The 119,252-nt window shown below is 42.0% G+C and overlaps 2 protein-coding genes across 6 annotated transcripts; one reads left to right on the forward strand and one right to left on the reverse strand.

Moving 5' to 3' along the window:
• Positions 1–3,930: 3,930 nt before the first annotated feature.
• Positions 3,931–41,273, reverse strand: SPATA48 (spermatogenesis associated 48). The gene is made up of 9 exons (XM_007061350.3): positions 40,487–41,273; positions 34,857–34,954; positions 33,633–33,709; positions 29,816–29,954; positions 27,194–27,261; positions 26,050–26,091; positions 25,410–25,517; positions 9,296–9,403; positions 3,931–5,455 (listed from the first exon to the last, which is right to left on the reverse strand). Exons 1-9 carry the CDS (start codon positions 40,998–41,000, stop codon positions 5,332–5,334), a joined length of 1,278 nt encoding a protein of 425 aa, XP_007061412.2. The 5' UTR covers positions 41,001–41,273; the 3' UTR covers positions 3,931–5,331.
• A 3,830-nt stretch (positions 41,274–45,103) lies between these two features.
• Positions 45,104–114,697, forward strand: LOC102937805 (zona pellucida binding protein). Of its 5 annotated transcripts, none has more exons than XM_037889959.2 (8): positions 45,104–45,435; positions 57,190–57,270; positions 58,772–58,897; positions 83,624–83,773; positions 85,902–86,120; positions 92,721–92,797; positions 99,294–99,471; positions 114,430–114,697. In XM_037889959.2, exons 1-8 carry the CDS (start codon positions 45,363–45,365, stop codon positions 114,519–114,521), a joined length of 996 nt encoding a protein of 331 aa, XP_037745887.1. In that variant the 5' UTR covers positions 45,104–45,362; the 3' UTR covers positions 114,522–114,697. The 5 variants fall into 5 exon arrangements, with proteins under 5 accessions (XP_037745887.1, XP_037745888.1, XP_043396401.1 ...); XM_007061361.3 differs by lacking the exon at positions 45,104–45,435 and adding an exon at positions 45,466–45,837 and having other exon boundaries at positions 114,430–114,678; XM_037889960.2 differs by lacking the exons at positions 45,104–45,435; positions 99,294–99,471 and adding an exon at positions 45,458–45,837 and having other exon boundaries at positions 114,430–114,673.
• The last annotated feature ends 4,555 nt before the right edge of the window (positions 114,698–119,252 follow it).

Below are 119,252 nucleotides of genomic sequence, written 5' to 3' on the forward strand. Positions count from 1 at the left end.
ATTGTCCACAAGCAAGGCTGTCAGCAAAAAATATGAAAATGAGCCTAGGAAATGCAGTAAAATTCCACTACCAGCTCTTCAAGTTAGGGTTGAACATAGAAATAGGAAATGCAATGTGGAGAATACAGGACAAGAAACTAGCTTTGTGTTGCTCTGAAATTAATTTTAATAAAATAATGTCACTTAGGTTTTATTTAGCCCTTTTTATCCCACAGGTCAAGGCAGTTTGCAAAGGCAGGTATCATTAGCCCCATTACATAGATGGGAAAACTGAGTCAGAGAGAGACAGAGATAAAGGAACTTGCTCAAAATGGATGACAACCAGGGGCCACATCATTGATTTAAAAAAAGGAACTTGATTTTAAAAAAGATGGCCGAGATCTGGGACTAACAGCAGGTGTGCAATACAATCCACTGTCAAAGGACTGTTTAGGACTCTTTACTGATACACAACCATTGAACAATTAGCAGCTGTCCAACATTACAAATAAATTCTACAGAACGAAAACAGAGTTAGCTTGGGTAGGTCTACATTGCAATTAAATACCTTTGGCTAGCCCGTGTCAGCTAACTCAGGCCTCCAGGGCTCAGGCTGCAGGGCTATAAAATTTCAGTGTGCATGTTCAAGCTTAGGCTGAAGCCCAAGATCTGGAACCCCATGAGGGGGAAAGGTCCCAAAGCCTAGGCTCCAGCCCGAGCTCTGTGAGCCCTAGTCAGCTGACATGGGCCAGCTGTAGGTATTCAGTTGCATTGTAGACAAACCCATAGTGTACAAACCTTGTCAGAAAGATGCTTCTTATGCACATTACCAATGCTTGCAAAGGACATGCCACCTCACACAGTGATCTTGTCAGATCTCATGAACTAAGCGGTCAGGCCCACTCACTACTTAGATGGGAGACCTTCAATAAAAATCCAGGGTGATACAGGAAGGGATGATTCAGTTGGTGGTGATCTGTAAGTCAATACAGAGCCAATGCCCCGTTCTGCTCTTGAAGCAAGGTGCTATTTTTCAGATGAGACATAAAGCTGAGGTCTTGACCTCTGCTTCTCTTTAAATGTCATATGACAATTTGTGTAAGAGAAGGTGGTTTTGTTAGCCACAGTGCCCTGGCCTTAATTCCAGTGCAGACAATTATATTTTCCCAACCTCAAATTACTCTGCAGTTTGTTGGATACACTATTCTGCTTCATGCATTTCCTCTCCTAACATATTATTCCCATCTCAGTATACTTTGCACAGAGCCCTGTGGAGCAGGTGGTGAGGAGCCATGCTGTCTCAGCACTGGGAGAGTCAGTGCCTCCTGAAAGGCAATCTCTCTGGGGTTCCCACATGCACACGCTGTACCAATTGGTCCAGATTTCCTCCATGCATAGAGAAAATATTTTTCTTCCTCTATTGACCTCCATCAATTCCAGTCCCACCAGAGTGGATCTCTCTGCCTATTACTAGGTAATGCTGAAGGGAAAAAAGGTAACAGTAGTTGATTGAAACTCAGCATAAACCAGGGGCTTTTAGCCACCAACTAGGCAACACTTTGCTTTACCATCTAGTTTTACCATCTAGTCTGCCAGTCTTTCTCCAATTAAATGATGCTTTTACTTTCAAATTGTTTCTCAAGGTTGGACAGATTTCTGCCACATTAGATTTCTGCTTTTTTATTTTTGATCACATTTTAGGAAATAAAAAAATGCTTCAGTCAAAAAAGAAATGAAATGAAGCTTTTGATTAGTTTATCATCCTCCTCCCTCCCCACCTCTTTAAGTATATTATATTCTCCAAAATCATTTTTGGATTTCAGGATCAGGAATGCCACGTTTTCTGATATCTGATCATTTTCTACCATAGTTGTTGATGTGTATTGTTTACCCAACAGATATTTCTCTTTCACTTGGATATTCATTACTAAATAATTCTGTGAGAAGACACAGGCCACTGATTTTTTGCAATTTGCATCACCACACTCTAAGTTATGTTGAAAGCTAAGCTTTTTGGTCCTCTTGTTTTGGAAGTACATTAATATTTCTGTGACCTTTACTAGATGGCAGACGAGAAGCATTAGGAATAAAACAACAAACAAACCAAAGGAAACCAATATTTTAAAATGCATATTTCTGATCCTGGCCTTGAAAGGAGCAAGAGAGAGAAGAATCTACTCTGACAAGATTGTAAACTTTATTTAAAGTTAAAATAATTTCTCTGCTGTAGCCTACATTTTTTTCCATGTCAAAATGTTTCATTATGATGCATACTATGCAAAAGAAGAACAAATATATTTGAGATTTTTTTAATACGCATGCATTTTAAAATCATACAAGGACTTGTTTAAAGATGTTTAAGAAGGTATAGAATGGAGTAGTTGAAGACATACTTATTCACTGTATACATTTAGGTTGCTCTATTAAAAACGTGCTCACAGTGTCATGATAATTATTTTATACCGAGTGACTTTAGGTTAATTCATTTTCAAAGCCTGCATTTTAAATAGTAATGATGTCGCCACACTTTATGAGTCGAATGGTATTTCTTTGTGTGCCCTAAATGATCAGCTTTAAATTCTTATTTTTAAAAGAAAAACAACCGATTTCTACCCAGGAAACTGGCTCTGTCTCAGCAGCATTGTTTTGCAGTGGTTTAACTGCACACCGGAAGCCAACTCTGTTCCTGTTCATCTAGGTACCAATGGCATAGCATAACAGGGCAGGTCTAGGAGTGACTTTTTAGTGACTTAAATTTCCACTGCTTTATGAGCAGCAGACACATGTTAAGGTCCTGATTCAGCAAGGTGCTTAAGCAAGTGCATAGCTTTTATTGCCAGTGAAATGAGAATGGGGGAGAGAGTCATTTGGATGTAAACATTGCTCTGCCCTGTTTGCAACCCAAAAGCTGGAGGGTTCTGCCTGTTAGGCATGTCTTACAGAAAGTGAAAGTGACTTTAAACTGATATTAACAACATTTCATTGACCCTCTTTTTCCACTGTTTACTTTTTTATTTTTCTCTCAGTTTGGTCAAACAGCATTAACAGTTAAATGTAAATCAGACTTTTAGAAGTCTTTTTATTTTTGGTCATCATTCTAACACAGAGGTAAGGACATTCGTTTTGTTATTTTAAAAATATACAGATCCTGATCCTCAGCTGCCGTAAATTGCCAGAGTTCCTTAAAGTCATTGAACATTGTTTCTGTTCATAGACATCAAAGGGAGTTAGACTAATTTACACCATCTAGAACATGGACCATATTTTTTAACTTGACAACTATCTCTTTAAATCACTGGACTTGCTGTGTGTGTCTGACTGTCATGTATAATACAATACAAAAGAGATGAGCTAAATACCTAATCTGAACCCACTTGAACTTTGGTGAAGTTTAGATTTCTATTTGATATTTGTGGGTTTGACCCATCTCCAGTTTAAAACATTAGCAGAGTTTGTTTTAGTGGAACTCAAACTTTTCAAAACTTGGGCCCTGATCCTGCAATACCCCTTCACCCAATGGGGCATTGCACAGGCACAGGGGAGGATCGGGACCCTAGAAGATTTAATCTGAATACCAGTCTCTCTCCTTCTCAAGCATAACTTTTGGAGCTGACTACAAACTTTCAAGCACCTTTGTAAGGTACATATTAATTCAATGGAACACAAAGGACGAAATTTGCAAAAGAGTCTCTGTAATTATGCCGGAAAAAGTCATATGCACACCCAATTTTGCAAACCCCACATGTACAAGCAAACCAAGTAACTGTACATCAAATGTGCACCTGAGCATTCACTTCCCTGATGTGCAAATTCACGTGTGAATTAAAATGTCTGTTTTGTAGATGTAAACACAGACATGTGTAAACTGACCAGAACAAACAGGTGAATGACTGACAGACATGTTGGATGGGTTTAAGAAGCAGGCCACAACTTTATTAATTATACCTTCGGGAGGGCATTATATTGCCTGCCCCAGTTCTCATATACCAGGCATTTAATTGGTTCCACAGTGGGTTACAAGGCTTTTACCACAAATCAAACAATAACTTGGGGTAGACCCTCCCTGGGCTTAAGGTAGATGGAGTGACAGAGGTCACAAGGCTGGGTGGGGGGAACCTCAGTCTGCAAAGACTTCAAACTCCTCCTCCTTTATAAGCATAAGATACAACTGCACAATCTTGAGTCTCATTTACCTCTGGGATCTGGCCCTTTTATGCTTTACCCACACTCGACACCGGTGGCAAGTTGTGACAAGTCAGTAATCATAACAACATTATATGAACCTCAAATCCTATTGTTTCTAAGCCAACTGTGCTAACGAGAGGCTGTAAAGAAGGCGAGAATGCCCCCCAGACTACATGCCATTGTGGCCCCAATAAAGGAAGCTAGCATGATCCAGGAGTGAGGATGCAGGAAAGGGAGTCAGGAGATCTGGGTTCTTTTCTTAGCTTTGCCACTGCCTTGCTCTGTGACCTTGGGTATAACTTCTATATCTTTCAGTTTCTCTGGGTGGATTTCTCTCCGACCCATGACCAGGACTGGACTGTGTACATCACTCTGCAGTATATAGGAGTCATAGAAATCCTCTTAGCTGGCTGTGGGAGAATTCCCTCAGTGGAGATATGCTGAATACACAGGCCCATCACAGACCATGGTGCCAGGGGGATGGCCAGGGCCTGGAATGAGTGATCGCATAGCACGATGCACATTCTTGGCAATGCTGCCACCCACAGGGAGTCCAGGATAGGCTGTTATAACCTAGCACAGAACCGCAGGCTGTCTAAATTATAAAGGCAGCCATTTTGGCTCCTGGATCATTCTGGAATTCCAAGGGTGTAAAGAAGTAAAAAAGGCACCTTTTCTTCTCCCTTTCCCCAAAGCTGTTTTGTGCTGCATCTCCAAGAGGCGTAGCCTAGACTCACACCCTATGACACCCATCTTTGTAAAGCACTCTGAGAGCTACAGATGAGAGGCACAAAGGATGACTATTTTTTAATAAACTGAAAAAATGTTATATACACAGACTACACTGCATATGCAATACAGTATATATGGGTAGCCCTTCTATACATCACTTTCTATGTTAATACTGAAATTCAATACAGTAACTATAGTTCAAACCGTGAAGAGTCCTCCTACTTCTCAAATGATTTTAACCATAAAAAATAGCAAGTCATAAATACTGAGTATAGTAAGAACATGTAATAAAGACTAGCACGTCCACACAGACACCCACTTCTGTATTCTTTTACTATGGTTCCATTTTTAAGGTGTACGTACTATACACATTTCCTTCCTTCCCACCATTAGCCATTGGGACTCACAGTCACACTGGCAGCAGGGCTGGTATTGTTAAACCTTAATAGTTTCTCTTTCCACCTTGTTGAAAGAATTTTGAGGATAAACTGGAGTAAGTATTTGAGACAAAGGGCCCTGGTGATTAAATCGAGATGAGCGGCCACACTTTGCTATGTATCTGCAATTACAAAAAGAAGAAAATCTCTTTTAAAAATAATCTTTTTTCATATTTCTCAGAAACACATTCTTTGCTAACCGTTGTGACCACTGACTCTGGAGAAACTGTATACAATTCACAACAGTTCCACACTATTAGATTCAGCCAGCTCAACAATGGTGGCAGGAAATTCATCAAAGTTGTCTTTGGTGGCACTCTCCCCCATCCAGCCCAGGCAAAGTGTTCCATTGTATTCTGAGGTGTTATGGTGAAGACATAGAGCCAGATTCTGACAGCATGTAGCTAGCAGTGAATCCCCCTGGCATAAGAGAACTCCCAGCTAGCATAAAGCTGGCATAGGCAGTTCCTACACCAGATGTCCCCAATCCCTGGCATACAGGCCATTTAAGGACCCTATACCTGTGATGTAGAAAGATTTAGAAAGTTTAGAAAGTTAGAAAAATTTCTCAGTTATTGTAATTCTCATCAGGGCCTGGGTTGGTGCAGAAAAGACCAGATTCAAGAAGCTGTAACTTCCTGGCTCCCCCCGCTTCTCCTGCACTAAGCCCAGATTGGCTGTAGGACAGAACCTGGCTCATTATGTCTTGTGGTGGGAGCAATGGCTGCGGACTCAGGTTTTACGGATTGTATGAGTGCCAACTCATTTGCTTTCACTGAGAATACCAAGATTTGTTACTGCTTTCCCATATTTTCCTTAGCAGAATTAATTTATGTTACACTGTATGTACCTATGGGATACCTACCACACATACACATGAGTGAGTCAAATTCTGCCTTTATTTACACTCGTATAACCCCACAGATTTCAATGGGTGGATTGCATTGGGTGTAAATCAGAGCAGAATGTGGTCCTATGTCTTTTAAATCCTACTTTACCTTTTGTGCACTTCCCCAAACAAATCCATTCTCCTCTTCTTTAAAGCTCCCTTTCGTGCTCTTACAAAGTGCCACTTGCTCAAAATCCAACAAACAGCATGCTGAAAGGAACCAATCCTTCTCTCCAAAAGCAATCAAATGCTATGCACACTCAATTATGAGTTTACTACTTATTTAAACAAAATCAGTGGCAACCCTGTGTTGAAAAGATAAGAAGGCTTATACAGTAGAACCTCAGAGTTATGAACACTAGAGTTACGAAAGACCATAATGTTTTGTTCAGAATTACGAACATTTCAGAGTTACGAACAACCTCCATTATTGAGTTGTTCATAACTCTGAGGGTCTACTGTAATGATAAGATCATCATATTTATACCATACTATGTATTCCATGTGGATTTTTATTTGATGAATGGCTATGGACAGATATTTCAAACAGAGACCAAAACGTTAAAAGTTGCAAAACAAAAACATTCTACATTCTCTGTAACATTCCCTAGTAGATCATGTCTCAACAAAATATTTCTAATGCAGTATTCAGCTCCCATATTTCAATTGCACTAAAAGACATTGAAATGATCTATTACCCAACACCCCAGTATCTGAGCACCACACAAATAATAATAATAATAATAATAAAAATACTTTATTTATAAAAGAATGATATTCACGTTCAAAGATGAAAGGACAATTTTGTGCTGTTGGATAGCCCATGTGACCCAATTGATTTCAGCAGATTTACGAGCAGCCTAAAGAATTTCACCCCAGATATTGTGCATCTCTATTCAAATTAAATAAAGTGCAGAAGTTGTCTAGAATATTGCCTGGTCTGTCCACAGCTGATAGTTTAATGAACGTCCATGTAAAAAGTATATTAGCAGAAGACTACAGTAATCTCCTGTGTTGCCCTTAATTGTCTTTAAGTGGGAGTTACAGAACAATGAATCTATAGTGCTATGTCAAATGAGGTAGCCACAAAGATATCCATCACTGAGAGTCCTACATATCAATAGTATACAATAAGGGGAGTCCATAAAGACCAAAATGTAGAAACAAAATGGATCATCATCCATGAAAGCAATAAGAGGATGAGATAACCTCCCCACAAAAGGAGACTACGGGTCCATTAAAAAATACACTCCATTTCCTGGTTAGAGTGATCGGACCCAGAAATACCAGAATTCACCTCTCCATCACAGGTCATTAATGGCCCCATCCTGCACCACTGAAATCAGTGGGACTTTTGCCATTAACTTAAAAAAGTGCAGGATGAAACCGTATGTGCTATTCTCCAATATGTACTGTGCTGACCAATTCCTGGGTACTCACAGGATCTGCATTTTTGTTTTTAACACAGCAGTTTCAAATATAAGGCTATATTCTGCCATCTTAACTCATGGTGAATAGTATCTCACTCCATGAGTAATCCTACTAAAAGTAAAATATATCTGTTATTTACTTATAGAGAAAGGCATTTCTCAGTATGAGTAATGGTGCCAGAATCTAGTCCACAGTGCCTGTTTATACTCTCTCTCTATGTCTTTCTCACACACACCCCTTACAAAAGCCCTGTGACTCTGCCTTGTTTCCAGAAAGACCCCATTAGCACAGGACAAGAATCCTTTCACACATTACAGAAAAAAAATCCATGTGCTGCCATATGGATTAATTTTTGCAAAATGTCATGACAAATTTTGTCCGTATTTTTAATGAGTGAAGTCCAATTGTAGAACCAGAGAAATGCTTAGTTGCACTGCTTACTGCATTTGCATGATAACCCTGCAGAAAGTCAAAGGAAATAACAGACATATTTTATTTTCTCGGATCACATTTGCACCTGATTCTTTGCTTTTGAAATCTGATATTTGTCTGAATGCTGCCAGTGATCTCTGCAGAGGCACATCAGCATCTATGTGTGTGACATTTAAAAGTAACTTGGTCTTACAGCAAGCTGATTGAGTTCAGCTCGATTAGCCTATAAAATCTCAAAGACCCGGTTGTGTATTTTCAATCTTTATAACCTGAAAACTGCTATTATAGAAGAATGCCTATTTTCCAAGTATAGCCACAGAAGAAAAAGGCAGAGGTATCAGGAGAGAGTGCCAGTATGTCACACTCAGTCATGAACCGCTTTGACAGAGGAATTCTTTAGTAGCCATTCAGCTCCCCCTGTACTGGTGAAAGTGTATATTGTCTTAAAACTAATCAAAATAAAAGAGTGTTTAAAAGATGAATGTCTTAGAAATTAGTGGAGACTTCAATGTCATCGTAAAGTCCTCGATCGCTATGGGAGAAAAAATAGTCCATGATCTAAAGGGGAGATACAAAAGCATATAGGGGAGAGGACAACAAATAATTATTAAATAATTCTCCAGCTGCTTCTGGGGAGGAAAGCAGGATAGAGAATCACAGGAGGGACTTTTACAATGAAAATGTTTGGCAAGGCGCTCAGCTACTGCAGTGATGAACCTGGTATAGAAGGGGAACACAGAGTGATGAAAACTGTAACAATTTTCTGTGAGGAAAGAATCCATGTCTTCAGGGCTTCAGACCCGCCAACAAAATGCAACCTCATATTTGGCATTATTAAATGTAATATAGTCCAAAAAATTTCAGCACAGACAGATCTCAATCAAAACTTAAACACAGGGGTCATAATCTAGCCAACATATCCAATCACATAACGTGGAAACAATCACTATTTTAGGACTCCTGGTTAACCTCAGCATTAATGTACATTTTAATGAATTCCTGTGGTAAGCTTAAAAGGAATCGTGAAAACCAGGAACGATCTTAGATTGTCTTGGCAGCCACATGATTTGATTTGACTCGCAATATTTTTCTTTAAACCAAGGAAATGTCATGCTTCAAATTTAATTGTTCTTTAATTAAATAACTATAATTAGGACTTTTCCTCTAATGTATCTGAACAAATTGAGTAATACGCCTTACACTTACTTACCCATGCATTTGTGCAATTATCGATGGGGATGTTGATGGAAGATTAGAATTTGCCGGGTGGGTTGCTGTCCAATGAACCTTGCCAGTGTATCCAGGGATATTCGGAGTGCTACAGGAAAAAGTTAAAAGGGGGAAGGGCAGGAAAGGACTAAATTAAATGAGTACAGGCTTGAAATAATCAATCACAGACAGTTGTAAAACCACTAGCTTGTATTTCTATATCCAAGGTAGATAGGTGATACAGGGTGTAAATGTGTGATATTATATTGCATGAAAGCACTGGGCCTGATCCCCAACTGATATAAATTGTCATAGCTTCTTTGACATCAATGGAGCCACAATAATTTACACCACCTGAAGATCTGGCCCACAAGCTCAATTTTGATTACAGAGGGCAAAAATCCATTCTCCAGTGTTTCTCATCTTGTTTTGAAATGATGGGTTTTATTTGATTGTCTGTACACTACTCATGACCAAGAACAACATTTCACCAAGAGGAAAGAACTAGAAAAAGTGGTTCACAAAAGCACTAAAGCCAATATTTCAAACATGGATTACATTTTAGGTGGGATTTAGGTCCCAATTTCAAACATGGCACTTAGGTGACCTCCTTTTGGCAGCTCAGTCTGAAATTTTTGGCCTATGCCCAAAGTTCTTGCAACAGAGGTTCCCAAACTTTTTTTGCTGAATGCTCCCTGTGCTTTGGAGGTTCATGTCACATGTGCAGCCGCCTCTTTCTAAGAAACAGTATTTCCATGGATGCCTGGGGTCTGGGAGTCCAGTCCGCGAGCATCCCTTGTCAGGTACATGCTCCAGGTGGGTGATCCCAGCAGGACACCGAAAGCTGGACTTCACCCCTCTCCTTGTGACCTTAGGACTCCCCTGTGTCACTGACAGGCCGCAGGCTTCTGTGGCCTTGGCATAATCCCCAGCACGCATAAGCAGGGGCCTGTGCTGGCAGGGAGAAACTACCTCCCGAGGGGACCCATGCACATCTGCTTCTGAAGAGATGAATGAGCTTGACTGAGTCACCCCCACTCCCTGCCCAGGAAGAGACCACTCCCCCTCTCTCCTTGTACCCTTCCTCCTCCTTGTTCTACCAGCCTGGCAGGAGAACGCGACTCAGCTAGTGAAACATATTCTTATTTTATCAACAATATTTTGAAGAAAAAGAAAAAATCCGTAACTAGTCAGGTCATTCAGTGCCCTGCTAAACTCCTTGTGCCCCCTCCCCCACAAGAAGGGGTCCCCCCAGTTTGAAAACCAACATCCTACAACAATTCTACAGTTTTGCAAATTTCAGGTATGATTTCTGGTATATTATTCTGGGTGATTTTCCTAAAAAAAAAATTTACATTGCTCCTGTTCTATTGGATACAAAGCATTGAACCATCAATACATTTTTATCTTATACAAGCAGTTTAAGATGTTAGACGTACATTATTAAAAAATCCAATGTAACATCTGAATTTTTACTAGTGTCTTTAATTTAATCTTATTTAGCTATCCATATAAAGAATAGAAACAAAGATGTGCAATGATACAATATGATCCAGGGAATCCATCCTGGATTATGGCCTAATCCAGTGGTTCCCAAACTTGTTCCGCCGCTTGTGCAGGGAAAGCCCCTGGCGGGCCGGGCCGGTTTGTTTCCCTGCCGCATCCGCAGGTTCGGCCGATCGTGGCTCCCAGTGGACGCGGTTCGCTGCTTCAGGCCAATGGGAGCTGCTGGATGAAGCAGCCAGTACGTCCCTCGGCCCGCGCCGCTTCCATCAAAAAAATTAAGCACATGTTTAACTTGAAGTACATAGGTAGTCCGGTTAGGACTATTCACTTTCTTAAAGATAAGTACTCGCTTAAATACTTTGTTGAATGGGCAAGAGTGCTCAATACCTGGCAGGATTGAGCCTTTGTATATTACTTGATAATTCATACAAAATGAAATACACTGACAATCAATGATAAAGAGAAAAGGAAAGTTTTCATGTGAGATGCAAACAGATTGAGGAAAGATTTTTAGCTATAGAGGGCAGCACAACTGAAAGATCAACTCCTAAATGGCAAGGGTTGTTGGGAGGGGAAGGAGAGAAGACAGAAGCAGGTTGAAAGAGAGCTGGAGGAGTAAAAGCACGTGAGGTCAGAGAGGGAGCCCATGCATAGTTTAAAAAATGTCCATTTTTATATGATATAGAATTAGGGGCAACCAGTTATTGGCATCAGTAGTTAACTATTTCCTGTTCTGCCAGCTCAAAATAGGTAACCATTGAACTATATATTTACCCAGACTGTCCATACACAAGCAGACAAGTCTTTCATGACAAGCTGTTTCAGCCTGTGACTCAGCTAAGTACAAGGGACTGTAAAGTACAAGGGACTATAAACCCTTTTGTGGGCTAGTACATTCTGCAAATAACAACAATGCCCATTTAGGAACTGCTTCCGAGGTGCTTTCTGACACCCGTGTGCTCCTTAGAAAAATAAATCTTAGTGTGTGAGATAGTACATAGCTATTAATTTTCAGTACAATGACCAGAAATCCCTTTAAGCTAAATTCAGTGCAGGATTCAAGAATCGACTTATGGGAGAGGTGGTTTATTAAATAATTCTTTGGCTGTGTACCTAGGCAATTTGTTACTCTAATTTCTTATTGGGGTAGAGATAATGTTAAAATGCTGCATCTATAAAGTATGTGATACAGAGATAAAACATGACGTATTTGTTGGAAAATTCATTTGTCCCACAAGAGATTCAATCCTCTGGACCAGCTAAGCTGTGCTCAGCATAGGAACATCAGAGGGGAAAGGTGGATTTTATGTCATGCCCACTCAGATCCAGTGGCTGATGGAAGGCTGATCTGGTCAACAGTATTACACAGGAGTAGTTTTGGGGGAGCTCTATGTTATATCTAGCTACCCATGGCTCCAAGGGGCCTTTCATGAGTTTTTTTTCTTATCCCCTTTGTCATGCTCCTACATCAGCAGAGGTGGCTTGCAGCCAGGACAGCAACTCTATGCCACCTGAGGATTCCCTTTACTTATGAGGAATCGCCACATAGCTGGTCAAACCAGCATTTCTGCTGCTTTGTGGCACCATCGCAGCACAAAGCAGCCTTAGCAGGCCTGAGGATCTGGGTTAATATTGGGGCACATTTTCTGAAATAGTTACAATGGTGTGTGTGCAAAACTCTGCCTTTTCGTGGACAAATGGAAATGATCTGGTTGTGTGCAGACCAGGCAATTGCACATACATATACCTATTTGCATGTGAAAATATCTAATGTGAGTATTCAAATACAGGGGTTTATAAGAACAATGGGTACATTTGTGCAAACACATGCATTTACCTATCTCGGATCATTTGGTCCATAAGGACTATTTTTAATCTTACTGTGATTGGAATTTTACTACCCCGACGATGTGATACATTACATTAGAACCTCAGAGTTATGAAAACCTCGGGAATGGAGGTTGTTCTGAACTCTGAAATGTTCGTAACTCTGATCAAAATGTTATGATTGGGGCTGAGTGGGGGTTGAGCACCCCCTGGGGAAAATTAGAAGCCAGCTTCTGGGTCCATGAAAAATTTTAAATCAAAATGGGGGTCCTCGGGTTGCTAAAGTTTGAGAACCACTTCAATATAATACTGTGTTAAATGTAAACTACTAAAATTAAAGGAAAAGTTTAAAAATAATTGATAAGATAAGGAAACTGTTTCTGTGCTTGTTTAATTTAAATGAAGATGGGTAAAAGCAGTATTTTTCTTCTGCATAGTAAAGTTTCAAAGCTGCATTAAGTCAATGTTCAGTTGTAAACTTTTGAAAGAACAATCATAACATTTTGTTTCTGTCTCTTTGTGTGTCTCTGCTGCCTGATTGTGTACTTCTGCCTGATTGTGTACTTCTCCAAATGAGGTGTGTGGTTAACCAGTCAGTTCGTAACTCAGTTGTTCATAACTCTGAGGTTTCTACTGTAATAAGATATCATATAAGAATTGCTCATTAGACTCTCAGTTATAGAATGAAATGCTAATGACTTCCATGGAATTGCACCAGTGTGACAGAGAATTTGGGCCATTGCATGAAATCTCATAATATCTTGCAATATATCATAAGGCTAGTTGAAATTAACTCACATAACAACTGTATAATAGTGTAGACATCTGAGTCTTATTATGCATTGTGAAGCATCTGATTTGTAAAATCTTCCGACCTTTAAAGCTTGCAAAACCACCTAACCTAGCACGGCTAGTGACACAATTTAATTTCTTTCACTAACATATTTTCCTTGGAAAGAAGATAAGAGAAAAGCAACATGAATATCCAAATGTGCTATACAAACAGCAAAATGAGCGCGAGAGACAGTCCCAGATTCAGATTTGTTCTAGATTGTTGTCTGCCTTTTAGAAGTGATTCACAGAGTTAACATACTTCATAGCATGCTGAAGGATGTTACACTGAAAGAGGAGGAGGCTGTGTAAAGAAAAGCTAAAAGTACCAGGATACTAAGAAAGCCTACACTACGTTAACCAGCTGCCCTCATGGGAACCTGAAGAAGGGATGCAGAAATGTGCTGCGGTTATGCGTGTGATAAGGTAGAAGAGACTGAGGTTAAAAAAATACCCCTTTGGTTTTTGTTTTTGGATCACGCTGTCTAGTTCTCTTGTGTTTTCTTTGCTGAGATGTTGAACCAGATCATCTCTGCTGAAAAAAACAACTGAGTGCCAGGCTACAACTGGCAACATGCAACACTCTTTGTGGTTAGGCTTCTCGTCATCAAGTTTTCTTTCTGTCAGCATGACGTTTCTCTCATCTTGCTCAGATGCTTCCTTGTTATTACACTAGCAGCCCTCACTCCCCACAAAAAACAAAACAAGCCTCCACCATATTCAACGCATAAGCAATTGAAGCTGTACAAGGCCTAAGATTTCAAACAGAAATTGGGTGCATCCATTTGTGGGTACCCATTTTGAGACACTTTAAAGGGGCCTGATTATCAGAAAGTGCTGGGTAACCGTTCTCTGAAAATCAGAAAGTGGTTTAAGTTGGGCACCTGAAAACTGAGGCACTCAGAAAGAGTAATCACTTTTGAAAATGTAGGTTTTAAAGTTCCCTGTGCTTTAGCTTGAGTGGTAAACAGGTTCATGGTCGTCGTTAACTCTCCCTGCAAAACAGAAACTTCTGCAAAAGAGTAATCTTTCACAGAGACTGCTAAATGATCATTATACACTGCTCTTAGAGCAGGGAAGAGCTCCCACAGCTTCTTACTCCTTCTTAGACCCTAGTGCTTCAGTTCCACAAACAGAAAGCACTGAATAAAGCCATAATGTGCTCACATGAAGCGTTAAAGAACACCTACAGTAGGTTAGAGTACCTAAGTCTGCTTCTGATCTCGTTTATACCTGTTTTACTTAGTGTGTGGTCTTACTTCTGATTTACATACATGTAAGATCAAAACTGGGTATTTTGTTAGTTACAACTGTGAAAAGCAGATGAAAAACACTACCATAAACTAATGGCATATTTTGATTTGGTAGTGTTTCACACTCACTTTGCACTAGTGTAAATGATCGAGCTGGGTGGGAAACAGTTTTCCTGTGAGAGTTTTCAAGAGTTCAAAATTTTTCCCATCCCAAAATGGAGGAAAAAGTTCTAAATCTCAAAAATATTCACAAACTAATAATCCGAATAAACCCTGGACTGGGTCAAATATAGTACACACGAACTAAAATCTTGAAATAAAAAATAGTTTTGAACAGAAAAATGTAACTTTTCATTTTGAAAATGTCAAAACAGGACGTTTTGATAATTTTGAACCCAATAATTTTTTTATTGGGAGATTCATCAAAATGAACCCTTTCCCGCAACAGTTTCAGTTTTGCCAAACTGTCATTTTCTGATGAAAAAGATGTTACTCAGAAAATTTCTTACCAGTTCTAGTAAATGAATACACAAGGTGAAAGACATTGGAAGGACCCTGTGTCTATCTAATTATGGTCTATGAAGTTTCTGTTATGACTTGAAGATGGTTCAGGGACACATAAAAACAGTGAGCTAGAGGCTGATCTCAACCCACGTGTATATTTGGAGTAACACAACTAAAGTCACGTGTGAGATCATAATCTGGCTCAGTGTGTTTGGGGCACTGACAGTAAGGGTGCTGATAAACTTGGAGGAACATCTACAAAGAAAGGGAATATAAGTTATCGGAGGAGAATGGTTTGAGTGCAGGACTTGGAACTCCAGGGGCTTTATCCTTTAGAGACTGCATGTACAGAGCTCCCACTGCAAACAAGAGCTTGCAGGAGTGGGTCTTCGAAGAGCTAATTCTGCCTCTGACACCAACATCAACTGTGGCCTTGCACGAGTCACTTACACTTATTTTCCAGATATGAAAATTGAGGAAATAAAGTTAACTCTTACTGGACAGAAGTGTTAAGGAGATTAATTAGTTAACACTTGAAAAGTGCTGCTAAGCAGAAAGTCTTAAATGTTAGTTAAACAGTGTGTGGGTGTGAGTGAGGGAGTGCATGTAGCACTGCCCTCTACTGAAGGGAATGAAAACTGCTGATCTATTTGTCACAGGCCTTATATCGGGGTGGGCAAACTTTTTGGCCTGAGGGCCACAACTGGGTATGGAAATTGTATGGCGGTCCACGACTGATCACGAAATTGGGGGTGGATTGCATGGATTGGGGGAAGGGATAGCTCAGTGGTTTGAGCATTGGCTTGCTAAACCCAGGGCTGTGAGTTCAATCCTTGAGGGGACCATTTAGGGATCTGGGGCAAAAATTGGGGATTGGTCCTGCTTTGAGCAGGGGTTTGGACTAGATGACCTCCTGAGGTCCCTTCCAACCCTGATATTCTACGACTGTATGAGGCGAGGGCTCTGGCTGGGGATGAGAGGTTGGGGTTGCAGGAATGTGCTCCGAGCTGGGACCAAGGGATTCAGAGGGACGGAAGGGATCAGGGCTGGGGCAGGGAGGTGGGGTGCAAGCTCTGGGCGGCGCTTACCTCAAGCAGCTCCAAGAAGCAGTGTCATGTCCCCGCTCCGGCTTCTACGTGCAAGGTGCGGCCAGGTGGCTCTGCGTGCCACCCTGACCACAGGTGCCGCCCCTGCAGCTCTCATGGGCTACGGTTCCCAGCCAATTGGCGCTGTGGGAGCAGCCTGAGGAACCTCTTGGCTACCCCTATGCGTAGGAGCCCGAGGGGGGACATGCCACTGCTTCTGGGAGCTGTGTGGAGCAGGACAAGCCCTCCACCCGACTCCCTGGTTGGAGCGCCGGAGCAGGGCAAGCCCTGGACTCCACTCCCTGGCGGGAGCTCGAGGGCCAGATTAAAACATCTGGAGGGCCGGATGCGGCCCCTGGGTCGCAGTTTGCCAGTCCCTGCCTTATATTGTTAATGAGTGCCAGATAACCTTATTTAGCTCAGGAGGCAAGGGCCAGTGCTTTGAAGCGAGAGAATTTGAGTTCTGTCCTGACTGCTGTGTAGTTCCAGGAGGCTGTGATACGGAGCAGTGTGAATAACAGAAAGTGATGTTTGTTACAATACGTAAGGTACAAAAATAGTGAGAGACAGATGCAGCATTAAAGCTGCCACTTCAGGCGATCTGTTAGCTCTCACTTTAAGAAACTTTGCTATGTAAGTTGGAATTTACTAAGTGTTACTACATCATGCATTAGTTAGTTACAGCCGTGCCAGGAATAAAAAAAAATTGTTCATGCAGTGTCTGTCACACCAAGCGTTTACTGGTGCCCCCCACATGAATGCTACAGAGGAAATCCCCTTCAACAGTGTGGGAGTTTTTTCCATTGACCCTTAGAACACCTGCAGAACTAAAATATCACTTAGACCATACTCTCATTGCAACAGCTGATGGGGGAAGGGGTCAGATAAAGGAAAAAGCTGGTGGCTGGCAGATGGAGGAGAAAAAGACCTATAAAGACATTTAAATAAACAGAGTAAGGTGGCGTCATGAATCCATGTGCTAAAGTTAGAACAGAGTTTTCTCTGTTTTCTCAAAAATATGCATTTTTGAATGAAATATTTTTGTTTGTTAATTAACATGAACATTAATTGTGTCATTACTTATAATATTCATAAATGATCTGGAAAAGGGGGTGAACAAAGAGGTGGTAAAATTTGCAGATGATACAAAATTGCTCAGGATAGTTATGTCCAAAGCTGAATGCAAAGAGTTACAAAGCGATCTCACAAACTTGGGTGACCGGGCAACAAAATGGCAGATGAAATTCAATGTTGATAAGTGCAAAGTAATGCACATTGAAAAACATAATCCCAAATATACATACAAAATGATTGGGTCTAATTTAGCTGTTCCCACTCAAAAAAGAGATCTCGGACTCATCGTGGATAGTTATCTGAAAACATCTGCTCAATGTGCAGTGCCAGTCAAAAAAAGCTCACAGAATGTTAGGAACCATTAGGAAAGGGACAGATAAAAATACAGAAAATAGACAAACGCCACTATATAAATCCATGGTAGTCCATATCTTGAATACTACGTGCCTTTCTGGTTGCCTCATCTAACAAAAGATATACTAGAACTGGAAAAAGTGCAGAGAAGGACAACAAAAATGATTAGGGTATGGAAAAGCTTCCATGTGAGGAGAGATTAAAAGGACTGGGACTATTCCTTTTAGGAAAAAAAGATGACTGAGGGGGATGGGACAGAACGACCGGGGATGGATCACTTGATAATTGCCCTGTTCTGTTCATTCCCTCTGAAACACCTGGCACTGGCCACTGTCAGAAGACACGATACTGGGCTGGATGGACCACTAGTTTGACCCAGTAAGGCCGTTCTTATGTTCTTATCATTTTCTTTTTATTTATTGGGAGAATGGATTTCAAAAGCAGGTAAGGAATTTAGGAGCACAAATCCCACTGAATCTCAGTGGGGCTTGGGTTCCTAAATCACTTTGATGTTTTTGAAGTCTCCTCCTTTGTGTAACTAGCTCACATGACTTGCCTTACTCTTTGAAAATGCACAGGAATTGGAGTTTCTCCAGGAATCAGGCTCTCTTTTCTCCCACAGTACGCATGTTTACAACAGGAGTTCACCCGGACATAGCCAAATTTTGAAAATACTCAACAGCCAACAGATCTCATTATGACACTGGGCCAGTTCTTCATAATAGCTCAGCACCCGACAAGCATCCAGCATACTGAATTCTTTTGGAAATCTGGCCCTAACTGTAGCTGTTGATCTATTTTGAAAATCTGGACCACAGTCCACTTTTCTCATTATCTCATTACCCATAACTTCTCCCTGCCTGACACTTGGCCAGCTACGTAATGTACAAAAACAGCTTCATTATTCATTTTTTACAAACAAATAAAAAAACAAGCAAACTAGTTAGTTCAAACTAGCTTGTTTCAAACCCCAAAGTAGCTCCAGAATAAACGACAAAGGCCCCAGTCCGTCAAAGCACATAAACATGTGCTCAATTCCATCCCTATAAGCAAAGCACTTACACACCTGTGTGAGTCCCATCAGCTATAATGGGACCTATGCAGGAGTGTAAGTGCTTTGATGAATTGCGGGCAGGGAGAAGAGATAAAGAGAAGGAAAAGAAAACAAATATGAAAACAGGAAGTAAAGAGATAAGTGCGAAGAGCAGGAGGAAGCCAGGCAAAAGTGACGGGAGGGACAAGACACACAAAGAGCAGACCTAACAGCCATGGTGTTAGTGTTGCCCAGCATACTTTTTTGGGGCAAAATTATATAGAAAACCGGCAATAAATAACCAGAACATTTACTTTGGAAGCTCACTTGACTATCACACACACAGAAAAGTTTTATGTCTGTCCGTTTGCTTTTCTAATGACATGTATTTCACCCTTTCTTAAAATCCTAGGTGCTTCCAGTCCTCAGACATGTGTTCCAATGTAATAAAGGTGAAAGAGGAAGGATGGATCAACCCCAGTGTGTTTATAGCTAGCTCAGGAGTGAATCTGCAAACAAAATGTCCTTAACAATGGCCTACTCAGGGCTGGCCTGGTGATATGCAGCACATTGCCATTTGGGATCTCTTACTGGGTGACGAGGAGCAAGAGATTACATTGAGAAATCAATTTCCAGGTCTCTCTCATGGCAACGCAGACTGATCATGCTAGGACACTGAGCCAGACCACAAATATGATTTTGATAATGTAAATATAGGTTCAGAAGTTTAGCATCTGTGGCTAAGTCACAGGTTTCTTATATGGGAGTGGGGTTCCACTAGTTATTTTGCGTCTGATTCACACAGGGAAAAAATGGTTTATGAGAACAAATACATCTCTGTATCTTTATTTGTATTTCACGCTAAATGAATTTTTTAACAGACCACGCTTTAAACAGTATTATAGAGGAATTCCAGTCTCGTGATTAAGGCACTGGACTGGGATTCAGGAAATGTGGGTCTGATTACTGGGTCTGCCACAAATTCTCTGTCCAACTCAGCCAAATCACTTAATATCTCTGCATCTTGGTTCCCCATCTGTAAAGTGGAATAGTACTATTTCCTGGTTACACAGCAATCTCTTCAGGGCAAGGACTATATTATGTCTATGTACAGCATCTTGCACAATAAGCCCCCAATCGTGGTTGGGGTCCTTAGTACCACAGTACAAATAATAATGACCAGAGTTTGTTTTTTTCTAATTCCTTTAAAAGTAAAAAGATGGCTTTCTATTCCCCAACAGGGGAGAACGGATGGGCCCAAGAGGAATACAGCAACCTGCTCACCACCTCTCTTCCCCTTTGTCTCTGCAATCTGGCCCACTGTCTGCCCCTGAAGGACTGGTTTCAGATTTGTTACTGCTCTTATTGATAAATACTTTCTTGCAGGGCCTGGGGAAGAACATGAACTTGCCCCAGAGCACTACATGAAAGTGATGTCATCACCTTAGTGCTTGACACAGGAATTGCACCTGATCTTTAACAAAACATTGAAAGGTTTCAGAGTAACAGCCGTGTTAATCTGTATTCGTAAAAAGAAAAGGAGTACTTGTGGCACCTTAGAGACTAACCAGTTTATTTGAGCATGAGCTTTCGTGAGCTACAGCTCACTTCATCGGATGCATAGCAATATCGTGGAAACTGCAGAAGACATTATATACACACAGTTTCCACTGTTTCTGCAGTTTCCACGATATGCTATGCATCCGATGAAGTGAGCTGTAGCTCACGAAAGCTCATGCTCAAATAAACTGGTTAGTCTCTAAGGTGCCACAAGTACTCCTTTTCTTTTTACGAATACAGACTAACACGGCTGTTACTCTGAAACCTATACACACAGAGTATATGTGTGTATATAATGTCTTCTGCAGTTTCCACGATATGCTATGCATCCGATGAAGTGAGCTGTAGCTCACGAAAGCTCATGCTCAAATAAACTGGTTAGTCTCTAAGGTGCCACAAGTACTCCTTTTCTTTTTACAAAAACATTGAAAGTGACTTACTATATAAACTGCTGTCAAATGCAGTGGGAAAAAAACAGAAAATTACTTTTCTGTTATCTGTTTAAATTACAGTAAGCTTACCATTTAATACTAGTATGTACCAAATAGTAGGTAAGGCCTAACAATAGTGGGTACAGAATTCTCAGATGGAAGTCTGATTTGCAAGACTCTTGCTTTCTACAGCAGCCTATGAGATTTCCAGCTATGTATTTGTCAGTCCTTCTGGCTACAGAAAGTCCACTTCACCTACAGTAACAGTTTATATTTCTGAGAAGCAGGAAAAGAGGGACATGGCAAAGAGAGAATGCTGGGAATGTGGGCAGGGAACATGGTGCTTATTTGGACAGTGCCACCACTTCAGTTTCAAAGGATATGTCTACACTGCAATAAAACACCCACGGCTGGCCCATGTCAGCTGACTGGGGCTTCTGGAGCTCAGGCTGTGAGACCATAAAACTGAAGTGTAGATGTCCAGGCTTGGTCTGGAGTCTGAGCTCTGTGACCCTGTGACAGGGGAGGGTCCCTGAGTCTGGGCTTCAGCCCAAACCTGGATGTCCATCTGCAATTCTATAGCCCAGCAGACCAAGCCCTGTGAACCTGAGTCAGTTGACATGGGCCAGCCATGGGTGATTTATTGCAGTGTGGACATACCCATAGGGTTAACATAGTGATCATATATTTTAAAAAATGTATTTCAGGATAACCATTTTCTATTCTTTTGTGCTTCAACTCAACCAGAAGTTATGGATGATGAAGACTGGATGAAATTCTATTGGATGAAATTCAGTGTTATGCAGGAGGACGGACTAAATGATCATAATGGTCATGTCTGCCCTTAAGATCTATAAATTTATAATCTTTTATTTAGGCTTAGTGGATATGGTGTCTATACTAGGAGTCAGATTCTGATCCCCTTAATCACAGGGAATAGCATCTTAATCTGCAAATAGTCCCACTGAAATTAGTAAGGCTACCTGAAGAGTAAGGTGCTACTCAGAGTGAGTAAGGGTAGCAGCACCTGGCGCTATTTAAAGTAATGTGCATTCTGCATTAAATTAATAGAGATGACTGGACCTAATGATTACTAGAGAACACAACAAAACCAGCCATCCCCACACCTGCTACAGACATTTGTTTAGCATATGTTCTGAAATTTGTGATGCAGGCCCATCTCTCTGACAAGGGGAGTTTGCCTTTTCTGCAGAAGAGAGGGGGGACATTTTTAGAGCTTATTTTTACCACAAAAAAATATACCTCCTGTGGTTTCCTTACAAATGTGGACTACCCCTGTTCACTGAAACCTATAGAAAGAAAAGATCTAGCCAATGAGAAACTGTAAACAAAAACAAGTTTGTTCGTCTTTTGTTTTACCACCTTTATGTGTTACCCCAGCTTTCCAGGTAAGTGTTTCTGACCAGCTCAGCTTGCTTAAGAAAAATTTAGGAAGGACATAACAAGAAAAAAAAATATTTTCAAATTCATAAAGTAAGTAAAAGGAAATCATATATTTAATAGAATATAAACACCTTTTGTAAACTCAGAGGACATCTAGTGGCCAAAGCTAGTACTCACTTGTTTAGCATTATAATACTCAATCTTATCATGAGACACCCCAGTTTTCCGTTACCAAAAGCCAAAATCCTCTGGTAAAAAAAACATTAAAATCTGCATTTTTCCATGATTAAAATGAAACGCTGAACTTTAGTTTCCTTAGCCACAACCAGGATAACAGTATTTCTTGTTTTGGACCAGGACAGTCTCCTTTTTAAGCCCTGTCCCAGACGTCCTGACTTTTTTGGCAAAACTGGGCAAAAGCAAATGGGACAAATGCCCAGTTTTGCCGTTGGGGGGCACAGAGCAACATTTGGTGGGGGCTTGGGCTGTCAGTCCCAGCCCCAGGCAGCTCAGGCCAACCCTGTGCAGTATCTTATTTTCACTTTGGGAAATATGGTCACCCTAACTTTCATTAAAATTTAGTTAATATGTTTTCATTTTTTCACAAAACATAAAAACTAAAGATTCTCTGTAAAAATGCAAATTCTGTGTTTTTCCCCACGGCAAACAGATTTCTAGGACTCCTACTTATCATTCAGAAACAATGCCTTTTTTTTTTTCTATCTATGGACTTGTTCATTAATATTGCAGTGTAACACAGTAATAGTCAGTTGTATACTAATTTAGGATTGGACTTTTCCTTACTCTCCCCTCTTTGCCCCCCGCTCTCCCCTGCGGGGAAAAACAGAATGCTGAATTCCAGAAATTGCTGTCCTTCTAGTATGCCTCAGAAAATTCAACATCTCCTTGTAGTGGTTTTGTTAAGGACGTTGTATTAAATGCATCTGATGTGACTTGACTTTTTATTTGTTTAATATTGTGATTCTGTGCATGTCACAAAAGAATACGGCTATATAGCCATGTATCCTATGTATGCAGAGTGATAGCGTACATAAATTGCTACATTCTTCTCCAAAACTATTGAGTTCTTATACTTGTTTCTCCCAGGACTTTACCCTGTTATGTTTATTGAAAGTATGGTAAAAACTAAATCTTTGCCTTGAAAGGTTTACAGCTTCAAGAAGATTATAGTTAGCAGTAGTATTAGGTGTCCAACCTTATACACATATGACAAAATTTTTAACTCAGGTGCTTAGTATCAAGCACAACTATTCATATTTAGACACCTAACAAGTGACTTTTCAGAAGTGATGAGCACTTCTAGTGCCAAATTCTAGCTCTTATTTTAATCAGTGGGAATTGCTCAGCGTCAGCCTTATCTGAAGCCCATTAAAATTAATGGAAAGACTTCAAGAGTTCAGGGGACTTTGGATTGGGGCCCCTAACTTTGGAAAGTAAAATTTGAAAATGTTGGCCCCAGAAATTGGTTTTAAGGGTACGGTGTGTCTGTATCTCCCACTGACTTCAACTGGAGTTCTGGATGCTTAGCCCCTCTGAAAATCAGGCCTGTGATATCTAAAGTTGAAAACCTGAAAACAGAAGCATCCAAACTTAGAAACTACTTGTGAAACACTGGGTCTGAGGCCATGATCCAAAGCCTCATTGAAGTTAATGGGAGCAGTCTTTCAATTGACTCAGTAGTAGATGTGGGTGAGGCCCTAATGGCCAGATTTACACAGGTGCTCAGGCACCTAAACACACAGATAAATGCATAGTGGGGCTTTCAAAAGCATCTAAGCAGGTTAGGTCCTAACTTTCATTGAAGTCACCTTTGTAAATCTGGTCCTAAGTGTTTTTCCCCAGTGGATCAACAGCAAAGGAAGGAATATATAATCCCTTATATATAATGTTTTCTGGCTCCAAACACTGTTCCATAGCCGCTGGACCATAAATAACACATTATAGAGACACAATGGTGTATAGGCACTATCGCAAGTAGTCTACACCTCCCAGTGTCTGCACTATCAGAGCAGATTTAGTTTGACAGACAACTGTGGGTAGGCTATTACAAACATGTTCTAGTATCATGGATAACACCACACTACTGAGGGATGGATATGAATTTACATATTTAACTTACATTAGTACAAATGTTTTCCAATCACAAAGATATTTTTCTTTACATATTTAAGCCAAGGTCATTTAGCAAAATATCAGTTAAACGTTCCATGAAAAGGAGTTAAATAGTTACAAGAAAATGCCCAGATTCCATGTCACTCATTTCTCCTCCATAGGGAATCAACCTGCATTGCCCTATATCTGCCAGCAGAGGAGTGACAGTATTAAGCAGACGTACAGTATGATATTTGCCATAATAATTCTTATCCAACAGAATATACACTTGGTGAAACACAGGAATTAATGAGGTTGAGAGGTGCTTCTAATTTATTTATCTTTTTCCAAAGTAACCCATCTATAGAATTGTAAATTAATGAAAACAGAAGCTTCTGCTTAACTTCATTTTCTCTGAAGTGCTTATTAAAGCAGTTTCAGGAACAACTATACCACAGGAAGTCTAATTTGGATAATGAATAAAAAGAGGCGAGAGAGAAAAAAAGCAAGACAGCTGAAAAAGCATCAGGTTTCTGAAAGATGGAAAAAGGTTTACTCTGAATTTCTGAAGGGCCAATGTTATTCCAGTTTTACACTACTTCAGCTCTACAAAAATGAGTAGCACTGTTCAGCACCAGATTGGAGTAGAGCAATGGAGAATCAAGCCCTAGGGTTCTGTGATGAATTCATTCATAGGTTAGGCTGCAGGTGGGAGATATAATCTAACACAAACATGAAGGGTAAAGTTTGCCATACTGTACAAGATAATCCTATTAGCAAAATCTCCCCCCATCTTGTAGCTGCTGCTGTGACTACATTTTTTGTATCCAGACAGAATTGTCTTTTAAATTGGCTCAAATTGATCCATGTTTAATTACATTGAAGTCAATGGCTATCTTTCCTTTGACTGTAATGGCCTTTGGTGTGCTCAGTGAGCCACACAGTGAAAACCCTCTGGTACCTAAAACCCAACAATATCACTTGTGCAACAGACCCTCATATAGATCCCTCCATCCAGAATAGGGAAAATCCTATGTCCTTTCTTGTGCAAGACCAGGGCCTTGGGCCCTTTTCTTCTTTTCAAGATGACTAAAACTCCAGCAGTAGTTAGAGTAAAAGCAAGGTAATAGAGGCAACATACTGAGCAGTTCTTGTGTAGCGAGGTTTTGAAGTTCGAACACTGCCAAGAGTAATCACATCTACACCGGCATTGTCTAGGTCTTCAAAATTCTCTGCACCAGCACAGCCACTGTTTGAATAAAAAGGAAAAGCAAAGACATATACATTATTCATAAGACAGCTGGCAGAGGCAGCTGAATCATACTTCAAGCTCCACATCTATAGTTATTTATTAAAATGGTCCACAAGAAAATACATGGAGATGAACTAGCCTTTGTGCAGTAATGTCCCAAGACAAAAACAAACACACAGAACCAGCAGCATATAATTAATGACAACTCTACCACATATGTGCAGTGATCAGTTTCGGGAAAGCTGGAAGTAACGTGAGAAACATCTGTCATCCCTATTTTTTTTTTTGACGTTTATACTGTGCCATAGTAAAGTATGATACCATTGAGATGAGGACACAATAGATCCTCATTCTTAACTCACAATATTGTAAATGAGGAGTAATTCCACTGAAGTCAGTGGAGTTACCCAAGAATAAGCAGAGGAGAATAGTCAAGCTGCAAACCTTGCATTACGAAGATGAGACAAATGGGCTGATTGCATTAAATCAAAACTGAAAAAATACATAATGTTGCTAAATCTTTACTTACGTGTAGAGAGGAATATGTTGAGTTCGAGAGCTTGGGCTTACACTGTTAAGAAAAATGCAAGATATATTAGTTATTAGAAAAAAGATGGAACTGATTTAACTGATTATTATGTTAAGCAAACTTTTTATGCAGCAAACATGAAAAGATAAAGAGGAAGTGACTTAGAGACCTATTTTTGAGGATGCACAGGAGTGGCAGAGACAAGTCCAAGTTTTGCTTTTGGAATGACGGGGGTGAAGGGAGCTCAAAATCAAGTAGTGGTGAATGATCTTTGTGCTGGGGGGCTGGCATATATGTGAATGTCCCTATTCAGGAGGCAGAGTTTTGGGGTTTCAAACCATATCACAGGTAATTGCTGTTTCAGTCACTGTGTGACAAAGCATTTTAATAACTGAGCTGCTCTTCAGAGGGAAGCTCAAATCCCATGGACTTCAATGGGAGATATATCAATTTAACATCAGGCTTGAATTTGCTCTCTGTCTCTTACTCTGTCCCTCTTGTTCTGATCCATCACATTAGGGCTTTGCTGTCCTTCCCATCTCACTCTGCTTACCTGTCTTTTCTCCTCCCGCCCTCACCCTACCGTCTTGTATTTAATCTGTCCCTGGCTCACTTCCCATCCTCTCTTTACTTGTCCCTGACTCGCCCTCTGAGCCCCTACTGATCTTTCCCTGTTTTCCCGTACTGTTCAGCTGAAATGCATTGATAATTTCTAACACTACGAAAAAGGACAAAGTCTTGGATTTTGTAAATATATGCTACTTGTAAAATCTTTACAATAAAAACGCACCTGTCAATGAAACAGTCAGAGGTGCAGCAATTATACAGGAACTAGCTACTGGGAACCTCTCTAGTTATGTTCTCATGTCTAATCCTCCCACAGGATATATCTCAGGTATATTTTTCAATAAAATTATTAATGGAATATCTTTAACCTCTCTGATTACAGTAGGTTGGTGAAATGTACAATCACTGCAAGCTCAGATGACATCACAATACACAACATGGAATCTGAGTAACTATCTTTGAAAAAAGAACTATACCATACACAGAGAGATAAACATGGTGGAGATAACATGGTGGAGATAAACTTAAAGGAAACATGGTGATTAAAAGACAATTAAAATATAAAAAAGAAACTTACAAATCAATTGGTTTTTGCGGTGAAGTAAAAGATCTTGTTTGAAATCTGTCCCAGAGGCCCCCAACAATCTAGAATCACAATCAGAATGCTTCTTGAAACATGAGCTCTGTGTAACACAATATCACTTAATTAGGTAAGCCGGATATATTTTTATGTGCTGATCCTGCAATCAGATCTGCTGGCCTGTGCAGACCCAATTGCAAAACTGGGCTTTAGTTTCCAAAATATCATTAATTAGACAACCAAAATGTAGTGTACAGTCTAGACCAAAAGATATGAAGTTTTGAATCCTCTTTTTTTTGAGAGCTGACTAAATTGAATCAAGTTGTTAACATATTGGAAGTGTCAGTCAACTGGGATGAGGGCAGTCTAGCCTACTGGCCAGGGTCAGAGCCATAGTCTATCATCAGGAGCCAAAGCCAAGGATCAAAACCGGAAGGCAGAAACTGATCTAGCAGAGCTGGGGGTCAAGCTGGAGTCCATGGTCAGGAGCCAGAGCCAAGGGTCAAACTGGAAGTCGGGAACTGGAGCAAGCAGGATATCACGCCAGGAGGGGTTCAAGGCAGGGGCAGGACAGAGACAAGGGTAGGTGCAAGGCAAGAGCAGCAGGAACAAGGTAACACAGGAGCAAACACAGAGAAGACAGCAAACTGTGCCTGCTGCTGGCCTAAGACCCAGCCTGCTGGCCTCTGCAGCCAGTCAGGTTGCATGGCTAATCAGGCAGCTTGCTGCAGGCCAGTTGCACTGATAGGCCTCAAGGAGACTAGCTCTGTTGCAGGCCCTGATTCCTGACAGGAAAATTTCAAAATGAACTGTGTTTCTCATGCACTTTTCCCTCAAAAGATTCAGTGATTTAGGTTATAACAAATAAACTCCTCTGTCCTCAGGCAATTTGTAGATATTATAGCAGTGACCTTACGACACATTATTTTAACAATTAAAATAAATAATTACATGAAATAAATACATTATATGCTTTTTCATGCTACAGGATAATTTCTGCTCTCATTTTTCACTGATGTTTTTCTTTCTCTTCTTTGACACTTTGCATGTATTACCTATTTTTCTGCATGCAGTCTTTAGAAAAGAGAAAAAAGACGCCAGTCCCTGTGAAGCCAGCTGAAATGCTGCTTTCTGAGTCAAGTGGTAGAGTCTCCTCTATGAATACAGTGACCCTGCTTTTTACTTTTGAAAACTAAAGGAAACATCCTTGCATTTGTGAGCATGAATCCCATAGTTTTGGTACTGATTTTCTAAGCAGCCTGATGCATGCCTCATGGCACTTTGTTTTCTGTTTTGTGATGTATTTGCATGCAATCAATTTGACTGGGGAGGTAAGTAAGCTACAGGTTTTGTGTATAAAGCAGAGGGAGGAGACTTCCCACACTGTACACCCAAAAGTGCCTCGATCTTGTCCTGAAGGGATGAGAGAATAGCTTATTCTCATGCCAATTCAAAACTTGGTCTCTGTTAGCTGCTAAAGGTGCCAATTAGTATAAATTGTGATGGTATTTTTTGTCACGTGAACATTTGCCCACTGGGAACTAGATGGAGACCCAGGTCAAACAGGCCTTTTAGCAATTATCGGATGGGAACATTTCTTCACCACATTTAGAGCGGTACCACAGTGGTGAAAGTCTCTATATTTCATTATCAATCCCCTAAGCAATCCAATCCTGACTCTAATAAAGGGGATTATATGTTTTAATATTATGTTACAGTTAATATTTTTAAAAAATATAGGTGAGATAAAACTATGGGCCTGATCCAATGAACACTGAAATCAATAAAAAGGAAGTCTGGTCAAAAATTATCCATCAAAATTGTTTCTCAATAGAAAATTGGGTTTTTGACTAAATGAAATTTTCCATGAAAAGTGTGCTTTCCATAAAATCAAAACATTTAGATTCAGATAACATTCCACAGTACCTCATGGGAGCTGAAGTTTGATTTCCTCATTTCCCCATTCCCCTTTATGGGATGGGCTCCTTGTTCAGACTACATCTCCTATCATGGCAAGTGATACCCGAGATATAACAACATGGAGGAGAGACTGGTGCATCATGAAAGATGTAGTCCAGTGAGAGGGCCCAAGTTATAGAGGAGAATCATGTAATTTTAACTAACCACCAACATGGCAACACCACAACAGCATCCAAACAAACAAAAAAAAAGATATTCATTGAAATAACTGAAAGTCAAAACTTTTTGAAGAAAATTTCAATTAAAACTATTTTTTCCCATTTTCACTGACATTTTTAATGGAAAAGAGCCCATTTCTGCCCAGCTCTAAAGAAAAGGTTCTGATTGACTTCAGTGGGCATTGGATTTTCAGTAAATGGCTTTTGTGGCTTGTAAATGCTCCAGTTTCACATCCTTGAATTCTCATGAACTGACTCATTTACTACCCCTTTCTTTGTCAGATACTAAGTAACAAAACAAAAGATAGGCTTTAGCCATCAAGTCAGGATCCAGTTTTCAACTTTCCCAAACTACAGGGATGTTTGGATTTAGGGTATTGGTTTGGGCCTATTTCTAAAAGGTTATGCCCACAGGCCATAATTTGTGCGTATTTCATTAGCAAAAACCATAAACTGTCATTTTAAAAAAAGGTTCACTGACTTGGCTTATTTCTGGCGCAGGGTTGTATCTCTTTAGTGTAAAACACTGGGAGATGGGATCAGCCATCACTTCTACTGTTGATTCTAGCTGTGGGATTTTGGATGGTAATATCTTATCCCAAGGAACTTCTTCATAAGCTCTAGACCATTAATAAAAAAAAGAAGAAGAAAAGGAACATATTTAAAACAATCATTAGAAGTGATGCATGGTGTGACATGTATAACTAGGGGATTAAAATGTACTTTGCATGTGAGGATTAGATTTTGTAATGCAATCTCCTAATAGTCTGCTAACATTATATTGGATCTGCACATGAGAACATATTTCAGAAACTGCAGAGAAAGAGTGATTTTTTTCTTGCTGCTCAGTGAAAGAGAATGAATGACAAAGACTTGCCTCCTGGGAGAGGAATTTTTAGCATACTGTAAGCCGCTAAAGCTAGTTAAAGTGGCCACACGTGTTTTACCAAAATACCCCTTAGTTTATGGGAAGGAGCACTGAGTTAGGATCCAGGAGATCTTCTCTTCCACTGAATGCCCTTAGCAGGCTCCGCATTTCCCACCCCTCCTTTATAAGAGGCAAATATCATATCTTCTTATCTTGCAAACAGAGTAAATAAGGACCAGAGCGGTGACCCAAGATTACAGATGAAGTCAGTGGCAGAGTTTGGGAGTAAATACAAGTCTCAGATGACAGTGCAGAATCTCATCTATTAAGCCACAGTGACTCTCTGAAAAAAAAAAGTACCTGTCTATCTTAAGGTTTTATACTAAAAAGAAAAGGAGTACTTGTGGCACCTTAGAGACTAACAAATTTATTTGAGCATAAGCTTTCATGAGCTACAGCTCACTTCATCAGATGCATTCAGTGGAAAATATAGTGGGGAGATTTATATACACAGAGAACATGAAACAATGGGGGTTACCATACACACTGTAAAGAGAGTGATCACTTAAGGTGAGCTATTACCAGAAGGAGAGTTGGGTGGGTGGGGGGAACCTTTTGATAATCAAGGTGGGCCATTTCCAGCAGTTGATAAGAACGTCTGAGAAACAGTGGGGGGTGGGGGGGAAATAAACATGGGGAAATAGTTTTACTTTGTGTAATGACCCATCCACTCCCAGTCTTTATTCAAGCCTAAGTTAATTGTATCCAGTTTGCAAATTAATTCCAATTCAGCAGTCTCTCGTTGGAGTCTGTTTTTGAAGTTTTTTTGCTGAAGGTTTTATACTGTCGTCCACCACCATAGTATATGAGTACCTTCCATGTAAAAAAAAGCAATAGCAAAATCTCTAATGGATTTCATGGAATCTCTGGCACATTTCTCTTTTTGGTGTCAAAACTCTGCTTGGGTTAGGTTTTTGTTTGTTTTTTTTTTTTTTTTTTTTTTTTTGGGGGGGGGGGGGGGGGCTGGAGAATTAGTAGAGGTTTGGCCATAAAAGGGGTGTTTGAATTGTATCACTTATGATGGAAAGGATTTCTAAAAGAGGAAGGCCTTGGAACATTTCCTAAAGAATCAGATCTAGGTGTTTGGGTAAGTTTTTAGGAACTCTATGACCACCTTTGTCATACATCTTTACATCCACAGATTAAAATGTGCATGTAAGTGTAAATCATCATTAGCTACATTTTTCAGAGAATACTATGGATAAGAAGCATGTCCTAGTTGGGATACCATGTTGCTTCTTTTCAAGCAACATTATACTAACCCATCTGTTTATCCCATCAGCATTGTCCATGGAATTCTGTTCTGGCTGCCAGGATTTGTGGAACATTTGTGTTAGATTTTCAGCATAGAATAAAGACATATGCAACCTGTTATTAGCCCATTATGTTCAGCAAAAATGATAATACCTCACTCTAGGGAGAACAGTTATTTACAAGGTTAGAAGACATTAAAGAGTTTATAATATGATTAAGTAACTGCTAGCGAAAGGGACAGCAAAGCCTCTAGTACCAGCACATCTAAGATGAGCTATAAATTTATGACCAAAATGGATGCTTCTTTTATGTAAGGCCCTATGAAATCCAATTTATTATTGTAGATTTTCAGATTTATTATTTTCTGATTGTGTTTTGTTTCCATTTAAAAATATAGTTCTTTCTTTATATTTTTTTAATCAAAATTGCTTGATACATTGACAACAATTAAGTAGCCTTCCTATAAATGCACAAAAATGTTCAGAATTGGATTGCAATAGGAAAAACTGATTTTACAAAAGAAACCCCTACAAGTTCAACAAAATATTCTGCAGATATACAGTATACAGTGAAAGTAACACATTCTAAATCACTTTTAAAAGTAGCACTCGGTTATATGACCAAACTAACATTATTGAACAGTAACACAAGAAGTCCACAGAAGAGCCTATTACAGTATCATTTAATTGAATTCATATTTGAATAATTAAAATTTAAAAAAATAATGCACTAAACATAAAATAGTTCACCCTTAGCAGTCATTGTTGCCTTTTAAATTAAACTCGGTACTTTCAAGCTTCCTACATTCTGAAGGAATGCGTCAATTAATTTCAAATTCCATTAAATAATTTCAAACTATCAAATCAATAGTTTATTGCTGAGTAGCAATATAAAGTGACAAACTTCAATGTCATTATTTTTGCCATATCTGGCAGACATCTCCATTGTGATACATTATGGTTAGCCTGTTAGTGTTTTCCTCGGAAACCGATTCCCTCTTGTCGACAAGTAGGTTTTAATATTTACTAAAGTTCCTCTCTGTGGCTACAGAGCTGACAGGGAAGAAGATGTAAGGTAGGGCAACCTCTGCTACTTTAGGCACTCGTCGCTTCATAACACATATATATGCATTCTCCTTTTGTGTGTCTTTGAGAAGGGGGACACCGATACCACATAAAGGAGCACGAAGAGGTTCTTTCAAATGAACTTGTGCTTGCTTGGGCACTGAATACTTTTATTGACACAGCACCCCAATGGAATTTCAGCTTCTCCCTTAATGTGATGCCAGTGTCCCAGAGGAGCACATCAGCTCCTGACATGAAAATGACACAGCAAGGAACGGAAATCCCAGAAGCTGCCCTTAAATCCCGGATGTGAGCCCTTCTCCCCTAGCCCCTGCACTCCCTCGTGGCCCTAGCCCCCTGCACTCCTTCCCCATGCCCTCTGCACCTCCTCCCCATGCCCCCTGCATTCCTAGCCCCCTGCACACACCCCACCCCACCCCACCGGTCTCTTATCTCCAGTGGCTGCACATGGCTCAGCCCTGCTGCCTGTCTGCTGCTGCGGTCCTAGTGCTCGGGAGAGTCTGGATTCCATGTTATTGTTTTGATTCCGCGATTCCCTCCATATTCTTATTAACCTAGATTTCATAGGGCCCTATTTAAAACTCTCCAAATTTTAATCAGAACATTTGGGTGTAAACCGACAATTCTGTGACAAACAAAGACAATGGGAGAAATAAATATGAGCATTTATTTTCATGGGAAAGGAAAATTCTAAAGTAATACACAATTTGTAATGAAATCGTCCCATAAAAGGTGTTGGAGTTTGAGGAATAGGGACACTTGACATAGATTCACTGGCAGCAGTTATTCAAAGCCTTTCCTAATTGAAATATAAAAGGAATAGAGAGCATTGTCCGCATATAGCATGCCTGCTGCCAGTTTTGAATTTCTGCACGTATTGTAACTACTCCTTAAAACATCTGCAGTTTAGGGTTGTAGGAAACAACTGAATGAATTTCTTAAATGTACAGCTACTGAAAGATGAATAGAGGAAGAAGGTGAATAAACATGAAGTAACAAAAAATCTCTTCTTGATAGAAACAGTTGCTCACTTTTGGGTACTTGAGATGTAGAAATAGTCCCTCGCTTTTTCTTCTCGCCAACTTTCAGAAGGAGGATCACTTGATTTCTAGAGAGAACATAATATGAGAGATAGCATATGACAGGATGCCCAAATTAGTTTTGGGAACTCCATGAACACTCATAAAATTCTGAACTTTTTTTTTAAAAAGATGAGCTGAATGGGATTTGTGGTCTCTTCCTGTAAAATGTTTAATCTCCTCTAATATCAGAATGTGAAACAGGCAGTTTCACATTCTTCACAAACTATCCCACTTCCACTACACAAGGCTATGCAAGATGCCTCTTTATTTGGCTCTACTTCCTCTGTGTTTTATTGATATTTCTAGTTCTCAGTCAGCTCACCTCTTTAATCATCTGAAATGTACCAGCTGACTCCACTTCTAATGTTCTTTGGGAATGGCAGTGCAAACTTACCTTTCTTAGCTCCTGACACATGCCTATTATAGTGTATGCTGGTTGTTACCAGAAAAAAATATGTTCTTGGGCAACAATCCAGCAAACTACTTAAGCATTGTGTAACTATAAGCATGACAGTAGTCTCATTGATTTTAAATAAGATCAGGGCCTTGATGTGGAAGGATGAAGGACCTAGACTAGACTTTTCACTATAGAATTGTACTGTTGGAAGTTAACTGTTTGAAGCAAAAGACTAAAGGGGAAGTAACTGATATAAACAGGGTATGCTTATTTTAATTTAAATTGTATCACATTATGTAAATTCTGGAAATCTGCATCAGCTCTGTGTGTGGTGTGGGCATGTAGGTATATATATGCCTTCTGTATATTATTATTATTTAGCTTATAGCAGCACTTAGAAACCTCAGTCAAGGATCAGGGCTGCATGTAGTTGATGAAATCATCTCACCCGTATTAATCTTACTTTTAAGCATTCATTCATGGTTTGTGATAAAAGAAGATTTTTTAAAAATCAGGGGCAGTGGTCAATATTACAAAGTGAGTATGTCAACAGGTACTATACAGTTATCTGAAATATTATGCTTATTTATCTGTAATTAGACTAGGAAAAGAATGTGGAATCCTAGATTACACCACTGCATGGTAAATGTTGGCAAAAGTTGATCATTGACTGTGGTACCTCTGAAGACTGGAAGTTTTCAGATACATGATTTAAAAGTCTGTTCTGTCATCCAGGCTTGTATAATCATTGAAACAAACAATACTAGACACACTACCTTAAGTTTTGGGTCCACATGAAATGCAAAGCTATGAATTTGAAAAGAATCTCTTTGTTTAGATGAAGCAGGAGTAACTTTCATTGGACTTGTCCAACCTGAAAGAAAAGACTTGGTATTGTGCTATTCATTCTACAACTGTACTTAATTTCTTTAACAGAAATTAAACAAATGAAATGAAATAGTTTGTACATTACCATAAAGATTATAATACAGTACATCCATATATATTTACCCATTCCTGACTCTATAGAGAGAGTTACTTACAGACCTTCAGCAAAAGTCATTCAAGTAAAAGGCAGCTGAAAGAAACAATAATTAGCATTTCATCTGCTGTGATTTGGCCCTACTTAACAAAATGCAATGTATCATCAATGAAAATGAAGCTATCTTATTTAACGTACACAGGAAAAATATCCAAATCAGTAATTATGGTAAAACTTCACTAGGAAGTTATCTATATAGTGAGCTATTGCGCAGCAAGCTAGGGTATGACTCTGCAACACTCCAGCTTGCTGCACAGCAACATCCCATTTAGACATTACTACAGCACAGTGAAAGTCATCCCCATTTGCCTCAGTGTGTTGTGAATTTCAAGGCTAGTTGGGACCAGGTAAACTCAACACACTCATGTGGGAACCTTGCTATGAATAGTTTTATTCCTGTAATGCTGTAATTAATTGGTATGTATGTGTACTACTGCCCTCTACTGCAGAGAAGCAGACCTGCTTATATACACATATAGGCACTGTCTACTGGTTATGCCAAAACATTGTTCCTTCAGCTCTTTGGTTAAAGAATGTAGATTTGGATTCAAAGGCTGTGAACATTATTCCTCATGCTGTACATATAAAGTAAATATGACAGCTGTGCTGCCACACGTTTTATACAGAAGACACAGGTAGTTCTAAATTTGCTTTACTAATTGAACACACATTTTCAGAGATCTCTGCACTATCTTATACTTTGCTATTTTCACATCTGGTTTTTGCTATTGGGATAATTAATCTTCTCACTGTTTTTTTTTTTCTCTCTCTCTCTCTAGTTTCTGTGGAGAAATTCAGCATACTTGTAGTAATTCTGGTCCAGCGCTCAAGTGTCTGGAGTTCCCAATGTCCCTCCTGGTCTTGCTTATCCCACAGGATTGAAGATGGTATGGTCTGGCCTCTCTGGACCACATTGGGAACTCAGTGGCTTGGTTGCAACAACACTTTTATTTACCAAGAACTTAATGATCCTATTTGCTATTTGAAGTTGGCCTTCACCCATCACATTGCAGGGATCAATGATATGTATAATACATTTTGGGTCCATTTTACTTGTCTTATGTTTTCTGAGCCTGAACCTCTTTAAGGTGCATTTGAGTCACAATTTCAAGATTTTCTGCACAACTACGAGAAATAAATAATTGGGCTTGTTGTTTGTTATTTTTTTAAGTGAAAGTTGTGGTTCTTATGTAATCACATAAAACCAGGAGCTGAGGCTTTATGAAAAACAACTAATATTGCGAGAGTCACAAAATTACAAGAGTTGGCAACAATGCGATCCTCTCGTGAAAGTGATGCACCGTACTGGACATCCACTGAAGTCAATGGGATTGTTGGTATTGATTTTAAAGGGAGCAAGATCAGACCCTAACAGCAGGTAATGCTGTTCACATCCCGCCTTGTTGAAGTGATTGAAGCCCTAGAGCTAAATCATTTAATCAAGCAGCAATGTGTTTTATTTTTTTATCTCTGTGTAAACTGTACTGTACTGCTTGATATAACTGAAAATAAATATACCCCATGGCTGTTCTCCTCCTATTTCTACTTCTATCCAACAAATTGAAGCTACAGATCAGCCACTGAAAAATGATTTCAGAGAAACGTAAAAATAAAAAAAGGTAGTTTAATTTGTAAAGACTTTCATGATAGGAGTAGCAACAGGGAAGGACTGGGGCTGCTGAAGATGCAAAGAATTTCTCTGTTACTTGGTACCAGTGAAAAAGTATCACACAATGAAATATGTAACTGTAAATCATAATAAATCAAATCCCTCGAGGAAATACAATTGGTTTTACTAATAGCACAGGATCCTCAAGGGATTACTGTGGATTTTTATGTGGTACTTTCTTGATGAGCTACTTACAGGATTAGCAGGAACACTATTACACATTTCAATGCATGCTTCATAATTATTTAAGAACATATGTTGCTAAGAACATTTATTTTGGTTAGTACCAGCTGGCATTTTTCAATTATTGGTTAACTCTGTTTATACTGCAGTACAAGTATACTGTGAACTATGTAATCTATGGTAATTTGGTGAGTGATTGGCCAGGCTTGATCTTTTAAAAAAAAATGTTTTCATTTTATGTTTTGGGGCTTTTTTGGTTTTGTTTACATTTTTGCCTCTGATTGTCCCCGATTCCTTTTCTTCTTAACTGCAGGTATACACCTCATCCGGGTAGATATCTACATCATTGCACAGGGCAGAGCCAGTGGGGTTAGTGCTTCCTTTCCATCTGCTCTTTGGGAGGCGGGGAAGGGACGGTGGGTCCTTTGAGTCTACCTCACACCCAAGTGTGGGGTATCTACCCAGATAAGCCTGGAGAGAAGTTTCCGGGGGTGGGAAGAACTCCTCTCTCCCTCCCTCCCAGTGGCAGATCAAAGGCCTACTGGGTGGGGACTGTAGCGGGCCACAGTCAGCTCTACAGCAGCAGGAATAGGGTGCTCAGTGCTCACAGATGGGGTCAGTAACAAGATCTAACGCTTGCATCTAGTGTTCCCTTACTCTCTCCCATCTTCTTGTGGGGGTTGTTCCCTCCCCCGCCCCAATTCCTAGGGGTGCCTCAGATTCAAGGGGGGAAAGGGGTCACAAATGCTCCTTACCAGACCATCTCCAGCTGTCTTTCCGATTTCTGTGAACAGAAGGTATTTTACCCCAACCTCCCAAAACACTGATCCAGATTCCTGGTGGTTGAATGGAGACGGGTGTTCCTGCCAGCCGCACAGCTGTCTCAGGCATATGCAACTGAATAACACTTTACAACTGGATCCAACAAGGTTTCCTGAACCTGAGCTTCTCCAGGTTCTTCTTCTCCAGCTTCTTCTTCTTCTTATACACTTAGGGCTAGATCCTTGGGACACATTAAGCAGTGTGAAGGGACCTTAAGTGAGCCCTACAGGGGACTGAGACTGAAATTCCAGTTTCATATGACTGAGAGAAAGGGAACAAAGGGAACACTACAGGCAAGCCCAATGGGCTTATTACTAACCTAAGAGCAATGAGCGAACTACTGCTGGAGGCATGCTAGGGCCAGAAACAGCATGCACTTAAGAGCAGCCTTTAGGTTAAGTTACTCCTCCAGTTGCCTTGAAATCTGGAAACTGGGAAGGTGGCTTACACTCACCTCCCCTGCCAACTCCACAGCTGTGCTTACAGATCACAGAGGGCTGTGATAGAGTCCTCCTCTCTGGGTAAGTGTACTTTGCAGTGGGGAGCGAGCCGCCGTGTCCAGGTAGCCAGACTCTCACTGTCCACCGGGACAATAATGATCAGCATATCATGAGTTTTCAGATGATACCTTACAAAACATAGTTTGTACAAAATGTATCATAGTCTTGAAAAATGGGTGGACATAGGGATACAGACTGTCATACAAAACCAGGCCAGATCACACAAGGAATTAAAAATGGTGTTCTTTGTGAGGATCCGTTGGTGGTAGAACGTCTTACTGCTAGAGAACTGCAAAAACCCATGTCTGGCAACCTCCAGGTCATAATGCAAGAGTCATCTTTTTCAGCAGGCATTCTCCAAATAGCCAAGCTGTGGAATGTCTCTGGACCTAAATTCGTAAAATTTACCAATCTTAACTCATCACATGCTGAGCTGACCAGGGCTTGCTTGACGTGTCTTTGGACTGTGAGGCTAAAATGAGGAATTTGCTTTTGCTATCCTGTTAAAACATAGCAGGACCAGTTTATAATCTCACCACTTCTTACATGCCAACTACATTTGTATATTCCCAGCTGCCACCCCAACACCACAGGTAAACTTCTAAATATAAAAACTAGGTTTGCAAAACCTTTGTCCAGCCTCCCTTAAAAACTGGTGCTGGAGTTCTCTGTGTTCTTGGATCTCTGCGGTGTATACAGATTTTTTTCCTAAACTAGACTCTAAGGGTGAATTCCTGGCCCCATTGATATTAATGGGATTTGCTGGACTTCAAGCAAGAAAAAAGCTTGGGCCCTACTGGGTGTCTGAAGAAAAGCCCCTGATGATTTGTGCCTGCATCACAGATCTATCCTCTATTTCAGGTCACTACTCTGACTGAGAATTGAATGACTGACTTGGCCACAGAGAGTTCTAGATTTATTCTCTATCCCTTCGAAATCATCTCCAGCTGCAAAGTCTGCTGTCTGCCTGCTAGAGAGGCTATAATCATAACTCCTCCATGGAGTTCTGTGTCTCCAACCTTCCTTCACTTCTCCATAACTAGCAGCAGTCCAGCATTTTACCAGTCTTTGACCCCTGCAAAGTTCTAGTTTACAACTATATATAAAAAAGAAATATTAAAAGAGTAAAAACTTTAAAAAATTGAGTCTGAGTGGTAAATCAGAACAACAACAAAGGGCTGAGAGCCCTTTAAAGGCTATGTTTCTCTTTCAAATTTCTTTCTATCTTAAAAAAAATAATATTTCTTTTAGGGTCATAGTATGCCTAAAGTTTCAGGTTTAAAGTGAAAAGTTCTAAGAGACACAAACCAGACATTAAGAACACTGCAACAATTTGTGGCACTCAGAGATTTTATGCAAAAAGAAAAGGAGTATTTGTGGCACCTTAGAGACTAACAAATTTATTTGAGCATAAGCTTTCGTGAGCTACAGCTCACTTCATTGGATGTATTCAATGGAAAATACAGTGGGGAGATTTATATACACAGAAAACATGAAACAATGGGTGTTACCATGCATACTGTAAAGAGAGTGATCAGGTAAGGTGAGCTATTACCATCACGAGAGTGTGGGGGGGGGGGGGGGGGGGCTGAAAAAACCTTTTGTAGTGATAATCAAGGTGGGCCATTTCCAGCAGTTGACAAGAAGGTCTGAGGAAGGGGGCGGGGAGAGGAATAAGCATGGGGAAATAGTTTTACTTTGGGTAATGACCCATCCAAGGAGATAGATGTTGAACAGGTCCTAAATATGAATCACTTAACACTATCAGCCAGAAAACATTAAAATGCCACAGAAGTGTACAGGATGATTTCCTTACTCTCCAAAATAATCTGCTCTATCAGCTCGCATTACAGTAGAAACTCATTTTAGTTATTCTATTTTACTTCTTTGTTTACAGAATATGAATTCTTTTAAACATCAATTATTTCCAAAGACCTTTGCTCTGTCAATGTATGCTATAATTTGCTATTTTGGCACCTGGTTGATGCTTTCAGCTAAATCAATTAATCATCCAACTATTCTACTTCTTTCCAGTTGCTGGTTTCAGTGGAAGCATCCAGTGCAAACATATTTTGTTAAATTCATAGTTTGTAAGCTCTTTGGGGAGAAGACTGTCTTTACTTGTGTCTTGTACAGTACCCATCCTTTTTTGGTGATTAACAAATAATACATAACAATAATTTGCTTTACCTCCAAGTCTTGCCCTGATAGAAGCATCTGACACTGCCCTGGAGTTCCACCGTCTGTCCTGGCTCACCTCCTCCAACAAGATGACGTGCCTTGTGTGTGAAGTCTGTGCACTCTTTTCTGGGATGGGGACCCGCTGGTGAGGTTTCACATCACTGTAATCCACCAGGGACTCAATGGTTCTACCACAGCAGGGCTGCAAATCAGCATCAGCTCCTGGGCTCATGAATCCTGAGCAGGGATCAGCTAAAGGCACATTGTCCCGGTGTGGGAATAAAGGGTAATCTGGCCCCACAGGAGGGCTGTAAGGATTGAATTTAAGAAAAGAATTACTGTCTTTCTCTTGGAAACTGGCAAAATCATGTTTGTCATCAGGTCCTCTCACAAAAGGCATGTACATTTTCTTTAACAGGCTTCGATACTGATGGTGATCCATCTTGTGAAGTGGCTCAGCTGACCGACTGGAGCTTTTAAAGGCATTTACCTGCCTTTCAGTTCCCTGAGAAACCAGGGTCATTTTCTTTTATTGTTTTATCTGATAGTAAATTAAAAAGATTCCGCTCTCTTCTATTTCTTGGACTTTCTGAAATCCTGTCCAACAAACCACAGTAAAACTAGAGATCCTCCTCCAAAAAATTACTGAACAGAAACCATAAAAGCCAAGACAGGAGTTCAAAAGGTGAATTCTTCCCTGAAAAGCAGTGAGTGATCCAGTCAGAGAAAGAATGAAGCTGTTAAATGAGCAAAGAGTCTCTTGGTTGCTTGGCAATGGTGGAACACTAGCACACAATGAAACTTGTAATTGTGTATATCATAATAATCTGATCCCTTGAGGAAACACAGTTGATATCTCTAAATAAGAGTACAACTATTTATTCCACGGACACACAAATAAAATGTTTTTAATTTTCCCAAGAATTATTTAGTATTTTTGTATCAGTACTTTTTAAAGTAAACTACAAAATTGACATTTAGATAAGCAATAGGAACAGAATAAAAACAGATTTAACTGATATGAGTTATTAAACATACAAAAGAAAAATATTATTACTAGGAGTAAATAAATTCTATTGATCACTGGCACTAACATTATCTGCTCTATAAAATATTGCTTTTCTCTAGAGCAGTGTTTCCCAAACTTGGAACGCCGCTTGTGCAGGGAAAGCCCCTGGCGGGCCGGGTCGGTTTGTTTACCTGCCGCGTCCGCAGGTTCGGCCGATCGCGGCTCCCTCTGGCCGCGGTTCGCTGTGCCCGGCCAATGGGGGCTGTGGGAAGCAGCGCGGGCCGAGGGAGGTACTGGCCGCCGCTTCCCACAGCCCCCATTGGCCGGGCAGAGCGAACCGCGGCCAGAGGGAGCCGCGATCGGCCGAACCTGCGGACGCGGCAGGTAAACAAACCGACCCGGCCCACCAGGGCCTTTCCCTGAACAAGCGGCGTCCCAAGTTTGGGAAACACTGCTCTACAGTTTCACCAGTTGTTTTTACTGCAACTTATTTTAGGAGTAATGGCAATGATCCATTAAAGGCTGAAGCCAAAGTTTTCAAAGTTGATTTCCTAATGTTAGGTTGGAAAGTTATATTTAGGGAATCTAAAAAAAGCAGCCTAACTTTCAGAGGTGTTTAGTACCCCCAACTCCCAACTGATTTAAATGTAAGTGTTCAGCACCTTCAAAAATCAAGACATTTTTAATTGGGTGTCTTAAACACAGATTTAGGGGCCCAACTTTAGGCACCCAACTTTGAAAATACTCACTTAAAACTTTAGTTTATTATTCTGTTAGGAGACACTTGGAGATGTGATTGAACAAACAGGCCCTGAATGTTCTCTCATGTACACTGGCTTTACATAGCTGCAAATAGTTGGAATTTAATAGAGAATCTGTTGATGATGCATAAGATGGAACAGAATTCACAACTCACTCAATCCTTGTTGTGTTGGCTCTACTAAGAATAAAAAGCAATTAAAACTTATCATTGGTCTTCAGTGACAAAAGTATTGCTCTGACTATCCCCAGTTTAGAGAGTAAACCTGTAGAGCCACACACAGATACAAAATTTGTATCCACATCTGATCCGCAATCTGCAAAAATGATCCGCGGATATAAAGCAGATATCCGCAGACTTCCAGGGCTCTATAAATCTGCTAAGTCTGATTATGCCATTTTCACAGAGTCACTTTTCCTAAGCACACCCTATGGATTTAGATACAAGCGCCACTCATATCTGTTCAGGCTGACCCCATACCAGCTCAATTGAATAATTGCTCATTTTTGTTAAGATGCCCAAAGAATGGCTCTTTCTTGTTTTGATTCCTTGTTGATTTACAAAGGGAGGTGCCAACTTTTTCCCAGGGCCCAGCAGTACCGGATTTACCATGGCACCACTGGCACCATGCCCATGATCCAAAGGGCCCCCAGCCTGGCCCGCTCTTCTCCGCCCACCCCTGTGGGGGCAGAAGCTTTGTGCTGCCGGACCCTGCTGGTAGCCCAACTCCTCCCCCGCCTCTTCCCCCAATGTGCTATGTTCCCTCCCCTCCCTGCCGCCGATCAGCTGTTTGCCAGCAGGAGGGAGGGGGAAGAGCAGAGCCTCAGCATGCTCGCTGCTCCGCTTCGCGGAGGAGAAGAGGGGGCAGGACCTTGGCGAAGGAGCTGGAATTGGGGCATACCCCCTCTACGTCCCTGCCATGAGCACCTCCACAACCCTAGCTCTCTGCCCACCCTGACTCCTGCACCCCCCCACACCTTCCCACCCCCCTGCCCTGACTCCTGCACCCCCCACACCCCTTAGCCCCCTGCACCACCTCACAGTCCCCCAGCCCCCTGCCCTGACTCCTGCCCCCCCCACACCTCCAGCCCCCTGCCTTGACTCCTGCACCCCCAGCACATACCCAGCCTCCACCATGCCCTGACTCCTGAACCCCCCCATTCTCACCCCAATCCTGAGCATCAAAAGGGAGCTCCTGCACCCCTCGAACCAAACAGGAGCTGCTCCAGGTAAGCGCTCCACACCCCAACCTCCTGCCCCAACCCTGAGTCCCCTCCCTCACCCTAGCTCCTGGCCAGACCTGCACCCCAATGTTTTTTTACAATATTTGGAAAGATCATTCAGTGGTCTGTTGAGACCCTCTTCAATTTTCAAGTGGTCTGTGGAAAAATAAGTTAGACTACAAGAACAATCAACATACTTCACTTTATTTTCATTTACTTGCTATTACTTATAGGAGGAGGATGAAGAAAAAAGGAACGAAAAACGTGGGCAGGGGGAGATAAGAGAGAATGTTCTTTTTCTTGGCTGGGTTCCAAGGAGGGGCCCCAAAAATGAAGCTGAGCACAGGGCCAGGGGGCCCCACTAACTCTAAATCCACCACTGGCTGTCACATCACCTGGGTTAGGGATACTGTGTCAGCTGATCCCCACAGTCTCCAACCTACCTGAGCAGTACAGCAGACATGGCCCTGCCCATTTGCTCCTCTCCACTCCCTAGCCCACCCACCCCTTACTTCCCACAGCTTAAGGCTCAAGGCTTAGCACTCTCACTTTTAAAAAGAATGTTTGCCCCTCCTACCCCCGTCAGGCTTTTCTAGAATCCCTGTTGCCAGGTATCCAGTTTTAGACTGGAAACTCCAGTAGAAAATGGGACCTGGGTGTCCGGTTAGCAGTGCTGACTGGAAACTAAAAGTCCGGTTATAGGAGTAACCACATTAGCTTCCGCTCCTCCCACTCCCAACACCCACCCCAGAGGGCTGGAAGAGAACCTGTCCTGCTGCTGCTGGATGTCACGGAGTGTGTGGGAGTCAGGGTCCTGCACCCCCCACTTCCTGTGATTCACCGTGACTCTCAGCCAGCCAATAAAACAGTAAGTTCATTAGATGAAAGGAACACAGTCAAAGCAGAGCTTGTAGGTATGGAAAACAGGACCCCGCAGTCACGTCCATCTTGTGGGGTAGGGAGCCCAGACACAAGCGCTGGACCTTCCTCTGTTTCCCCAGCCAGCTCCAAACTACAACCCCCTCCAGCTCCTCCTCTGTCCTTTGTCTCTTTCTGGGGCCAGGAGGCCACCTGATCTCTGTTCTCCAACACCTTCAGTTCGCACCTTGCAGGGGAGGGGCCCAGGCCACCAGCTACCAGGACACAGGGTGTCAGCCATTCTCTGTTCAGACAGCATCACACCTCCATAGGGCTCTGCAACAATCACACCCCCTTATCCCACCAGCTAGATACTTAAGAAATGCTTAGGGGAAACTGAGGCACCCACACAGTAGTCAGAGAAAACATTAAGAACATTCCCACTATGTCACACTGGAGGAGGAGCAGCTCAGTGCAGAGGAAGAGGAAGAGAATGGGCTTGAACCAGGGAGAAGGTAGGCAGTGGGCAGTGGAGGGGGGGAGAGGGAATCCTGTTTACCCCCTCTGTGCTTGTAGTTTACCCCTGGCCCCTCCCTTGCTCCAGGGACCAACCCTAGCTCCCTCCCCGCTGTGCTTTTGCTCCCCGCCCCTTTTACAATCACTCCCCAGGGGCCCACACAAATATGTCTGGAGCCAGGCCCACAAAAAGTTAATCCGGCCCTGGGGCCCACTAGCCAGCCATGCTCGCGAATCTGTTCCCCCCCCCCCCCCCACCGCCAAGATCAGCTTGCTTCCCACACAGAGCCCTGCCGGGCCCGGGAGGGGAGAGCGGTCAAAGCCTGGCTGCAGAGACAGGGGGCCTTGGGCTGCTCAGTCCCCATCGCGCGGGACGCTCCCCACTGCGCCGGCGCCACCTGCCAAGGAGGGGCTGGGCCGCCGGACCCGGGGGCTGGGAACGCAGGCCCGGCTGCGGAGCGCAAATGGGGAGCGCGGCCAGTCAGCGCGGGCCGTGAACACCGGCCACCCCACTTTGTCATGGAAGGTCACAGAGTACGGCGGCCTCCCCAGTCGGCACGCGAGGACCAGTCGTCGGCTGCAGGCCCTCAAAGTAAATCGCCGTCTCGAGCTTCGAGCCCGGCGGCCCCCGCGCGCCAGCAGGGGACGGAGGGGAACTGACGAGCGGAAGCGGGCGCCGCACGCGGTCGGCACGCGCCGCCGCCGGGCCTCGCCAGCTTCGCTGCCCTCTTCCCCTCCGGCTCGAGCGCCAGCGTGACGCCACCGGGGTTCGACGCCGGCTAACGAACTTTTAGGCCGCCGCGCGCGCGCGAGGCACAGGACCGAGCGGTGCGAGGCGCTGGGGCTTTAGGGATGGCGGACTCGCCCCCCGGGGCTGCGCGCCGGCGGGGCCGGGGTAGGAGGCGGCGGGTGGGGGCTTGTGCCTCCTCGGCCTTCCGCCTTCCAGCGCTCGGCGTCACCTTCCTCTTCCTCCTGCTTCAGAGACCCCCCGCAGGTACCTTCCCCCACCCCCGGCTTTGGCGCCGCCTGGGAGAGGCGTGATCTTAATTTTTGTATCGCTGATGTCTTGGTCCTTATGTCCTAAGTGTTGCAATAACGCGGGTGCAAATAAATAACATAATAATACGTGGCTAGTCATAATTAATACAATAGAATAACACAGTAAATTCACAAAAAGAACAGGAGGACTTGTGGCACGTTAGAGACTAACCAATTTATTTGAGCATAAGCTTCCGTGAGCTACAGCTCGCTTCATCGGATGAAGTGCTCAAATAAATTGGTTAGTCTGTAAGGTGCCACGAGTCCTCCTTTTCTTTTTGAGGATACAGACTGACATGGCTGCTACTCTAAAACCTGACAATAAGTTCAGTAACTTTAAATATTACATGATAGATAATAAAACTGTTGCAAATAATGAGCCTCATTTATTACAGGGGGAGCCGCTGATGGCAACTGAGTTTAGATTGCTTTAAGAGGACAAAGAACCTTGAAGAATTTTTTTGTCTCCAGTTTACTGAAAGGCATAACCCTCTGTGCCTTTTATATTTTTAAAGAAAAACTTTAGTCAGGCCAAGCCGTCTAGAAAGTCCAAAGATGTGACACACCTGCCATAGTGAAGTGTGAAATGTTTCTTTAAAATGTCTTAAGTACAGTTGGCATATTTGAGCTATCTGGCTGGGGTGTCCATCTCACTGAAATGTGATATCATTTTTGACACTAGGTTTCTTACAGTGCTATGGAAGGGACTCCAAACTAATATACAAACTGTTTTAGTAGTTGAGTAGCAGTCAAAAGAGAGATTTATAAATTTTTTTTTTAAATAAACATTTTAAGTATAAGAATTCTTATCATTAAACTGTTAGAGCAGAAAGGAAACTGGATTTCAGTCTCTCCCACTGAGCTTTCATACTTCTGTTGCTAAAATGATAGCATTTTAGCATAATCATTTCCATCATCAGACAGCTGAGAAATACCATATGTAATTAAAATCACAAGGAAAATGCTTGAATATTAGAGTAAGTAAACTAGCTAGCTATATATTTTTGCTGCAGAAATCTCTACAGAATCATTTCAAAACATAATTAAAATTTTGTAGTAATTACCATAGTCTTGTGCCAACATTTTCCATCACTTTAAAGAACTTTCATTTCTAAATAAACTGAAGCTATGCCAATTTAGCATTCTAGTAATAATATTTTATTAGTTAATAAATTGTTTAATTATTCAAAACACATCTTTAAACTCTATTTTTTGCCACTACCATTTTCAGACCAAATTTAATGTTCTGATGAATTGTTTTAAAGTTGATTAATTTTACTATTTGATTTTAGTTTTTGTTCTGAGACTGCAGAATTAATAATATTTTATAGGGTTGATAGAATTACATTGTATAGCCTGTTTTTTTTATTAGTGTTCCTTCCATGTCAAAGTAAGATTCTTGGGGCAGCAACTGTCAGGAGAAGCCCTGGTTGTATGACAACATCATTGCTCTACTGTCTGGAAGCAAGAGAAGAATAGAGGAGCCAGTTTGGAGATGCAGGGCCTCCACACAGATGGATTCCCCCAATATCTTATAGACCAGGTCTATCTGTCACTTTGGTCAAGAGTTGGAATTTGCCCCCTACAGAAAAATATCAGGGAAACTGAGCCAGATTCCCTACTGCCTTTCATGTTGTGTAGTATTTACAGCTGTGTAAAGTGAGTACAGAGTGGGTTTAAAATGCTTCCAAAGCAGACTGCTAGTATTTTATCCATATTGCACTTACTGTGACAGATCCTTGGTCTTGCTTTGGAGGCACACAGCAGTCACAATGCTGTTGGATTTGCTGTCCTGAGAATTTCCCCAGTGAATTTTTCATCAGTGAATTCAGGTGGTGTGGATTCCTCTTTACATGGCCAGTGAGCCCCCAGCACCTCAGTGATCACTACCTGCTGCAATGGTCCCACGCAGGCTGCAAAAACTTAGTGATGGGGGTTATGTTGTATCAGGCTGGTCCCATGATTGAGGAAGTCAGAGATGGTAAATTATAAGGCAATGGAAAATCAGGCCCTCTGAGGTTTCTAGTGTAGTAGTGGCATTCCACAGATATTACAAGGCAATTTGCTTTGAAAGCTGTCTTAGGAGCTGTTTCAGAACTCTCAGTTCACTTTTTTAGGATGGATAAAACTTAAAAGCTTCTGCATTTCCTGTAAAGTTCAGAAGCTGGATTGGGTTGGGGATGCTCAAAGATTGTTTTTAAAAAAAGGCAAATTTAAAATTGCTTCCATGACTTTTCCACAGTGAACTTTGTTGTCCTTTCTGCAGTGCTTTGTGGCTTTAATTAAACTTTAGTTTTTCACTTTCTGTGACTAAAGTTAGCTTGAATTGTTCAACCTATCCAATTTTAATGAATCCAATTGGAAGTGAGAGTGGGAAGAGGACTCTGTGCTCCAGACTATTGCAGTAGGAGCATTTGGGTTCATGAAGATCAGGAGGAGGGAAAAGGAATTCAAATAAAGTAGGAAATCTGAAAAAAGCTGGAGAAGAATAACTTAGACAAATGTGGTTCAAAGGTTGTCAAAAAAATATGCAGTGCATGAAGTTAGGGCTTAGACATCAAAATGACTAAGCTGCACCTGCAAACAACCGAAGGAACAAAAGCTAAGGTGTGTTTTCAAAATCTGGCACGCAGTGTCAGCATGGCTCTTGGGGGTCTAAATCAGGAGTGGGCAAACTACGGGCCGCCATCCATTTTAAGCTGTCTCTTGAGCTCCTGCTGTGGAGTGGGGTCTGGGGCTTGCTCCACTCCAGTGCTCTACACGGCTCCCAGAAGCAGCGTCATGGCCCCACTCTGGCTCCTATGTGTAGGGGCAGCCAGGGGGTTCCGCTCTGCACACTGTCCCCACCCCAAGTGCTGCCCCCTCAGCTCCCATTGGCTGGGAACCGTGGCCATTGGGAGCTGCAGGGGTGGTGCCTACGGACGGGGCAGCGTGCAGAGCCGCCTGGCCACACCTCCATGTAGGAGCTGGAGAAGGGACATGCCGCTGCTTCTGGGAGCCCCTTGAGGTAAGTGCCGCCTGGAGCCTGCACCCCTGAACCTCTCCCCAGCCCCCTGCTGTGATCTCCCTCCTGTCCTCTGAACCCCTCAATCCGAAGCACCCTCCTTCACCCCAAACCCCTCATCTCCAGCCCCACCCCAGAGCCTGCACCCCCAGCCGGAGCCTACACCCCTTCCCAGACCCCTGCCCTGATTACCCTCCTGCCCTCCAAACCCCTCAGCCCAGAGCACCCTCCTACACCCCAAACTCCTCATCCCCAGCCCCACCCCCAGAGTCCACCCCCCCCGCCAGACCCCTGCCCACCCCCCACTCCCCAACCCAGAGTCCCTCCCTCACTCTGAACTCATTTCTGTCCCCACCCCGGAGCCTGCAACCCCAACGAGAGCCCTCACCCCCTCCCACACCCCAACCCCAATTTTGTGAGCATTCATGGACTGCCGTACAGTTTCTATTCCCAGATGTGGCCCTCGGGCCAAAATGTTTGCCCACCGCTGGTCTAAATTATCTCCTGTTCTGAGGGAGAATCGGATAATTCTAGAATCTTTGTCTTATACACCCTGGTATACACAACTGCATAACCTTTACTTTTTTCAATTTTTTTTATATTAGTGGTTCAAGAGCTCCATCTTTGGGTGTAATATATTAATGTAAAATATTCTCCCCAGGATTGTATTCATTAAGTACATCCCCCTATCAATACTATACATCTGTTTTCAGCTTGTCAGTTTCCATCTTTCTAGCTGCATATATGCAATGAAACGTCTAAATGAGTTTTAGTGGCTTTTCACAGATATGTGGAACATTTCTTTCACACTGGGATTCTTGTATTATTTTGCTCTGCCCTAACATATGAAGGACTCTAGTTTGATTCCAATCTCTTGTTTGCCCAGACAGGCAAAGGTGGTGCTTGGAGATATAAATCTAAGATGATTTTGTGTGTGTGTGTGTTCGTTCTCTGGGTTCCGACAGGGACATAGAGGAATCCTTGAAAAAAATATATATTGTAATTTTAAGCATTGTTAAGCAGCTCTTTCAGAGGAGTTCGGTGAACAGGTGTCAATTTATCAATAAGTTTGAATATCAAGTCAATAAATTAGTCAGCATTGAAAAGTTAAAAGTGAAAACTTTTTGGGTAATGTTCTCATGCAACCATAGGAAGCAAACAAAAGAGAAAGTGATTACCACCAAGGTACTGCTCTGCTGGCAGCTTTCCCTATTGCTAGTTTGGCATTATTGTGGTATTAGAACTGCAACTGCTATTATAACTAATCTCTAACATGCCCATAGAGCTTGCTTAAAGAAAAATGTGTGTATGTGTAATTAAATCAGGAGTATTCACTATAGTTAAGACCCTACCAAATTCACAGTCCATTTTTGTCAATTTCATGGTCATAGGATTTTAAAAATTGTAAATTTCATGATTTTAGATATTTAAATCTGAAATTTCACAGTGTTGTAACTGTAGGGGATCCTGACCCAAAAGCGGGTTGTGGGAATGGGTTGCAAGATTATGTGTGTGTGTGGGGGGGGGGGGTCGTGGTATTGCCACCTTCACTTTTGCGCTGCTGCTGCCTTCAGATCTGGTACCTGGCCAGCAGCTGACACTCTCTGGCCATCCAGCTCTGTAGGCAGCGCAGAAGTAACGGTGGCAATACCACAAAACACCCCCCCCCCACACACACAATAACCTTGCGAACCCCCTTTTGGGACGGGACCCCCAGTTTGAGAAATGCTGGCCTCCCCTGTGAAATCTGTATAGTATAGGGTAAAAGTACACAAAATAACAGATTTCACAGTTCATGATGCATTTTTCATAGCTGTGAATTTGGTAGGGCCCTAGGTATAGTGAAGTTTGCCTGAGTGTTTCAGTTATAATCCTGTTTTCAGCTGCTTATAATTTTTTATGTTCATCCTATTGTGCAAGTTAGCCAGTGATGTCAAGATATTGTGTTATTTAGGTCCAGACCTGCTATTCAACAGGAAAGAAAAAAACAAATAAAAATCCTGGATTCATCCATTCCTACTTTATATTCTACTGCTCTAGTTAAATCAACATTAAAACGTTTAGTCATGGCATATAAATTAATCGGTGTCAGTTCATAAAATGTTCTTAATCTGTCCCAGCCAAATTATACATTATATAGTATAGGCAAAAGGAGTCCATAAAAATCACTGTAGTCCTTGGGTCATATTATGAATTGATGTAAACTAGCATAGCTTCATTGAAGTCAAGGCACTTGTTCTTATTTACATTGTCTGAGAATCTGGTCCTCTGTTCTTTGGAGGTCCATGTTTTAATGAGAAGATTGAATTCAGCTCTTGTATATGTGCAACAGTATTCTAAGAGACCTAAATTTAACAGTGGTGTAAGAAGGCTGAAATCCTTCAGGATGTCTTTTTGGGAGAAAGGAAATTTATTTGACATGGTGGTCCTTTCAAGCAAAGTGTGAAAGTGACAAAGTATAAAGAACTATTGCAAAATTAATGGAACTATTAATCACAGAAGTTGATCAGGAATGTGTCTACTCTGTGATGGCTATGACTGCATTTTTGAATGACAGATTCCAAGGGAAGACAGACTGTTGCTTTCTACTGCCTGAGCACATCTCTGTGGAGAGTTGTGCTTACCTTCTGAGATGACACATAGACAAATTTGTTGAAAGATGGTATCTCACATACTTATCTGGCTCCCATCGTGGCAAGATCTGAGTACCTCCCAAGTATTTATCTTCACAGCTACCTTATGTGGTGAAGTATTATTAGCCATATTCTGCAGATAGAGATCTGAGGGACAGAGATGAAGTTACTTGCCCATTGTCAGGAAACCTATGGTAGAGCTGGGAATTGAACCCAAATCTCCTATGTCCCTGACAAGTACCTTCCACATATGACTGTTTTCCTACAGAGTAATCAATTTATTCATCATTGCTTTTACTTTGAGAATACAGGGGAATGAAATGGTGCATGTTGTTAATCTGTACTGTCAAATGTTGCATTGTACAATGTCTTCTAAAATATGATATGAGACACACAAGGTGGGTGATGTAATGTTTTCTATTGGAACAACTTCTCTGTTGGTGGAAGTTTGTCCAGTAAAAGATGTTATCTCACTCACTTTGTCTCATGTCGTGGGATCAACACTGCAAAAAAAATTGGATGACCAGTTTAACTGATTGTTCTTCACAGCAAATTATTTGTGCTAAAACTATAATTACTTTGGATAAATTTTGTAAAATTGTATTGATATTTATATTAATGATGTATTCAAATTTTCAATATTTTTGCTAAACCTCTAAGTTGTGTTAAGTATTCTTATTTCTTAATTTATCTGGCTTCTCTTACAAGTTTCCAAGTAATCTGCCTAATTTAAAATTATATACTGGTACATATCCTTACATCATTGTACGGTTATGTTGATTCCAAATAATGGGTGGAGACAAAGAACATAGAATAATGGGAAACCGAAGCCTAACAAGAATGTTAACCGTGTACCCTTGCTTATTTCTGATTTCAGCAGGTGTACAACAGAAAGGCTTGTCTGACTTGTACTAGAATGACTGACTATATTTTTTTTTATCTTTCCTTCAGAAGTTTTATATTTCTGTCAGACCTGATTGTTTCTCATAAAACTTGCTTTTAGGGCTGTCAAGCAATTTAAAAAATTAATTGCGATTAATTGCACAATTATAAAAATTAATCAAGCGATTAATCGCACTGTTAATAATATACTATCATTTATTTAAATATTTTTGGATGTCTTCTACATTTTCAAATATATTGATTTCAATTACAACACTGAATACAAAGCGTACAGTGCTCACTTTATATTTATTTTTGATTACAAATATTTGCACTGTAAAAAACAAAACAAATTGTATATTTCAATTCTCCTAATATAAGTACTGTAGTGCAATCTCTTTATCATGAAAGTTGGACTTACAAATGTAGAATTATGTACAAAAAAAACTGCATTAAGAAGTAAAACAATGTCAAACTTTAGAGCCTACAAGTCCACTCGGTCCTACTTCAGCCAATCGCTCAGACAGACAAGTTTGGTTACATTTGCAGGAGATAATGCTACCTGCTTCTTGTTTACAGCGTCACCTGGAAGTGAGAACAGGTGTTCACATGGCAGTGTTGTAACTGGTGTCGCAAGATATTTACGTGCCAGATGCGCTGAAGATTCATATGTCCCTTCATGCTTCAACCACCATTCCAGAATATATGCGTCCATGCTGATGATGGGTTCTGCTCCATAACGATCTAAAGCACAGCGGACCGATGCATGTTCATTTTCATCATCTGAGTCAGATGCCACCAGCAGAAGGTTTATTTTCTTTTTTGGTGGTTTGGGTTCTGTAGTTTTTGCATCAAAATGTTGCTCTTTTAAGACTTCTGAAAGCATGCTCCACACCTCATCCCTCTCAGATTTTGGAAGGCACTTCAGATTCTTAAACCTTGGGTCAACAGCTGTAGCTATTTTTAGAAATCTCACATTGGTACCTTCTTTGCGTTTTGTCAAATCTGCAGTGACAGTGTTCGTAAATCAAACAACATGTGCCGGGTCATCTGAGACTGCTATACCATGAAATATATGGCAGAATATGGGTAAAACAGAACAGGAGACATAAAATTCTCCCAAAAGGAGTTCAGTCACAAATTTAATTAACACATTATTTTTTTAACGAACATCACCAGCATGGAAGCATGACCTCCAGAATGGTGGCTGAAGCATGAAGGGGCATATGAATGTTTAGCATATCAGGCACGTAAATACCTTGCAATGCCGGCTACAGAAGTGCCATGTGAATGCCTGTTCTCACTTTCAGGTGATTTAAATAAGAAGCAGTCAGCAGTATTTCCCGTAAATGTAAACAAACTTGTTTGTTTTAGTGATTGGCTGAATAAGAAGTAGGACTAAATGGATTTGTAGGCTCTAAAGTTTTACATTGTTTTGTTTTTGAGTGTAGTTACGTAACCAAAAAAAATCTACATTTGTAAGTTACACTTTCACAATAGGGATTGCACTACAGTACTTGTGTGAGGTGAATTGAAAAATGCTATATCTTTTATTTATCAATTTTACAGTGCAAATATTTGTAATAAAAACTACAATAAAGAAGTACAAAGTACACTACGCTTTGTATTCTGTGTTGTAATAGAAATCAATATATTTGAAAATGTAGAAAAACATACAAAATATTAAATTTCAATTGGTATTCTATTGTTTCACAGTGCAATTAATTGCGATTAATTTTTTTAATCACAGTTAATTTTTTTGAGTTAATCATGTGAGTTAACTGTGATTAATCAATAGCCCTACTTGCTTTATATCTGCTTGAATATATAGTACACACAGGTTAAAATAACTTTAAAAGTCTGATTCTAATTCTAAGGGGGAAATTCAGAGTTAAGAATGGATTGGTCTACTATAAGGACTCAATTAAATTTAATGCAATGGTTGCAACCTTAAGTTTGAGTATTTAAACATACAAAATAAAGTAGATTCTAAATTGTAGCTCACTCAGTAGTTGTAAGAGCTGCTTGTTTTGTAACACATCTATATCTAGATATTATGTTGTCACCAGTAGTGACTTTGTAGTTAAGATTGAGTTCTATTTTGCACTTAAATCCATGTATTCAAGTATAAATACAATACAGCATATCGTCCGCTGACTTACATCATTTACTATTTGAGTACAGCATGAATTTCTGAGCCTTTACAAGTAAATCTGTTAATTAGTGTGAGCTAATAATACTAATTAAAAACTGAGTCCTTTAAGAAATTTAGCGTGAGTCTTTTTCTCAGTTCTATATGATAACAGACTAACAAGACTCTGAATTTCCCACATAGTTAAAAATGGTATCTTGTTCATAGGCTATATTTGAAGAAATTAGATTTAATAATTTAACTTAATTACAGTGTTGTATCTAATTGTTTATGAGCATATGGAGTCAGGTAAACAGCTCAGGTAACTCTTAAATGGGCCATTGTTACCTCAGAAGTATCTCACTCGATCACCATCCTTCTACAGTTAATTTGCATGCAATGGTTATTTTGATTGTAAGGAGTCAGTGGTATGGGATAGACTGCGGTCATGTGCCATGAATTCTTATTGGCAGATTACTTTGACCCAACTGTCACTGCTCTTTAAAAGTTCCAAGACCACATGCTAGCTTTGGCATCAGTATTTGAAAACTCCTAAAGGCACTGCTGCCACAGCTCCACTGCACATCCAGACAACTCTGCTGGGGGATCTGACATAGGAATACAGTGGGAACCTTCTAAGTGGAGACACAGGGGTTCAGGTATGGGGCACCCTTCACTCCTCTCACATAGCACCAGTCTCACTAATACTGCCCAATAACCAACAAGTCAGTTGCACGATAATAGCCAGCTGTTCTGTGCTGTTCCAGTGATGCAAAGTTGCTGTGAACCCAGTTTAAATGGGTTGGCTGCTTTGTGCTGCTCTGATGTATGAGTGGATAAGGTTTAAAGTTAACAGTACATCTCTTCAAATAACTAGAAATAGCACATGGTAGCATTTTCATTGGATTTCTTATTTAGCGTTCATGTTCATTAGCTTTTAGCTTTAAAATAAACCAAGGAAATTCCAAGATAAAATACTGGTAAAATGGAGGTAAGACTGAGAGTATGTAACAGTAATTAGTGATTTTAAAAAAAATACAGAGCTGTTGTAATTTATCCCCAAACCAAGCATTACAAATTGGAAAACTGAGAGTTAAACTTGTACTTAAGAGAGATCCAAAAACATGTTGTTGTATGGAAATACAATATTAAGGCATTCAGACATCCTTAATTCTGCCCTGTAGTGTCACCATGAAAGTGAAAATATGAAAAAATCCTGTCTTTAAAAATCAGTTTAATCTAATCTGTGGCCACAAACACTAAAAATGCCTTCATTATAATGCTGTGGTTACTGCCCCCCCCCCCCCAAAGTCATGCATGTTTGTATATGAAAGGCAGTGTAGGTAGTGATACCTATTGTTAAAATTGCCCAACACTTTCCACTATAAGATGCTGTTTTCAGTTTCTTATACGTTTGTCAAACTTTAACCTTTGGCCTGTAATTTTCCATGCCAGATGCCTACCTTAGCTTGAATTGTTTTTGAAAATTTTATCAAAAATGGTTCAACCATTTCTTAGAACAAGAATTGTGGAAAAAATACATTGTTCTGTCTATGTTAAAAAATTCTTAAAACTGTTAAATTGAGATGCTCTAGTGCCCCATTCTTTGGAGCAGGGACTCAAGATTTGTCATGGGGTATTGCCCTTGTGTCAGGGATACTCTTGATCATTTCCATGAAAAATTGCCAAAATTTGACCAAATTATGAGCCCCAGAAAATCTCAGTTAACACGTTTGGCAATGCTTCGAAGATTGTACTGAGCATGCTCTAGCCCAGGGATGAAGGAGCAGAGCAAGGCTTTCCCTGCAGTTACTCCTCACTATTAAGGGCCTGGGGGTGTCAGGAACTGGAACTGATAGCAGTGAGACTGGGTCTTCGTGCTCTCAGTGGTCCCCATGCCGGCTCCCAGGGAGCTAGGGGGAGGAAGCAACTTGACTGGAATGTAGACGGGTTCCCTGAGGTGGTAGGAAAAGGGTTTGGGGGTGGTGGGAAGATTGGGACATAGAGCTGAGGAAATGGGGGCCTGGGATGAGGAACCAAAGTTGCAGGGTATAATATACATGCTGTTAAATTATGCCTTAATATTGGTCAGTAATGTATTCAAGTTACTGTTTGGGGAAGTCAGAATTCAAGGGGAGTTTGGCGTAAGGTGAGCAGGCATTGATTCTTATGTATTGCTGTTTGGTGTACAGCATTCTTATATGCAGAAAATGGTTAAATTTGTAGTGTATACATTTATTTCAGATTGGTTCTAATTATGAGATTACCGTAATAAAATAAATATGGTTAAACTTGTTTTATTAATGGTCAGTACACAGATTAAGGGACCTATTCCGAAAGGTACATGTTTAAATCTATCCCTATTCTGGACAGGACTTATGCACTTGTGTAATATTTAAGAATGTGCTTAAAGTTAAGTATGTGCTTTGGTGCAGTGTATAATAGGGATGCTTTTATGAATCCATGCCTTAGTCATTTGACTTAATGGGAGGTACTTTTGTATAAAATTGTTCTATTCAGACCTAGTATTAATGGTGCTACCCCACTACAAATAATAGGAGAACACATCTATTAAAGCTTAGAAATCAGCCTATAAATTACCCTGTTCACTTTTCCAGATAAGTTTAAATTCTTATTTTAATTTTTATATTTTGACAGTTCAGTCTTCAAGGAGATTCTCTGGAAGTGCAAATCCAAAACATAATGATTTGAAAATAGTAGGATCAACCACCTTTCCAGGTATTCATAAATGGAATAATAAACCTTAGTTTTTACTGATGGTTAAAATAATAATTATGGGGACTATGGTCACTATTTTGCCATTAGTATGCTAATAGCAAGCAACTCCTATATCCCCTTTTTAACAGACCCAGATTGTGGAGTGTGGTTGCTTTCTTTCTGGTTGGCCGAGATAGGGATTTGCATAAGAGTGAGTTGGCTAATACTTTATCCAAATAAGAAAGAAAGATGTCTTGTGGGGAAGGATCTGGAGCATGCTGGGGATGGATTCTTTTCCCATTGAGAAGCAGGTGTGCCCATCCTTCATTTATGAGATTTGTAGTTTAGAGGTACTTCTTGACCTTCAGTTGATCCCAGAGTCTAGCCTTCAGTGGCCAATGTGCTTTTTTTCCCACCGGTGTTTTTGCACAACAGTTGTGACTTTCTCTCTCAGATGCAGACCTTGCCAAATACCTGTGCCTTTGGATTGGAAATGGGATTTTATATTCTCCCTATAATTTGTGTTTTGACCTATGACTGTATTTTTTTTGCAAATTTTAAAGGATTAAGATTGGGTGAGTAATGTAAACCAAGTGGGAGGTAGTGAGTAATATGGCACTGGAGAACTAGCTGGATCCTTTAATTGTTAATTTCCCAGCCTAACATTTGGTTTATTTAAAAGGTATAGAATTTTGGTAAACAAAATGTAATACTATGTTTTGGAGTTACCTGGATTTCACTGTAACATACTTACAACCTTAATACCTTAACTAAATCTTTCTTTTTTGTGGAATAGAAGTACTCATTCATCACACACAACAAAGTTTATGTTCCATGCCACATAAGGTCAGGAAAGCAGCTTCTCAAGGTTCTTGTGGGTACTTGCTATACACCTATCTTCTCCTGAGTTATACACCAGTCTTCTCCTGAGTTAGACTCTTACTATTAAAATTATGGATGGTTCCACATAAATTTTTGAAAGGGCACAAAAGGCCCCCAATCCACATTTTCACAGGCCAGCTAGAACTGCAGGAGCCTGTTATAATGGCAAAATTACCCAGGCTCCAAGCTAACTCTCTGTCCCCGCACATTGACTTTATGTACAAATTGAACTCTGGGGGAGACAAAATAAAACTCTGCAGAACCCCACAAGTGAGAACCTATTGGATGAATGTGCAAACGTATTCTGTTCTGTCAAAAGGGTCATTGGTGGGCACTAGGAGGTACTGTTCTTTTTAGAGAACTAGATTAAATCAAGTCAGGTAGAAGAGACCTAGATGTTATAGAAGAATATGAAATAGAACTGGAACAAATCTCCAGTGCTTTTTATTTGATTTCATGTAGGACAGAAAAAGAATGTCTTTAACATTTCACGTCTGGTGATGGAAATAAGAGGACCAATCCCAATATCTTGGGTCATTCTTCAAACATATATTTTAAGATTGTGGTTATTATCTTACTTGACTGTACAGACAATTTATTACCTAAGAAACTTGCTAATTACCATATGTTGTATTTTCAGTCAAAATTTATGTCAAGTTGAATCACAACAGTCCACGTATTCTATGTGTAACAAATCGGCTACGAAATTCAGAGCTGATTGATCCAGTATTCCAATGGCATGGACCAGGAGGGGACCTTGTTGCAGGTAGAGATTTGTTTTCTTGCTTCATTCTTAATTTTTCCTATGGTGGTATATGTGTTGATATCTAACTTGGGATGGAATATTACTTACAGGATTTATGATGTTCCTGCTTCTCAAAAAGTTTTTTAAAAAAGTATGGGTAACAAAACTGCACCTAAACCACGTAGGTGGAAGGGAAAGGTAAAAAAGAAATTTTAAGATGAAATTGAGGTAACGGTTGTGACAAGATGGCCGATGTTAGTCTGGTGGGTCCTGCGCTTTTCTTGGCGGGGAGCTAAGGTGCCACCCCTTGCCCCTGTTCTTGGGGCGTCGATGGCTCCACTAGTGGCCCAGGAAGGTGGTAAAGGAGGGAAGCGGGGGAGAGGTCTGGGTTTGCTCCTCACTCTGAGCCCAATCCCCTCTCAACCCCTATGGGTTCTAACCCTCTTTCCCCTTGGGTGGGGTACCTGCTGTCCTTAGATGCTGGGGAAGGGAATCTCCCTCCCCTACTGGGCAGGGTCCCCCTTACTTCAGTTCTCTGATTTTTCCAGGTCTCACAGCACACCTCCAAGTTCCAGTCCTCTCTCCTTTCTCCTCTTTCTCTGTCTGCGTGAAGCAGGGGGTTTTATTAGGTTCCTAACAGGGCCTTAATTGATGGCAGGTGCTCCAATTAACCTGCAGCCACCTTCCCTAGTCTACAGGGAACCATGCCTTAATTAGCCTTGAGTTTATATATTTCCACTCTAGCACTCTCCCACTGCTCCCTGGCTGTCCTGTATCACACTACATATAATTATAAAAAAAAATAATTGGGGAAGGTGACGAAAAAAGTATTTCTTCTTTGAGTGCTTGCTCATGTCCATTCCATGCTAGGTGTCCATTCCATGCTAGGCCTACTTTAGTCCTGTCCAGCGGGTTCTTTTGGAAAGTAGAAAGCCCACCATGAGAGTGACTTACCTGGCAAAGTGGAAGTGCTTCTTCTGCTGGAGTGGAATATCAACCTGACCCAGTCGTCTCTGCAGTCCATTCTGGATTACCTGCTTTACTTAAAGGACGAGGGCCTGGCCTTCTCTTTGATCAAGGTGCACCTGGTGGCCATATCAGTCTTCTATCTCCACAGCCAAGGCAGATCAGCATTCTTCCATGAGATGACAATCAGGTTCCTGAATGACCTTGAAAGACTTTTTCCACCGGTCCAGGACCTGGTTCCCCAACGGGACCTCAACCTAGTCCTCTGTAGGCTGACTGGCCCTCCCTTTGAGCCTCTAGCCTCCTGCTCTCTTTCGCACCTGTTGTGGAAGGTCGCTTTCCTTGTAGCTATCACTTCAGCGAGGTGAGTCTCCGAGATTAAATCCCTTACATTGGAGCCCCCATACATGGTGTTCTACAAGGATATAGTTCAGTTGCATCCCATCCTGCTTTCCTGCCAAAGGTGGTGTTGCACTTCCATGTTAACCAGGACGTCTTCCTCCTGATGTTCTGTCCAAGGCGTCACCTGTCCAACTAAGAGGGGCGTCTGCATACCCTATAAGGCATGCCCTAGCTTTCTGTCTGAAGGGTACTAAGCCCTTCCACAGATCGACTCAACTCTTCGCAATGGCTGACTGGATGAAAGGCCTTCCGGCATCTTCTCAAAGGATCTTGCCTTGGATCACCACCTGCATCCATACTGGCTATGAGATGGCACAGCTTATGCCTCCACTGATGGCCCATTCTATTAGAGCTCAGTCATCATTGGCAGCCTTCTTGGTGCAGGTCCCTATCCAGGACATCTGCAGGACTGCAATGTGGTCGTCAGTACATACCTTCACAACGGACTATGCCATCACCCAGCAGGCCAGAAATGATGCTGGCTTTGGCAGAGCTGTGTTGCAATCGACACGTCCATAAACTCCCACCTGCATCCAGAGATACTGCTTGGCAGTCACCTAACGTGGAATGGATATGAGCAAGCACTCGAAGAAGACAAAACAGTTACTAACCTTTCGTAACTGTTCTTAGAGATGTGTTGCTCATGTCCATTCAATGATCTACCCTCCTTCCCCTCCGTCGGTGTTCTAGCAAGAAGGAACCTGGGACGGGGGAGGGAGCTGTGTGCGCCCCTTATACCAGCACATATGTGCACCACTCCGGAGGGTGCCAGAGCTGGTCCCCTATGGATACCACTGAGGGAAAAACTTCTGGCACCTGTGCATGTGGCGAGCACACACAGTCCAACTAAACCTTGAAGTCCGCTTTGACACCGGTACAGCAGATAGATTTCGTAGGGGTTTTTGGATGTGGTGGTGGGCAGGGCTTATCAACCGACTGACAGATTTCTCACCCTAGAGAATCTCATCTCAAAGATCCAACTCAGCCCTCAAACCTCACTAAGGAATTGTCTTCAACTACTGTGGCATGTGATATCTGGAGCGTTGGTTTACGAAGGTTCAAGCTTACATCTCTGATGCCTTCAAGGATGGCCCAAGACAGTGTATGTATGTATACCGAACAAGCACAGCCTGGGCAAACAGGTGCTTGTACCCACCTGCATTCTGCAAACACTCAATTAGTGGAAGGACCAAAGGGTCTGTGCCAGATTCTCTTTTGTTCAAGCTCCTCTTACCGTCATTTTAAGATCAGACACATCCCTCTTGGGATGGGAAACATATCCAGGGTCACACACAATCCAAGGCAAATTGTCCCAAGAGCATCTTCAGATTAATCGTTTAGAACTTAGAGCAATGAGAAACGCTTGCATTCACTTCCTTCCTCTGATCAGAGTCATATCCATCAAGATCATGACCTACTATTTGGCCTGCATATTCTATATCAATCAACAGGGCAGGACTTTGCTGCAGCAATAAAACTCTCTGCATAGCCAACCAGATAGTCACCTGATAGTTAGCTTCTTGCCTCCTGGGTGTATAGAAGACCACAGCTGATGACTTCAGCAGGCTCTTCTCCCAAAATTACAAATGGGAGTTTGATTCATGAGTACTCAACATCATAGTTTTAATGTATGGATTTCCAGAAGTTGAACGTCTTTTCAACTGCCGCCAACACAAATTTCAAGGAACTTTGCTCTAGAGGGGGATGAGACCTTTAATCACTAGGGGGTACCTTCCTTATTTCACCTTTACGTTTGAAGGTGTGGAATAAGATCGAACAGGACAGGGCCAAAGTCATTTTTAATTACACTGACTTGGCTGAGACAGGTTTGGTATCCTTATCTTATTTGACTTGCTTCTTGTCCACCACTGAGACTTTGTCAGTTGGCATCTGTTGTCTTAGAATGCCGATCAGATTCTTCACCCCAACCTCAAAGTACTCTGATTCCTGGTATGATTCCTCAACTGTTCTTGGGGGTAGATACCTCCTGCTCAACAGAGGTACCGTTAAATAGAAAAGAGACATCTACATGAAATACTTCAGAAGTGGAAGAGATTACACCAGTGGTGTATCTGTTGATTAGTCTTTCCTGTTCATGTTTTTCTTTCCATTATTCTGGAGTTACCTGTTGGAATTAAAATATCAGGTCTTGTTATGAGTTCTGTCAAGGTTCAGTTGGTGGCTGTAACAGCTTTTCACTCAGCTGTGGAAAGTTTGTATATTTGCTTATCCAGCAATGTCAAGATTCCTTAGAGGACTGATGAAACTTTGACAGACTAGGGAACCTACCCTGGTATGGAACTTGAATTTTGTTTTTACTTGCCTTTTGAAATGCCCCTTTTAACCATTGCTCCATGTTCACTGCTCCACCTATTCATGAAAACAGCTTTGTTGATGGCCATCACATCTGCCCAGAGGCACAGAGCACTTGGGCCTTCAATGACAGACTCTGCTTTTACAGTGTCTTTTAAGGAAAAGATATTGTTGTGACAACATCCCAGGTTTCTGCCTAAAGTGTCTTTTGAATTAGATACATCATTCACCTTTCAGTTTTTTTTCCTGAAACCACAACAGATGAGGCAGGAAATCTGCCTTTTATACTTTGGATGTCAGGAAGGTGTTCGGTGTAGTTCTGTCCAGATAGAAGGCTTTCTGAACAACTCTCCCAGACTTTCAATTGCAAACAGATCCAAGGGCTCTACAGTCTCCACCCAGAGACTCAAGATTGATCTCTGGATGGATTATTTAGTTATGATCCTGCCAATATTCAGCTTCCTTCTAGAGGGTTAGCCCACTACTCAAGATTTTTCCAGTTGCTGAAACTTGCAGAGCTGCAACTTAAACTTCAGTATATGCTTTCTCCTAACCATGCTCTGGTTCATGCCTCTAAATCAGATGTTTCAGTTGGCAATGCTGTTCACTGTTTTCAGTATCGGACTCCGTCCTCCTTATGAGGATACTGCTCAGGAATCACCTAAAATGGAACACCCATAGGGACACTACTCAAAGAAGGAGAGGTTACTTATCTTGTGCAATAATTGGAGTTCTTCGAGATGTGTATCCCTGTGGGTTTCCACTACCCATCCTTCTTCCCATCTGCTTTGGATTTTCTCTTCCAGACTTTGTGATAGAGCATTGTTATGACAAGGAACCATGCAACAGTCAAGGTTTGCTGGAGCATAATTTGCTCAGCAATGCCCCCTCCTCCTATCTGCACAGGAGGCATGAAGGGGCAGCTGAATATAGCTACACACAAGAGGGCCAGAATCTGATCTGAGTTAGACTAATATAATTCTGGAGACACTCATTTGATTTTTAAAGCAAAGTATAATTGAAAGAATCAGGCCCAAACAGTGGATACGGGGCAGATTAAATCAGTGGTTATCTGACATTCCTATGCTGATACTTCCAAGGATATAAGCGGGCAACAATGCACTACTATAGAGTAGGTTTTACTATTTGATAATATTTAAGAGTTTTAAATTCTTCTAATATTGTCAAATAATTGGACAGTTTTAAACTATTTCTGTTTTACTTTCCACTATTTTGTGTAGCTCTGAACCATTTTTGTTATCATTTGCAGTGGTCAACATTGAATTTTTTTTTACTCTGTATTTCAGAGAAGCCAAAATTAACAGCTATTTGTGTGATCAGGTCTGCTGCAAATCCAGACTGATAAATTGTCCCCCAGATGACTTGTTTTTGCAGAAGATCCAATCATCTTTTCATGCCCTTTGGGGAAGAATATTACATTATCTCTACACTCACAAGTCATCTGCCTTGCACAGGCAGGTGTGTTGTTGGACTGTACTGCAGAGGAAAAAAAGTTTCTACTCTCCTGTAAATTTTTATTTTATCTGCTGTTGGGGGGATACAGAAGGAGAAGCAATACACCACCTTTATAAATTTGACTGCAAAATATTCTCAAGGAAATATTTGTCTAGTATCTGACAAAATATCTGCTCCACATCTTTATATAGTAGAAGTAACGAACAGTGTGAAAAAATATTTGAATATAAGGGGGTTTATTATTAACAGTTTCAGTGGTCTTTAAATACGGTATCACTACTTTTTGCTTTGAAGTTACACTGACCCATAAGTTTTGTCATACAAGTAGGACCATAAGGTCATCAAGTTTAATAAGACTGGCTGGCGGTGACCAACACCTGATGGTTTAGATCAATGTCAGTGTCCCCCCTCCCCCAACTCAGTACACTTACAATATCTGTATGATGATCGGCTTTTAGCTTAAGCAAGAGATTTGTTCACCCGTAGTGCCAGGATATATTTCTGTGGCAGGCTTGTCATTTTGAAGTCTTCCCCATAAACAGATTATGGTATGTGGGTTTTCTTTTTTACCTTAATTTGTTTATTAACAAAGCCATTCTTTATCATTTATGTAAAAAAAAAAAAAAAAAAACTTGTTTTACACCTAAAATAGAGATAAACTTAGTATATACACTAATACATGATTATAAATTGGCCTATAGAAATCCCTAAAGCTGTGTTGATGGCACGTGCTACTTTCTTCAGCTTTGTGGTATCGGTCACATATTGTGGCTGAAGCTTTTCTACTCTTCATCTTCCTCCTCTGTCTTGTCAGTTGGTAATGTTGGTTAGTCTTTTATTATCTCATATTTGGGTCCAAACTTCTGTTTTTCTTAAATAAGTTTCATAACTAAAATGTATTATGTTGTCCTGTCAAAACTCTACATGTTAAATTTTTCTCCTTTATACTCCTGTTTTCCGTGCTTCAGTATCTTAATTTTGAGTTTTAATTTTGACTATTGTTTGAAGGGGTTTCTTCCTAACTATTCAAAAGTAGTTTGAGTGCTTGCTTATGTCGATTCCATTCTAGGGTGTGTGCACGGCCACATGCACAGTCGTCAGAGATTCTTGCCTTAGCAATGGTGGTAGGGTTGTCTGTGGCACCCTCTGGAGTGTCGCAGTCATGCATCAGTATATTCGGTACTGCCAGCCGTACGCCCTCTCACTTCCTTCTTACTGCCCAGGGTGGTTGGTCAGAGTGCCTTTTTTCCTTGCCTAGCAAGTGGTTAGCGGTTCTCTCCTTTTTTCGAGCTCTTAGTTTATTTACAGTAGGGGAATCATCTCCAGTGCGGGAAGGAGGTTTTGGTGTGGGCACTCGCTCCCCTACCCCAGATGAGGCGTTTGTGGGGCCCTCTCATGTCAGCCTGCCGGATGACTTTAAAGAGCATCAGGCCCTGCTTCAAAAGGTGGCCACGAACTTGAGCCTGGAGGTGGAGGAGATGGTAGAACAGTTGGACACTTTGTTTAACGTTCTCTTGGCATCTACTCCCACACATGTCGTGCTATCGGTGCATAATGGAGTCTTGAAAATAGCCAAAGTCCTCTGGCAAACCCCGTCTTCCATCCTACCCACCTTCAAGAGAGCTGAAAATAAGTATTTTGTCCCAGCTAAGGATTTCGAATACTTGTATCCTCTAGGCTTGCTGGTCACCTCTGTGGCCAATGAGAGAGACAGACGGGGCAAACAAGTTCTACCCCAAAAATAAGGAGGCCAAGAGCCTGGACCTTTTTGGAAGGAAAATTTATTCAACAGCCAGCCTTCAGGATGGCAAACCACCAGGGTCTTTTGGGGAGATATAACTTTAACTTATGGGACTCCCTCCATAAGTTCAAGGAGTCCCTGCCCCAGGACTCAGCCCAAGAATTCAGGGCCCTAGTTGAGGAGGGTACAGCTGCAGCAAGATGCTCCCTCCAAATGGCATGGGATGTGGCTGATTTGACTGGCAGGGTGGTTGCATCAGCAGTGGTCATGAGGCGCCGCGGTTCCTGGTTTCAGACCGTGGGCCTGTCCCAGGAGATGTAGTCCTCCATCCAGGACCTCCCACTTGATGGGAATGAACTCTTTGCAGAGCAAATGGATGTGGGGTTGCATGGACTAAAGGACACTTGGGCCACCCTCCGCTCACTGGGTCTGCATCCGCTGGCAGTCGGTGAGGAAGCAGTTCCGTCCGCCCCCGCCTCCAAGGCCTTGGCAGCCTCGACAGGGGTCTGCAAGGAGAAGGGATAGAGACATGAGTTTTAGTCTTCACCGCCCTTCCTCCTCTTGCTCACCTGCGCAACCCAGCGTGGTGAAGCATCATGGGGGGCCAGAAGGCACTCATTTTGAGGGTGTGCTCAAGAGCAACACCTCAGTCAACTTCCTGGACTTGCCTCATATTTTCCTCAACTGCCTATGCCCCTACCATTTGGCCTGGTCATGGGTGACCTTGGACTTCTGGGTGCTAGAAATTATTTCTGGGCTACATCCTACAATTCTCGCTCCCTCTCCCTTTTGCCATCCCTCTTTGGGGACCCTTCTCATGAGCAACTCCTCGTTCAAGAGATTGAGAACCTCCTGCAACTGCAGGCAGTAGAGGAGGCTCTTTGGGAAATGAGAGGAAAAGGGTTCTGCTCCCCATTATTTCCTAATCCTGAAAGCAAAAAGGGGCCTGAGGCCAATCCTGGACCTGCGGCGCTTCAACAAATCTCTCAAGAAGTTGAGGTTTCACGTGATCTCCCTGGCCTCCATCATCCCCTGCCTTGATCTGGGAGACTGGTACACTGCCCTCAACCTGAAGGACGCTTATTTCCATATGTCCATCTTGCAAGGGCACAGGTGGTTCCACTGTTTTATAGTGGGCCATCACCATTTCCAATTCATGTCACTGCCCTTTGTACTCTTGTTGGCCCCGAGAGTGTTCACAAAATGTATGGCACCAATGGCCGCTTAACTGAGGCGTCGAGGTGTCCAGGTCTACCTGTATCTCGACGATTGGCTCATCAAGGGTAGGTCTCGGAAACTGGTACAAAGGAGCCTCGATTTGGTATGTTCCACCTTCCACGACCTGGGCCTGTTAATAAATGAAAAGAAATCAACCTTAAGGCTGGTACAACGCAGACAGTTCATGGGGCAGTCCTCGACATCACACGAGCCAGAGTCTTCCTTCCAGAGGCCCATTTCCAGGCAATGCTGGACCTGATGTCCCATGTGAAGGACCATCTACTCACCACCGCTCGCACCTGCCTGAGATTGTTAGGCCACATGGTAGCATGTTTGTACATGGTCTGTCATGCTCAGTTCCATTTCCGGCCAATGCAAGCATGGTTGGCGTCGGTCCCCATCAGACACGGTCTAGACCGGGTAGTCACGGTGCCGGATCATATACGGTTGTCCCTGGATTGGTGGTTGGACCCCAGATCGGAGTTGGAGGGAGTTCTCTTTGTGGCCCCATTTCCGTAGCTGACTCTGGTTTCCAATGCCTTGGGCCTGGGCTAGGGAGCCCCCCTGGGTGAGCTCAGCACTCAAGGCCTCTGGTCATGGGAAGATCAGTTCCTCCACATGGGCGTCAGGGAGCTCAAAGCAGTTCGCCTGGTCTGCCAGGTTTTCCTGCCCCACCTGGAGAGCAAAGTGGTACAAGTCCTGATGGACAATACTGCTGCAATGTATTACATCAACAAGCAGGGCAGAGCCAGGTCTTTGGCCATTTGCCAAGAAGCTCTCCACCTTTGGGACTTCTGTGTGCAGCATGCCATTCATTTGGTGACCGTGCACCTTCCCAGGGCCAGGAATGTGTTAGCAGATTGCCTCAGCAGGACCTTATTTTCTCTTGCTCCATCAGGAGGCAGTCAGTGTGATCTTCCAGCGGAGGGGAACTCCCAAGGTGGACTTGTTCATGTCCCATCAGAACAGGAAGTGCTATGTTTTCTGTTTGATTTTTTGGGGGATGGACAGGGGCTCCCTGTTGGGCAATTTTTTTGTTCCCGTGGTCGGTGGTTCTGTTGTATGCCTTCCCACCCACAGAGTCCTCATGAAGATCAAACAAGACAAGGTGAAGGTTACCCTGATAGCCCTGTCTTGGCCTTGCCAGCATTGGTTTGGGATGCTGCTGTACTTTTTGGTGGCCGCTTCACTGCAGCTGCCCTTCTGGCTGGATCTGCTGTCCCAGAATCATGGCAGCCTTCTACACCCGAACCTGGCGGTGCTGCACTTGACAGCCTGGCTACTGCATGGCTGAATGCAGAAGAACAGGAATGCTCGACCTGTGCCCAACAGGTTTTTTTGGGTAAAAGAAGGCCCTCCACTAGAACGACTTACCTGGCCAAATGGAAAAGGTTCACTAGCTGGACCTTGGACTAAGGTATTCGGGCCTAACAGGCCTCGCTGCAGGCGATCTTGGACTGTCTTCTGCACCCACTACCTGGTCGTCTAGCCACACATTTACATTGCATTATGTACTTATCCAGCAGACCCGAGACAATGCTGGCTTCGGTAGAGCAGTGTTGCAAGCCGCATGAGTGTGAACTCCAAGCTTGCCTCTAGGAAAACTGCTTGTGAGTCACCCAGAATGCAATTGACATAAGCAAGCACTCAAAGAAAAAACGGTAACCTACCTTTCATCACTTGTTCTTCGAGATGTGTTCTCATATCCATCCATTACCCACCCTTCTGCCCCTCTGTCGGAGTTGCTGGCAAGAAGGAACTGAGAGAGAGTAGGGCCGGCGACGCCTAATATACTGATGCATCAGTGTGGCACTCCAGAGGGCGCCACAAAAGGCCCTACGGATACCGGTAAGGCAAAAATCTACAACGACTGCATGTGGGGACGCACACACTCTAGAATGGAATGAACATGAGCAACACATCTCGAAGAACAACAGTTACGAAAGGTAAATAACCATTTTTTCTTGGTGGTGGGCAATGACCCTCTTCAACAGACTCCAAAAAGTTCCACCAGCAATTATAGTTTTGAGTAGTTATTGTTTTTCCTTCTCCCCTGTAGAACTCTGACTTGATTTAGTTTTTCTTGTACCAGAATTTCCCACACTTCTTGATAACCGGTTTTATAGGAATCATTCCTCTTCTACCACCTTGCTGATGTTAATTTTAGCTGCAGCTAGGAGATGAGAGATCCGTTCTTTATGGCTTTTATAAAACTCAGAGTTTTCAGGACCATTTAATAAAAATACTAAGGGGTTACCTAACAGTTGACCGCTTATCTTCCTTATGGAGGCTCCAGTGGCTTTCCAAATGTCTTAAATATTGGGCACATCTATCATATGTGCAGGCACATAATGTTTTCATAGATCCACTGGTTAAGGAGAACAACAAAAGACATCTAAGAAAAGTGTAAATGGTTCCAGGTCACATAGGAAGTCAGATTTAGAAACATCTGACATTATTTCAATGTCCTGAGGTACTTTCAAGAAACAAATTGGAATGAAAGAAAATTGTCAACAACCTACTTTTTGCTTCAGAGTAAGCCTCCTGTGCCTAATAGTGACTCAGATATGACTCACTCAGGAATTGATCTGCTATAGCTCGTCAAACAGGTAATTATAACATTAAAAAAATCTTAATTCCACTAAAATGATCCTCCTGTTGAGGTACAAGAAGGCTTTTTTCTTAGTGTACATTAGAAAATAAAATAAAACTGAATAATTCTAGTTCAGTGCGAAGGTTCTTGGCTTACACTCAAGTTTCTTTACATAAACACTGAGGAATAATGCTGAAATTTTCAAAACAAGTGCAAGAAAATTGGATATCCAATCTTATTAGATTTATGTAATAGCTGTAAATGCTTCTACTAGGGAATTTCAAAAAGAACAGGAGTACTTGTGGCACCTTAGAGACTAACCAATTTATTTGAGCATAAGCTTTCGTGAGCTACAGTTCACTTCATCGGATGCATACTGTGGAAAGTACGGAAGACATTTTTATACACACAAACCATGAAAAAATGGGTGATTATCACTACAAAAGGTTTTCTCTCCCCACACCCCACTCTCCTGCTGGTAATAGCTTATGTAAAGTGATCACTCTCCTTACAATGTGTATGATAATCACCCATTTTTTCATGGTTTGTGTGTATAAAAAGTCTTCTGTACTTTCCACAGTATGCATCCGATGAAGTGAGCTGTAGCTCACAAAAGCTTATGCTCAAATAAATTGGTTAGTCTCAAAGGTGCCACAAGTACTCCTTTTCTTTTTGCGAATACAGGCTAACAAGGCTGTTACTCTGAAACCTGTCATAGGGAATTTCAGTCACCGTCGATTGCAATATTTCATCATGCGTTTCATTGTAGTAAAAAGATGGAGTTTTATAAGGAAGTTGAAATGGCAGTATGCCAACTAAGTCCTAATGTGTATGGCTATGACCATTACTATAATGGGTCTGCAGGTTTAATCTGACCTTCCTTTTTCCTCTGAAATTCTTCTAACAGAGCCCCAAAATTTCAATAAATGTTATACTAATTACAGTTTTTTTCCTCCCTAAATTTCAAGGTTCAAGAAACAAACAAATAAAACCCCTTTCAAATGTCACTAGATCTTCTAGTTTCCAGCACAACAGTCTGTCTCAGACCATAGATTGCTAATCTTAAATCTTATTCTGGATTTGCAGTGCATCTTTTTTTTCTTTCTATGAACTGCAGTAGAAATCCTAAAAGACAGTGTTATGTCCCTACCAACCAAGATGCAAAGAGGCTAAAAGGAGTCAAGAGCAACATAAAGGAGCCAGGCTACCTAACTGCTCTTATGTCATTTTGTCATTTTCAATTTAGAACTCTACTGCTGCTCTGTGTAACCCAGCCTTACCTGTTTTGTTGGTGTCCAAATTGATTTCCAATCCTGGGTACGGGTTCTTTTCAGTGCAAGACCTTCGGCAAAACAGTATCTGTTAGGGCCACTCATCTAGCAACTGTTTTCCCTTGCACAGGATTCTGAGGTTGTAAAGTGGGAAGTGGGCACAACCACACATCTTTCTGACTACCTAGGGTACAAGAGTTCAGAGCATACTCAGTATGTCTTAATGTCTTAAATTGCAGCAAGGAAGGTTTAAATTGGACATTAGGAAAAACTTCCTAACTGTCAGGGTAGTTAAGCATTGGAATAAATTGCCTAGGGTGCAATTGCCTTCCCTTGTTGGTTTTCTCCTTTCTTTGCTCCTTTTCATGATAGTCTTAGTATATAATTCACTAGCTTGTTCACCAGTCTTTTTTTCCTTAAAAACAGAAAATCCCCACTTTTTTTTTCTGCTGGTCGTGTTGTTGTGGGTGTCTTCAGAGCACAGCTGACTCGGGCTGCTTCCCCTTTCAATATCAGTTCTGTTAGATTGATTTCCCCCCTCTTTCTTGGATCCATCAATCCCACATTCTGATGATTCAATCATGAAAGAAAACCAGCTTCAAAAGCCTTGTGGTTCATGCAAAGCTGTGTTGTCTGTTACAGATGCCTATATTCAGAGTCTCTGGTGCCTAGAAGAGGGTCACAGCCCAGATGTAATTGATGTGCTTCATCTTCTCCAACTAAACTCGCAAGGATTGGGAGGCACCACCTCAGACTCCTATTGTTGACTCAGTCTAGCACCACTGATACAGAGATTTCTCCGCTGTAAAGGGACTGCTCACCAAAATGGCTTAATGACTTGCATAACTGTCTTAAGGAACTTGGTCTCATCCTGGTCAACTGAATCCAATGTGGAGTTTACAACACCAGATTTAATCTGAGAGCCACTGGGTCCTCTTTTGATAAAGATATTTAGGAATCCTGCAGTAGGCTCTGCTTCTCCCCCACCCCTCTTCTGTTGTCAGGGGATCTGTTGCAGATGTACCAGACCCCTCTTCAAGCAGGAAAATCCCCCCTCTTTTCTGCATCCTGACATAGACTCAGTGTTAGAGGAGGGGGAAAGCAGATATCATCAAGGGACAGTTTCTCCACCCACCCCAGAGTCCTGCAGGAGAGCGTCCTGGGGGCCTGGGAATATCATTCATTGCTGTGGTTTGTGGAATTTCATGTTCAAGAGTAAAAGTCATAATTTCCCCTTTTTCTGGGTGAGAAGAGACAGAAAAAGTCTTACCTGGCCACTCTTATTGTTCTCCTACTTGGAGTTCCCCAAAAAGATAGGTCTTGCCCCACACTTTTTGTCTTTAAACTATGTACATCATTGCCTGCCTGTCTATTTATTTTAGCTGTGTCAATCACTATGATATGGAGGCATCAAGCAACAACACGCCACATTATCACATCAAATACTACTTCTGAGGGCATTCTGTGCCAAAACATTAAAAATTCTGCACCAAAAATTAATATTCTGTGTACAATATTCTTAAAATTCTGCAGGTTTTATTTGTCAATAAATAAATGCAGAGACTCCAGCATAGCAGTGGGAAGCGCAGACTACTGGCTGCACGAAGGTGGGAGATCACCCTGCAGCACCCCCACCCTTTGGACACAGACTCAATGGTGAGGCTACACACAACCCTGACACAGCACAAGGCCTGGGCCTGCCTCAGAAACACCCTGTGGCCCTGCCCCTCTGCACCAGGTGTGGGGCAGGCAGCCTCAACTAGGCAGGGTCCAAGTTTGGAGGGGTTCAATGTGGGGGGATCCAAGTGTGGGGTGAGAGGATTCTGTGTGGGACAATCTGGGTGCAGGCAGCTTAGTGGGGAGTCTAAGTGTGGGGGATCTGGATGCACGGAGGCTTGTTGCGGGGGGGGGTTTCTGGTGCTGGGGCAATGGGACTCTGTAGGGGCTTTCAGGTGATGGTGGTTGGGGTTCAGCGGATGGGTCTGGGTTCCAGAGTCTCAGGGTGAGGATCTGGGTGCTGAGGAGGGTGTGGGGCTTGGTGGAGTGGGCATCTATGTGCAGTCAGTTGGGTCAGTGACATGAGGGTCTGGATGTGGCGACTCGGGGTGGGGCATCAGGGTGGGGGTTGAGTGCAGGGAGATCAGTGGTCTGGGTGCAGGGGGGCTCCAGATGCAGGGGTTGAGTTTCAGTGGTTTGGGGTTCAGGTATGGAGGGCTAGAGGAGTTCTGGATGTACTGGGGCAGGCTTGGCAGAGGTGTGTGGGTATGGGAGGTCTGTATGCACGGGAGTTGGGTGGATAGGGGAGCAGCTCCCCCCACAGCAGCCCCTCTTCCCACAGCTGAGGAGCGATGGGGGCAGGAAGCAGGGAAGGATGCTGAGCTTCCTGCAGCTGGGGGAGGTTTCTGGGCGTGTGTCTGACACAGCCCCAGCCACTCCTTGGAAGGAAGAGGAAGTCCTGTCCTCTTCTGCCTCCAGCCCAGCTGGGACTAGCAGCTGATCCCAGCTCAGAGGTAGGAACCACTGGCTGGGGCGTCACAAGCCCTGCAGTGATTTACCTCTCTGCTGGCTGCCTTGAAACGATGTACCTGTGCAGCTAGGGAGTGGTGCGTGACTGCTCTTGGAGCTTCCCTTTGCTTCCCTGTCAGAAAGTCATTTTTCTGCGGGGAAGCAAAGAAATCTGGGGGGGACATGAATTCTGTGCACGTGTAGTGGTGTGGAATTCCCCCAAGAGTAAAGTACGGATGGGGAAAATGCACAATTGACCATTGCTGCATCTTGAGGATCTAGCAGTATCTTCCAATTGTAAATCTGTGAAACTGTAACAGGAGGTGGGCTTGTGCTAATTGAATGAAGGAGTTGTTAGAATCGCTGCCATAATCTTCAGTTATCTTCTCCATTTTTTCAATATTACTTTATATGAAGTGATACATCTGTATAACAAAATGATAGTACTTCAAACAGAATCAGTTGCTGTAGTATATGGCCTTTATTACATCATGTTGTAAGCCCTGGGTGTATTTCATATGACATAGTCCTATTCTGTAGGTTTTTAGAATATAAGGTCCTCTCCTTGAATGCATACCTTGTTGTGGTGGAGTGGCTTGTGTTTCTCAATGACCCTCAGAAGTATGTTGTCCTGAGTCTTGTACTCCTGGTAGGGCCACCCTTGGCGAACAACTCTGAGGTGAGGTTCCAGATGAAGTGGGGTCCAAGCTTCTCAAGACCCCATAAGTGGAACAGATTTATTTGAGGACTTGTTAGTTCTCTGTGGTTGTGACGGTGGATGAGGGCTGCAGGAGGAAGGAGACCTCTGGTTGTCTCGGACTTCCCTGCCACTGGGTTCAGTGCTCCTTCCTCTCAAGTTTTGTGAGGTTGCCGCCTACACGCCAGCTTTCCCACATTAAGATTTCACACGTAGGCCTTTGCCAAGGGTGTTAACATCTCCTACGAACAAAGTCTGTGCTGATGGATGAGTGGTGGTGAGGACAGCACCTGGGATCATTCTACACACGGGCGGTGGCTGCATGTTGGTCATCTTGCGCTCGGGCTTGTGAGACATAAGCGCAATTCGGCAGCTGCAGCCACGACTGAGCAGTCCTTTTCAGGATCCCCTCTGCTCATCCTGAATGGGGAAGGGCCTAGAAAAGGTGCCCTGAACATAAGCTGTCTCAGACTCCCACCCCTCCCCTGTCTGGATGGCCGTGACCAACGGAATCACTCTACCTACGGTCAGAACACACAAAGTAATAAAGTTTGCCGCTTAGAGTGTTCGCACTCTCATGGATTCCCCAAACAGTGACTGTCCTAAAGGAATTGTCATAATAGCTAGAGAACTTGCAAGATATGACATCAGTAATGCTGCCCTAAATGAGACACGTCAGGCAGATGAAGGCCAACTGAAAGAAGATGGAAGTGGCTATAACTTCTTTATGGAAAGGAAAGCCATCTGAAATTCATGGGGTTGGTTTTGCCACCAAGAACAGGATTGCTAGCCAGTTTTTAGAACTCCCTGTGGGTATTAACAAACATCTCCTGACTCTTCGTCAAGCTGAGTAACAACCAGAATACCATGGGTATCAGTATGTGTGCTCTCATACTTGACGATGAAGACAACAAGGAGCAGTTCTAGTATGCTCTTGATGCTGTCCTCATTGCCACAGCCAAGGAAGACAAGCTTATCCTCATGGGTGACTTCAGTGCAAGAGTTAGGTGACACCCCAAGCTCTGGAGAGGCAGCATTGGGAAAGAAGGAGTGGGGAAAGTTAACACTAACAGCATTCTTCTGCTCAGCTGATGTGTGGAGCATGATTTGCTTATCACAAATACCGTCTTTAGACAGAGGGACAAATATAAGATCACTTGGAAACACCCATGTTCTGAACACTAGCATCTTCTTGACTACATCATCGTCAGAGCCTGTGATCGTACTGATGTCCATATTACACAAGCCATGAGAGGTACAGATGATTACTTGGTCAGATCAATCATGAACGTGCAGCTTGCACAACAACACTGTAAACCCGGGGTTCTTAACCTTTTTCTTTCTGAGGCCCAACCAACATGCTAAAAAAATTTAGTGCCACAACTGTTTTTCTGCATATCCAGTAGATTAAAAGTCAGGGTTGGCGTTAGGGGATAGCCAGCATGGCAATTGTCCAGGGCCCCACACCAAAAAGGGCCTCGTGAAGCTAAGTTGATCTGGCTTTGGCTTTCAGCCCTCGGTGGGGCTCAGGTTTCGGCTTTTTTGACCTGGGCCCCAGCAAGTCTAATGCTGGCCCGGCTCTCTGGTTTATTTTGGTGGACCCCTGAAACCTGCTCGTGGCACCCCCAGTGGACCTTGGACCCCTGGTTGAGAACCACTGCTGTAGACGAATGCAGAAGAAATTTAACATCAGGGTATTTCAGAATCATGCTAGTTGCGAGACTCTTCAGCAACGCCTTGGTGGGGAGGCTCTCTGGCCCTCCTGACAACATCAGTGACATCCAACCATGTTGGGAGGAGTTCAAGACCATTATTCACAAGGCATGTGCTGAATTGATGTGGATACTCCACTCACTGCCATCAGGATTCATTTAATGAGAATGAGGAAATCCTAGTACTTTTTCATCAGAAGAGAAGCACCCTTTGCACTTGGCAAAATGAATCCCCTAACCAGCAAAAACGAGAGACTTACCAGTTTAAAGCTGTAGTTCAAAGGAGGCTGCGTGACATCAAGAATCAGTGGTGGCAAGCAAAGGCCATGGAGATCCAGAGCTGCTCTGATCAACATGACTTGAGAATCTTTTTTTCAAGCAACAAAAGCCATCTACAGGCCAAGTTCAAACGGCACAACCGCTCTGCGATCCCTGGACAGCTCCACCCTTCTCCACCCAGTATAGTCCCCAAGCAATGTTGGAAGAAGCATTTTGAGATTCTATTGAACTGCGAATCTGAAGTCTCAGCTGCCACCTTCGAGTTCATTCCTCAGCATCCAGTAATAGACCCTCTTGTTGACCCACCATCTTCCGAGGAAGTTTGACGTACCATCACTCATTAGAAACAAGGCACCAGGCTCAGATGGCATCCTGGTGGTGGTCTTCAAAGTTTTATGCAAAAACGTAATCAACTTCTTGTTAGAATTTGGGTTAATGAGGAAATTCTGCCTGACCTAAAGAGTGCCAATATTGTGCCCATTTTTAAGAAAGGGGACAAGTCAGTGTGTGGGAATTACTGAAATATTGCCCTTGTCTCCAGGAAGATCCTTGCTCAGATCCTTTTGAACCATCTCCTCCGTTTTGCAGAAGACATCCTTCTTGAATCCCAGTGTTGTTTCAGACTGTCTTTGGGCACCACCAGTGTGAATTTTTTTTGTTGCAGGACAGATCCAAGAGAAGTGTAGCGAAGATGTCCAGCCATTGCTTATGGCATGCATTGACCTAATGAAGGACTTTGATTCCATCAATCATGAAGTGTTATGGAAGGTGCTCTCTAGGTTCAGTTGTCCATTGAAGTTCAGTCGCATTCTCAGGCTACTTCATGATGGGATGATCGCCACCATCCTCTGTGATGGGTTGGCGACAGACCATTCACCATCCATACTGATGTCAAGCAGGGCTGCTTTATTGCCCCAACCCTTTTTTCCATCTATCTGGTCATGAGCTTGATTCTTATTCATGACTGCCTTTCTTATAGAATTGGGATTGTCACGTGAGCGGCTAGCTCTTCAACCTGCGGTGTCTTCACTTTAAAAACTAAGGTCACCAGGATTGTTACTGACCTTCAGTATGCAGAGGACCATGCTATCCTTGCACACACAGAGGCTGACTTGCAATCCACCCTAGATCTTTTCTCAGGTGCCTATTATAGTCTGGGACTTTCCTTCAACATTGGGAAGACTAAGATACTTCACCAGCCTGGCCAGCACAAATTGTCCCCCTTCTCCCACAAATTGTCATAGGTGGTGAACCTCTGGAAAATATTCAGCATTTCCTTTACCTTGGTAGCCATCTCTCCTAGACAGCCACCTCTCCCAGACAGCCAATCTTGATGTGGAAATGGAACACTAGACATCCTGGCACAATCTATCCTTCGGAAAGTTGCTCTGTCATGTCTTTTTATTGACCAAGATCTGAGGACAAAATTCACAGAAACAGCATTTTATAATTAATTAAATAAAACTAGCATAAATGAGATGGACATAAGAAGAAAGCTTGTCCAAAACACGTTTTACATTTAAAACTGATTGATTTATTGAACAAAGTAAGTATTATGTGTAGTTAGTAAATTGAACTGATTGTTACTTGTTACCATTCCTTCAAGATTTTAGAATTAGTAAATCTCATCTCTTCACAGCTTGCTTTTATTCCTGTACTGGAAGAGGTAAACGAGCTTTCCTGCATTTTTAATTCCCAATTGTTTTCTCAACTCTGAATAATCTAGTCATTGAACTGAACTAGTTGACATGGGGGAAAAAAATGATCTGCACTTGCAGAAGAGGTTACTGCTGTCAAAAGCTGGTTTAGCACTTCAGCCAGTTCTGGCTCTAGGTGCCAGGCCAGTGACTTCCCCCCCAGTTCAGTGGTTTAAGTTTATTTAAAACTTTGGGACAAATGTGCTACTTGAATATTTATGTAATGCAGATGATTTTAATAGATTGACAACCAGGGAGGATTTGATTTAAATCAAATCATGATTTAAATCACTACTCAGGAAGACTTGATTTAATCATGGTTTTCTACATAAAAGTGCATTCTTGTCGGTTGTTATAACCTTAATACACATTCTTCAGAACTCCGAGATAGATGTAGGTTTCATTTTTAGAAGATGCATGCTCTACATTTTTAAACAGTGACTTATTTTGAAAACTTCAGATTAGTTTTACAGCTATATCAGAAAATGAATGATTGTTTGGTTATTTCATTTACCAAAGGTAATTGAAGCAGATATTTATGACGTCATTGGGACGTTAACTATCTCCAATTCAACAGGTTAATCATTAGTATTTGGAGGATTTTCTTGCCATGCTGTATTAGGAGAACATCACCAGACAAACAGATATTTTAAATTGTTTTATTTAGCTAAAACAACAACATTAAGTATTCTGGATTTTTTTCTTCAACAGCAACATTATAATATTTTGACAAAACAAGCATATGTCTCTCGCTTCTCACATTTATCTCCAAACTTCTTCTCCTTGTCCAGATCTATTCCACCCCCAACAATCTTCTATTAATTGAACTTTTTGAAACTTTGCACTTTTAGAGAGAGGTAAGGGATGGACTCCGTGTACACAAATTTGCAGAGGGACAATAGAGTTGAGGTCTGTTATTTCTCACGTCTACTCTTTCTTTCTTTCTCTCTCTCTCTCTCTCTTTTTCTCTCTCTCTCTCTCTCTCTCTGTATCATATATATATATATATATATATATATATATATATATATATATATATATAAATAAACATTTTTGCTGTTAACAAGCCTGTTACCTCTGGAGACACAAATCCACTGTTTGGGAACTGCAAGACTAAGCACCTCTGATGGTCTCTTCTAGACTGAGCACTGTGTCCCAGTGGGTAGATAGAAAGATTAACCTAAATAATCTATACAGAAGCCTGTGGAACCCCATAAGATTAGGTCCCTAATCCGTGAACTATTGGAGCTCATTTACAAAACGTTTCTTAAACATTACATGAATATATTCTCATACTATAGAATTCAAATTTATAATCCCTATTCCATGATGAGATATCTTTGAGCTATAATATATCTTCAGATAGGTTTTTTCCCTCAAAAAGCATTTTATCAAAAAAATCCGATTTAAATAAAAAAAATTCTATTTTTAATTTTTTTTAATCATTGATTTTTATCCACCCTGTTGATAACATATTCAGATGTGAACAATTTTAAATAGTTTTATTTTTAAACAAGAAGATGTGTTTAATGTAGATTACAAAATCTGATTTTCTTTTAAATTTTAAAAAAATCATTGACATTTATGTACCCTGGATGGAAGGAGGTCAGAAAAGAGAAATCAAAATTATGATTATCTGGTGGAACTGAGTTGTAAAGAGAGGTTAAATAAAATGACGAGGGGAGATATGAGAAGTCTACAGAACTCGTGCTGATTTGCACCCATTGTAATTCTTTTTGGTTAATAGGTTTCAGTTATGCCTTTAGGGAACTTGCACATATTGATCCCAGTCAGGCTCTGGGAAGTATTGTTGAAGGAGGTGCAATACCTCTTGGAGTTCCCCAAAAGATAGGGAAAAGTGGCCACTACTATGTATCCTGAAGGCATTAAGTGTAAACTCTGCTCCTTGACTACGGAGACATAGCTGTGTCTCGTCATCTGTTTTGTACTCCTGGGAGAATTCTGTGCCACTGAATGGGTGCAGAATGCATGACCCTGGCAGATTTCTTTGCTTCCTTGTGGAAAAATGACTTTGCTTCCCTGTAAGAAAGGGAAGCTGCAAGAGCAGTCACGCACCACTCCCTAACTGTGCAGGTACATTGTTTCAGGCACCTGGAGCAGTCAGTGGAGAGGTGAATCACCACAGGGTTGGGGACACCCCAGCCAGTGGCTCAAACCCTGAGCCAGGATCAGCTGCTAGTCCCAGCTGGGCGGGAGGCAGGAGAGGATGAGACTTTCTCTTCCCCTGCAAGGAGTAGCTGGGGCTCTGTCAGACCCACCCCCAGAAACTTCCCCCAGCTACAGGAAGCTCAGATCCTCCCCTGTTTCCTGTCCCCATTACTCCTCAGCTGTAAGGTGAGGGGTCACTGTACAGGGAGCTGCTCCCCCATCCGCCCAACCCCCGTGCATCCAGAGCTCCCATACCCAGACACCCCTGCCAAGCCTCACCCCGTACATCCAAACCCCCCTTAGCCCTCCATACCCAAACCCCACCCCATTGAACCTCAGCCCTTACAGCTGGAGCCCCCTGTAGCCAGATGAACCTCCACTGATCTCCCTGCACTCAAACTCCCACCCTGATGAGCGACATCCCCTGCACCATGGTGAGCCCCCCCACATCCAGACCCCCATGCCACTGACCTCAATTAGCTGTACCTAGACTCCTACCCCACCAAGCCCCGCTCCCCCAGCACGCAGACCCCCCTTGTGAGAGCCCCCCACTCCCAGACCCCTCCGGTGAGCCCCAACCACTTTCGCCTAGAAGCCCCTGCAGAGTCCTATTGCCCCTGAACTTAGAACCCCCCCAACGAGCCTCTGTGCATCCAGATCCCCCCACACCTATACCCCCTACTGAGCGGCCTGCACCCAGATTGTCCCACACAGAAACTTCTCACCGCACACTGAGCCCCTCCACACTTAAATCCTGCCTGCTCCACACCTGGTGTGCCTGGCGCAGAGGGCCAGGGCCCCAGGGTGTTTCTGGGGCAGGCCCAGGCCTTGTGCTTTGTCAGGGTCGAGTGCAGCCTCACCACTGAATCTGTGTGCCTGGGGTGAGTGGTGGGGAGGCTGCAGGGTGATCTCCCACTTTTGTGCAGCCAGTGGCCTATCCACCCCACTGCCATGCTGGAGCCTCTGCATTTATTTATTAACAAATAAAACTTTCAGAATTTTTAATTTTGGGGGAAAGAATGCCCTCAGGAGTACTTTTGGAGTGACTGAGTCTCATAGCATTAACGTGGAGCTAAGTTCCCTCTAAGCTGTGCGGCTGCGCAACAGGCTATCAAGGGCTGTGCAGGCAGGGAGAGGCGCCTCTCCCCTGGCCCCGGCCGGGCGAGAGGCACATGGCCCCTGGCCCCAGCGCTGCTGCATCGAGAGAGGGCTGGCGGGTGTCCTCTCTCCCTACTGCAGGCCCGGGGCAGCCCGCACCGCCAGCCAGAGCCTTCCTCCTCCCGCACTCCAACCCTCTGGTCCAGCTGTGCCAGAGCCCCCTCCCACACTCTGAACCCCTCAGCCCCACCCTGCCACACATCACCTCCATATTGGTACACATAACAAAATTAATTCCGCACATGGATGTAAAAATTAGAGGGAACATTGACATGGAGCTGTCCTTATTGTTTATGGGATCTAGCTTGCTCTTCCCTCTGATTTGGTCCTGCGCCAGGGATGAGTGTGGGCGTGTCCGTGCATGGCTCTCCTTGCTCCTCCCTGGGGTGTAGAGAAGAAACAATCCTTAAGCACTCTGAAGCACAAGTGCTGCAAGTGCAGCTGATCCTTCATGGCACATGTAAAGTGGTAGAAGATTCCTTGCCTTGTGCAAAGACATAAAGGCCAAACTGAATCTAGTCCCAAACAAATATGATATGATATAGATTACAATCTGTTAGTACTCCAGATGACAATCTATCTTCAGTTTTGGTTGCCTTATGTAAAAAAGAATTCAGTGCAAACTGAAAAGTGTCAAAATATTACTAATATGGCAGGGTTTAACTATTGTGAGCAATTGAAAAGACTGATATTGTTTAGCCTGGAAAGGAATGTAACTGAAGTTTTCTACATATCCAGCATAGTCTTGATCTGCCTGTTTTATCCTTTTACACAAGGGTAGACTTATTGAAATTAAAATATAGTCATTTGGAACCAGTAAAAGAGCCTGCATCGCACAGCAAAAAGGTTCTTGTCCATCTGTTCTGTAGAATTTAGTGCAGCTGAACAAAATAGCTTTTGAACATACTTTTTTTTTTTTAAGGATTTGATTTGCATTTCTAGCTAGTAGCTCCACGCACTTGGATCCTCTTTCAGTGGTGTAGGATTTTGACACTCAAAGGAGCCAAAATAGGTTTGCTCATTGGTGCCAATTTTGAAAGCTCTTCCAGACCTTCCCATGCAGTAAACCCCAATCATTCCGGAGACGTTAGCTTTACAAATTAGTAACAGAGCCTTGATTCAGGCACTGGTCTGGCTGTCTCGCACTGTCTGGACAACACAGAGCAGCTGAGTGGAGGGCTGAGCATGTGGCCCATATTCCTTAAGCCTCTGCTTGTCTTCTACCAAGGTGCAGCTTTCTGCTGTCTCAGCATATAACCTTCCAATTGATACCTCCTGTCCTCAGTGACCCACCATCATAAGATTCCTTAAAGGACAGGTGAAGGTATGCTCATCAATTTGTGAACCTGTGTTGATATGGAATCTCAACCTGGCATCTTGAAGTTAAAGAACTCACTCTCTAATTTTTTATTATATTCTTTATTTCACTTGTCACTAAAGAAAGCAGTTTTTTAAATCAGTCACACCTGTTAAGATTGAGTGAACCGCAAGCTTTAATAGTTGATCTTCCGTTCACTGTATTCCATAACGACAAAGTTGTCCAGTGTCCTCATGCCAAATGTATATGAATAGTGATGCATGAAATTCACCTGATTCAGGCCATTAATTTCTTTATATTTTTCCCAAAGCTTCACTCTCACTAGAAAAATCTAGGCTCCATAGCACAGATGTTTCATCTTGACAGGACTAAGATATTTAGGAAGTCCACTAAACATTTTATGCCCTTGGTAATGCCGACAGAAAGCCATTCCCACACAGCTTTTATCAAAGTGATTCAGAGTCTGCCTTGATACCTGTTGTTATTTAGTCTGGCTGTCAGTATCTGAATATCTTAGGAGCCCACTCTGCTGCCTCATGCCTTTGTAATGTTTCCATCCTAGAAATCTGTATGACTGCTACCTTCAGTCTTGTACACACATTTACACAGCACTGCTCTTGCAATTTAGCATCTCTACGTGATACTTATTTTGGGAAGCTTTGTCTTGTGGTCCCTTGTTTAACTATAATTTTTTTAGCCTACCTATTTTGGAGTTCTGATAATTGTTAAACTTCCACAACTAGTAATATGCAGGGGTAATTGTCAGAAAGATTACTTACCAGTAACTGTAGAATAAATGTATATATTTTCTTACTGTATTGCCTGTAACTATTCAGACTATCTGCGCACATTCCCCTCTTCTGGGAGTTCTCTATCATGAGACATTATAGTTTACTAAAAGGAACTGAGATGGTTAGGATCATAACATGCTTTTATAACTGAACATTTGGTGTTGTGTGAGGGTGCTTGTGCAGCCCAATGAGCACTACTTTGTGCGAAATTCCAAAAGCTCAGCAGTACTGGGGCACCTATGTATAATGGTGAATATGCAGTGTTAATACAGCCAAAGAACAACAGTTACTGGTGAGCTTCCTTCTTGTATTAAGGCTATAAGTACCATTCTGTGCATGGTTAGAACCATAGCCATTCAGATTCCTCCTTTTGTATTTTCCCACGTTATAATGAAAAGTAAGGCTAAACTCACTGTACTATTTTATTTATTTATTTACTAGAAAATAGCAGTGTGAAAATAACACCAACAGGAACCCTAATATTCAGACACTTCAAATACGACATGAGTGGAATTTACACTTGTTCCCTCGTTTTTAAACCAACTGCAGAGCAGGCTGAAAAAAACTATTTGCTCAAGTATGTTATTTATGGTAAGAGATCAAAATAGTTAATTTACAGTACAAAAATGTTTTTTCTTTCACTTTTAAAATGTATGTTGATGTTTTGAAATTCTGATAAGCCTGCTTAATTTAATTTGAGTAGAGTTGCAGAATTCTGTACATCTCTCAATAATTTGCTGTTAATTGTCACTTACCAGAGAATTCATGGAATGTCATTTTCAGTGCCTTAAAGGAAATTTTCTGGTCTTTTGATTGAGAAATTGTTAAGCATGGCTCTCTGCTTTTAAAAAGAGACATGGAACATAATTGGAAAATAGAAGATTGAAAAACTGGTTGGGTGAAAATTCTTAAAAACTATGCCAAAGTAACTTCATTTCATGCTGAATTATTCCTTTGGAGATTTATTTTAATGTCTTTTTTACCTCCTATTCCTGGGACTCCAGGAGAGTCACTAGGACACACTTTACACCAATGTAAAGCTCTGATTCAGTTTTGTTTTTACAGTGTTGTCAAGTAAGTTCTGCTCTTCTGAGTGAATATTGTGTAATGAAGTATAAAGTGTTAGCATTTTTTGAACGTGCTAATTCTGCTTCACTATTCAGAGTAAATTTTGTTGCATAATATAGCAGAATGCCCCATGATTCTACTGAAATACAAGTATTACAGATAAAATTACATTTCTTCATTACTCTTTTCTTCCCTTAGGGCATGATTCTACTCCAACTGAAGCCAATAGCAAAACTGCTGTTGACTTCAATTGGAGCTAGGTTGAAGCGAGTGTTAGCTGAGAAACATTGAGTAGAACAGAATAAGCCAAATTAATTCCTGATTTTAAATTCACCTGAATTTGGCCCACTATCTCCAACTTTAAAAAAGAAGTCTGATTGTTTTAGTAGTTTGTCAACTTGCTGAACATAGCTGAAAAGGGGGAAATTTTTCATGAAAAATTTATTGTTTCCAGCATGTTTTCCAGTGTTATCTTCCAGTCTTGTTACAGCTTGCTTGTTCCCCACAACAAGGCTCCAATCTAAATATTAGAAAGCAAAATGATTTTTATAGAAATGTACAGGGCTTCCAGAATATACGGGACCTGGGCACAGAAGCAGATGTGGTCTCCCAATGTACAGGAATAATTTATACATAAATGTATTAAAATACATGATGGTATGGCTTAAAAAATTTCAGAATGAATATGGGATACTGCATTTTAACAAGCAGTGAACGGTCTAGTGAGTTATCTTTAAATGGGTAGCAATACACCATCATGTAGTCTGTATGGCATTGTTTTTTAACTCGGCTACCTGATTTCTCTACTGTCTCCACATTCTCTTTTCCCTTGTCATGTACTCCTCGTATCCCTAATTTTTCCCTTCTCCCTTCCTTCATTCTCTATTGCTCTGACACCTCCCTGCTTCTTTTTCTTTAGCTTCTATTATTCCTCTGTCTCCTTGTGATCCATCCATTTAATATCTGACCCCTACTGTCATCTTGACCCCCTTCACCATGTGCAAGACTGTGATTGTGGGGAGCTAGGGGTAGCTAACTTCAATTCAGTACAGATTGCAGCAGAAGATACTCTCCTCACCTCCCTCTGCCGTATCAGCTATTCAGCAGGACCCGCAGAGAGACTGATCTAGAGGGACATGTTGTTGAGCCACTACTCAGTTGCTAGAGCTTTCTTGGATCTCATTTTGGGGGACAGGAATCAATCCTGAAGCTTTTTTGGTTCTCACTAGAAAGGTGAAAAATACCGTATTATAATTATATGTTATTGAATGCAGTGCCTGTGATGATAAATTGCACCTCATGTTGAATTGTCTTCTGAAACTGCTATTGTCCTTAGGTTCCTTTATATTTTTAAGCACTTATACTATAGTCTCTTCATTTCTTGAAAGTGAAACAAAAATGTATAGCGGCGTTGTCCTTGTTAGGATATGTTTTGCAAAATGAAAGGTGATATTTATCTACAGAAACAAACAGGAATGATGAATTATAAAGTATTTTCCATTGTTCTCTGACACATGAATCCTTCATTAAAATTTCTGTGGGGATGTAAATCAATTTTGTTTATGAACTACACAAAAATGCTTTCTCTTTAACTTAACCTTCATGTTTAAATGTGCATCTCTCAGTATCTTGTATTTTCTTTCACCTGCAGCTTATTCTGATCCTAACTTTTACTATGAGTTTACAGCCCGGTATCATGCAGCCCCCTGCAACAGTATCTACAATATTTCTTTTGAGAAGAAGTTGCTTCAAATACTAAGCAAACTTGTCATTGAACTTTCTTGTGAGGTTACTTTACTCAAGTCAGAGTGCCATCATGTAAAAATGCAGAAAGCAGGTCTACAAAATGAAATCTTCTTTACTTTTACAGGTAAAAATTATCGATCTTTTAAAGACTGCTTAGTGTTTTCATGGTGAAGCAAAGTTTATATCCTGGATTATCTTCACTACTCCCATTGAAAGCATTTTACATGTTTAATTCATAAAGAGGTATCTAGATTGTAACAAAACACACAAAAATAATTTACATGGTAAATCTTTGTAAAAATTACGAAAATTCAGATGTCTGACTCCAAAAAATATCCTTCACAATAGCCCACAAACCAAGTTAGGAGCTTTTATGCATTGGTGGGGCCTCCTCTGGAGTACTGTGTCCAATTTTGGGCCCCACAGGATGGAAAAGGATGTGGAAAAATAGGAAAGAGTCCAGCAGAGGGCAACAAAAATGATTAGGGGGCTGGAGCACATGATTTATGAGGAGAGGCTGAGGGAACTGGGATTATTTAATCTGCAGAAGAGAAGAATGAGGGGGGATTTGATAGCTGCTTTCAACAACCTGAAAGGGGGTTCCAGAGAGGATGGATCTAGATTGTTCTCAGTGGTAGCAGATGATAGAACAAGGAGTAATGGTCTCAAGTTGCAGTGGGGGAGGTTTAGGTTGGATATTAGGAAAAACTTCTTCACTAGGAGGGTGGCGAAGCACTGGAATGGGTTACCTAGGGAGGTGGTGGAATCTCCTTCATTAGAGGTTTTTAAGGTCAGGCTTGACAAAGCCCTGGCTGGGATGATTTAGTTGGGGATTGGCCCTGCTTTAAGCTGGGGGTTGGACTAGATGACCTCCTGAGGTCCCTTCCGACCCTGATGTTCTATGATTCTACCCACAGACACAGTTATTTAGTTGGTCTTATCATAGAGTGAGATTGTGATCCCTGAGGCATGCCCACACAGGGAAGTAAAGGGATATAATATGCCCCCTTAATATATTGTGAGGAGCAGTGCATTGGGAGAGCAGCTACTGTGTGACTGTTATTCCCCCTCCTACGCATATGTGTGGAGGAAGGGACGCCATGGTCGAGGAGTTAGCAAAACCATTCCACTGTGTCCCCCGCCCACCTCCCCACACACCACCACTCAGCCCTCTGGGGAAGTAACCTGTGCCAGGCCTGTGGCTCGTGTGTGGATTTTCCCTGAAGCAAGGAGGGACCACTGTGTGACTGAGAGTCACAGTACAGTTCCTGTTCTGCTCCTGGTGGCAAGGTTTGTGACAAAGCTTTAATAATCTGTTTAACAGTCTGCTACTGTTTTTATCCCCAAATTAACTGGGTGTGAGGGATAGTGGATTGAAGAGCCCTAAATCACAAATTGAAGAATCCATCCCTCTGCCTCCAGTGTGCTTCAGCATAGTTGTGTTGGAGCAAAATCATTTTGCTCCAGCTTTACTCCATTTTCCATTATTTAGCATTGAGTGGAGAGCTGTGGAAAAGAGAGTATATTACATCACCTTTAGAATGTATATTTTTATCAGGAAAAATTGTCAAGAATTGCTAAGCTACCTGAAACTATCACCAAGAGATGAGAAAATGATACCTATCCTAATTGATTCCTCTTCTTTGGCCCAGGCTCCAAGCACATGGCCACGAGGGAACTTATATAGCGTAAAGTTACAGCTCCTGCAGGGGCATTACAAACAGCCCCTGCAGAACAGCTATGGAGATACAAGTTGCCTCCTATGTTCCTTTCTTATTATAGCTGATGAAAGAGCTTCCAGCGGTTGCTGTGCTGGCTGGCTGCCTCAATTATCTTGCATATCTTCTGATTTGACAGCTGTCCATGTAATTTCTCCTTAAAATTCATTGGACAATTAAATCCTGTAATTAACAAAAGAAATTTTGTCCAGTACTACTCCAGGTGGCTCCACACTATTTCCAGTGGTGAGCTGGAGTCAGTTCGTGCGAACCGGTTGTTAAATTTTGAAGCAGTTTTAGAACCGGTTGTTAAAAATTGTTACGGCTCCCTGAGCTCCCGGCTAGGGAGGCTCCCGCAGTCCCTCCCATAGCTTCCCCCCTCTCACAGAGCCTCAGTGTGCTGTGCCGCTGGCACCAGCGCTCTGGACCACTCCCGGGCAGCTCTGCAGCTCCTGCCGCTTTGAGCGGCCTGGTACGGGGGGTGGGGCTGTGAGCTCCAGCGGGCCACGCGACATCCCTACACGCTTGCCCTGAGCAGCATGGTAAGGGGGTTGGGCCGGGGCTGGGAGGAGGGGTTGGATAGGGGGCGGAGGTTCTGGGGGGGGGCGGTCAGGGGATGGGGTGGGGGGCATTGGGTAGGCTTGAGAGTTCCGGGGGTCTGTTGGGGTGGTGGTGGATGGGGTCGGGGCAGTCAGAGGGACAGGGAGCAGGGCAAGTTGGGTAGGGGTGGGGTCCTGGTGGGCAGTTAGGGTGGGGGGTCTCGGGAGGGGGTGATCAGGGGACAAGGAGCGGGGGGGGTTGATAGATTGTGGGTTCTGAGGGGGGCAGTCGGGGGCAGGAAGTGGGTGGGGGTCAGATAGGGGGCTGGGACAGGCTGTTTGGGGTGGCACAGCCTTCTCTACCCAGCCCCCGATACAATTTTGCAACCCCGATGTGGCCCTCGTGCCAAAAAGTTTGCCCACCCCGGTCTAGTTTATTATTTTATTAACAGGGGTTGCACTTGCCTCGTTCATTATGTTGATATGCATTTAATAAAGCAATACTTTGTTTCTATTGTAATAAACATGTAAAAAATTTTTTTTTTATTGTTAAGTATGACTCCCAATGATTCAATGCATTGCCACTTCTTATGGAGAAAGGTACAAAAAATACATACTGTGGCACATCCCTTAAATCAGAACTTTTTATAGGGAACCGGTTGTTAAGATTTTGGCAGCTCATCACTGACTCTTTCCTAACTGTTACAAATCTGTCTCACAAGAAAATAAGACTCAGGGGGCTAGATCCACAAAGGTGCAAAAAATTAGATTCTGAAAACCCCCATGCAGCTGCTGCCTAACAGTGTAGGCTCCTAAAGTCCCTGTGCACCTAGCATTCTGCTGGTGGATATGTGTAAAATCTCTTAGATCCCAATGGATCTGCAAATTAGGCATTCCCCTCCTATATCATCTGCACATCATGGTCCAGTACGTGTCCATGGAGGAGGAGATGGTGGTAGTGTCCCCTCTAACCACTTGACTAGAACTCACAGAGGCTGTAAGAGGCCTGGATACAAATCCCTATACTTCCTAATGTAGAGCAGAAACTTAAACCCAGATCTTCCTTTCTCTAAACCCTGAGCTATGTGGTATTTTGGGGTGAAGCTCAGTCTCTCTTCCACTTTTTGTAAAATACATAAATATTCATTGGGTCAGGGAGACAGAGAATGACTGACTAGTTACGGTACTCTCCTGGAGTATGGGAGATCCATGTTCAAGTCCCTGTTCAACAGCAGGCTGAGTGAGGTTTTGAATCTGTGTCTTCCCCAGTTGGGGTGAATGCACTAACCACAGGGGAGGGAGGGCAACAGGCCCCACCACCACCACTTTTTGCATGAAAGGGCTGCCTTGGTTTAGGCACCTAACTCTAGGAGAATGTTCAAGCAGAGGGAACCTCAAGCAGAGGGACGTGCCACCAATTAGGTGGCTAACTCATTTTGAGGGGTGGTGCTTAGGCCCTGCCACCCTCCCCAAAATTTGCTATTGGCTAGCTTAGGTAGCTTTCTGTTCAGTATGCTGACTTTTGTGAATCCCATTCTTAGGCCCCTGACGCTCCCCTTATATTGTATAAGGAACCTGGGTAGCTAATCCAGGCCTGTGGAATTCCTTAGGCAGCAGGGACCTAAAAGTTAGGCACTGCAGCACTGAGTCCAAGTCCCATTTGAGACTTTGGACTAGATCCACATTCTTTTGTTTCTTTATTATCCCCTGGGGGAAAAAAGAGAAAATAAGAGGCATATTGGATCTAAGAAGAGAGTTCACTCAGTAGGTTTAGGCTTTCAATGTAAAGGATGCCTACTTTCATATTTTCATCTGTCTTATTGATCAAAAACTATATGAGCCTTGGCTTGGGTGAAGACTCCTCTCAATATAGGGTATTTTCCTTTACATCTTTTTCCTTAAGAATATTTATCAAGTGTCTGTCAGTAGATGTAAGATGTCAAGGTAGCTGTATTGGTCTCTACCCAGATTTCTTGTTGAGAGCTCAGTTTTCAAGAGGGATCCATTGTGTAGTCTATTCCAGTCAAATGTCAGTGTTAAATGTAAACTACTCATTTTTTTCAGGGTGTGAGAAACAGCACAAATAAACCTGGTGTCTCAACAGAGAATGCAAAATGTCTTCATACACGAGTAGCAGAGGTCCAAAATTTTTGATAGGTGACTTTCTACTAGATTCGCATCAGGAGTTTCTATATTACTTCCTTCCAGTAGCTCTTCTGCCATCATTAGAACGATCAAACAAGACAAAGTCCATGAGTTCATAATAGCTGCAACTGTGGCATGTCATTGTATTTTCTCAGATTTCCTGGCTCTTGCATTGAAACTCTCCTGTTCCGTTGTTCTGTTTCCCAAATTTGCCATCTCATCAAGACTAATTCTTCCACCTAGAACTGAAATTAATGAGCTCGTTGGTTTGTCTGCTGCTTTGTTGTGCAACTTAGATTGTGGTTATACTTACAGGTGCAGCAGATCTTTTTGGAGGGTGAGAAATACTTTGAAGTAGAAAGGATTCTCTCAGAAGGCTGAAATTTCTATTAATTCTCCAGTTCCATTTCTGTTGTTGATGAATCACCTCATTCTTGGGATTTGAACTTGTTTTAAAAAATTGATCAATGTGGAAGTCCTTGCAGAATGCTGACTGCACTACTTTTCCTCCTGAAGACTCCATTCACAGTAGCTGTAACATCTTTATGAAGCATTTGAAAGAACAAACCCTAAATGTTTCACCAAACCAGTCATTAATAGTTTGCTGTTTTTCTCCTCTAAATCTGTGTCATTACTGGGGGGAGTTCAGATTATATAACCTAGATATTGAGAGTTCTTAGCTATTATCTAGACTATGCAGATAGGACTAAGACAATATGTAAGTCTCCTAGACAGTGGTTCTCAAACTGTGGGTTGGGACCACAAGGCGGGGCGTGACCCCATTTTAATGGGGTCGCTAGGACTGGCGTTAGACTTGCTGGGGCCCGGGGCCAAAGCCCAAGCCCCACCACCCAGGGCCAAAGCCTAAGAGCTTTGGCCCTGGGCGGTGGGGCCCAGGATTACAGGCTTCCTGCTTTGGCCCCCCAACCCAGGCTGGTGGGAGTTAAGACTTTGGCTTTGTCCCCCACCCCCACCCGAGGCAGCTGTGCTTGGGTGGGCTCAGGCTTCGATCCCCTGTCCTGGGGTTGTGTAGTAATTTTTGTTGTCAGAAGGGGGTCGTGGGGCAATGAAGTTTGAGAACCCCTGTCCTAGACTATCTGAGGCTTATCAAAATCACAGACTGTATGATCTCTTATCCGAGATTAAGGGGATCAAAATGTGCAAACAAACCTGTTGTGAACCAGTGTCTTGGAACATATTTTACTAGATTTAAGCAGCTTCTAATGCGTATTTCAGAAATGTTTCCATTACAGAGCGATGTTAAGCTGTTGTTAAAAGGAGTTCAGTTCATACATTTACACATTTCATATTTTTCATTTGGCAGCTTACTCTAATGTAAAAGGGCGGAGAGGAGCACTTCAATCTCTATTTAATTAATATTTCTTCTGGCCCTCCATCATACTGAGTTGTTAGTGCTTGTTAATCTCCAAAGAATGGGGATCTGTACAGGCAGATGATTGCATGAGTGTAATCATTTGCCTATTTGGATCCAGGCTTCTCACCATCCTTCATGTCAGAGTTGTATAAGGATTCCTGCGAAAATGGAAGGAACAGAGTGGTAGCTAGGGCTGCAATCCATTGTTATGCAATCAGGCTTAGGCATTAGACACTTATACCTAAGGAGCATACATGTTTCACAAGAATGTAGATCCATAAGGCAATCATTTTTGAAGAACTAGAGTTGATGAAGTAATCCTTGTTATATTCTACTGTACTATTGGTCTTTCACTAGAAAGGAACTGATCATTGGAAGCACTAGGGATTATCATGGCTTTTCTTCAGGGGAAGCTCAAGATGGTCCTTGCAGAAATAATTGATTAGAACTTTGAGCTTTTGGAGTTCCTGTCTGGCCACACACTCAACCCAAAAGTGATATATTAAGACTTATACCATAATTAAACAGCCACTGTAGTTAAATAATTTTCAAGTGGATTACTCATCTGAATTTAAAGAATTAGAATATTTACAACATTGGTAGATTTCTAAGATTACTAATTTCCTAGCGATCAAAATCTGCAAATAAGTATTGCCTTCAATTACACTTTTTTTAAAAAGGAGATATCAAATAATATTTAAGTGCACCATGATCTAATTATATGTTCATGAGAGCAAAATTCTGATTATTTCTTTAAGGCAGTAATACTAGTCAGACATCCGAACATGCAAAAAATATTGTCTGTATAGTTCCTTCAGGCATAATCAGGAATGTAATTTTATAAATTTGAAAAGAAAATCTTAAAGTATATTTTTGGGATATTAGCAAGTTTAATGTTGATTTCAGTGTATTTGTTCCTTTGTAAAGTAAAGTATGTTTTGTTACAGTTTCTTCTTTAGATACAGAAAAAACCAACAATCCATGTCAGCAAAAGAGTTGTGATACTGCTAAAAGATTAAAAAAGGTACTGTAGATAAATCAAAAAACACGAAGACCAGCAAAAATAATTATTTAACTCTTTCTAGTGCCAATAAATTGATCTAAAGAATGAGTATAATAATTAAAAACGTTAACGTATGTGCAAATGGATGTACCAGTGAGCACTTACATGTGATTTATCACCTATTGTTTAATTTTTGGTTTGCCATGTGAAAAGGGTGAATTGCATTGTGCTTTATTTGGAGAACAGGCTTGAGCTGTTTGATATCAGGTGTTGAGATAATTACACAAAAGTAAGATATTGAGTGTGAATAGTAGTAAAACAATAAAAAGAGGTTTGTATGGTTATAAATCTAACCATAGTTTGCAACAAAGCATGTCTTTATGTTATTTGAAAGTAACCCTGATATTGGTGTGTGGTTTACCATGACTTTAAAAAGTAAAGTGCTACAGTAAAATAGAAAAAGTTAAATATTGCCTTACTTAATTAATGTATTATTTATAAGATGGAGAGGACATTTTTCAGAACTGTGGACTATTAAACTACATTTCAAAGACAAATATTTGACAAAGACAAAGAAGACAAATATTTTTTAGTTTTTTTGATTCCAGAACAGGTTTTATCAAACTAACCTTCAAAATTCAGTTATTTGAGATTTTCACTTAATCTGACAAAAGGAAAAATCAATTTGTGCATTTTTGTATCATTGACATAAACAGAAGAAAATCTTAATATATTAGAAATTTGGGTGTATCTATCCACTTTTTTCCCCAGAAGATTTTCTGGATGACTGGAGAACTGGTAGGATTAATATCAGAAAAAACAAGCAAATGAAACAAGCTCGAGATGGTTTAATCATCAGATTGTTCAAAAAACTCTTTGGACAACGAATCTGTGCCAATTTACACTGTCTGAGGATCCCTCCCCACCCCCAGACTTTTAACATCTGTTTGTCCAAAATGCCTGAGAAACACTTGGAGAAAAATATCTTTGTTAGAAATTCAAATCCTCTAGCTCTTCAAGTGAGTGCTGAAAGAACTCGTAGTCCATATCCAAGTTCTCAAATGAGTCCTTCAGCAAAACCAAGAAATGCTAGACTTGGCATTCCTGATAGTTCTTATGGTAAAAAAACAAAATTTTAGAAGAAGTCATTAGTTCATTTATGCATCACTAGAAAACAACAAAAAAAAGGTGAGGGGAGCACAACCCAATATTTATCTCCTTTTGTAAGACAACCCATAATGGTGCCTAGGGTAAAATTTTTCAAAGTGCCTGGAGCCCAGATCTCATTGACTTCATTAGGAGTTAGGTGTCCAAATTCCATTGAGGATCTAGACTGTTGGCACTTAGGCCCAGATCCACAAAGGTATGTAGGGGTTGCTCTGTTCAGCGTGGCAGTGTTAACCCCGAGGTGGCCTGTTGCTTACTGGAATCTAAAGCCCTTAGTTAGGTGCCCACAATGCATGGATACAGTTAGCTGTCTAGGGAAGGGATCCTCAGAAGCCAACAAGCTGAGCAGGTAGCTCTGTAAGTTGGCCATGACTGAAATGCTGAAGAAAGTGTGTGGCTTAGGCCCAGATCCTCAAGGATATTTAGATGTGTCATTCTCATTAATGTAGGCCTTCTGTACTTGGCTGATGGCCCAGAGATAGGTATCTCCCTCTTCTTGGGAGGCTCAGGTGTTAAACTCTTTCTAGAATTAGGCATCTGAACCAGGTCATCTGCTTAGGTGGCCCATGTCCTAGGTTTGTCCAAGTGGTTTTGGCTGCTTTCAGCGTTGTTAGAGAGAAAGAGAGACAGAAGCCAATAGCGTGGTGGTTAGGGCACTCAGCAGGGATGTGGGAGACCCAGTTTCAAATTCCTCCTCTTGTCTGATGCAGACCAGGGACTTGAACCAACATCCCAGGTAAGTAGGCTAACCACCAGAACATGTTTCAGAGGGGTAGCCGTGTTAGTCTGTATCAGCAAAAACAATAGGGAGTCCTTCCTGAAGCATCTATTCTCCACAGTGCTCCCTGGCTATGCCTTAGCAAGGCCTTCTGGTGGCATTGTGAGAATATTAGTTGCTCTATGCTCTGCAGGCCAGGATTCAACTCCCCAGGTCCTTACACTGTCAAGCAGTCTGAGTAAAGTACCACCACTTCAGCTGGTGTACCATGCAATGCTTTACTGACAAACTATCACAAGAGTAAATTCCAAGCTATCCTAGCATAGGCAGCATTGGGTACTGTAGATATGGCCTCCAGGGCAATGATGACAGCAGTTATGATGCATCACTCATTGTGGCTGTCCTCATCCAGGATACTTAAGAAGCAGCAGTCCATGGTTGAAGATCTACCTTCTGAGGGATGCTCTTTGTTCTACAAGACTGATGAGGCCATCAGAACCCTCAGGGACTCAAGTGCTATCTTCAGATCCTTAGTGGTCTACGCCCGGCCTTCAAACAACTGCAGTTCAGGCACACTGTGCTTCCACTGCATCAGAGACAGCCTCCTTGCTACTAATATAGGCCACCTGAGCACGCTAGAAGGAGGCAAAGGTTTTCAAGAAGGAAGTCCTTGGGTGCAACTACCACTCTGTTCCAGCACTCTCCTGCTTCCCCAAGGCAGAAAATTTGATTATGTGTCCAAGGACAGCGTATGTCTTGTTTCTGAGCCTCGGATATCTCCCCGCTTCCCTTCCTTGGCAACCATCAGGTTCATTTCCATCACACCTGGTCCAACATCATCTCAAATCTTGGGGTGTTGGATGTGGATAGAGATAGTCTATATGATACAGTTCCTTTCTTATCCTGCTACCCACCTCATCCTCCCCATCTGTATTCGGTGATCCCTCTCAATTGAGAGGCACAATCCCGCGTAGCTCTCAGTGCAATAGAAGAGGTGCTCCTCTGTCAAAGAGGGAGAGTGTTCTATTCAAGATACTTTCTCATTCCGAAGAAGAAAGGGGAACTCTGGCCAATACTGGACATCAGAGACCTGAATGTTTACATCAAGAAGTTCAGATTCAGGATGATATCTTTCACTTTGATCTCCCGTATCAGAAGGACTGATATGCTGCCCTTAACTTTCAGGATGCGTACTTTCACACTGCAATACCCCCAGCCCAGAAATGCTACCTGAGTTTCACTGTAAACAACAATCATTGCTGATGCTATTTTGCCATTTGGTTTTGCCATTTGGGCTTTCTGCATCATCAGGGATATTTATCAAGTGCTTGGTGGTAGTAGCTGCCTATCTCCGAAAAATAGGCATTAAGAAATTCCCCTGTCTAAATAACTGGTTGGTCAGAGGTGGAGAACCTAGGTGTGATGCAGAAAAAGCTGGCAGACAGCCTCAGCAGACACTTCGCTAGTGAACACAGGTGGAAACTACACAGTTTGGTGATGTGGAGCATTTTTCAACAGTGTTGTGTTGACCTTGTTGTGAAATCTCTGTGTCTGATGAGAACAAGAAATGCCTGGCCTGCTGCTCCTAATAGCCCAAGGCCAGAATTCCAAAGAAGATATATTTTTTTGTCCCAAACAGTAATGTACATTTCCACTCATCCAGTCTTACTGCAAGTCTTGAGAAAGATTAGGCAGCACAAAGTGACAGTAACCCTGGTAGCTCCTAAGTGGCTAAAACAGTTCTGGTTCACTGGCGTTCTCCAGATGACTGTGCACCATCTGCTTTCAAACGTCATCAGACCTCTTAACCCAGGACAAAACCATGTTCTACCACCCCAACCCAGCAGCTCTCCAGCTGGCAGATTGGTATTTGGGTGGACAGCAGACTTAGAGCAATTGTGTTCTGCTGCTCTATAGTCAGACCTTAGCAACAGCAGAAGAGACTCTACGGAGAAATGCTATACAGCAAAATGGAAGAAATTTTTCTATACAGTGCCAGCATTGACAGTTATCCCCAGAAGGTTCTGAGATTTCAGCTATATTTGCGTCTCTCTCCACCTTGAAAGTGTTGGGATTGTCGCTCAGCTTCTTACGAATGCAGTTGGCAGCACTTAGTGCTTTTCACCTACCGGTGGACAACTATACAATTTTTATCTCTCTGGTTACAGAGAGATTTTTGAAGGGCCTTGTCAGAATCTTTCCTTCGGTGCTGAAACCCGTGCTGATATGGGACTTCAATATAATCTTTGTGCCTGAATGAATCCTCCATATGAACCCTTGGCCTCATGTTCCTCCAGTCATCTGTCTGTGAAAGTTGCCGCCTTTGTTACAGTGACCTCAGCAAAGAGTAGGAAAACTGGAAGCCCTTATGGCCGACCCTCCATATACAGTCTTCCATAGTGTTAGTTTCCCAAAGGTTACATCTTAAGTTCATTTGGAAGGTGATCTTGGAATTAGTATCTGAAGAAGGCCATCCACTTACCTGCCTTTTACCTGAAACCATGTGCCACCAGAGAGGACATGAAGCTCCATTTTCTGGATGTTTGACGAGCCTTGGCTTTCTACCTATAGAGGACAAAACCCTTAAGATCCCCTTATCTATTTGTCTCCTTCATTGAATGTATGACAGGAGAAGCTATCTCCATTCAGAGTCATTCTGAGTTGCATCCTGCTTTGCTTCATACACCTGCCCAACAGGGTGTGAGAGCACACTCAGAGCCCAGTCAGTTTGTGTGTCTTCACTACAGGACATCCCTCTTCTAGAGATCTGAGGAGCAGCAGCAGCATGAGGCTCCATGCATGCCTTTGCAAAGCATTACACCTTGGTGCAGGCTTCAGCAGCAGACAGCTCCTTCAGCAGAGCATACATCAACCCTGCTTATCAGTGCAGGGTTTCTCACGCGCCTCTCCTCCGTGAGTACTGCTTGTGAGTCACCTTGAGTGGAGTAAACATAGGGACCATCCCAAGAAGAAGAAAGAATGTTACTTACGTTGTACGGTAACAGAAGTTCTTTGAAATGTGTGGTCCCTATGTATATTCCATCACCTTCCCTGCTTCCCCTCTGCTTCAGATAATTAGCTTAAGGTTATTCATGGTAGAGAAGAACAGGAGAGGCAGTCGGTCCACATTGCTGCTAATACTGTAAATTGGGAGCAAAAGGAGAAGGGCAGAGGCACAGACCAATAGACACTACTAATGAAAAATCTTCTAGTTTCAGGTGCGGGGAGTATATTCACGCCTCACCCAGGGATTACCCAGGGATAATACCTCTCAAAACTCCATCACAATGCACAGTCAACCTGTGGAACTCCTTCCCAGAGGATGTTGTGAAGGCCAAGACCATAACAGGGTTCAAAAAAGAACTAGATAAATTCATGGAAGATAGATCCATCAATGGCTATTAGCCAGGATGGGCAGGAATGGTGTCCCTAGCCTCTGTTTGCCAGAAACTGGGAATGAGCGATAGGGGATGGATCACTTGAAGACTACCTGTTCTGTTCATTCCCTCTGGGGCACCTGGCACTGGCCATTGTTGGAAGACAGGATACTGGGCTAGATGGACCTTTGGTCTGACCCAATAGGGCCGTTCTTATGTACTGTACAAACTAACCATTCTTTACTTATCTGTATGTCTTTCAAGATGTGTAGTCAGTATACATATTCCATGACCCATCCACCATCCCTACTTCAGAGTCTTCAGACAACAGGCTTTTGAGGTGGTGAAGGAACTGAGGTATACCTTTTTTTATCTTCACCTGAGCACACAAGGATGTGAATGGAGCATGTGTCACTCCAGCAGATAGTGCTGACTAGAAAGATCTCTGGTGCATATGCTCTAGATGTGTAACCACCTGCTGTGAAATACAAATACAGACTACACACCTTGAAGAACATCACTTACTGTTCAGTTAAGTAACCCCTCCTCCCGTCACTGAAGATGGGCTCACTTTGATGGCCATTGCTACTTGGAGCTTATGGACCATGGAGTTCCACCTGTTTTTCAGTGCTAAAATTGATGCATTAAGAGAAAAAAATAATTTGTTACCTAGAATTGGATTGCTGCGAAACCACTCCAGCAATGGGAATAATCTCCCATGTTATATTTTACGGTTACAGTAGCATAATTTTTTGTAGTTTGCTTTATTCTGGGGAGATGCTTGCATTGTCTGCGTCTTGAACAGATGACCTGTCATTGGTGAGAAGAGCATTTGAAGTGTGAGTCATCCTGTATGTCAGTAGTTGTGCAGATGGAAGACCCATGAGTCTATTTTGCTGATGCTGCATCATAGAAATCCCTATTATAATATAGGAAAAACTGTCACTCATTTTTAGAATGTTTTTGCTGGTACTCTTTAATTTTGCTGACTCATGACAGCTAATAGTGCCTGCCAAAGCTCTGACCACTTCCTGGAAATTAAAATTCACTGTTATAGTAGTCTGAATTTAAAATAGGATAGACTAGCCAGCCAGCTCTATCCCCCCCATCAGCAAAGATCAATAATGACAGTAATACATCTCCCAGATCCTGTACCCTAAGACCTCTCCCACCTTAAGTACACTAGAAAAAAAACAAAATAATTTTACTTATTTTTGAATGGAGGATTTAACAACATCTTTTTGTTTTACTTTAGGCAAAAAACCTTATAGAGAGATTTTTTAACCAACAAGTGGAAGTGCTGGGGAAACGTTCTGAACCCTTACCTGAAATATACTATATTGAAGGTACTCTGCAAATGGTATGGGTTAATCGCTGCTATCCAGGATATGGAATAAATACTCTGATACATCCAGATTGTCCTGATTGTTGTGGTATGTGATAAATTTACAAATCATACACATTAAATACATGTTAATTCAAGATAATTTTCACTTTGATTGAGCTCTGTACATTGTTTAACTTCAGAGTAGTCATTCATACCCACCTTATGGTATTATCCTGTCAGCTCTCTCTGAAGCTAATCAAGATTGATGTTTTCAAGGAACATCATGATACTGCAGAAAGCAGTCTTGATGAGTTAGGGTCTTATCCACAGTGCATTTAAGTCAATGGTATTTGGATCAGATCCTCAGATGACACTCTTCCTTGTGAGTTAAGGCTAAACATATAACCCTGCAAAGTGTTAAAGGGTCTCTGTGCTGTTCATGGTTCCATCTTTCAAGTGAGACCAAAACAAAGGCTGACTGCTCTTTGTTGTTACTAAAGGCCCCTATGACACTCTTTGTAACAGCAGAAGTATTAACACAGTGTCCTGATCATGTGACAAGTCTTGTAATTACATTTGGTTTACTTAAATTCCTTCTGTAGTTGCAATTGAAATTATGCCACATTTCCTGTTCTAAATAGTATGTAATGTGTAATACACTCTTACATAGTTGTTCAAGTTTCACCCCAAGAATGGTTGAAATTTAAGTTGTGGATGAAATGATCCAGGTGAATAGCTTTCATATCAGTAAGTTAACTTTGTATAGAACTTTTTGATCCATCAGAATGTAAGGTGTTGTACTAATGTAAGATCTTTATCAATAGTGCTGATCATTTATCTGAAGCTTCCTGGTAAAGTTAACGAATTTTGCAAAGAATATGTGCAAAGATCACTAGTAGAAAACCAGGAAAATTAATGCAAAATTTGAGGAAAATATTTACAGAGATTTTTTTAATCACAGGAGAAATTAGAAAACCAAAAATAAAAGTTGGAAAGATGAAAGGTTAGAAGCCTTCCTTGCCCTCCAGTTTTTCCCAGCATAGGGCGCATATATAACCCCCCTCCCCCCCAGATTTGTAGAATGACCAGGCAAAAGAGACTATTCTAGAATATACTAGAAGGGGAAACAAAGAATGGGCCAAATATTGCTCACTTTATTCATACAGGTTCTCTCACTGAAATCAGTGGGCTATCACACTTGAGTAAAGTGACCAAGGTTTGGATCATAATTTTAAAAAGTTACTTTGACTTTAAATTGTTCTTATATTGTTTTCCTTAATAGTGTTCAAATTATCCCAGTTAGACATTGCGGCTGAAATCTCAATAGTGTGGTGTAATGTAGAAATATACAGAAGAATAGAATAAAGCTGCACTTGCTCTTTTGGTGAAGGCAGTTTCCTGCATTGCTAGGGAATAGGGAAAGAGAACGCAGCCTTCCAGTTGTAATCCAATCTGGAGTCTTTGTTTTAAAAAAAGAAACAAAGATTATTCAAGAAAATAGAAAACATAATGAGAAGACCCTAAAACTGCAGGATCTGCAATATATTTGCATATGAGATTTTTCTATTTGCTCTGATTTATGAGAAGAAGCTTATACCATACAGGGGAATTTCCTCCATTTCTTCCAAAGGAATGTAGTGAAGCATTTGAAAGTTTTACTTATATCCATAACTATAGTTTTACATAATCATGAGGAAAACTACAATGAAAGCTCTGTGGGCTTCTTGGGAGTAAATCTCCAGGATATGGTACAGCTATCTCTTAGGAAGGTTTATAGTATATAGCGCTCCAGTTTTATCATGAATTCACTTCCTCTTCCCTTTTGCAGAGGCTAGCTCCCATAAACACAATAGTCCTAACAAGCCCTTGCACTCAGGGGCAGTGTAAGGGCTGGAAATCAGAATCATAGGACTGGAAACGACCTCGAGAGGTCATCTAGTCCAGTCCCCTGCACTCATGGCAGGACTAAGTATTATCTAGACTATTGCTGACAGATGTTTGTCTAACCTGCTCTGAAAAATCTCCAATGATGGAGATTCCACAACCTCCCTAGGCAGTTTATTCCTGTGCTTAACAACCCTGACAGGAAGTTTTTCCTAATGTCCCACCTAAACCTCCCTTGCTGCAATTTAAGCCCATTGCTTCTTGTCCTATCCTTAGAGGTTAAGAAGAACAGTTTTTCTCCCTTCTCCTTGTAACAACCTTTTATGTACTTGAAAACTGTTATCATGTCCCCTCTCAGTATTCTCTTTTCCAGACTAAACTAACCCATTTTTTTTTTTCAATCTTTCCTCATAGGTCATGTTTTCTAGACATTTATTCATTTTTGTCGCTCTTCCCTGGACTTTCTCCAATTTGTCCACATCTTTCCTGAAATACGATACCCAGAACTGGACACAATACTCCAGTTGAGGCCTAATGAATGCAGAGTAGAGCGGAAGAATTACTTCTTGTGTCTTTGCTTACAACACTTCTGCTAATACATCTCAGAATGATGTTCTCTTTTTTTGCAACAGTGTTACACTGTTGATTCATATTTAGCTTGTGATCCACTATGACCCCAGATCCCTTTCTGCAGTACTCCTTCGTATGCAGTCATTTTCCATTTTGTATGTGTGCAACTGATTTGTTCCTTCCTAAATGGAGTTGTAACGGGGTGGGTCTCACCACCACCGCACCTCCTGCTGGCCGTCCTGGGAATTAGCTCTAGGCCCTTCCAGTCCACCTTCAGCTAGTGGTGTCATGCCTGCTGTCACTGCTGTCTCCACTCTTTGGACCTGCATTGCTCCCCAGACCGCAGCGTCCTCTTCTGGGCATGGTGCTCTGGCTGTGCCCCCTCTCTGGTATCTCCCCCCTTCCAGGGGACTGGCAGTCCTTAGTCCCACCACTTGCCTCAGTGGCCAACTGCAGTCCAAGGTCCAGCCCTTTGCCTCAGGGGCAAACTGCATTCTGGATACGAGCCACTCTCCTCGTTGGCAAGTGAGGTCAGGGGGACCCAGGCCCACCTGCTACTCTGGATCCTGGCCCAGGGACCCTATAGCTGACTGTCACCTACTGTCCTCCTCCAACCTGCTGCCTATTTTCCCTTGGCCACTTCCCCCATAGCCCTGGCACCCTCTCAGCCCTTGTAGCAAGGCCCCAGCTTGGCAGTGGTCAGCCAGCAGCTCACCCTCACACTCTGTTGCTCCTGCCCAGCACTACTCTATCTATGGCACTTCTTCAGGCAGCCAGTCCTCCACCTTTGCTTTCCAGGGAGATACTGCCTACTGCTGTCCTAAGCAGCTCTTCATATATGGCCCTCTCCGGCCCTGATTGGCTGCTCCAGCAAGCCTTCCCCTATTGGTGGGCTCAATAAGCCCTTTCCTGATTTGTGGGTTCTACGCAGCCTCCCTGGTGCTGCTTTTAACCCCTTCTTCTCCCTGTGTGGGGAAGCCGCCCCACCACAGGAGTACTTTGCATTTGTCCTTACTGAATTTCATCCTATTTGCTTCAGACTATTTCTCCAGTTTGTCCAGATCATTTTGATTTTAATCCTATCCTCCAAAGCACTTGCAACCCCTCCCAGCTTGGTATCGTCCAAAGATGTTATAAGTGTACTCTCTATGCCATTATCTAAATCATTGATGAAGATATTGAACTTATCCCTTACAGGACCCCACTCGTTATGCCCTTCCAGTATGATTGTGAACCACTGATAACTACTCTCTGGGAATGGTTTTCCAACCAGTTTTGCACCCATCTTATGGTATCTCCATCTAGGTTGCATTTCCCTAGTTTGTTAATGTTGTTGTCAGCTCCTATGTGGTGCATGCTAAAAGATTATTATAATTTTGGTAATTAAAAACAGATTTTGTTCTTAGAAATATTTTAGTTATGTTCTGTTAGAGTTTTGAGGTAAAACTCAAGGGCTTGTCTACACACACATTTAGTTTGTGACATGCTGGGGTGTGAATCTACCTCATTCTAGCCTGCTGCTTTGAAACGGGAGTAGACTAAAGCACATTAATGAACTGTTAGTGTGCATCAACAGAGTCCATGTGAACAGTTAGTGTATGGCAGGCTAGTGTGGGGTAGTTCACACCCAAACTTGCCACAAACTAAATGTTTGTGTACATAAGCCCTAAGAATAACTAGTGCCTAGATTCACCAGAAGTTTTGGTTCCCACCAGCTCAACCAGATTCCCCAATGTTCTGTTTTCCAGTCTCTTTCCAAAGCTGAGCACCCTGCTCTGAATAGAAATATCTGTTCTACCTAACGCACATTTCTTCTTCCCTTAATATAGATCCAAGCAGTGTTTTTGTCTCAGCCCCAGATTTGAAGCCCTTTTCCTTCCCAGAACCAAGTCCTATTTGCTCTTCCTCACATCAAAATCTTCCTCTTTCCTCAGCCTTGGTGGACGGGAGAACAATACTAATTTTCAAACACTTCCTTTTAGCTGCCTTGTTCCTTATCCTTCCTGAAGCAGGCAGAACTAGCACATGATTACATACTGGTGCTAAGTAGTTGCTATATAGACCCGATTACCTCACATCAGTTGGGATCATAGAATTGACTGTATGATGTTAAATAAACATCAGAGAGAGGCTCATTCTCTCTGTCTCTGGGTTCCCTACAGGAATATGCCTTTCTCCTGAGCCAATTCCCTTTGCCTGCTGGTAACTTGTGATGCACCCCACTTGGGAAGGGCAGCATTCAGCCCTGAAGAAGGGGCAGAGTCCATCCTGCACCTCAACCCCTCTCTGCTGACTGCCTCCCATTCAGAGCTTCTGTATTTTGAGTGGGCTCCCAGTAATTCTGTGGCTGCTCCCTGTGACTGTCCCTGAACGCCCTTCTGGCAACACACTTGAATACAGAGATCTTCCTTTAGCCTGCCCCTTGGTAAAACTGATCTTTTCGTTTCCCAGGTCGCCAAACAATCTAAATATAGACATTACAAAAACATAGTTCTTCATGACATTGCCTCCACAGAGCCCCGCTGTAGGAACCACATGGCTGGCCATAAAACCTTTTTGATTAGTAGTTAGCATTAGGAGGTCCACACACATCTCCCTATAGCCCTACATTCTATGGACCAAGAGTATAATTGCTGTACTCCTTCTAACCATCCATCAGTTCCTCTCTGTTGCCAACTTGAGCACTCATGGAAACTATTTTAGGGCTGATATATGTGGAATTCTGTTCTCAACTTACTCCCTTGACATTTTGTCAACAGCAGACTCTGGTTTGAGAAGGACAATGCTTCAGTTGCTGTTGAACAAGCTTGCATTTTAAGGGATGTCATGGTTAGCTAGTCTCCTACAGTAGGGCTCTGTGGAGGCAGTGTCATGAAACTACAGAAGGTTGTTAACTTATTAGAGGTAATTTTTATACTCTGAATGTATTGCCATCTCAGAGCCACAGTCACCCTCTGTTAACATAACTTCAAGGCCCAGCTCCAAGTAAGATTTCTTGAGGTAGAGAGTAACTGAAGGGCGGTTAGAGGAGGCAAAGTATTTATGCCCTTGGAACTCGTAACTGCAGACTACTACTCAAAATTGTTTCTGAGGCCATGTGGGTAGGCACTCTTAATGGGTGGTGCTATAGAGGCAATACATTTGAAGATGAGTTACTAATGGTCAGTAAAGCCTTTCTACCTCATAAAGGGTGGATTGATTTAAATCAGTTGTACTCAACTGGAGGTCTTCCGGGGGTACATCAACTCATCTAGATATTTGCCTCATTTTATAATAGGCTATATAAAAAGCACTAGCAAAGTTGGTACAAACTAAAATTTCATACAATGACTTGGTCATACTGCTCTTTATACTATACACTGAAATGTAAGTATAGTATTTATATTCCAATTGATTTATTTTATAATTATATGGTAAAAATGAGAAAGCAAGCAGTTTTTCAGTAAAAGTATGCTGTGACAATTTTTTGTATTTTTATGTCTGATTTTGTAAGTAAGTAGTTTTTAAGTGAGGTGAAACTTGGGGGTACGCAAGACAACACAGATTCCTAAATGTGGTACAGTAGTCTGGAAAGGTTGAGAGCCACTAATTTAAATCATGATTTAAATCAACAAGCTAGAAAATTTGATTTAAATGATCAACTTTAATCTTGTTTTTCATTTACTTTTTTTTTCTCCTAAAGAAAAGCTCATTCTCATTGGTTGGTAACCATTAGAACTTGTTGACTTGTAACTAAATGCAGGAAAAGCTTTCTTATGTTGGGGGAATGGGGGGTGCCGGTAAGTCAACAATTCTGGTTAACTAAGAGGGAGGGAGTTTGGTTGCAGGAGGGGGCTCAGGGCTGGGGCATGGGAGAGGTTGCGGGGTGCCAGATCCAGGTTGTGCTCACCTCGGGAGGCTCCCCGCAAGCAGCAGCCTGTCCCTGCTGCTCCTAGGCGGAGGTGCAGCTAAGCGGCTCTGCGCGCTGCCTCTGTCCACAGGCGCTGCCCCCGCAGCTATGATTGGCTGAGGTTCCCACACTCTGCGCTCCGAACTCCTCATGGCCATTTCTCTGCCTAGGAGCAGCAGGGACATGTCACCGCTTCCAGGGAGCCAGGTAGGGAGCCTGCCAGCCCTGCGCCAACTGGATTATAAACCGGACTTTCAGTGAAGATCATAAATGCCGGTTTATAGAGCTTTGCTGAGTAACACAGCTTTTACTGTATAGGTCTTACTCTAAGTTTGGTACTGTTTGCTAACAAGGAGGATAAACTGTGTCTATGCTCATCTATTGAAGCAGTTTGTAGCTTAAGATTCTTTTATTCAGATTCTTGATTTTTACACTTTTTTAGAAAATGTGAATATTTCTTATTTAGTATAGGATTCATTTTTTACTCATGATTTGTGTTAAGCTGCATTTGGGTGCAAATAGTAATACAATTAAAATGCATAAAACAGCATTTTTTATTATTGAAAATTACCTTTAAATGTATTGGATACATAAGAAAAACATAAATTTATTAAAACAGGTTTTGCATTTAAAACCTGATGTATTAAACAAAGGAAGTATTCGCTGTAGTTAGTGAATTGAATTGGTCATCATGTCATTCAAGATTTTAGAACTAGTAGATCTCATCCTCCCATACACAGTTTTTAATTCAAGAAAGGAAGAGGAGAACAAGCTTTGCTGCTTTTTCAATTCCCTGTCAGTTTCTTAACTTTGAATGAACTAATCATTTAGCTCTGAATTTGTTGAATGAGCTGAAATAAAGAAAATAGTCTCTCTGCACCTGCAGAAGATGTCACTTCTGTCAGAAGCTAATTTAGTATTTTAACAAACTCTGGTTGTTCTTTGAGTGCTTGTACACATATGTTCCACTATTGGGGTATGTGTGCCTGGTGCATTCAAACCAGAGACTTTTAGTCATCAGTACTGTGTGGAGCCATGCATGCGCCCTGAGTATTATTGTCCAACTGTGGGAACAAAGAGCAGGGCTTCTCCAGCTGCCTCTCAGTTCCTTCTTCGATGGCACTTCCAGTGATGCCTCTTAGCTCACAATTTATTGCCTTGCTTATCAGCAGCTTTTTTGTAAATAGCTAGTGCTTAGCATGGTAGTAGATAGGTAGTTTAGTATTAGTTTTCAGTAAGAGCTTATTTTGTTCTCTTTCAAGAGGAGGCTATTTTCTTTCATTTGTCTCTTGTGGTGGTAATCCTTGTGACCCAGCCTCCTGCTGGGTGTGCTGGGAATTAGCTCTTGGTGGCTAGTGCACCTTCCTCTAGCGGTATCTCGCCATCATCACTTCTGCTCCACCTCTAAGAGCCGCGTCGCTCCCCGGACCGCGGTGTCCTCTTCTGGGCACGGCCCTCTGGCTGTGCCTCACTCCACTTTATCCCCCATTCCGGCGGAACTGGCTGTCTCTAGTCCATCCACTTGCTGCTGTGGCCTATTGCAGCCTTCGGTCTAGCCCCTCACCTCAAGGGGTAAACTGCATTCCGAATACCAGCCACCCCCTCTGTGGCAAGTGGGGGGGAAAAAGGAAAGGGGAGCCCGGGCCTGCCCGCTGCTCCAGGCCCCAACCCAGGGACCCTATAGCCGGCAGCCACGTTATGCTGCTCCAACTCCCGCTGCCTATTTCCCTGGGCCATTCCTGGTAGCCCTAGCACCTTCCTGGCCCTTTGTATCGGGGCCTCAGTCTGACAGTCCTCAGGCTGCAGCTCCCTATTGCTTCCCTCACCCTGCCGAGCACTGCTCTATCTAAGGTACTCCTCTAAGGCAGCACTCCAGGGCGAGACTGTCCCTGCTCTGTTGAACAGCCCTTCTTTTATGGCCTTCCCTGGCCCTGATTCGCTGCTCCAACAAGCCTTCTCCTGATTGGCTCTCTACAAGCTCTCCTCCCATTGGTTGGGTTTTGCGTAGCCTCCTTGCGGGCTGCTTTAACCCTCCATCTACCTACCGCTCCACCACACTCCTGTACAGATTAGTTGTGTTAGTACGTAAATCCTCAGATTTCAAAATTGCTTGACATGTGAGGCAGTAATGTCACTAAATGCCAGACACACTAGGCGTCTAATCTGTTAGTTCTAGTTGTGCTATATTGAGTTGATTTGGAAAAGAACCTGAAAGAGCTGGAGAGTCCTGACTTATGATGTACCTCATGAAGAGGTTGATGGCCTGAGCTCTGATCCTGGTATGCCCAGGGCTGATCATTCTGATTATGCCTCCTCCAGAAGCATTCCTGCAGCTACCTCATCTTCAGTTGCTGTTCTGTCACTGAAAGACTCTGCCTCTGACAGAAGGAGGAAGCCCCACAAAAATTCCGGAGAGAAGAGGCAGCAGTCCATTCCTGGACCTTCATCTAAAGCCCTTAAGACTTCTAGCTCTTCAGAGCATACGGGCAGCTCAAGACCGAAGAAAGGCTCCTCAAGAACCATTGGCTCTGAACATCATGCTTCAGCAAGAGGTGAAAACTTGCCTTATAAGCTGTCAGGTACCAATCTGGCTGATTAAAGGGGACAGGTGTCACTAACTCAGGTACTGTTTCCAGGGATTCAGTATACAGTGGTATCGATGACTCTGCTACCGAGGTGGTCAGTACCAATGAGGCCAGCCCCGACTATTCCATCTCTTCCTCCAGTACTGACAGCCCTGGTACCGATGCTGTGTCCAATTTCACTGTTGGCACAAATCGACTATTGTACTGATCCTATCAGTACTGTCTTCTCCTTGGGCCTGCATAGCAGCCAAAGATATATTGTGTTCACTGGTCCCAGACACTCTTCTGCTTGTGGCACAACAGGTTCCCACAGCAAACAGTGGTTTCAGTATCCACCTTCATACCAGTGAGACCGTCACATTTGAGGGCACCAGGCAAACCTGCTGGCATCATCATCCCATCCCAAGATCTGAATGACTGGTACACTGCTCTTGGGCTACAGAATGCCCACTTTCATGTGGTCAGCCAATTAAGCCACGGAAAATATAAAATTTCTAGTTGGAGTCTGCTACTACCAGTACACAGTGCTTCTTTTTTAAAAAAGGAGTACTTGTGGCACCTTAGAGACTAACAAATTTATTTGAGCATAAGCTTTCATGGGTTACAGTCCACTTCATCGGATGCATAGAATGGAACATATAGTAAGAAGCTTTTATTTTTATATATGTGTTCCATTCTATGCATCCGATGAAGTGGACTGTAACCCATGAAAGCTTATGCTCAAATAAATTATATACACACACACATACAGAGAACATGAAAAGGTAGAGTAAGAGGCTAATTAATTAAGATGAGCTGTTATCAGCAGGAGAAAAAAACTTTTGTAGTGATAATCAAGATGGCCCATTTAGACAGTTGACAAGAAAGTGTGAGGATACTTAACATGGGGAAATAGATTCAATATGTGTAATGACCCAGCCACTCCCAGTCTCTATTCAAACCCAAGTTAATGGTATCTAATTTGCATATTAATTCAAGCTCAGCAGTTTCTCGTTGGAGTCTGTTTTTGAAGCTTTTCTATTGCAAAATTGCCACCTTTAAGTCTGTTACTGAGTGGCCAGAGAGGTTGAAGTGTTCTCCTACCGGTTTTTGAATGTTATGATTCCTGATATCAGATTTGTGTCCATTTATTCTTTTGTGTAGAGACTGTCCAGTTTGGCCAATGTACATGGGAGAGGGGCATTGCTGGCATATGATGGCATATATCACATTGGTAGATGTGCAGGTGAATGAGCCCCTGATGGCGTGGCTAATGTGATTGGGTCCTATGATGGTGTAAGTTGAATAAATATGTGGACAGAGTTGGCATCGGGCTTTGTTGCAAGGATAGGTTCCTGGGTTAGTGTTTTCTTTTGGTTCCCGGAAGCTGGGAATGGGAGACGGGGATGGATCACTTGGTGATTACCTGTTCTGTTCATTCCCTCTGGTCACCTGGCATTGCCACTGTTGGAATACAGGATACTGGGCTAGATGGATCTTTGGTTGTTCTTATGTCAGTGCAGCCTCCCATAACCTTATCTTTATTCCTGGACGCAATTGCTGAGACCTGGTCAGGATCCTTGCAGTATCCACCTCACAGCAGGGATGCAGAGTGGCTAAATTTATCAGAAAGAAACTGTTTGCATAAAGTTCAAAATATCCTTATTAACAGGAGGAAGGACTCTACCAGAAAGACTTATCTGGCTAATTGGAAGAGATTTTCAGTATAGGCCTGGCATCATCAACTGTCTCCATCCAAAGCGCAGATACAAGAGGTGTTGGAATACCTACTGGAACTAAAGAATTTGGGCCTATCAGTGAGCTGCAAGGTCAACTTTCAGCAAGCGAACTCCACTATTCACCCTCCTATTCAGGGATGTTCTGTTTTCTTCATCCCTGTAGTAGGAAGACTTCTAAAAGGCCTAATAAGAGTTTGATCCATCAACAAGAGAACCAGTCCCTCTCTGGGACTTTAACTTAGTCCTCACAGGCCTTATGGGATTCCCCTTTGAACCGCTGGCATATTGCTGCCTTTCTCACTTATTAGCGAAGACAGCATTTCTAGTTGCAATAACATCACCAAAGAGAGTGAGAAAATTAAAGGCTCTAATGGCAGGACTTCCATATACTGTCTTCTATAAGTAGTCTTGGCAGAATTTGTTGGGGTTTTTTATATGTAATTGACAGATAATCTAGATGTTTACACTCCCCCCCCCCCAATTTGTATCTATTTAAATTTTCATGATTGAGGGAAATTCTGGGGCCGGGGACAATAACTATATAATAGTAGATTCAAAAAATTAAAGCATTGTAACCATTAACACACACGTTGGCAGTATCACATGTCAAAATATGTAAAGTAAATCTCCTTAAATCAAACTCTAAGTTCTCAAGCATCATTTTTCTTTTTCTGTCAATCTGTAAATTTCTGTCATTATCGATGGAAAGGGTTTTGCACTGGTTTGTGTGTACGGTGAAATGAACATTTACCAACAATTACTGATAAAAATCTAATCCTTCCAAGCCTGTCTATGAAGATAAGGTCTCATTAGAACCTCATCCAAAATTCCGGTTAAAGACGGTTTTGAAATTCCACTTAAATGTGGTTATATCACTAGTGATACTTTTTCTGAAACCACATACTAACAAGGACAAAAGCTGCACTCTCAAATGTCCATATGGTGCTCTCATTTTATAGAGAGCAAACAAGACTTTTTGTAGTTTAAACGGAAAGAATGATAGGTCAGGCCACTTCAGCCCAGAGGATTTCTAACTGGATCTCTTCCTGTATCTGTACTTATTATGAGTTGTTAAAATGTGACACCAAGTATTATTGTGCATTAAACTGGAGCCCAGGCTGCTGCTGTGGCCCTTCTGAGGAGCATTCTCCTCGTGGACATTTATAGAGTTGCTACATCCATACGTTCACTCAACTTTATGCCATAGTGAAAGCATCCAGAGCTGAGGCCAACTTTGAAACGACAGTTCTTCAGTTGCAGTTTAAATAGACCTCAGTGAGTTTCCATCTCCAAAAGAGAACTGCTTGGGAATCTCATTGGAATATAAACGTGTACAAGCACTTAAGAAGAATAAGATGAAACAATTATTTACTACATTAACTGTGCCTCTGAGATTTGTTGCAGGTATATATATTCCATGACCCACTCCCCATCCCTGTTACAATGGATTGGTTGGTCTCAAAAACGTTCCTGCAATGTTAGGCTACAGTTGTAGATGAAATACAGTACCAAAATTCATATCTTTTGTGGTCTCCTGATATATTCCTGGCAACTTGATTTCATCCCATGGCAGGGGTGGCAAACTTTTTGGCCCGAGGGCCACATCCAGGTATGGAAATTGTATGGCGGGCCATGAATGCTCACAAAATTGGGGGTTGCAGTGTGGGAGGGGGTGAGGGCTCTGGCTGGCGGTGTGGGCTCTGGGGTGGGGCCAGAAATGAGGAGTTCAGGGTGCGGGAGGAGACTCTGGGCTGGGGCAGGGGGTTGGGGCACGGGAAGGGGGTTAGGGGTGCAGGTTCTGGATGGCACTTACCTCAAGTAGCTCCCAGAAGCAGCAGCATATCCCCCTTCCGGCTCCTACGTGGCAGTGCGGCCTGGAGGTTCTGTGTGCTCAGAGCACTACGCCGCAGCTCCCGTTGGCCGCAGTTCCCAGCCAATGGGAGCTGCAGATGCAGCACTTGGGGTGGAGGCAGCATGCGGAGCCCCCTGGCTGCTCCTACATGTAGGAGCCGGAGGGGGGATATGCCGCTGCTTCTGGGAGCTGTGCAGAGTCACAGCACGCACCGATCAGGGCAAGCCCCCGACCCCGCTCCCCTGCTGGAGCGGGGCAAGCACTGGACCCTACTCCCCGGCGCGAGCTCAACGGCTGGATTAAAACATCTGAAGGGCCGGATGTGGCCCCCGGGCCGTAGTTTGCCCACCTCTGTCCCATGGGATAATATAATCAGAAACCCACACTTGATTTATAACTTAGTAGTCTTTGTCCTCATTCGTTATCTTTTATAGTTTGATTTCCTGTAGTAATTTGCTTTAATGGACTAGGTACAAATTTAGCTTGCCATTATAGTAATTTGAATTTCTCCAGCTCTCTCAAAAAAGTGAATTAAAAAAAAAGAAACTATAACTGAAGAATAATCATTTCAAAGTTCTAAATAAAATGTATTGCTCAAGCAAATATTGAAATAGTACTAAAAATTGGAGTAGAGCAGAAAATGCCAGCACATAGAATTCAAGAAGAAATTAACATGTCAAGTGCACTTAAAAGTTTGTGAGGTGTGAAATGGTATATTAAATAGGTACAAATGAAATACACGAGGTGAAGTATTTTGTGGAGATGTTTATACATGAAGGGTGAAGTTAGGCCAGTGGAAATTTATGCTCAATAAGGAAGACCGAGGCAAGTTTTGTTTACTGTAAGAAACTTTAGATCTTTTCCTGGCAGCCAGCTCAGCAAGCAGTTGGCTGTTTGCTTAAGATTTTTTCTCTTTTTCATGCCTTCCCCTAGATGGCAGACTGAGATTGAGCTGTTCACAAATAACTTTTTATATGATTGTTATCATATAACACGGAATTCTCTGGGAGAAGAAGTGGGGAGAGTGCAGTTTTGCTTCTGTTGTTGAGACACTCCGGGGAGAAGGAAGGCTATTTACCAGCCCAGCTGATGTGGAGACTGGGAAGTGCTGTTAGCTGCGTGTATATCTAGGGTTTCCTCCAGCAGAACCACAGAGATGTGCTGAAGGGTGGATACAGAGCTTCACGTACCACTTCCAGACGCACTTCCTCACTCTCCCCAGCAGTGGGAGAAAAATTGTGACTCTCCTGCAGAGAGATAGGGGCTCCTGAATCCTCCTACCAATCATCGTTACTGTGATGCTTCCCTTATGCTTATTAATGAAAATGTCTGAATCAAGGATGATGATTGTCTAATACACGTATAATGTTTGTATAGTGTCTAGCAAAATGGGACCCTGCTCTTGTTTGGGGCCTTTAGGCACTACCATAATCCAAATAGTTAATACAGTGATTTTTAGGGTTGGGATGAGGGGCCACTTGCAAGCCTCTCTTGCTAAATGGTGAATAAGCTCTGCCCATTTCTAATGGCATTTGAGAAGACCTCTAAAACTCCTTTGAGTCACCAGAAAGGAACAAGCAGAGTCAGGCAACCCCTGGTGGTTGCCGCAGGTCAGATGAACCTCGCTAAGGTTCTGTAAAAATGGGAATAGGCAGGGTGAAGCTCCACAAATCCTGTTTAATTAATAGGTGTCAGGTAGGATAAGACCTAGTGGCCACCTTTGGGCTACAAAGTGGGGAAGCAGGTGTGCTCCAGCTACAGGAGTAGGAGCTTCCCAGTTTCCAGTCGGGCTGAGCATTAACACCCTCACTGTCCCCCTTTTCCTCTAAAAATGCTATAATTGTCAAAGTATAGTGATGTTCAGGGGATCCAGGAGAACCACAGACAAACCAGTCACCTGGCTGTGATCCTTCTTGCTTCCTCCTGATGACTTATGTTGGGGGCTAACATATCCTATACAGGGTAGGGCTATAGTCAGTCCTTAGCTGAGTGTGTATTGATTTCACAGAATCGCATAGCATGAGTTAAGCAGTAGAAAAGTTATTCTGCTCACAACACCATCTTTGGCCCCACACATTGATGTCTGCTTGTTTGTTGTAGTCTCTGTGCACTTGCTACTTATTAATAGATTCTTAAACATCAGTTTTGTTTTAAATTTCCTTTTAAGTACATCTGTGTCCACTAGGTGGAGCTAAAGCAATTTAGTTCAAACATTACAGGATGTTGACCACATTAGAATCCGTTGGCAGCTGCTGCTCACTGGTTTTCAATAGTGAAAAAACTTACTTGGAGTAGAGTAATGGGGAATCAGAACGTCATACAAACTACTTTTGTGAAGAGAAGAATATTATATGTAACAAATGGACGGCATGTAAAAATAGATTTTTACATTTGTCCTTTTTTTAAAAATTCAAATATTAGAGTGTTAGAAAAATCTGATCTTGCCAATTAGTTGAATATTACATCCCAAGGAAAGGGTTTTAAACATTTCTAATCTAAGCAATATTTTAGAAATCATTCATTTAGTTTTTTTAAATTTCTTTTGTTCTGTTTTCTTTGTCTGTAGTTGTCTGCAGCCCAGGATCATATAATCCCCACGATGGAGTTCACTGTCTTCAGTGCAACCATACTTTGATATATGGAGCAGCAAAATGTTAGCAGAATGTCAGTAGGAATACATTGCTCTTCAGTAGCTCTGATGTATTTCATTTTTAATATAGTAATATCAATAAAATGATTTTAACAACTTGTACAGTTAATTTTGGTTCCATCAATTTGTTTTAAAAAGGAGTAATATCTAGTCATTTTAATAAAATATTAGGTCTTGTACCATTTTTGAGTATTTGATTTTTTTAAAACTACATTTAGTGTTTATGAAATATGCCAGATTGACTGCTATGACGACTAAAGCTCTCTAGTTACTCACAGAACAGACAGAGTACCGGCAGTGGGCATGTATACTTTCCTACAAGTTTCTTGCCAATGTGCTTCTGCTTTTTCTAGAAGGACCACCTCTAGGAGTGTACATGTAATTTAGTCTACCTGATCATCCAATCCTTTCATAGACTGTTAGAGGACTGTGAGGAGCCTAGGCTCCACAGCAGTTGCTCAGAGGAGGGGCACACTGGGACACAGATCCAAATGTGATATTCTACTAAATTGTGTTTCTTCCGCGAACAATTACCAGGTAATAAATTATTTCTTTCTGATAGCAGTGACTTCAGTTTCCATGGTAAGTAGGGCTTCAGTCATCCCACATTAAATTTCATAAGGATAAATTAGTGCTACAGGCCCATATGCAATTCCTCCCCCAAAATGGAACAATTTCAATTTAATCAATCAGTCATAATATTATCAGTATTTTCCCTGCAATCTTATGGCCGTGCCAGCAGGTCCCAAATTGAACATTAAAGCTCTCTTGGCTCTTATCTGGAGTAGGCTAAATCTTTAGATAAAAGATCTATTTATATCCTTAATGCCTTAATGCCTTCTCATTGTTATTCCTTAGTGGGCCTGATCCTTAAGGGCATGTTAAGGACAGTGACAGAAGCCAGCCTCAGATCATTAGCTAGTCGATTTCCATCCCACCATCAACCTCAACCTGGTCCAGTCCACACAAGAGATCCACTTCCTGGACACTACAGTGCTAATAAACGATGGTCACATAAACACCACCCTATACCGGAAACCTACTGACCTCTATTCCTACCTACATGCCTCCAGCTTTCACCCTGACCACACCACACGATCCATTGTCTACAGCCAAGCTCTGCGATACAACCGCATTTGCTCCAACCCCTCAGACAGAGACAAACACCTACAAGATCTCTATCAAGCATTCTTACAACTACAATACACACCTGCGGAAGTGAAGAAACAGATTGATAGAGCCAGAAGAGTTCCCAGAAGTCACCTACTACAGGACAGGCCTAACAAAGAAAATAACACAATGCCACTAGCCGTCACCTTCAGCCCCCAACTAAAACCCCTCCAATGCATTATTAAGGATCTGCAACCTATCCTGAAGGATGTCCCAACACTCTCACAAATCTTGGGAGACAGGCCAGTCCTTGCCTACAGACAGCGCCCCAACCTGAAGCAAATACTCACCAGCAACAACATACCACACAACAGAACCACTAACCCAGGAACCTATCCTTGCAACAAAGCCTGTTGCCAACTGTGCCCACATATCTATTCAGGAGACTCCATCACAGGGCCTAATAACATCAGCCACACTATCAGAGGCTCGTTCACCTGCACATCCACCAATGTGATATATGCATCATGTGCCAGCAATGCCCCTCTGCCATGTACATTGGTCAAACTGGACAGTCTCTATGTAAAAGAATAAATGGACACAAATCAGATGTCAAGAATTATAACATTCATAAACCAGTCGGAGAACACTTCAATCTCTCTGGTCACGTGATTACAGACGTGAAAGTTGCGATATTACAACAGAAAAACTTCAAAACCAGACTCCAGCGAGAGACTGCTGAATTGGAATTCGTTTGCAAATTGGTTACAATTAACTTAGGCTTGAATAGAGACTGGGAGTGGCTAAGTCATTATGCAAGGTAACCTATTTCCCCTTGTTTTTTCCTCCCCCCCCCCCCCCAACCCCCCAGACGTTCTTGTTAAACCCTGGATTTGTGCTGGAAATGGCCCACCTTGATTATCATACACATTGTAAGGAGAGTGATCACTTTAGATAAGCTATTACCAGCAGGAGAGTGGGGTGGGGGGAGAGACCACCTTTTGTAGTGGTAAACACCCATTTTTTCATGGTTTGTGTGTATAAAAAGATCTTTTGTGCTTTCCACAGTATGCATCCGATGAAGTGAGCTGTAGCTCACGAAAGCTTATGCTCAAATAAATTGGTTAGTCTCTAAGGTGCCACAAGTCCTCCTTTTCTTTTTGTGAATACAGACTAACACAGCTGTTACTCTGAAACTAGTCAGGAGATTTGCAGAGCAGCCCCTGTGGAATTCTCAATATAGTTTTAACAAAACACTAGCATTAGTGGAAACAAATTCATGTTGAAAAGTCTAATTTGTGCTGCAAAATCAGTATCAGTATTGAAAATAGTCTAACTCAGTAGTTCTCAATCAGGGGTATATATACATCTGGGGGTACTCAGAGGACTTCCGGGGGTACATCAAATCATCTAGATATTTGCCTAGTTTTACAACCAACTACATAGAAAGCACTAGCGAAGTCAGTACAAATTAAAATTTCATACGACTTGTTTATACTGCTCTATATACTGTACACTGAAATGTAAGTACACTATTGATTTGATTTTCTTATAATTTATATGATAAAAATGAGAAACTACAATTTTTCAGTAATAGTGCTGTGACACTTTTTTGTATTTTTATGTCTGATTTTGTAAGCAAGTGGTTTTTAAGTGAAGTGAAACTTGGGGGTACGCAAGACAAATCAGGCCTCTGAAAGGAGTACAGTTAGTCTAGAAAGGTTGAGAATCACTGGTCTGACTCATTTGACCCTTGATTTTTTTTTTTTCCTTTTGGATCAGTAGGTGACTTGAAGTGGGGGTGGAGTATTTCATTTGTTTTTTTAAAGTATTTCATGTTTTCCTTATTGTAGACACTTCCTTGGAGTTTATATCCTCAAAGTGGGGAAGAATTACTTTTGAAGGAAACAACTAATTCTGATCTCAGGAAATTCCGTTTGTAAGTAATCTCAGCTCACCTAGTATATTCCCTGCATGGCAAAATAAAAGAGCTGATAGCAGGGGCAGTTTCTAGCTATTTTGACACATTTCTAGGTAAACAGTTTAATACAATAGCTCTTCAAGTTTGGGATTTTCAAGTCGTAGCCTTATACACATAGACCATGTTTAAACGTTTGGATCTGTTACACTTATTACATTCTGAGAAGGAGAATTAAATACATGTGCTTCAGCATACTTAATGTTACTTCTTAAACGTAAGGGAAATTAATTAAAGAAATTATATTGCAAGCACCTATTTGTATATTTTTATACATAAAGGTCTAAGACTTCATAAAGGTTCTGATTTGATGTGAATTGTGCCAAAAAATTAAAACATTTGAAAAACCATAGTGGTTGCTTTTTCAGTTTTAATGAACTAGTTTCTCTGTAGTGCATATTTATGTATGTATATCCAGGGCCTCTAATTAATCAAAAATAAATGCAAAAACATAATTAAGATTAACAGAATGACTTTTTATTGCTGAAACAGTTGTATAAACAGCATATCTAATATTTAGCAGAATATATAAAATAGCTATTTTTATCAAACGCCATTTTAAAACAAGTAGCTGGGAAAAAGCAGTGTTTGGGGGGGGAAAAAGCTTTAGCAGTAAATTATGAAATAATCTATGTTCAACTGGAATCTACAAAATGACCAAATCCTAGTTGTTCCGCATTTTCATTGGTAAACAGGGATAAACAGAATGCAAACTGTAAGTGTGGTTACACTGATTTGAAGCACTGTACATAAAATGTCATCTCCATAATTAGCCAATCACAATAACACTAAATTACTTAGCATTAGTTTGACTTATCAATGGTTAATAAAGCATAGGAAACGGTGAGTCTTGTGCTGGTAACATGCCAAGTAATGTAAGCAGATGGAGCTTTGTACAGTACCTACTGCAAATAAATGCCAGGATTACCCTCTGGAATTAATTATTAGTTTTTAAGGCAGTAGAAATATAAATTAAGATGCACTTTTTACTTTTTTTATAAATAGAGAAGTACATTTATCAATCTGATGCACCTTTTAAAAAAAACTGTAGTTGGCACACAATTCCATCCCCTAAAGGCATTTATGAAATATCAACCATACTTCTTGGGATAGAATTGAATTGATAAGGGTTATGCTGCAATAGTTCTTTTTATTTTGATGTGTCATATCCTATAAGGGTCTTGCCTTGAGTCTCTATGCACACATTGTAGCATAGTGTGGAAAATGGTTGTTTTTTCTGCTCCTCATAATGAGTGAAATTCATTCCATGAATCAGGCCAACTCAATGCCTATATACCACTTAAATCCTACTTGAGACTTATTTGGAGGGATTAAATAGTACCACTAGTACATAGGCCTTGTGCTGTTTTACTACATAGAGGGAATTTCACCTTCTATGAACGTGCATTCCTCACAATATTACTTATACCCATTCTCATATCTGATAATTCATTAATCACAATTAAATACAGTTATGATATATAGTCTATGAGACAAATGTTGATCTCAGTTACATTGGTGTTAATCTGGAAATTAATTTACATTGGTGTAACCAAGATCAGAATTTGTGAATATATTTACACGTGCTGTCAGCAAATGTTTGTGTACATTCTGTATATAGATATGCCATTGATATTTTTCATGCTTCCCA

Source organism: Chelonia mydas, chromosome 2 (genome assembly GCF_015237465.2).
Source record: "Chelonia mydas isolate rCheMyd1 chromosome 2, rCheMyd1.pri.v2, whole genome shotgun sequence".
Classification (NCBI taxonomy): Eukaryota; Metazoa; Chordata; order Testudines; family Cheloniidae; genus Chelonia; species Chelonia mydas.

Excerpts from the sequence above, each read along its gene's own strand:
- SPATA48 (XM_007061350.3), bottom strand. The coding sequence starts at position 41,000 with ATGACCCTGGTTTCTCAGGGAACTGAAAGGCAGGTAAATGCCTTTAAA. Across the intron at positions 34,955-40,486 it reads TATCAGGGCAAGACTTGGAG|GTTGGACAAGTCCAATGAAA; the intron begins GTAAAGCAAATT and ends CTTTTCTTTCAG. Across the intron at positions 33,710-34,856 it reads ATGTGGACCCAAAACTTAAG|AAATCAAGTGATCCTCCTTC; the intron begins GTAGTGTGTCTA and ends TGTTCTCTCTAG.
- LOC102937805 (XM_007061361.3), top strand. The coding sequence starts at position 45,696 with ATGGCGGACTCGCCCCCCGGGGCTGCGCGCCGGCGGGGCCGGGGTAGG. Across the intron at positions 86,121-92,720 it reads AATCTTCTTTACTTTTACAG|TTTCTTCTTTAGATACAGAA; the intron begins GTAAAAATTATC and ends GTTTTGTTACAG. Across the intron at positions 92,798-99,293 it reads CTGCTAAAAGATTAAAAAAG|GCAAAAAACCTTATAGAGAG; the intron begins GTACTGTAGATA and ends GTTTTACTTTAG.